Source organism: Somniosus microcephalus, unplaced genomic scaffold, assembly GCF_052327205.1.
Source record: "Somniosus microcephalus isolate GS21.2 unplaced genomic scaffold, FLI_Smic_1.0 unresolved_chr2, whole genome shotgun sequence".
Taxonomy (NCBI): Eukaryota; Metazoa; Chordata; class Chondrichthyes; order Squaliformes; family Somniosidae; genus Somniosus; species Somniosus microcephalus.
Window position 1 is genome coordinate 69704977 of NW_028225180.1, and position 126608 is coordinate 69831584.

Genomic DNA, 126608 nt, shown 5'->3' on the forward strand with positions numbered 1-126608 from the left:
TTACTGATATTATCTTTATTGTTTTCTTGAAAGTTGATTGATATTGATTTTGTTAAACCTCAAAGAAAGGAGGATGTAGTGATCAATAACATGTCATTCTGTGGTGGACACTAGGTGGAGCAGTAGAGCTGTGTAGAGCTGTATGTATAAGACTACACTACCCAGCTGTATATATATTAAGACTACATTACCCATGAGGCTAGGCTACCCAGAAGGCAGCAGTCAAGATGGAAGCCTCTACAAGATGCTGTACAAGTCCACATGTGCTCAATAAAATAACTAGCAAAAGCTAGCTGTGTTCATAATAAGAATGTCTATTTATTAATGAACATAACAACCACATCTCACACAAACACCAGCTTTTGCTCTCTCCCTCTCTCTCTCACACACACACACACCCTTGTCAGCCTGCAGAAGAATGACTGCCATATTGTAAAATTTTACCAAAAAGACACTTTTCAGTATCTTTTCGCTTTGTGGCCTACAGAAACAGGCTTTCTATTCTGCATCTTGTTTTTTGATTGCATGTCTCGCTCTTTCACTGACTGTCTGTCTCTCACTCAAACACTCTGCCTCCCATCCACAGTGAACTAAAATTTAGTGACATGTCACACAGACTCACATCCTGCAATTTCCAGAAACACAGACACCCACGCACATAGACACACTCACAGACTCTGCAATTTTCAGACAGACACACACGCACAGACAGTCACAGACTCTGCAATTTGCAGACAGATACATACACACTCACACAGACTCCACAATTTGCAATAACAGACACCCACGCACATACAGAAACACTCACACAGACACCCACTCACATACAGACCCACTCACACAGACACTGCAACTGTCAAGAAATGGCTGAAGACACCGGATACTGCAAAGGCTATGGGCCCTGACAACATTCCGGCAATAGACTTGTGCTCCAGAACTAGCTGCACCCCCAGCCAAGCTGTTCCAGTACAGCTACAACACTGGCATCTACCCGGCAATGTGGAAAATTGCCCAAGTATGTCCTGTCTACAAAAAGCAGGACCTGCGTGGGAACACTGAGCATTGGCGGCAGTTGGAAATCGGTGGCAGTGAGTGAGGAGCAGCCCGACCAGAGCGGAGCTGCGTGGGAACACTGAGCATCGGCAGCAGTGAGTGAGGAGCGGCGAGGCCCGACTAATTCAGCAGCAGGGGAGAGGTAAAAAGTAATCAAAGTGTGACATCACCAGGAAGCAGGTAAGTGATTGGTTGGTGAGTATTTCTCCCTTTTTTTTAAACTTTAACTCTGGTTTATAGTTTCTAAGGTCTCTCTAGTGTAGCAGGGACTGTTGGTAAATCAGTTAACTGTAGTGTAATTAGTGGGATTGATTGATTTAATTTAAATTCAATTAATTAAAAGGTAAGTCATGGCTGGACAGCCGGGCCCCGTGATCTGCTCCTCCTGCGATATGTGGGAACTCAGGGACACTTCCTGTGTCCCTGACAACTACATGTGCAGGAAGTGCATCCAGCTGCAGCTACTGACAGACCGCATTGCGGCGCTGGAGCTGCGATTTGATACATACTGGAGCATTCACGATGCTCAGGACATCGTGAATAGCACATTTATGGAGTTGGACACACTGCAGGTAGAGGTTGGACAGGAAGAAAGGGAACGGGTGACCAACAGGCAGTGTACTAGGTGCAGGCAGGTAGTGCAGGGGTCCCCTGTGGCCATCCCCCTCTCCAACAGATACACCACTTTGAGTACTGTTGGGGGGGATGGCTTATCAGAGGAAGGCAGCAGCTGCCAACTTCCTGGCAACAGGGGTGGTTCTGCTGCACAGAATGGGAAGAAAAAGAGGGGTAGAGCTGTAGTAATGGGGGATTCAATTGAAAGGGGAATAGATAGGCATTTCTGCGGCCGCAAACGAGACTCCAGGATGGTGTGTTGCCTCCCTGGTGCAAGGGTCAAGGATGTCTCCGAGCGGCTGCAGAACATCTTGGAAGGGGAGGGTGAACAGCCAGATGTCGTGGTGCATATAGGCACCAACGATATAGGTAAAAAATGGGATGAGGTCCTAAAAGCGGAATATAGGGAGTTAGGAGATAAATTAAAAAACAGGACCTGAAAGGTAGTAATCTCAGGATTGCTACCACTGCCACGTGCTAGTCAGAGTAGAAATAGAAGGATACTTCAGATGAATATGTGGCTAGAGGAATGGTGCCAGGGGGAGGGATTCAAGTTCCTGGGACATTGGAACCGGTTCTGGGGGAGGTGGGACCAGTTCAAACCGGACGGTTTGCACCTGGGCAGGGCTGGAACCGATGTCCTAGGTGGAGTGTTTGTAGTGCTGTGGGGGAGGGTTTAAACTAAAATGGCAGGGGTTTGGGAACCTGAGCAGGGAGACAGAGGAAAGGGATACGAGGATAAAAGCAAAAGGTAGGAAGGAGAAAAACAAAAGTGGCAGTCAGTGAAATCAACGGTTTAAATCAAACATGGCCACAGCAAATAATAATTCTAATAGGTCTAAGAGCGTTAAAAAAACAAGCCTGAAGGCTTTGTGTCTTAATGCGAGGAGCATTTGTAACAAGGTGGATGAATTGGCTGCGCAAATAGAAGTAAACAAATACGATTTGGTTGGGATTACGGAAACGTGGCTCAAGGAACGCCAGGACTGGGAACTCAACATCCAGGGGTATTCGATATTCAGGAAAGATAGGCAAAAAGGAAAGGAAGGTGGGGTAGCATTACTGGTTAAAGAAGGGATTAACACAATTGTAATGAAGGATATTAGCTCTGATGAGGTGGAATCTGTATGGGTAGAATTGAGAAATACTAAGGGGGAAAAACATTAGTGGGAGTGGTTTATAGACCTCCAAATAGTAAGGCGGAGGTTGGGGATGGCATTAAAAGGGAAATTAAAGAAGCATGCAATAAGGGCACAGCAGGCATCATGGGTGACTTTAATCTACATATAGATTGGGCCAACCAAATTAGTAACAATACTGTGGAGGAGGAATTCCTGGAGTGTTTACGGGATGGTTTCCTGGACCAATATGTCGAGGAACCAACCAGAGATCAGGCCATCTTAGACTGGGTATTATGTAACGAGAAAGGATTAATTAGCAATCTTGTTGTACGAGGCCCCTTGGGTCAGAGTGATCATAATATGATCGAATTCTTCATTAAGATGGAGAATGAAGTAGTTGACTCGGAGACTAGGGTCCTCAATTTAAATAAAGGAATCTACAATGGTCTGAGGAGCGAGTTGGGTAGGATTGATTGGGGAATGGCACTCAAAGGGTTGACGGTGGATAGGCAATGGCAAACATTCAAAGACCGAATGGATGAACTACAGAATTTGTTCATCCCAGTTTGGCATAAAAATAAAACAAAAAAGGTGACCCAACCCTGGCTAACAAAGGAAATTAGGGATAGCATAAGGTCCAAGGAGAGGACATATAAATTGGCCAGAAAAAGCAATAATCCTGAGGATTAGGAGCAGTTTAGGATTCAACAAAGGAGGACAAAGGGATTAATTAAGAAAGGGAAAATAGAATATGAGAGTAAGCTGCAGGGAACATAAAAACTGACTGTAAAAGCTTTTATAGATATGTGAAGAGAAAAAGATTGGTGAAGTCAAGCCTAGGTCCCATGCAGTCAGAATCGGGGGAATTTATAATGGGGAACAAAGAAATGGCAGACCAACTAAATACATATTTTGGTTCTGTCTTCACAAAGGAGGACACAAATAACCTCCCAGAGATGCTGGGGAACATAGGGTCTGATGAAAGGGTGGAACTGAAAGAAATCAGTATTTGTAGGGAAATGGTGTTAGGAAAATTGATGGGAGTGAAGGCCGATAAATCCCCAGGGCCTGATAATCTACAACCCAGGGTACTTAAGGAAGTGGCCCTAGAAATAGTGGATGCATTGCTGGTCATCTTCCAGAACTCGATAGACTCTGGAACGGTACCCATGGATTCAAAAAAGGTGGTAGAGAAAAAGCTGGGAATTATAGACTGGTAAGCTTGACATCGGCAGTGGGGAAAATGCTAGAGTCCATTATAAAAGACGTAATAGCAGAGCACTTGGAAAGCAGTGACTGGATCGGACAAAGTCAACATGGATTTACAAAAGGTAAATCATGCTTGACTAATCTACTGGAATTTTTTGAGGATGTAACTGGTAAAATAGATAAAGGAGAACCAGTGGATATGGTGTATTTGGACTTTCAGAAGGCTTTCGATAAGGTCCCGCATAAGAGATTAGCGAGCAAAATTAAGGCACATGGGATTGGGGGCAAGGTATTGACTTGGATAGAGAACTGGTTGGCGGACAGAAAGCAAAGAGTTGGAATAAACGGGTCATTTTCCGAGTGGCAGGCAGTGACTAGTGGGGTACCGCAAGGATCGGTCCTAGGACCGCAGCTGTTCACAATATATATTAATGATCTGGACGAGGGAATTGGATGTAATATCTCCAAATTTGCAGACGACACAAAACTGGGTGGGAGGGTATGCTGTGAGGAGGATGTCGTGAAACTCCAGTACGATTTGGACAGGTTGGGTGATTGGGCAGAAACATGGCAAATGCACTATAATGTGGATAAATGTGAGGTTATCCACTTTGGTGGCAAAAACAGGAAGGCAGATTATTATTTGAATGGCAATAGATTGGGAGAAGGGGAAGTGCAAAGAGACCTGGGTGTTCTTGTGCACCAGTCGCTGAAGATAAGCATGCAGGTACAGCAGGCAGTTAAGAAGGCAAATGGTATGTTGGCCTTCATAGCAAGAGGGTTCGAGTACAAGAACAAGGATGTTTTGCTGCAGTTGTACAGGGCCTTGGTGAGACCACACCTTGAGTATTGTGTGCTGTTTTGGTCGCCGTACCTGAGGAAGGACGTTCTTGCCATGGAAGGAGTGTAGCGAAGATTCACCAGGCTGATAACTGGGATGGCAGGAATGACGTATGAGGAGAGATTGTGTCGATTGTGCTTATACTCACTGTGTTGTGTATGTACCTTTAAGGGCAGTGACCACCCCTGTATAAAAGGCCCTAGCAGGCTTCTGTAGTTTCAGTTACAGGTTGTCTCCATTCAGTAAAGACCTGTTATAACCAACTCCTGCAGTCCGTGTCTCAATTATACACGGACATAATACACTGGAGTTTAGAAGATTGAGAGGGGATCTCATCGAAACCTATAAAATTCTGTCAGGCCTGGACAGACTCAATGCAGGAAGGATGTTTCTGATGACCGGGGAGTCCAGAACCAGGGGTCATAGTCTAAGAATAAGGGGTAAGCCATTTAGGACTGAAATGAGGAGGAATTTCTTCACCCAGAGAGTGGTGAACCTGTGGAATTCTCTGCCACAGAGGGCAGTGGAGGCCAGTTCATTAAATATATTCAAGAAAGAGTTGGATATATTTCTTAAGGCTAAAGGGATCAAGGGATATGGGGAGAAGGCAGGGACAGGGTACTGAATTTGGATGTCAGCCATGATCTCATTGAATGGCGGAGCAGGCTCAAAGGGCCGAATGGCCTACTCCTGCTCCTATCTTCTATGTTTCTAAATCCGACCCGGCCAATTACCGTCCCATCAGTCTACTCTCAATCATCAGCAAAGTGATGGAAGGTGTCATCGACAGTGCTATTAAGCGGCACTTACTCAGCAATCACCTGCTAACTGACGCCCAGTTTGGGTTCCGCCAGGGCCACTCAGCCCCTGAGCTCATTACAGCCTTGGTACAAACATGGACAAAAGAGCTGAACTCAAGACGTGAGGTGAGAGTGACTGCCCTTGACATCAAGGCAGCATTTGATCGAGTGTGGCATCAAGGAGCCCTAGCAAAACTGAAGTCAATGGGAATCAAGGGGAAAACTCTCCATTGGTTGGAAGCATACCTAGCACAAAGGAAGTTGGCTGTGGTTGTTGGAGGTCATTCATCTCAATCACATGACATCACTGCAGGAGTTCCTCAGGGCAGTGTCCTAGGCCCAACCATCTTCAGCTGTTTCATCAATGACCTTCCCTCCAGCATAAGGTCAGAAGTGGGGATGTTCACTGATGATTGCACACTGTTCAGCACCATTCGAGACTCGTCAGATACTGACGCATTCCGTGTCCATATGCAGCAAGACCTGGACAACATTCAGACTTGGGCTGACAAGTGGCAAGTAACATTCGCACCACACAAGTGCCAGGCAATGACCATCTCCAACAAGCGAGACTCTAACCATCTCCCCTTGACAGTCAATGGCATTACCATCGCTGAATCCCCCACTATCAACATCCTGGGGGTCACCATTGATCAGAAACTGAACTGGACCAGCCATATAAATACTGTGGCTACAAGAGCAGGCCAGAGGCTGGGAATTCTGCAGCAAGTGTCTCACCTCCTGACTCCCCAAAGCCTTTCCACCATCTACAAGGCACAAGTCAGGAGTGTGATGGAATACTCTCCACTTGCCTGGATGAGTGCAGCTCCAACAACACTCAAGAAGCTCGACACCATTCAGGATAAAGCAGCCCGCTTGATTGGCACGCCATCCACCACCTTCAACATTTACTCCCTCCACCACCGGCGCACTGTGGCTGCAATGTTTACCATCTACAAGATGCACTGCAGCAACTCGCCAAAGCTCCTTCAACAGCACCTTCCAAACCCACGACCCCTACCACTTAGAAGGACAAGGGCAGCAGACACATGGGAACATCACCACCTACAAGTTCCCCTCCAAGCCACACACCATCCTGACTTGGACCTGTATCGCCGTTCCTTCACTGTCGCTGGGCCAAAATCCTGGAACTCCCTTCCTAACAGCATTGTGGGTGTACCTACACCATATGGACTGCAGCAGTTCAAGAAGGCGGCTCACCACCATCTTCTCAAGGGCAATTAGGGATGGGCACTAAATGCAGGCCTAGCCAGCGACGCCCACATCCCATCAATGAATTTAAAAAAAAAATTTTGCAGCAACTCACTCACACACACACACAGCCATTTTGAAAGGGGTGCAGCCTGGGAGTGTCTATTTTTGATGATTTCCCTTCCTGGCTCTTTGTCCATGTTTGATGAGGACAATCCAACAGGAAGAAGTGAAGCCAAGGCCGCAGAAATCCGGATCCCCACGAGGAAATGAAAGACAGAGAGAGTGAAATGAAGGAAATACAATCAGGGATAAATAATAATATATCTACTTTACTTTTGTTAACTAAATGTCTGCCTGTCTGTGATTTGCGTGGAATGGAATAAGATGAATGGAATGATCCAACAGCAACTTTTGCTCTGAAAACACCCCAAGCATATTCCCCAATAAAGCCCAGTTCTGAAAAACATCAAATGGATTATTCTGAAAATATTTTTTAAATATTATAACATATAGACGTTGTTTTTACAAAAGTCTTGTCTTGGTTTGGTTGGTTTCGGCTTAATGGTAGAGTAAGTTCCCACCGCAGGATATTCACTGAAACACCCCAGAAACATTCCTCGATAAAATTCAGTCTAGAAAAAAACAATTGGCTTGTTGTATATATGTAGCTTTGCTTTTAAAAAGATCTTGAAAGAAAGACAAAGTAAGATCCCACAGCATTGCTGTCTGGAATTAAATCAGTATGATCTAATGGTGTATACTTTGTTTTTTTTCCAGACATGAGATGCAATACCAATGCACACAGCAGGTAACTTGAAATCAGTTAAGCCACACACACACACACACACACACCGCTTCATTTCTCTCATTGCTCTGCTGTGTTTTTCAGCATCTTATCTTTTCATTTTGCGGTCTACAGATACAGGCTTTCTATTCTGCATCAAAAGCAAAATACTGCTCATGCTGGAAATGGGAATAAAGACAGAAAATGCTGGAAATACTCAGCAGGTCAGGCAGCATCTGCGGAGAGAGAGAGAAAAACAGAGTTAACGTTTCATCTCGATTACCTTTTGTCAGATTCTGTCAAGGTTCTGACAAAAGGTCATCGACCTGAAACATTAACTGTTTCTCTCTCCACAGATGCTGCCTGACCTGCTGAGTATTTCTAGCATTTTCTGCTTTGATTTCTATTCGGCATGCTGTCTTGATATCATGTGTCTCTCTCACTGCCTGCCAGCCTGTCTTGTCTTGATTTGAGTGGAGGGGAATTAGAAGATGCAAAGATCCCACAGCACCTTTCACTGTCAGACCTCCTCCAGAGGGGATCGACTGAGGCCTCCCCCAGAGGGGGCGAATATGGGCTGTAATTTAGAGAAAAGTTTCTTTAATATATTAAAAAAATGAAGCCAGTTATTGAAAATGTCGAGGAGACCAGGCGTGAGCTGAAGTAAGCGGTGGAGTTTTAATGACACAACACAGGGACACCAACAATAACTTGCATTTTTATAGCAGCTTTAATGTAATTAAAGGACACAAGGTAATTCTCAGACAAAATTTGACACTGAGCCACATAGAGATTTTAGGAGAGATGGCCCAAAGTTCGGTGAAACTGGAAGGTTTTAAAAAGCGTATAAAGGAGGAGGAGAGAGAGGTAGAGCTGCGAAGAGGTTCAGGGAGGGAATTCCAGAGTTTATGGCCTTGGCAGCTGAAGTCATGGCTCCAATGTGGAGCAACGACAATCGAGGATGTGCAACAGGTCAGAGGAGTGGAGAGATCTCGGAGGGTTGTAGGGACACTTGTTACAGAGTCCGACTCCTCACTGGGAGAGACACACTGTACACAGGGACACCTGTTACAGAGTCTGACTCCTCACTGGGAGAGACACACACTGTACACAGGGACACCTGTTACAGAGTCTGACTCCTCACTGGGAGAGACACATACTGTACACAGGGACACTTGTTACAGAGTCTGACTCCTCACTGGGAGAGACACACACTGTACACAGGGACACTTGTTACAGAGTCTGACTACTCACTGGGAGAGACACACACTGTACACAGGGACACTTGTTACAGAGTGCGACTCCTCACTGGGAGAGACACACACTGTACACAGGGACAATTGTTACAGAGTCCGACTCACTGGGAGACAAACACTGTACACAGGGACACTTGTTACAGACTCTGACTCCACACCGAGAGAGACACCCAGGAATATTGAGTGCAATTGTCAGTGTCGCACTGCAGCCCAGACTGAGCCCCACCCTGGCCCCTTCCTGTCTGTGCATTTCCCCAGTGCCCCATTGGGGAGCATTCAGCCCCAGATATCCTGCAGAAGCAGTGCTGTGGGGCCTGGCGGTTGAGTCTCGGCACCCTGTGGCTGGGCCTCTGACCTCACAACGGGAGATGACGCTCGCTCAGCTTAAATTAATTAAATCTGTTAATTTAAAAACAACTCTCAGTCCAGGTCTTGTTCCCTGAAGGGACTTCAGCTGTTTCTCACCGGTTAAACTGAACTGATTCCTCTTCAGCCTGAAACAGATTAAAGATTAAACAGGAAATAAACAGATTGAACAACATTGTAACTAACAGGGAGACTGGGGCTAATATTTCAATAATAATTACAGGTTAAAATTTCCCAATAAAGTGACTGAATCCCATTGATATTTTATTTATTACATTAAACATTAACACAAACACTCACCAGATCTGCTCCAGACTCTTGCAGGTCAGTATGAGGCGGCGGAGAGCGGGGACAGATCGGTCTGTGAAGGAGTTTAATTCCAGGTTCAGAACCGTCAGTGATCGGTTCGTACTGAGAGCGGAGGCAAGATCCTCGGCACAAGAATCTGTGAGACCGACGTCATCCAGCCTGGGGATCAGAGAGAGAAATAACAGGAATCAGAGTAAACCCATACAGTTTATTAATATCACTATTACTGATACTAGTAATAATGTTCAGTGTTAGACATTCAGTTATTATAAACACAATCTCTCACAGTCTGGTACTTACCGCAGTTCCTGTATTTTACAGTCCGGGTTCCTCAGAAACGCAGACAATAATTTCACTCCTGAATCTCCCAGTTTATTATAACCCAGGTTCAGAATTGTCAGTGACCGGTTTGTACTGAGAGCGGAGGCGAGATCCTCGGCACAAGAATCTGTGAGACCGACACCAGCCAACCTGTGGATCAGAGAGCGATAAATAACAGGAATCAGAGTAAATCCCTAGTGTTTATTAATAACACTATTACTGACACTAATAATAATGTACAGTGTGAAACATCCAGTTATTATAAACACAATCTCACAGAGTCTGGTACTTACCGCAGTTCCTGTATTTTACAGTCCGGGTTCCTCAGAGCTGCAGACAGTAGTTTCACTCCTGAATCTCCCAGTTTATTTTTACTCAGGGTCAGAACCGTCAGTGACCGGTTTGTACTGAGAGCGGAGGTGAGATCCTCGGTACAAGAATCTGTGAGACCGACATCATACAGCCTGAGGATCAGAGAGAAATAACAGGAATCAGAGTAACTCCCCAGTGTTTATTAATAACACTATTACTGACACTAATAATAATGTTCAGTGTCAGACATCCAGTTATTATAAACACAATCTCACACAGCCTGATACTTACCCCAGTGTCTGTATTTTACAGTCCGGGTCCCTCAGAGCCACTGACAGTAGTTTCATTCCTGAATCTCCCAGTTTATTTTTAGTCAGGTCCAGATCCGTCAGTGACCGGTTTGTACTGAGAGCGGAGGCGAGATCCCCGGCACAAGAACCTGTGAGACCGACATCATACAGCCTGAGCATCAGAGAGAAATAACAGGAATCAGAACCTAAGTGTGGGCCCAGAACAGAGAGAAAAAAGCCGGAAGTGCAAGTTAGAAAAGTAGTCAGCAAAACTAGTAGGCAGCAGAAACAAAGGCCAACAGTAAAGAGGGTCAAAGTGCAGAAAAATATTCAACAGGCCAAGTTGAAGGCACTTTATCTAAATGCATGTAGCATTCACAACAAGGTGGATGAATTAATGGCACTAATAGAAGTAAATGGGTATGAAGTAATTGCCATTACAGAGATATGGTTGCAGGGTAACCAAAGCTGGGAACTGAATGCTCCAAGGTACTCAACATTTAGGAAGGACAGACAAAAGGAAGATGAGGTGGCGTAGCGCTGTTAATAAGGGATGAGATCGGTATGGTTGAGATAAAAGATCTTGACTTGGCAGATCGTGATGTAGAACTGGAATCAGTTTGGGTGGAGCTAAGAAACAGCAAAGGGCGGAAAACATTGGTGGGAGTTGTGTATAGGCCACCAAACAGTAGTGGTAAGGTAGGGCACAGTATCAATCAAGAGAAGTGCATGTAACAAGGGCAATACGGTAATCATGGGGATTTTAATCTACATAATGACTGGGCAAATCAAATTACCACTAATGGTGTGGAGGACGAATTGTTGGAATGCATGCAAGATGGTTTCCTGGATCAGTATGTGAAGGAACTAACCAGGGAACAGGCTATTCTGGATCTGGTACTGTGTAATGAGAAAGGGCTAATCAATAATCTTGTGGTAAAGGGGCCTTTAGGGACAAGTGACCATAGTATGATTGAATTTTACATTAAGTTTGAGAGTGATGTAGTCCAATCTGAAATGAAGGTCTTCAATCTAAACAGAGGAAACTACAAAGGTATGGAGGGACAAGTTGGACATGATAGACTGGGAGACTACACTAAAGGTATGAAGGTGGACATACAATGGCTAACATTCAAGGAAATAATGCATAATCTGCAACAAACATAATCCAGGGCATAAAAACCCAAAAGGAAAAGTGATCCAACCATGGTTAACAAAATAAAATAAAACTAGTATTACGTCAAAGGGGGAAGCTTATAACTTTGCCAGAAAAAGCGATCAACCTGAGGATTGGGATCTTTTTAGAAATCAGCAAAGGGGGACCAAGAAATTGATAAAGAAAGGGAAAATGGAATTTGAGCACAAACTAGCGAAAAATATAAAAACGGATTGTAAAAGCTTCTATAGGTATGTGGAAAGGAAAAGACTGGCGAATGTAAATGTAGGTCAATTACAGTCAGAGACAGGAGAATTTATAATGGGGAATGAGGAAATGGCAGAGAAATTAAATAAATACTTTGTTTCTGTCTTCACGGAGGAAGACACAAAAAACCTCCCAGAAATACTATAAAATCAAGGGTGTGACGAGAATAAAGAACTTAAAGAAATTATTAGTAAAAAAACAGTACTAGCAAAATTAACAGGACAAAAAGTCAATAAATCCCAAGGACCGGATGACCTGCATCCTAGGGTTTTGAAAGAGGTGGCCATTGGAATAGTGGACGCATTTTGGCTGTCATCTTCCAAAATTTGAAAGATTCTGGAACGGTTCCTACAGATTGGAGGATAGCAAATGTAACCCCGCTAATTAAGAAAGGAGAGAGAGAGAAAATTGGGAACAACAGACCTGTTAGCCTCACATCAATAGTTGGGAAAATGCTGGAATCTATTATAAAGGATGCAATAACTGGGCACTTAGAAACTATTATTAAGATTGGGCAGAGTCAACATGGATTTATGAAAGGGAAATTCTGTTTGACAAACCTATTGGAGTTCTTTGAGGATGTAACTAGTGGAGTAGACGAAGGGGAACTGGTAGATGTGGTGTATCTGGATTTTCAGAAGGCCTTCTATAAGGTCCCACACAAGAGTTTGGTGAACAAAATTACTGCACATGGAATCAGGGGTAATATACTAGCATGGATTGAGAATTGGTTAACAGACAGAAAACAAAGAGTAGGGATAAACGGGTCTTTTTCAGGATGGCAGGCTGTGACTAATGGGGTACAACAAGGATCGGTGCTTGGGCCCCAGCTATTCACAATCTATATCAATGATTTGGATGAGAGGACTAAATGTAACATTTCCAAATTTGCTGATGATGCAAAGCTAGGTGGCAGTGTCAGTTCCTAAGAGGAAGTGATGAGGCTTCAAAGGGATCTCGACAGGCTCAGTGAGGGGGCAAGAACATGGCAGATGGAATATAATGTGGATAAATGTGAAGTTATCCACTTTGGTAGAAAAAACAAACAGGCAGAGTATTTCCTAAATGGTGAAAGATTGGTGAATGCAGATGGTCAAACGGACTTGGGTGTCCTTGTACATGAGTCACTGAAAGTGAATGTGCAGGTGCAGCAAGCCATTAGGAAGACAAATGGTATGCTGGCCTTCATTACAAGAGAATTTGAGTACAGGAGTAAAGAAGTCTTACTCCAATTATATAAGGTCTTGGTGAGACCACACCTGGAGTAATGTGTACAATTTTGGTCTACTTACCTAAGGAAGGATATACTTGCCATAGAGGGAGTGCAATGAAGGTTTACAAGATTGATTCCTGGGATGGCGGGACTGTCGTGTGAGAAGAGATTGAGTAACTAGGCCTGTATTCTCTTGAATTCAGAAGAATGAGAGGGGAGCTCTTTGAAGCATACAAAATTATTACCGGGCTTGATGGGATGGATGCTGGGAGAATGTTTCCCTTGGCTGGGGAGTCTAGAACCAGGGGCCACAGCCTCAGGATAAAGGGTAGGCCATTCAGGACTGAGATGAGAAAACATTTCTTCACAGAGGGTGGTGAATCTTTGGAATTCTGTAACCCAGAGGGCTGTGGAGGCTCATTCATTGGGTATATTCAAAACAGAAGTTGATAGATTTCTGATTGTAAGGGCATCAACGGATATGGTGATAGGACCGGTGAATGGAATTGAGGCAGAAGATCAGCCATGATCTCATTGAATGACGGAGCAGGCTCACAGGGCCGAATGGCCTACTCCTGCTCCTATTTCTTCTGTTCTAAAATCCCTAGTGTTTATTAATAAGACTATTACTGATACTGATAATAATGTTCAGTGTCAGACATCCAGTTATTATAAACACAATCTGAGAGTCTGGTGCTTACCGCAGTTTCTGTATTACACAGTCCGGGTTCCTCAGAGCCGCAGACACTAGCTTCACTCCTGAATCTCCCAGGTTATTCTGATTTAGTCTAAACACAAAAAGAGAAACAAACTGAATCAAAGCCCGGATCTGATATATTTTTATCTCTCGGATATTACAGCAATCACTGAAAGTACTTCAGGACATTAATCACCTGGTTTCCCCCCGCGATTTCCCTACCTTTGTGGGTCAGGTGCGGCCGGGGTTGGTGGCGAGGGGGTTGGGGTGGCTCGCAGCCTCGCTCTGGAGAATTGGAGGAAGCTGGTTTGATGATGTCATTCGATGATGCGCACATTGAGTTTGAGCATTGTGATGTCAGTGTTCGACAGTGTTGAGGTGCTGCAAACACTGACAACCTCTGCACAGAGGAGCACGGCTGCACCCAGTCCCTCCCATAACTCCCTCCATATGGAGGGAGTCACAGCACGCATGGAGGTCCTCTTCACTTCCAATGGGCGAAAGAGACCAACACAGCCTGCTTGCACATTGCACAGTGGGGCTCAAGCAGGGATGTCGTCAGGACCAGGTTGCAGTGGCGCAAACCTTTCATTGATCTCAGTGGATCACAAAACGTTACTGCAAAGCCTCCCGCAACCTCATCCTGCTGTGCCCCATCGCTCTGCTTACCCTACCCTACTCCTGCACATTCTTACTCACACCAACTTACCTTCCACCTCCACCAATCCCTCTCTGTCTATATTATCACATCCCCATCTCACTAGCCACCCCTCACGCTCACCCTCATCCTAGTCCAATCATACCAACTAACAACACACAAGGGTAGGCAATTATGTGTTTTAGCCAATGTTCACATGAAGTTTCTGTTAATGTGGTGTCAAACATTGAAATCTTTATTTTCAACACTTTCTGTTCTTCGACAGATTTGTGTGCACCTTTGAAAGTGGCTTAGTGAGAAATAACGGTACCCCCCCGAAATGCTGATGAGTGTGATAGGAATGGTTTGGGCATTGTAGGGAGGCTTTATATTGTTGGTGCGTGCTGGTGCCAACCTGGCGCATCATGTGGCATCCAGCGTCAGGTGAAGAAAATCTGGCCATGGTGAGGCCATCTCATGCATCACGGTCAGCAATGTCTTCGGGTGTTGATGCCCTCTGTGCTGTGCAGCATCAGGAATTGCAGAAAAGGTTGTTGTTGTTGTTGGTGCTGCAGGTGTTGGGACAGATCATGGTGGGACTCTGAGGACCAAGATGAGACAGTATAAACCATACCCATGGTAGTGTAATAGATGGCAGGTGAATTGAGTTGACAGAAGCAGTCTGTTAATGGTGAGAGAGGTTGTTCCATTGAGGTGACACTGGATAGAGAGTTTGCTGCAAACACTTGCAACCTGCATAAAACTCAATCTGTCTTACAAATGCATTAAGCAACAGCTTCTGAGCTTGGAAGGTGAACAGCTGTGAGACGGGAGCTTTTATAGCACAGTTCCAGCTGTAATGTAATGAAATGATTCCATGGCCATTCAACTCACGCCCTGCTTACCTGACATGATCCCCGAGCAGCGTGACCCCGTGGGCGACCTGGCAAACTCTGAAGTTGAGCTAAAATAGTTGTTAATCCTTTGCTAACAAAAGTCATAATGACCTGAATTGCTGCATGTCGGGTCTGCTCAGCGCTGACAGACCCGACATTTGGGAAAGGTGCGTGGCGGCGGGTTGACAGCGGGGTCCCGACCCACTGGGGAAAAATCAAGTTTCCTACCCGACCGGCCACGAAGCGTGCCTGCTGAAACCCGCAAAATTCCCCCTTATTGCTGTCACTTGGAATGAATCTCATTCTGTCCAACTGCCCATATATTCAGGGACTGTCCGTAACAGTATTTCTTAAATAAAGTTCTGTCTGTGTGACACTTCTAAATGTCCCTCAGTCCGGTCTCATTCCCTGATGATCAGAATTACCTTCCTGGAGCTCAGTGACCGGCCCCGTCATGTTTGGAGAAACTTGTCTCATTTCTGCTGCTCCTTTAATCCTGGATTTTATGGGAATGGGTTGATTTTCCCAGAATTAAATGATAAAGCGGTGATTCCCTGTACTTTATACTCTGTGCATTATATTAATCTGTATAATATCTCGGGTGAGTTATATTGTGAAATGCTAACTGCTGCTGTAAAATCCGTTCCCCAGGATTTTATATAACAAGGAGAGTTTATCCTGCAATAAAAACAGAAAATGCTGGAAATGCCCAGCAGGTCAGGCAGCATCTATAGAGAGAGAAACAGAGTTAATGTTTCAGGTCAAGGACCCTTCGTCAGAACTGAAACAAGTTACAGATGTAACAGATTTTTAAGCCAGTGTAGGTGCAGGGAAAGGCGTGGCGGGGTGGGGCGGAGGAAAGAACAAAAGGGAAGGTCTGTGATAGGGTGGAAGACAGGAGAGGTTAAAAGACAAAAGGGATGATGGTGCAAGCAAAAGGAGATGGTAATGGGACAAGTGAAGAAACAAAAGATGAATCTAGATGAGGTGTGAATGGCAATGGCAGAATCATCAACAGCTGTCATGTGAGAGAGAAAAAGGGAAACGGAAAAACAATAATGAAAAAAATATAATAGGGGTCGAGCTTATAGTCTGAATTTGTTGAGCTCGATGTGGAGTCCCGAAGGCTGTAAAGTGCCTAATTGAAAGGTGAGGTGCGGTTCCTCGATCTTATGTTGTACTTTGTTGGAAGAGGGCAAGAGGCTGAGAACGGAGAGATCAGAGTGGGAGTGGAGCAGAGAATTAAAGTGATAGGTGACCAGAAGCTCGGGGTCATCAGTTACGTTCTGAGTGGAGGTGTTCCGCACAGCGGTCACCCAATCCGCGTTTTGTCTCCCCAATGTAGAGGAGACCGCATGGTGAGCAGTGAATACAGTATACTACATTGCAAGAAGTACAAGTAAAAACTATTTTACCTGGAAGGAGTGTTTGGGGCCCTGGACAGTGGGAAGTGAAGAGGTAAAAGGAAAAGTGTTGCATCTCCTGTGCTTGCATGGGAAGGTGCCATGGGAAGGGGAAGGGGTGTTGGGGGTGATTGAGGGGTGGATCAGGGTGTCGTGGAGGGAGCGCTCCCTTTGGAATGGTGAAAGGGGAGGTGAGGGGAAGATGTGTTTGGTGGTGGGATCAGGCTGGATGTGGCGGAAATGGCGGAGGATGATCCGTTGAATGTGGAGGTTGGTGGGGTGAAAGGTGAGGACAAGGGAGACCATATCGAGGTTCCGGGAGGGAGGGGAAGGGGTGAGAGCAGAAGTGCGGGAAATACAATGGATACAGTCAAGAGCCGTGTCAACCACGGTAGAGGGGAATCCTCGGTTGAGGAAAAAGGAAGACATGTCGGAAGCACTAGTATGGAACGTGGCATTGTCAGAGCAGATGCAGCAGAGACAGAAAAACTGGGTGAATGGACCAGCGTCCTTACAGGAAGCGAGATGGGAGGAAGTGCATTCCAGGTTAGCTGTGGGAGTCAGAGGGCTTATAGTGAATGTTTGTCAATAGCTGCAATAGAGTTTATTCTGTCCCGTTACATGTTTTAAATGTCACTATGCTCCTACTTTATAGGGGCGGGGAGTCTCTCACTTTATTCCCAATAAACTGGCTCTACATTTATTTCAGTTGTAACTGGCCCAACAGTTTTTGGGGAATTTTCAGAAGTTCCCTCCCCGAGCGGGGCCTCACACAGGGGGCGGATTATGGGGAATCCCGGATTCACTGCCCCTGGTTTAACCAGGAGCTGCCTGTTGTGTGTGAGGCCCCACCGCTGGCCGATGTGTGTCTGTACTCCGGGGCTAATACCACACAACACGTTAGATTGGAACCTTTTTACCGACAGATTTAAGATCCTGAATATCAATCTTTACACAATGTTCAGGACTCTGTATAGTTGTAAACATTTACAGCAGAAAGAATTCCCGATTCCCCAATATTCCCAATCCAGGAAACTTCCCTCTGGACAAGAAACACCCTGCACGATATTGGAGTAAATATCGAACTGTTAATGATTTAATCTCGGGTTTCTCTCCTGTTTCCAGTTGAAATGGTGGATGTGGAAAATATTTTAAGTTAATTTTATCTTTACTGCTGGATTATATTTGATTTTTACATTCCGCTGTCCATCCTTATTAAATATGATTTATTGTAATTAAATTATCAGACTCTCAGTGACCTGTAGTTTCAACGCAAGGGGCAGGAGGTTTAGAGGGGATTTGAGGAAAAACTATTTCAACCAGAGAGTTGCACAGCACAGAAAGAGGCCCTTCGGCCCATTGTGTCTGCGCCGGCCATCAAGCCCTGTCTATTCTAATCCCATTTTCCAGCACTTGGTCCGTAGCCTTGTATGCTATGGCATTTCAAGTGCTCATCTAAATGCTTCTTTAATGTTGTGAGGGTTCCTGCCTCTACCACACTTTCAGGAGTGAGTTCCAGATTCCAACCACCCTCTGGGTGAAAAAGATTTTCCTCAAATCCCCTCTAAACCTCCTGCCCCTTACGTTGAAACTATGCCCACTGGTTATTGACCCCTCTGCTAAGGGGAAAAGTTCCTTTCTATCTACCCTATCTATGCCCTTCATAATGTTGTACACCTCAATCAGGTCCCCCTCAGCCTTCTCTGCTCTAAGGAAAACAACCCCAGCCTGTCCAGTCTCTCTTCATAGCTGAAGCACTCCAATCCAGGTAACATCCTGGTGAATCTCCTCTGCACCCACTCTAATGCAATCACATCCCTCCTATAGTGTGGCGACCAGAACTGCACACAGTATTCCAGCTGTGGCCTAACCAGCGTTTTGTACAGCTCCATCATAACCTCCCTACTCTTATATTCTATGCCTTGACTAATGAAGGCAAGTATCCCATATGCCTTCTTAACCACGTTATCTACCTGTCCTGCTGCCTTCAGGGATCTATGTACATGCACACCAAGGTCCCTCTGATCCTCTGTCCTTCCTAGGGTCCTACCATTCATTGTGTATTCCCTTGCCTTGTTAGTCCTCCCAAAATGCATCACCTCACACTTTTCAGGGTTAAATTCCATTTGCCACTGTTTTGCCCATCTGACCAACCCATCTATATCGTCCTGTTGCCTGAGGCTTCCCTCCTCGCTATTTACCACTCCACCAGTTTCCGTGTCATCTGCAAACTTACTGATCATACCTCCTATATTCATATCTAAATCATTAATATACAATACAAACAGCAAGGGACCCAGCACCAATCCCTGCAGTGTACCACTGGACACAGGCTTCCAGTCACAAAAATAACCTTCGACCATCGCCCTCTGCCTCCTGCCACTAAGCCAATTTTGGATCCAATGTGCCAAATTGCCCTGGATCCCATGGGCTCTTACCTTCTTGACCAGTCTCCCATGCGGGACTTTGTCAAAAGCCTTACTGAAGTCCATTTAGACTACATCAACTGCACTACCCTCAACCACACACCTAGACACCTCCTCGAAAAATTCAATCAAATTGTTTAGACATGATCACCCCCCGACAAAGCCATGATGACTATCCTTGATTAATCCTTGCCTCTCCAAGTGGAGACTAATTCTGTGCCTCAAATTTTTTACAATAATCTCCCTACCACTGATGCTAGGCTCACTGGCTTGTAATTCCTTTGTTTATCACTACTACCCTTTTTTCAATAATGGTACTATGTTAGCTGTCCTCCAGTCCTCTGGCACCTCCCCTGTGGCCAGAGAGGATCTGGAAATTTGTGTCAGAGCCCCTGCAATCTCCTCCCTTGCCTCACATCTTATCTGGGCCTGGGGCTTTATCCACTTTTAAGTCCGGTAAAACCGCTATTACTTCCTCCCTCTCGATGCTAATTTGCTCAAATATATCACAATCCCCCTGCCTGATTTTTATGCCTACATCGTCCTTCTCCATAGTGAACACAGCTGCAAAATATTCATTTAAAACCTCACCTACATCTTCCGGCTCTACACACAGCTTGCCACTTTGGTCCCTAATGGGCCCTACTCTTTCCCTGGTTATCCTCTTGCCCTTAATATACTTATAAAACACCTTGGGATTTTCCTGTATTTTGCCCGCCAGTGTTTTTTCATGCCCCCTCTTCGCTCTCCTAATTTATATTTTTTAAGTGCCCCCCTGCACTTTCTATACTCCTCTCGGACTTCCACTGTTTTTAGTCCTTTGTAATTGCCAAAGGCCTCCCTTCTTTTCCTAATCCATTCTTGTATATCCCTTGACATCCAGGGTTCCCTGGACTTGTTCGTCCCATCCTCGACCTTTACGGGAACATGTTGGCGTTGTACTCTCTCTATTTCCTTTCTGAAAGACTCCCACTGCTTTAATGTGGATCTTCCTGCAAGTAGCTGATCCCAGTCCGCTTTGGCCAGATCCTACTTTATCATATTAAAATCAGCCTTCCTCCAATTCAGAACCTTTATTTCCAGTCCATCTTTGTCCTTTTCCATGACAACCTTAAATCTCACCGAATTATGTTCACCATCACCAAAATGTTCACCTACTGACACTTCTACCACTTGCCCGACTACATTCCCTAGAATTAGGCCCAGTACCGCCCCCTCTCTTATAGGACTTTCTACATGCTGGCTCAAAAAGCTCTTCTGGAAGCACTTTAAGAATTCCGCCCCCTCTAAGCCTTTCACACTCTGCCTATCCCAGTTAAAATTGGGGAAGTTAAAATCCCCTACTTTATTACCCTGTTATTTCTACACTTCTCTAAGATTTGCCTACATATCTGTTCTTCTATCTCCCCCTGACTGTTTGGGGGCCTATAGTACACTCCCAGCAAAGTGCTTGCCCCCTTTTTGTTTTTAAGTTCTAATCATATGGCCTCATTAGCGGAACCTGCTAAGATATCATCCCTCCTTATAGCAGTAATTGACTCCTTGATTAATATTGCGACACCCCTCCTATTTTGCACCCCCCTCTGTCTCGCCTGAAGATTCTATACCCCGGAATATTGAGCTGCCAGTCCTGCCCCTCTCTCAACCATGTCTCTGTGATAGCAACAATATCATACTCCCATGTGTTCATCAACAACTTCAATTCATCTGCCTTACTCGTAAGACTCCTTGCATTAAAATAAATGCCATCCAGCCTTGCCATACTCCCTTGTGCAGTTACATATTTGCTCTGCCTTCCAGGCTGACTTGTTTTTTTCCTCTATATTTGGCTGTCCATCACTGCCTACTATAGCTCCATTCCGTATCCCATTCCCCTGCCACGTTAGTTTAAACCCCCCCAACAGCACTAGTAAACCTCTCCACAAGGATGTTGGTCCCGTTCCGGTTCAGGTGCAAACCGTCCGACTTGTACAGGTCCCACCTTCCCCAGAAACAGATCCAGTGATGCAGGAAACTAAAGCCCTCCCTCCTGCACCAAATCTTTAGCCACGCATTCATCTGCTCTATCCTCCTATGCCTATTCTTACTAGCACGTGGCACCGGGAGTAATCCAGAGATTACAACCTTTGAGGTCCTGCTTTTTAATCTGCTACCTAGCTCCCTAAATTCTTGATGCAGGACCTCATCCCTCTTTCTACCTATGTCGTTGGTACCAATGTGAACCACGACCTCTGACTTTTCGCCCTCCCCCTTCAGAATGCCCTGCAGCCGTTCAGTGACATCCTTGACCCTGGCACCAGGGAGGCAACATACCATCCTGGAGTCACGTCTGCGGCTACAGAAACGCCTATTGAGTCTCCTACCACTATTGCCCTTCCAATCTTACTCCTCCCCCTTGTGCTGCTGAGGATAAAGACTGTAAAATCCCTACTTGTTCACAAGGATCCATTTTAGATTCTCCAGTCCTTAGGGAATTTCTAACCGATCCTCTTATTATTGGTCATATTTGTGTTGAATCTGCTTCTCTCTGGTTTAACTGAACTGTTTATTTCCCTTCATTACGGAACAACAACACAATCTGTGACTGTTCTACAATTCACCCGACAGTTAGAGACAAATAAACAGTTACCTCAATACCCGGCATTTGTGCAGTACGGGTGCCAGCCGCTGGAGTCCTTCACACTGAATGGAGCAGTCCTCTAGATCGAGGTGTTTAACTGTATCACAGAGTCCAATGACATGAGACAGGACCGCACAGTCAATCGGGGTCAATGCCAGTTCACTAAATGCGAGTGATTTCACAGATCCCACTGTGGTCCAAGCCAGTGCTTTATTCTGAGACTCAAACAGGTAGTGGAATGTGTTCAGGAGGTTCCTTTTACCAGTTTCACTCTCTGTGTCTCCAATCTGTCCTTCAATCTTCTCCTTCACCCAGTCAATCACTCGGCAGGTGGTTTGATGACAAAATCGATCCAGAAACTCCTCCAGGGGCCGAGCTGACTGTGGAGAGGAGAGACCAGCAACAAAACGGAGAAATATCTCAAATCGCCCATCTTCCTTGCTGTGGGCTTCTCTGAGGAGTTTCAGGATGTCCCCAGGATCTGGAGTCAGGAATTGTGCGAGTGCAGCTACAAACTCTTGGATGGTGAGGTGCGGGAATGTGTACACCACGCTCTGGGCAGAATTATCTCTCTCCAAAAGTTCCATCATGAACCCAGACAGGAACTGGGAAGGTTGTAGATTGTACTTGATCAAATCTCCATTTCTAAACACAATCTTCTTCTCGGAGACTCCTGTGAAGGCCATCTCACCGAGCTTCAGTAACACATCATGGGGGCTTTCAATCTCTCGGCCATGGTTTTTCAGAATGTTGTAAATATAGTAGGAATATAGTTGGGTGATGGTCTTGGGAAGTCGCTGCTGTTCCCTGTCTCTTTGTGTAAAGAAGGGGCCCAGTGAGAGCCCGAGGATCCAGCAGTAGGAAGGGTTGTAGCACATGGTGTACAGGATCTCGTTCTCCTCCACGTGTTTGAAAACAGCTGCTGCCACTGTCTGATCTTCAAAAAACTTGTTGAAATATTCCTTCCGCTCTTCACCAACAAATCCAAGGATTTCAGCCCAGACACTGATCTCAGCCTTTTCCAATAAATGTAATGCAGTGGGGCGGCTGGTCACTAGCACTGAACATCCTGGGAGCAGCTTGTGCTGTATTAAACTGTACACAATGTCAGACACTTCACACCAGTCTTCGGGATCTGTGCACATGTGCTGAGGTTCTGTATTTCTCCGATTGTCAGCAAAATCGATCCTGTCCTTGAATTCATCCAAACCATCGAATATAAACAGCAATCCCTCTGGGTTCTTCCAGAGCTCTCCCAGAATATTCCCAAAGTAAGGATACACATCAAGTATCAGATTCCTCAGGTTTATTCTACAGTTAAAAGCGTTCAAATCGCGGAACTTGAAGCTGAAAACAAATTGAAAGTGTGGGTATATTTTCCCAGTGGCCCAGTCGTGAACAATCTTTTGTACCATTGTTGTTTTTCCAATCCCCGGGACTCCGCTCACTGCTCCTGAACTCCCAGATTTGGATTTTCTCCAGGAAAAACTGCTCTGGAACAATTGATCAGTTCGGATTTTTTCCAGCTCTCTCCGGAGATGTTTCTCTCTCCACTCTTCATGGTCTCGGCCTCTTGCCAGCAGTTCATGTTCTACAAGAGTCCGATCTCGAACAGTAGAAATGACCGTTAGCTCAACGTATCGATCAACCAGCTGGAAAATCTTAACCTTCTCCTGTATTAGGATAGTGTTCACTCTCAGTGTTTCAGTTTGAACCCGGAGTGTTTCCTTGTGTTTCTGTTGAAGATCTTCAATTAGAACAGACAGAAAGTGGTTTCAATGTTAGTTATATTGTCAAAGAAAGCTCCGATATACTGCTCAGCTTTTCAGTAAAATGTAACAAGAACTATTTCGAAATTTCAATCGTAGACAGTTAGAAAATCAAAACAGTTCATGTGAATCTTGGTTCACAGGAAATTTCTGAGAGCAGTTTCAAATCTACATGGGACACTAATAGTTAGTTAATTTGGCGAGCTGGGTGAAGGTGAAGTGTTCCCTCTGATGGTGAATACTATCTGTCGCACAATGTACTGCAGACATCTCATTACAAATCCACCGGTGATTCTGGTTATATGGCTGCAGTGGTTATAATGGAAAAATGATTTAACCTCCAACCGAGCAGAGCTGGGTTTTTGTACAAATAGCAAATCCGGAATTGGGCAGCACTGAGAGGGGGACAGGCTCACAATGTATTGATTGGGCAACGCTAAGAGAGGGACAGACTCTCAATGTGCTGATTGGGCAGCACAGAGAGGGACAGGCTCACAATGTACTGATTGGGCAGCAGAGAGGGACAGGCTCACAATGTACTGATTGGGCAGCACTGAGAGGGGGACAGGCTCACAATGTACTGATTGGGCAGCACTGAGAGGGGGACAGGCTCACAATGTACTGATTGGGCAGCACAGAGAGGGACAGGCTCACAATGTACTGATTGACCAGCACTGAGAGGGGGACAGGCTCACAATGTACTGATTGACCAGCACTGAGAAAGGGACAGACTCACAATGTGCTGATTGGGCAGCACAGAGAGGGACAGGCTCACAATGTGCTGATTGGGCAGCACAGAGAGGGACAGGCTCACAATGTACTGATTGACCAGCACTGAGAGAGGGACAGGCTCACAATGTACTGATTGACCAGCACTGAGAGAGGGACAGGCTCACAATGTACTGATGTTCCCCAATTATTTGATCAGCTCTTAGGTGAGCTCGTGGGAAATTCTATACATTTCCGGTTAACATGTCACAGGGAAATGTTAATGTTATTGTGAAGGTAAAAAGGGGATAACAACAACAACAACAACTTGAATTGACATAGCCCCTTTAACGTAGTAATAACATCCCGAGAGACTCAGCAGGAGCGTAATCAGATAAAATGAAACACCGAGCCAAATAAAGAGATATTAGAACGGGGGACTAAAAGCCTGGTCAAAGAGGTAGAATTTTAAGTGAAAGGCAATAAGTAGAGGTGGATAGGGTTGGAGGGGGAATTCCAGAGTTCAGGGCCGAGGCTGCTGAGAACACAGCCGCCAATAGTGGAGAGGTGAAAATCAGGATGCACAAAGTTCAAAATTGAGGAGTGCAGAGATCTCGGAGGGTTGTGGGCCTGCAGAGTTAGGGATGGCTGAGGTCATGGAGGAATGGGAGATAAGGACGATAATTTCAAAATCAAGACTTTGCCAGACAGGGAGCCAAAGTAGGTCAGCGGTGATGGGTGACCGGGTCTTGGTGCGAGTTCCGATAGGTGCAGCAGAGTTCGGGATAAGCTCAAATGTACAGAGGATGGAACGTGGTTCGTTTCCCCGTTCTACCCCCATTGGAATAATTGAGACTGGAGATAACAAAGGCACAGATGAGGATTTCAGCATTAGATGGGCTGAGGCAGGGGCACAGACAGCGAATGTTAGAGGTGGAAGTAGGTGGTCTTGTTGCTGGAGAGTGTATGGGAGCAAAAGGCCAGCTCAGGATCTAATAGGTTGCATTGGTTGCAAACATTCTGGTTCAGCCTCACACAGTTGCCAGGGAGAGGGATGGAGTTGGTGGCCAGGGAATGGAGTTTGTGGCTTTGGTCTGTCCAATATTTAATAGGAGGAAGTGTTTGCTCAGCTAATACTGGATGTCGGACAAGCTGCTTGATGCATCAGAGACAATGCAGGGCCTGAGAGAGATGGTGGTAGAGCGGAGTCTCTTCAGTGGAATCTGACATTATGTTTTCGGATGGTGTCGCCAAGGGGCAGAATGTACATCATAAATAGGAGGGGGTCAAGGATATATCCTTGGGGATACCACAGATAACAGTGCGGGAGCAGGTAGAGGAGAAAGTGCAGGAGATTCGATTCTCTTTCTACGATTGAATGAATCATAGTCATAGAGTCATAAGGGCACAGTAGGAGGCCATTCGGCACATGGAGTCCATACCAGCTTTCTGCAGAGCAATCGAGTCAGTCCCATTCCCCCGCTCTAACCCCGTAGCCCTGCAAGTTTATTTCCTCCAAGTGCCTATCCAGTCTCCCGTTGAAAACATTGAGTGTCTCCGCTTCTACCACTTCCATTGGCAGCGAGTTCAAGTTCCTCACCACTCGCTGCGTAAAAACATTGTTCCTCACATCCCCCCTGTATCTCTTGCACAAAAACTTAAATCTGTGACCCTCGTCCTTGTACCATCAACTAGTGGGAACAGCCTTTCCCCATCTAGCCTATCCAAACCCGTCATAATCTTGTACACCTCTATCAAATCACCACTCAACCTTATTTGCTCTATTGAAAACAAATCCAGCTTCTCCAACCTGTTCTTGTAGCTAAGATTCCCCCATCCCCGGAACCATTCTGGTAAATCTCCTCCGCACCCTCTCAAGGGCCTTCATATCCTTCCTAAAGTGTGGTGACCAGAACTGGACGTAATACTCCAGTTGTGGCCTAACCAGCGCTTTATAAATGTTCAGCATAACTTCACTACTTATGTAATCAATACCTCTATTTATGAAGTCCTAGATCCCATATGCTTTGCTAACCACTGTCTCAATATGCCCTGCCACCTTAACGGACCTATGCACATTAAGTCCCAGGGCACTCTGTCCCTGCACACTGTGCCATCATGTGTATATTGCCTCTCCCTTTCCTTCTGCTAAAATGCATCATCTTACACTTCTCTGTTTTAAACTCTATCTGCCACTTGTCTGCCCAGTCTGCTAGCCTTTCTATATCCTGTTGCCATCAATTGGTATAATCCTCACTATTTCCCACACCCCTAAGTTTGGTGCCATCGGCAAATTCAGAAATGCTACTTTTTATTCCAATATCCAGCTCATATATATCAGTGGCCCCAACACTGATCCTTTGGGAACACCACTGGCTAACATCCTCCAGTCTGAAAAACAGCCAGTTACCACAACTCCCTGTTTTCTGTCCTGAAGCCAATTTCTTATCCAAGCTGCCACTGACCCACCTATTCCATGAGCCTCAATTTTGTTAACCAGCCTTTTATGTGGTACTTTGTCAAACGCCTTCCTAAAATCCATGTACACAACATCCATTGCATTCCTTTCACCAATCCTCCCTGTTACTTCATCAAATAATTCAATTAGATTAGTGAAACACGATCTGCCTTTTACAAATCCGTGTTGGCTCTCCTTAATTAGCTTAAACCTCTCCAAGTCCCAGTCAGTTTTTTCCTTGATTATTGTTTCTAAAACTTTACCCACCACTGATGTTAAACTGACCGGCTGTAGTTACTAGGATTGTCCTTACACCTTTCTTGAACAATGGTATCACATTTGCCACTTTCCAATCCTCAGGCACCTCCCCCGCATCTAGGAAGGATTGGAAAATTATGGCAAGCACTTCCGCTATCTCCTCCCCCAATTCCCTCAGCAATCTGGGATGCAAGCCATCTGGACCAGGTGACTTATCCACTCTAAGCAAACAGCCTTTCTAGTACACCCTGTCTATCAATTTTCACTCCTTCCATTGCTTCTAACATTTCCACTGCTACTGATATTTTGTCAGCATTCACCTCCTTAGTAAACACCGATACACAGTACTCATTGAGTATTCTAGACTTGCCCTGCGCCTCTGAGCATATAACACCTTCTTAGTCACTAATAGGCCCTACCCTGCCTCTTACTACCCACTTATTGTTTACATGACTGTAAGAAATAGCTATTAGATTCAAAGATGGGTTTTAATTCTTAGACCAGGGACTGACAACAGGCAAGCGGAAAAAGATAGCATAAATGCCAGCAAGGTCGAATATCAAGCATCAAAAGACAAATAGAAATGATATGGACATATAATTGTCATTATAGTTGTAGTATTATTTTGTGTTATAATGACGGTGCTGAAAGCATGCTGTAGGGCAGCTGTGTCCCGAATAGTGCCGGTTGCTACAGTTGATATAATCAATATTGAGCCAGAAACCGAACAGTTAATGCGGGATAATGAACTGATAGCGATAGTAACATACATGTAAAGTTCTTTAGTCATTTGCACAGACTACCACGCCTAGCACAACAAGATAGACAGAGGGGAAAGACGAACTTAGGTACTAAGTTTAAGCCATCAGTATAGGAGTAATCCCGGGGATGGTAAAAGTGGAAGAGAAGTTGGTATCCCTAGCCAAAGTTTAAATTTGGTGCGGGACCAACAGGAGGGATTGAAAGGGTTAAAAGCAAATCCTCTCAGTGTTTAAAATGCAGGGCAAACAAATTAAAGAGAGAGGGGTCATGTGCGAGATCACTAAGAGCTGAGGAGAAGCCAGGTGACGATAAAATGTCTGCCCAGCTCAAGGACTTTATACAATGGAGCCTTACAAGAATAAGATCAGGCATAGCCACCAAGCTACACACAGCTAGTGCTGAAGTGTGAGAAAGATTTAATAAAATATCAGCTAAACTTAAAGTAGTAACATAAAGAAACAAAATGGCTTGCGTAGATTATTAAAGAAACCTCAGCCTAGCAACTATGGTCTGGCAGCCTGTAGAACCAGACATCATAATCCAGGTGGCAGAGATAAGAAACAGAACAGAACGGGCTCAGTTACAAACGAGTTGTTGATACTGTAACCTATGACCTGCAGCCCAGTGTTGCAGACCAAGAAGGGTCACGAGGGCCTAACGGCCAGAATCATTGCAGGGGAGGATTAATTAGCTATTGTATTGAAGGGGTTAAATTGAACCCTCTCAGAATTCGGACAGCCGAGGTGACCACTAATTAAGTGATGCCAGCAAAATTAAAATCAGAACAAAGGAGTGGGGTCATGTGAAAGTGAATAAGAAATATCACAATAAAAATTGACTTACGTAAAAAGGCAAAACTAAACAAAGAACAGTGGGACAAGACAGAATATGTGCGTTTTGCGTAAGCGATAAGGAGTATGCTGCTTTAGCTAAAAATTGTAGACACAGCAGAATATAGGGGTCATGGGAAATTTGACCTGTGACCAAAGGCATAGTAAGATGGAACTAACCTTGACTAATACTGAAAAAAATCCATATGTGATCAGTTGATTATTGTAATACAATGTGATTGGATGAAAATAGAATAAAAAGCTGTACCAACCAAGAGAGAACGAGAAGGTGCTCACACAGACCACGGGGTCTAAGGCGCTTCTCCCAGAGCTCTGATAATAAACTGCATCTTTTTACTTTTACATGGTTTAGATGTGAATTTATTTTCACCACAACAATGACGGTGTGGCAAAGCCACCAAGAGACTCTTGCAGTAATGTATATAATTGCCTTTAACAGGGGCTTGTTACCTTTAAGTGTTTGCTCTGTTTAAACAGCGCGGGTTCGGTAAAAAGGCGTTCCAGCGCGAAGACGTCATCACGTAGGTCACGTGACGTTCCCAACGGCGGGAAACGCGATGACGTCAGAGGGGAGAGGCGTTCCCCCTCAGTCCTCGTGGAACCAGTGTGGTAAACCACTTTTATCGTTCACTATCATTACACTATAGTTATCACTGTTATATTGTTATCACTGTTCTCACTGTTGTATCACTATACGAGGTCGCCTCTTGTCACACTGTTATACCTGGGCTGACCATCACTGACTCCGCCCATGGCTCCACCTACCTGCCCAGGTATAAAGGTAGTCGACTGGCTGGTATTCCTCCTTGCTGGATCCGATCACCCATGAGGGCGGGCTCTGTTATTTAGTCAATAAAAACCTATAGTTACTTTCCTAACTCGTCGCTTTTCATTGGACGAATTGATAGGTATATCAATTTTATTGACTATATTTTAAGATGTCTCATCCAGACGCCCCGCCACAACAGCCACAGCAGCCTTCAGACGCCGAGCCGCAACAATCACAACAGCCGGCTTGGCTGCGAGCCCTCAGACCACCGTACCTGGATCTAAATCCACGGGCAGCGAACGCAGCCCTCGACTTCGATCACTGGCTGGGCTGCTTTGAAGCCTACCTGGAAGAGTCCAACGTGCCTCAGAGATCCAAGCTAAGAGTTCTGAACGCCCAACTGAGCCCTAAAGTATTCGCGCTCATCCGGGACCTTAAAACATACGAGGACGCCATCAACCGGCTGAAAAGACAGTACCAAACCCCGGTAAACCCCATGTATACCAGGCACCTCCTAAGGTCCCGCCCGCAACTGCCAGGGGAGCCGGTGGAGGAATTTTTACGGGTGCTACAAGCACTCGGCAGAGACTGTAACTTTAAAGCAGTAACGGCGGCAGAAAATACGGAAGACAACGTCCGCGATGCCTTCGTGAAAGGCCTACGGTCCGACTACTCACGGCAGCGATTACTGGAAGCAAAGGACCTCGACCTGGACAAAGCTGCAGCCCTCGCTCTCTCCCTGGAGGTGGCCCATCGGGACCAGGATGCGTTCTCCAGGTACTGTTCGCGACCCTGGGACTCGGGCCCGACCCCTACCGCAATACCCTTCACCGCGCCGCCCCCGGGACCTACCTCAGCGTCGGCGTCCCGGACCCGATCGGGACCGCCACCCCCGGTACCGGCTCCGACATCGGACCCCCGCGGCTGCTTTTTCTGCGGCCAGGAGAAACACCCGAGGTCGCGCTGCCCAGCTAGGAACTCCACCTGCTCAACCTGCAGGAAGAAAGGCCACCTTGCTAAGGCCTGCAGAAGTGGATCTTCAGAGGCCAGCAGTGCCTCATGCGAACTGTGGGGGCGGCCATCTTCCTTCAAGGCAACAGAGGCCAGCATCCCCACACGTGAGTCTTGGGGGCGGCCATCTTTGATCAAGGCAACCGACCCCAATAGTGCCTCATGTGAGTTATGGGGGCAGCCATTTTGTCCAACCTCGTGGGAGAGGCCATTTTACCCACCACGCTCGACTGCCACCGTGCCTCCAGGCCCGACGACCGCCTCACCCGCAGACGACAACGACTCGCTCAGCTACACACTAGCCTCCGTCACTCTGGATCAAGCCCGCCCGCATCACCTGTCCAAGTCGATGATGGACATCAAAGTAAACGGCCACGCCACGACCTGCCTGTTCGACAGCGGAAGCACGGAGAGCTTCATCCACCCAGACACGGTGAGCCACTACACCCTCCCCGTCCTGCCAACGCGCAACCGAATCTCGATGGCATCAAGGTCCCACGCCACGGACATCAGCGGCTACTGTGTTGTGACCCTGTCGGTTAAGGGTACGGAGTATAAAAATTTTAAACTCCTCGTCCTCCCCCAGCTCTGCGCTGCCGTCCTACTAGGGCTGGACTTCCAATCCCACCTCCAAAGTGTCACCCTAGCATACGGTGGACCCCTCCCCCCACTCACAGTCGACAACCAGCGGATGTTAAACCGCCCACCGCGTAACACCTGCAGCCTATCCACCCTCAAGGTCCCGCCACCTTCCCTGTTCGCTAACCTAACCCCCGACTGCAAACCCGTCGCTACCAAGAGCAGGCGGAACAGCGCCGGGGACAGGGCCTTCATTAGCTATGAGGTGCGGCGCCTCCTGAAAGAGGGCATCATCGAGGGGAGCAGCAGCCCCTGGCGTGCCCAGGTCGTGGTCGTTAAGACCGGCGATAAAAATCGCTTGATCATCGACTACAGCCAGACCATAAACAGGTACACCCAGCTGGACGCATACCCCCTTCCCCGCATATCTGACATGGTCAATCAGATTGCACAATACCGAGTATTCTCGACCATCGACCTTAAGTCGGCCTACCACCAACTCCCTATCAGCCCGGAGGACCGCCAGTATACCGCCTTCGAGGCGAACGGGCGCCTCTACCACTTCCTTAGGGTCCCCTTCGGTGTCACCAACGGGGTGTCGGTCTTCCAAAGGGAGATGGACCGGATGGTCGACCAGAACGGACTGCAGGCCACGTTCCCTTATCTAGATAACGTCACCATCTGCGGCTGCGACCGGCAGGACCATGATGTGAATCTGGAGAAATTCCTCCGTACGGCCCAACGGCTGAACCTCACCTACAATAAGGAGAAATGTGTGTTTAACACCTCACGCCTTGCTATCCTCGGCTGTGTAGTAGAGAACGGAGTCATCGGCGCCGACCCCGAAAGAATGCGCCCCCTCATGGAGCTACCCCTCCCCCACTGTCCTAAGGCACTTAAGAGAACCCTGGGACTCTTCGCCTACTATGCCCAATGGGTGCCCAATTATGCGGACAAAGCCAGACCCCTCATGAAGTCCACATCCTTCCCCCTCACGGAGGAGGCGTGCGCGGCCTTCTCCCTCATTAAGGGAGACATAGCCAAGGCCACAATGTACGCAGTGGATGAGTCCATCCCCTTCCAAGTGGAGAGCGATGCATCCGACTTCGCCCTAGCCGCTACCCTTAACCAGGAGGGGAGGCCGGTGGCCTTCTTCTCAAGGACCCTACAGGGCCCTGAGATCCGACACTCGTCGGTCGAGAAGGAAGCCCAGGCGATCGTGGAGGCGGTACGACGCTGGAGGCATTACCTGGCAGGCAAACGATTTACCCTCCTCACCGACCAGCGTTCGGTCGCTTTCATGTTTAATAACAAGCTGAGGGGCAAAATCAAGAATGACAAGATCTTGAGGTGGAGAATCGAGCTATCCACCTACGATTATGAGATCTTGTACCGGCCAGGTAAGCTGAACGAACCCCCCGATGCTCTTTCACGAATTACATGCGCCAGCGCGCATATTGATAGACTTCAGACCCTCCACAACGACCTCTGCCACCCCGGGGTCACCAGACTTTACCATTTCATTAAGGCCCGCAACCTGACCTACTCCATCGAGGTCAGGACCATGACCAGGAACTGCCAGACCTGTGCCGAGTGCAAACCGCACTTCTATAGGCCGGACAAAGCAAGCCTGATCAAGGCCACCCGCCCCTTCGAGCGCCTGAGCATCGACTTTAAGGGGCCCCTACCGTCATCCGACCGTAATGTGTACTTCCTCAACATCGTTGATGAGTACTCCCGTTTCCCCTTTGCCTTCCCCTGCCCAGACATGACCAGTACCATGGTCATTAAATGCCTGAACGAACTCTTCGCCTTGTTCGGGTTCCCGAACTATATACATAGTGACCGGGGCTCCTCCTTCATGAGCGAGGAACTCCGCCAGTTCCTACTAGCGAGAGGTATTGCAGCAAGCAGGACCACCAGCTACAACCCCCGAGGGAATGGCCAGGTGGAAAGAGAGAACGCGACTGTCTGGAAGGCCGTCATCTTAGCCTTAAAGTCTAAGGGCCTCCCAAACTCCCGCTGGCAGGAAGTCCTCCCGACAGCGCTGCATTCCATCCGGTCACTACTTTGCACTGCCGTTAACGCCACCCCCCATGAACGAATGTTTGTTTTCCCCAGGAAGTCGACTACGGGAACCACTCTACCAACCTGGCTGACCTCTCCGGGGCCCGTCCTGCTGCGAAAGCACGTGAGGGCCCATAAAACGGACCCCCTGGTCGAGATGGTGAACCTCCTGCACGCCAACCCCCAGTACGCCTACGTGGCTTACCCAGACGGGCGGGAGGATACTGTCTCCTTACGAGACCTCGCACCCTCGGGCACTCCGGAGACACCACCCCCCCAATTCCAGCCCAGGTAGACGGCATGCCGGAACCCCACGAGCCTTCGCCGACCACGCAGACACCAGCATTAACACCGGATAATGCAACACCGCCGCTGCGACAATCGGAGAGGCTTACGAGGCCTCCGGGCAGACTGACATACCAGAACTGGTAGTACACTTCACCCCGCCGGACTCAAATCTAAAGAAGGGGTGAATGTGGTAAACCACTTTTATCGTTCACTATCGTTACACTATAGTTATCACTGTTATATTGTTATCACTGTTCTCACTGTTGTATCACTATACGAGGTCGCCTCTTGTCACACTGTTATACCTGGGCTGACCATCACTGACTCCGCCCATGGCTCCACCTACCTGCCCAGGTATAAAGGTAGTCGACTGGCTGGTATTCCTCCTTGCTGGATCCGATCACCCATGAGGGTGGGCTCTGTTATTTAGTCAATAAAAACCTATAGTTACTTTCCTAACTCGTCGCTTTTCATTGGACGAATTGATAGGTATATCAACCAGTTGGTGTACAGACCTGTATAGAGTTTCTCCTGCGTTTTTGTTTGTAATTAAACCACATTTGGTTAACTGCTAGTTTCAGTCTCAGTACTTTCATTAGGAGTTCAAGCGCTCCTACATTGGTGACCCCTAATCCTCGCGGACGTTCTTCGAGGCGGAAATGGAACGCAGGGCTATGTTGGAAGCCAACGCAGTGGCTTTGAAGCTCCCCCAATTTTGTGAACAACAGGCGGCCTCCTGGTTCGTACAAGCGGAGGCGCAGTTCGAGCTCCGCAACGTCGTGCAGGATCAGACCCGTTATCTTTACATGGTCTCCGCACTCGACAGCGTCGAGGATCATCAGCCTACTGGAGGACCCCCCGGCCACCGACAAGTATGTCACCATTAAGGCACAGCTAATGCAGGTATTCGGCCTTACGAAGGCAGAGCGCGCACGGCGCCTACTCACGCTGCCCAGGTTAGGAGACTCCAAACCTTCGGAGTTGATGAGCCAGATGCTCACACTCCTGGGGTCTGAACCGCAATGTTTCCTGTTCCGCGAACTGTTCCTCAGTCAATTGCCCGAACAGGTGCAGGCGGCCCTCACCAGATCGGACGTCGGGGATTGCATAGCGCTCGCTGAAGAAGTGGATACAATATACACGGTCCGACAAAAATACTGCGCCGTCATGAGTTGCCCCGCCCCAAGGGCCCTGCCTTGATGCCTCCAACAACCGGTTTCTGTTATTACCACGCTCGGTTTGGCGTGAAGGCCAGAAGCTGCCGTCCGCCTTGCAGTTTCGTGCCCAAAACACCGAACAAGCAACTGCGCGTCAAGAACACCGACTGCGGGGCGTGCCCCGCGGCCACGGTGGCAATCAGCGATTCCGGGAAACTACTTTATTTAACCGACTCCATCTCGGGCCGTCGTTTTTTGTGCGACACAGGGGCGCAGTGCAGCATCCTTCCCGCGTCAGTCCTCCTCCTTTGGTCCGGCAGGCGTGGTTCTCCCCTCCAAGCTGCCAACAGGGGTGCGATTCGTACTTGCGGGACACGGCGGGTCCAGGTCTGTTTCAGTGGCCAACGCTTTACATGGCACTTCGTCACCGCCAAAATTTCACAGGCACTCCTAGGCGCCAACTTTTTATGCGCCAACGGCCTGTTGGTTGATTTAAAAAATTGTCGGCTCGTTCACACCGCCACGTTCGACTGCATTCCCTGTGCGCATGGCACGGTCGCACCGCACTCGGTCTCCTGCGCTCGGCCACCCCCCCCGACGTTTTCTCCCGCCTCCTCGGGGACTTTCCAGAGCTGACTAAGCCCACCTTCTCGGCTTCGACTGCCAAACATAGGGTGGAGCACCATATAATGATGACGAGCTCTCCCGTCTACAACAGGTCACGGCCACTAGAGCCCAGCAAGCTCACGGCGGCTAAAGCGGAGTGCGCCGCCATGGAAAAGTTGGGGTTTATTCGCCAGTCCTCGCCTCTCCACATCGCCACTAAGCCCGGGGGTGGATGGCGGCACTGCAGCGACTACCGCCGCCTCAATGATGTCACGACCCCCGACCGGTACCCCATACCGCACATACAGGATTTCTCCGCACAATTGGCGGGGAATTCGATCTTCTCCAAGGTCGACCTCGTCCGTGGGTACCGGTGCATCCCCAGGACGTCCAAAAGACAGCAGTCATCACCCCTTTTGGCCTGTTTGCATTCCTCCGCATGCCTTTCGGACTTAAAAACGCGGCGCAGGCATTCCAACGCCTAATGGATTCGGTGCTGCAGGATCTCAAATTTTTGTTCGTCTATCTGGATGACATACTGATCGCCAGCGCCACAAAGGAGGACCATCTCAAGCATCTGCGCATTCTCTGTTGTTGCCTTCAGCAGCTCGGCCTCATTGTCAACCCAGCCAAATGTCAGTTCGGCCTGCAGCAAATCGACTTCTTAGGCCACCGCATCACTTCAGAGGAGGTAATGCCGCTTCGGGCTAAGGTGGAGGTGATCGCCGCATTCCCGCGGCCGCAGTCCGTGAAGGCACTCCAGGAGTTCCTGGGTATGGTGAATGTTTACCATCGTTTTGTTCCCAGGGCTGCACAGCTCATGCGGCTGCTCTACAAGGCCCTCAGAGGGAAGCCGGGAAAGGAGCCCGTAGTTTGGACGCCGGAAATGGACCGCGCTTTCGGGGACACGAAGACCACCCTCGCGAATGCGACAATGTTGGCACACCCCCTGCCAGGGGCCACCATCGCTCTCACGACTGACGCGTCGGACTACGCCATAGGGGCCGTCCAAGAGCAATGGGTCGACGGCATGTGGCAACCACTGGCGTTTTTTAGCCGCCAGCTGTGACGGCACGAACGCCAGTACAATACCTTTGACAGGGAGCTGTTGGCGTTGTTTTTGGCCATTCGCCATTTTCGTTTTCTGCTCGAAGGGCGCCACTTCACTGCGTTTGTCGACCACAAACCGCTGACATTCGCGATGGCCAAGACTGCCGAACCGTGGTCGGCTCGACAGCAGCGACAGCTTACATTTATTTCTGAATTTACCACCGCCATCCGGCACGTGGCCGGCAAGGACAACGTGGTAACGGATTGCCTTTCCCACGCCACCGTCCAAGCCGTGCAGTTGGGGATCGATTATGCGAGAATGGCGGCCGACCAAGCTGCCGACCCGGACACTCAAGCCTTTCGTTCTGACTCTGCCAGCCTTCAACCGAAGGATGTGCCGTTCCATTCGGCGGGCACCACTTTACTCTGTGACGTCTCCTTGGGAGACCCCCCCGTCCGATTCTTCCATCCACCTGGCGTCGGAAAGTTTTCAACGCCATACACGGACTTTTGCATCCTGGTGTGAGGGCATCACAGAAGTTGCTAGCATCCAAATTCGTCTGGAGAGGGATGCGCAAGGACATCCACGACTGGGCGAACACATGTGTGGTTTGTCAACGAGCAAAAGTACAACGACACGTCAGGGCCCCCTTGGCCACCTTCGAGGTACCGGAACGTCGGTTCGACCCCGTCCACGTCAACCTTGTGGGGCCACTCCCGCCATCGCGGGGTTTCACACACCTTCTGACGATGGTAGAGCGCACCACGAGATGGTCAGAGGTGGTTCCCCTGACGTCTACCACCTCTGCGGACGTCGCTCGAGCCTTTATCTCGTCATGGGTAGCACGCTTTGAGGTTCCGATGGATATTTCGTCCAAGCGCGGTCCACAATTCTCATCTGAGCTTTGGAACGCGGTGGCCTCAGCCTTAGGCACCAAACTCCATCACACCACGGCCTACCACCCGCAGGCGAATGGGCGGTGTGAGCGTTTTCATCGTTCATTGAAGGTGTCGCTCAGGGCCAGCCTCCCGGACGCGGCATGGGTCGATAAACTGCCTTGGGTTATGCTGGGGTTGCGCACGGTGCCAAAGGAGGACCTGCAGGCTTCAGCCGCAGAAATGGTTTACGGCCAGCCGCTCCGGGTACCAGGCAAATTCCTGCCGTCCCCTACACAGCCGTGGTCCGCAGCCACTCAGCGGGAAGCCCACCGGGAAGCGGCCCAGTGCTCCTGGCCAGTTCCGACGTTGCAACACGGTTTTCCTGCCTCCCACATTCCAGTGGAGTTGATGAAGGCCAAATTCGTGTTCGTACGTCAAGACGCCCATCGCAGCCCGCTCCAGCCTCCGTATACGGGTCCTTTCCGGGTTTTACAGAGAGGGGCTAAGACTTTTTTGGTCGACCTCGGGAGCAGGCCGGACCACATCTCCGTCGATCGCCTCAAGCCTGCACACTTGGACCTTGAACAGCCAGTCGAGCCCGCTCAGCCACCGCGTAGGGGTCAACCGCCGGCTGCTGCCGCACCTGACCAGGCCACTATCCCCTCTAGCTCACCAGCTGCTCAGCGTTTTCCTCTCCGGGAATTTAGGAGTCGTTCAAACAGGCTTGTCCGACCTCCTCTGCAATTGACTTTCCTTATTAAAGACAATTCTGGGGGGGCGTATGTGGCAAAGCCACCAAGAGACTCTTGCAGTAATGTATATAATTGCCATTAACAGGGGCTTGTTACCTTTATGACATCAGCGCCGACCTGTATGGCTGCTGTTTTACGAGCTCCTCCCTAACTGGTATTTTAATGCTTTATTTAATTTATTTATTTGTATTTAATATTGTATTTTAATATATCGTACTGTTAGTTTTTAGTATTCTACTGTTTAGTATTTAGCACTCTAGTTTTAGTATTAGTAATTTAGTTGTTTTTTTTATTATCCTACTGTTTAACCGACCTGTATGGTTTATGAGGGTAGCTGCTGTTTTACGAGCTTGTCCACAACTTTCCACTTTATTTATTATTTTATTGTTATTATTAAACAATTTTGTAAGTACTGTTTCTTCACTTATCCGCTACGACCGTCAATCACTTCTGGACATAAGATCGTCCGGAGATATAGGACCTACCCCCGATTTTTCGAACTGGGATTCTGCTGCTACTACCATCTACCCTCCCACCTGCTTACCTGACTTCATTCCTGTGATCAGGAAGCGACGACGGCGCAAGCGGGGCAGACGAGCAGGTGCATTAGTGAAGCTGAGGCGACGTGAACACCACCCCCCCCTTCCGAGTATTCTCCTGGCGAATGTGCAGTCACTGGGCAATAAGCTGGACGAACTCAGAGGGAGGCTCACCTTCCAGCGAGACATTAAGAACTGCAACGTCTTGATTTTTACTGAGACTTGGCTTGATCCATCGACACCAGCTTCGGCCATTCAACCAGAGAGATTCAACATTCACCGGCTAGGCCGAACAAAGGACTCGGGGAAGAATAGAGGGGGTGGAGTATGCTTTATGATCAACAATTCTTGGTGTTCCGACGTGGAACTACTTACATCTTCTTGTTCACCCGATCTTGAACACCTGATGATCAAAGGCCGACCCTTCTACCTCCCTAGAGAGTTCTCATCCGCGATCATTACAGCGGTGTATATTCCACCACAGGCCGACGCAAATAGGGTACTAAACGAGCTGTATGGGATCATTAGCAGGCTTGAAACTTCCCATCCAGAGGCTGCATTCATTGTGGCTGGCGATTTCAACAAAGCCAATCTGAAGAAAGTACTGCCTAAATACCATTAGCATATCACCTGCCCAACGCGAGCCAAGAACACACTAGATCACATTTACACTCCATTCCGGGATGGATACAAGGCCCTCCCCCGCCCTCCCTTTGGCAAATCAGATCACGACTCCATCCTGCTGCTACCCACCTATAGGCAGAAACTGAAACAGAAAAAGCCTGTGATGAGATCTCTACAACGCTGGTCGGATCAACCAGACGCTATGTTACAAGACTGTTTTGATTCCACTGACTGGGATATGTTCCGGAATGCCTCAGACAATGACATCAACACATATACAGATTCAGTCATTAGTTTCATAAACAAGTGCATAGACGATGTTGTTCTGAGGATTGTTGTACGAACATTTCCCAACCAGAAACCATGGGTAAATGGCAATATCCGTGCTATGCTAAAAGCACGGGCCATCGCATTCAACTCTGGGGACATGGATGAGTACAAGAAATCAAGGTACGACCTCAGAAAAACCATCAAAAATACAAAAAGACAATACACAGACAAAGTGGAGTCACACGATCATAGCTCAGATTCGCGAAGGATGTGGAGTGAACTACAATCTATTACGGACTACAAAGGGAAACCCAACTGTGTCATGCCCAGCAATGCCTCTCTCCCGGATGAGCTTAACACTTTTTACGCCCGGTTTGAGGCCAACAACAACTGGCCTGTTACAAGGGCGCCCGCGGCTCAGGACGACCGGGTCTTCTCAATCTCCGTGGCTGACGTGAGCAAGACCTTTAAGAGAGTGAACACCCACAAAGCACCCGGTCCAGATGGAATCCCTGGGCGTGTCCTGAGAGCATGCGCTGACCAGCTGGCAGTCGTGTTTACGGATATATTCAACCGTTCACTGTACCAGTCTGTAGTCCCCACCCGCTTCAAGATGACATCGGTTATTCCAGTCCCCAAAAAAACAAAAGTAACCTGTTTAAACGACTACCGCCCCATAGCACTCACTTCTGTCATCATGAAGCACTTTGAAAGGCTGGTCAAAACCCACATCAACTCGTTACTACCTGACACACTGGACCCACTCCAATTTGCCTACCGCCCAAACAGATCTAGGGATGATGCCATTGCCACTGTACTGCACACTGCCTTATCACACCTGGATAAGAGGAACACCTATGTGAGAATGTTGTTCATTGATTATAGTTCAGCATTCAATACCATTATCCCCTCCAAGCTTGTCAACAAGCTCAGTGAGCTAGGACTTAACACCTCCCTATGCAACTGGATCCTGGACTTCCTGACGGGAAGACCCCAGGTGGTGAAAATAGGCAGAAACACCTCCTCCACACTGATCCTGAACACGGGAGCTCCCCAGGGTTGTGTGCTCAGCCCCCTTCTGTACTCCCTGTTTACTCACGATTGCGTGGCCACGCACAACTTCAACTCCATCATCAAGTTTGCTGATGACACGACCGTTGTAGGCCTGATCACAGATGGCGACGAGACAGGCTACAGGGAGGAGGTAAGAGCCCTAGGAGAATAGTGCAAGTACAACAACCTCTCCCTCAACATCAGCAAAACAAAGGAGATGATCGTGGATTACAGGAAGCAGCAGGGGGAGGGACACACCCCAATCTACATCGAAGGGGCTGAGGTGGAGAGGGTCAGCAGCTTCAAATTCCTGGGTGTATTCATTACGGAGGACTTAACGTGGTCCCATCACATCGACGTCGTAACCAAGAAGGCATGCCAATGCCTGTTCTTCCTCAGGAGACTGAAGAAATTTGGAATGGCCCCCCAGATTCTCACCAACTTCTACCGGTGCACCATCGAGAGTATCCTGTCTGGCTGCATCACTACCTGGTATGGCAACAGCACCGCCACAGACCGCAAGGCTCTACAGATGGTAGTGAAAGCTGCACAACACACTATAGGAATTAAACTACCTGCTGTGTAGGATATCTACCCCGAGAGGTGCCGGGGGAAGGCCCTGAGAATCATTAAAGACTCGAGTCACCCCAGCCACAACCTCTTCGCCCTGCTCCCATCCGGTAAGAGATACCGAAGCATACGGTCTCGTACCAACAGGTTTCGAAACAGCTTCTACCCCCAGGCCATAAGACTCATGAACGATTAATTTATTATTATTTATCGCTGTTGTTTTATTTATTATTACTGTCTTTCTATTAGTATTTCTATTAGTATTTTTATCATTGTTATGCCATATTTATTCCAATGTTGGGCGGACTCGTAAAAATCAACATTTCATTGTGCAGTAAACACGTCTGCTGCATATATGACAAATAAAATTGAATTGAATTGAATTGAATTTAAGTGTTTGCTCTGTATAAACAGCGCGGGTTCGGTAAAATGGCGTTCCAGCGTGATGACGTCATCACGCAGGTCACGTGACGTTCCCAACGGCGGGAAACGTGATGACGTCAGAGGGGAGAGGCATTACCCCTCAGTCCTTGTGGAACCTGTTGGTGTACAGACCTGTATAGAGTTTCTCCGGCGTTTTTGTTTGTAACTTTTACTAGTGCATTAAACCACGTTTGGTTAACTGCTAGTTTCAGTCTCAGTACTTTCGTCAGGAGTTCAAGCACTCCTACAACGGTAGAGGATTTTTGGGTTCTGTTTTATGTTATCCACCATTCTACTTTCATATTCTCCCTTTACCAATCTTACTTTCATCTTCACCTCCCCTCTCAAGTTATTGCATTTGGTCTGGTTCTCCCTTGAAGAATTCACCTGACATGCGCCATACAACCTCTTTTTTGGTTTCGTCATCTTCTCTACCTCCCTTGCCATCCAAGAAGCCCTTGCTTTGGTTTCTTTACGCTTCCCTCTTCTTGGAATGTACCTAGCCTGTACTTGGAACATCTCCTCCTTAAACATCACCCATTGTTCCGTTACAGGTTTTCCTGTCAGTCTTTGATTCCATTTTACTCTAGCTAGATCCTTTCACATCCCATTGAAGGTAGCCCTATTGCAGTTTATAAGTTCCACCCCAGACTGTTCCTTGCTCCTCTCCATTGCTAATCTAAAACATATGATACGATGATCACTCGCACCCAATTGTTCTCCCACAGACACTTGGTCGACCTGGCCCACCTCATTCCCCAGCAACAGATCCAGCAATGCCTCCTCCCTAGTTGGGCCAAAAACATACTGGTCAAGGAATTTCTGATGAAAATATTTCAGAAATTCCTTCCACTCCTTACCCGAGCATTATCCCAATCGATATTTGGGTAATTAAAGTCCCCCAATATCACCACTCTATAGCTCTTGCATATTTCTGCGATGTTCTGCAGATAATCTCCTCTACCTCTCTCTCACTGTTTGGAGGCCTATGTAAAACCCCCAATAGCGTGATCATACCCTTTTTACTCAACTTTAACCAAATGGATTCTGTCCTTGAACCCTCAAGAACATCCTCCCTTTCCAACACTACAATGTCTTCCTTAATCAGCACTGCCACCCTTTTTTCCTTCCCTATCTTTTATGTACCCTTGAATAGTAAGTGCCCAGTCCTCACCGTTTTTATGCCACGTTTCCATTATTGACAGAACATCATATTGCCGGATGGCTAATTGTGCTTGTAGCTCACCAACCTTATTCATCACACTTTGTGCGGTTATGTTCATGCATTCTAAACACATTTTTGTATTTTTTGTAGTCTTTCTTGGTCTGCTCATATCTAATATGGTTTTACTGCCGCCTCCAGTACTACTTTCTTCACTAGTACTATGCAACACACTCACTCCTTCATGCACATTATTCCTCTTTTCTACTCCCTTATGCTGGTGCCCATGAAATTTAATCCGTCCAGCTTGTACAGGTCCCATCTTCCCCAGAAACGCTCCCAATGCCTCAGGAATCTAAAGCCCTCCCTCCTGCACCATCTTTCCAGCCACGCATTCATCTGTTCTACCCTCCTATTCCTGTACTCACTAGCCTGTGACACCAGGAGTAATCCGGAGATTACTACCTTTGAGGTCCCGCGTTTAATCTCTCTCCTAGTTCCCTAAACTCTGCCTGCAGGACATCATCCCTCTTTCTGCCTATGTTGTTGGTACCGATATGGACAACGACCTCTGGCTGTTCACCTTCCTCGCTCAGAGTGTCCTGCAGCCGCTCACGGACATCCTTGATCCCGGCACCAGGGACGCAACATACCATCCTGGAGTCACTTCTACGGCCGCAGAAACGCCTGTCTGCTCCCCTAACTATCAAATCCCCTACCACTATTGCTCTGCCGCTCTTTTTCCTCCCTCCCACCCCGAGCAGCTGAACCACCTGTGGTGCCGTCGACCTGAATCTGGATGCTCTCCGCAGAGGAACCATCGCACTCACCCGTACGCAGAACAGAATACTGGTTGGAGAGAGAGATGCACTCTGGCGACTCCTGCACTACCTGCTTGGTTCTCCTCTTCTGTCTGGCGGTCACCCATTCTCTCTCTGCCTGCACACTCTTAAGCTGTGGGGTGACAACCTCCAGAAATGTGCTATCCATGTAACTCTGAGCCTCGCGGATGCACCGCAGTGACTCCAGCTGCTGCTCAATCTCTGAAACACGGATCTTGATCTGGCGTAGCTGGTGACCCTTCCTGCACACGTGGTCATCCAGGCTGCGTGAAGTGTCCAGGACATCCCACATGGCACAGGATGAGCACTCCACAGGACCTAGCTGCCCTGCTATTTTTCTATTTAATAGACTAGGAATGGAATGGAATTAAGAAAGATGATTAAGGGTATCAGGAATTTTAGATGAGGAAAGCTCGAGGAAATGGGATTAGTTTCATTTACTGAAACGACATCAGGGTCTTGTAATTGAAGTTGTCTGATTTTTAATGGAATTAACAACACTGCTGCAGGAACAGGCTCACTGAGAAGAGAATCAGGTACTAACAGAAAGTTCCAATTAGGAGGTAAGGATTAAGATGGAATTGAGTTTCAATTATTTCACTGAAAGGTTAATAGAATAGGGGATCAAGTTACCAGGGACGGGCATTTGGGGCAATGTAAATGGGACCGAGAGACAATTAGATGAGTTTGTGCAGACACTGAACAGATGGGCAGGTGAGATCTTCACTGTTGAGTCCAACACCGTCCTCAGTGTGCCAGTGCAGCCTTCGGTCGCCTGAGGAAGAGAGTGTTTGAAGACCAGGACCTTAAACACGGCACTAAGCTGATGGTCTACAGAGCAGCAGTGATACCCACCCTGCTGTATGCCTCAGAGACATGGACCATGTACAGCAGGCACCTCAAAGCACTGGGCAGGTACCACCAACGCTGCCTCCGCAAAATTCTGCAAATCCATTGGCAGGATAGGTGCACCAACGTCAGTGTTCTCGCTCAGCCCAACATCCCCAGCATCGAAGCTTTGACCACGCTCGATCAGCTCCGGTGGACAGGCCACATCGTCCGCATGCCCGATACGAGACTGCCAAAACAAGCGCTCTAGTCGGAGCTCCTACATGGAAAGAGAGCCCCAGGTGGGCAGAGGAAACGCTTCAAGGACACTCTCAAAGCCTCCTTGAAAAAGTGCAACATCCTCACTGACACCTGGGAATCCCTGGCCCAAGACCGCACAAAGTGGAGGAGAAGCATCCGGGAAGGCGCCGAACACCTCGGGTCTGTTCGCTGGGAGCAAGCGCAAGCCAAGTGCAAGTCAATCCAAGCACCTCACCCACCCGCCCCTTCAACCATCGTCTGCCCCACCTGTGACAGAGACTGTAGATCCCGCATTGGACTCGGATCAGTCACCCGAGAACTGATTTTTAACGTGGAAGCAAGTCAGCCTCCGTTCCGATGGACTGCCTAAGAAGAGTAATACAGAGACAGAATTGTTTGGGTCAAGTGGATTTATTCTGCTTCTCAGAATCTTCCTGCTGTAATTTTGTTTCAGAAAATACTAACAATGTTTGAGTAGTGTTGCACATAGACTGCATGGCCTAGATTTTGATTAGGCCTGAAAACGGGAGTGCAGTGACGGAGGGTGCACTGTACATGCCTCTTAGCGTTGACTCAGGCAGCAGGTATTATTTGTTCTGATTGTAATGAGCCAGTGGTGCAGTTAGCGTTACCCGTACTATTCACTGGCTATGCACCTGTGCTTTCCTTTGTCCAGGAGTGGGTGCTAGATATCGGGCATCCCTGACGCGACTTAAAAGGTAACCAACACCAACACCTTGTAAACGTGCTCTCTGCATACAGACAATAGGGAGACAATTGTGAATTGGTCAAGTGGCTGCTAGAGCTACAGATAGTAACAAGCAATTAGGAAAGCAAATTATATGTTCGTCTTTATTACCAAGAGGTTTTGAGTATAAGAGTAAAGACGTCTTGCTGCAATTATACAGGGCCCTGGTGAGACCACACCAGGAGAATTGTGTACACTTTTGGTCTCCTCAACTAACGAAGGATATACTTGCCATAGAGGGAGAGCACCGAAGGTTCACCAGACTGCTCCTGGGATGGGAGGACTTTCCTATGAGGAGAGATTAAGTAGACTAGGCCTATATTCTCTAGAGTTTAGAAGAATGAGAGATGATCTCATTGAAACATACAAAATTCTTAGAGCTCGACAGGGTAGATGCCGGGAGGATTTTCCCCTGGCTGGGCAGTCTAGAACCAGGGGGCACAGTCTCAGAATAAGGGGTCGGCCATTTGCTACAAACATATATTCCTCTAGTTCATAAAAACCCAAAAAGAAAAGTGATCCAACAATGGCTAACAAAATAATTTAAAGCTGGTATTAAGTCAAAGGAGGAAGCTCAAAGTTGCCAGAAAAAGCGGTCAGCCGGAGGATTGGGATTCTTTTAGAAACCAGCAAAGGGGGACCAAGAAATTGATAAAGAAAGGGAAAATGGAATATGAGCACAAACTAGCGAAAAATATAAACATGGATTGTAAAAGCTTCTATAGGTATGTGCAAAGGAAAAGCCTGGCGAAGGTAAATGTAGTCACAGACAGGAGAATGTATAATGGGGAATGAGGAAATGGCAGAGAAATTAAATAAATACTTTGTTTCTCTCTTCACTGAGGAAGACACAAAAAACCTCCCAGAAATACGAAAAAACCAAGGGTGTGACAAGAATGAGGAACTTAAAGAAATTATTAGTAGTAAAAAAAACAGTACTAGCAAAATTAATGGGACTAAAAGTCGATAAATCCCAAGGGCCGGATGACCTACATCCTAGGGTTTTGAAAGAAGTGGCCATTGGGATAGTGGATGCATTGGTTGTCATCTTTCAAAATTCGAAAGATTCTGGAACGGCTCCTGCAGATTGCAGGAAAGCAAATGTAACCCCGCTATTTAAGAAAGGAGGGAAGAGAGAAAACGGGGATCTGCAGATCTGTTAGCCTCACGTCAGTAGTTGGGAAAATGCTGGAATCTATTATAAAGGATGCAATAACTGGGCACTTAGAAACTAATAGTAAGATTGGGCAGAGTCAACATGGATTTATGAAAGGGAAATCCTGTTTGTCAAACTTATTGGAGTTCTTTGAGGATGTAACTAATGGAGTAAACAAAGGGGAACCGGTAGATTTGGTGTATTTAGATTTTCAGAAGGCCTTCGATAAGGTCCCACACAAGAGGTTGGTGAACAAAATTAGGGCACATGGAATTGGGGGTAATATACTAGCATGTATTGAGAATTGTATAAAAGACAGAAAACAAACAGTCTGTCTTTTTCAGGATGGCAGGCTGTGACTAGTGGGGTACCACAAGGATCGGTGCTTGGGCCCCAGCTATTCACAATCTATATCAATCAATGAGGGGATTAAATGCAACATTTCCAAATTTGCTGATGACACAAAGCTAGGTGGCAGTGTTAGTTTTGAAGAGGATGTGAAGCGGCTTCAACAGGCTCTCGACTGGCTCAATGAGTGGGCGAGAACATGGCAGATGGAATATAATGTGGAAAAATGTGAAGTTATCCACTTTGGTAGACAAAACAGAAATGCAGAATATTTCCTAAATGGTGAAAGATTGGGGACTGCAGATGCTAAAAGGAACCTAGGTGTCCTTGTACATGAGTCACTGAAAGTGAATGTGCAGGTGCAACAAGCCATTAGGAAGACAAATGGTATGCTGGCATTCATTACAAGAGGATTTGAGTACAAGAGTAAAGAAGTCTTATTCCAATTATATAGGGCCTTGGTGAGACCACACCTGGAGTACAGTGTACAATTTTGATCTCCTTATCTAAGGAAGGATATACTTGCCATAGAGGGAGTGCAACAAAGGTTCACGAGATTGATTCCTGGGATGGCGGGAATTTCATATGAGAAGAGATCGAGTAAACTAGGCCTGTATTCTCTTGAATTCAGAAGAATGAGAGGGGCTCTCATTGAAGCATACAAAGTTATTACAGGGCTTGATAGTCTGGATGCTGGGAGAATGTTTCCCTTGGCTGGGGAGTCTAGAACCAGGGGCCACAGCCTCAGGATAAAGGGTAGGCCATTCAGGACAGAGATGAGAAGACATTTCTTCAACAGAGGGTGGTGAATCTTTGGAATTCTTTACCCCAGATGGCTGTAGAGGCTCAGTCCTTGGGTATATTCAAAACAGAAGTCGATAGATTTCTGACTAGTAAGGGCATCAAGGGATATGGCGATAGGGCCGGTGAATGGAGTTGAGGCAGATGATCAGCCATGATCTCATTGAATGGCAGAGCAGGCTTGAAGGGCTGAATGGCCTACTCCTGCTCCTATTTCTTATGTTCTTATATAGGAGTGAGATGAGGAGAAATGTCTTCACTCAGGGTAGTGAAGCTTCGGAATTCTCTACCCTGGAAGACTGTTGAGAGTCAGTCGTTGAGTAAATTCATGACAGGGATTGGTAGATTTTTGGATTAAGGGAATCAAGGGATGGGGGGGATAGTGCAGGAAAGTGGAGATGAGGTAGAAATCAGCCATGATCTTACTGAATGGCAAAACAGGCTCAAAGGACCAAATGGCCTACTCCTGTTCCCATTTCTTATGTTCTTAGATTGTACCCTTAATGCACTAGAGGCCCTGGTAGGGACAGTGGACAAGGGGAGTGACATACTCTGTCCCCTAGTGGGCAAGAAACCCTCCAGTCATCAACTCCATCAACAGTGGGAAGAGGCGGCCGAGCAAGTCATAGAAGTTTACGGCACAGAAGTAGGCCATTCGGCTCATCGTCCCTGTGCTGGTCGATAAAGAGCTATCCAGCCTAATCCCACTTTCAAGCTCTTGGTCCGTAGCCTTGCAGTTCATGGCACGTCAAGTGCACATCCAAGAGCTTTTTTAATGCAATGTGGGTTTCAACCTCTACTACCCTTTCAGGTTCTGAGTTCCAGACCCCCAGCACCCTCTGGGTGAAAAAGTACTTAATTCCCCTCTAATCCTTCTACCAATTGCTATAAATCTCTGCCCCCTGGTTACTGAACTCTCTTCTAGTGAAACAGGTGCTTCATATCTGCAATATCTAGGCCCGTCATAATTTTATAAACCTCCCTGAATAATTTTAGCAGCGCTGGAGACTTAGCTCCCAGGACATGGCTGCAGTTCCGTAATGACCCCATTGGAGTCGTCAAGGTAAGAACACCACTTTCTTAATCTGATAACACCTTCCCCATCTCCAGTCTCACTACTCACTACACTCGTAATACTCCCCTACCTACTTCCCTACAGCCCCCTACAAACACTGCACCACACTTCACTATATATCCTTCCTCTCAAAGTCACACACCCCAAATCTAACATCTCACACGCTGCATACCAGCTTTTCTACCATGTGTGCATTTTCAAACACCTCACAAGAATGTTACGAAGACATTCCCTTCTTTCTTGCAGAAGTTCAAGTGGACTTGAGACAGGAAACTGTCACCAGATGAAGCCGCGCCTGTCTGCACACACTCTCCCATCGCCGAGAATATGTACTGACCATCACGGCAGGGACAGAGCCATGTCCGTGGTGACTGGCATCACTGGAGGAAACGTTGCAGGTTTTCTCACCTTTTCCTATTTTTCGCTTCTTACTTCTATTTCACCCTGACACTGTGCACGACAAACTCCAGATGCTTTCACCAGAAACGTCTCTCTCTGTTCCAACTTTAATCTAAAATATAACAATTGGCTGTCTCTTTCAGTTCAGCTGCTGAAGAGGTTGACATCCTTCTGCCAGTAGAAGAACAGGAGTCCAGTCTTCCTGGAGATGTAACATTACTCGAGCTAACCATCGCAAGGAGCAGCTCAGATACTGGCAGCACATGTACTTTAGAGGCTAGGCTAGATAAGGGGTAATCACATGGTGAATATGCAGGAGATCGGGATGGAGGATTGGGCACGTGCTCACTGGAGGGCGAGATCACATTCTAGCTTTGCTGCAGTGGACTCAGACACTGACTTCGAGTGGCTCGCCTACTGAAGAAAGCCGATGGACATATATCAGGAAGTGCTCGGTGCACTGGGCAGCCTGCCAGTGAGCTCCAACTTGTGTCAAGGCTTTGCGTAGGCATGGAGCCCACTCTGTACAATATGGGCCGAGTGATCAGTTCCATCAGCACACCAGTGGCGCCCACCATGATGGAGCTTCTGCTGGCATCTTCCATGGCATCTCACAATGCTGCTAGGAGTGCTGAGGGACCGTTGCAGGAGGATGGCCTTGGCTCCATGGGAGAGGCAACTGCTGTCCTCTCTCAGGGGGACAGCATGTCTTCTCCCCCCAGCAACCAGTCCACCAGTGCTGCTGTTAGTGCCACACAGCAACCTGGGCCCATGTCAAGATGCTACAGTCTGCAGCCGGCCATTCTAGGCACAGAGCTGCTCGAGGTCACCCATCACAGCTATCTGAAGTGACCACAATGGTCATTCAGCAGCGTTCCAGCTCATAAGCTGTAGCCAATGGGGAAATACCTCATGGGGCACTAGGATAGGGAAACAAGCACGCAATACAGACACAAAGGCCACGATTTCGCCTCCAGAGGCGGGCTAAGTGCAAGCGAGCTTGGTGCCGGACCGTCCGAGAAGAATTTTCTGCTAACAGGGCTTGTTAAGCTCTGCCCTACGTGGTTCCAGGCCAAGAAAACGGAAGCAGGTCTGATGACGTCATTTGGTGACGTGTCATCAGCCGGATTCTTAAAGGGCCCATGTCCATATTGATTTTGGCATTTGTGCTGCCAGTGTTCTACAGCATTTAGGTGCTGCAAACACGGACAACCTCTGCACAGAGGAGCACAACTGCACCCAGGCTCTCTCATAACTCCCTCCATATGCTTATGGAGGGTGTCACAGCACAGAGGGAGGTTCTCTTCTCTTCCAATGGACGGAAGACCCCTCCCCAGGACACCAATGCAGCCTGGTTGCATATTGCACAGTGGGGCACATGCAGGGATGTCGTCAGGAGGACCAGGCTGCAGTGGCAGAAACCTTTCAATGATCTCAGGATATCACAAAAAGTTACTGCAACGCACACTCAACTTCATCCTGCTGTGCCACTCATCACATCCCCATATGCAGTTATACAGGGCCTTGGTGAGACGACATCTTGAGTATTGTGTGCAGTTTTGGTCGCCTTATCTGAGGAAGGATGTTCTTGCCATGGAAGGAGTTCAGCGAAGATTCGCCAGGCTGATACCTGGGATGGTAGGAATGACATATGAGGAGAGATTGGGACAATTGGGCTTGTACTCGCTGGAGTTTAGAAGAATGAGAGGGGATCTCATTGAAACTTATAAAATTCTGACAGGTCTGGACAGACTAGATGCAGGATGTTCCCGATGGTCAGGGAGTCCAGAACCAGGGGTCACAGTCTAAGGATAAGGGGTAGGCCATTTAGGACAGAAATGAGGAGGAATTTCTTCACCCAGAGAGTGGTGAACCTGCGGAATTCTCTACCACAGAAGGCAGTAGAGGCCAATACATTAAATATATTCAAGAAGGAGTTGGATATATTTCTTAAGGCTAAAGGGATCAAGGGGTATGGGGAGAAAGCAGGGACCGGGTACTGAATTTGGATGATCAGCCATGATCTCATTGAATGGTGGAGCAGGCTCGAGGGGCCGAATGGCCTACTCCTGCTCCTATCTTCTATGTTTCTTCCATCTGCCTACCCTACTCCTGCTAATCCTTACTCACACCAACTTAGCTTGCACCTCCACCCATCCCTCTCTATCTACATCTCACTAGCCACCCCTCACACTCACCCTCAACCTACTGCAAGCATACCAAATAAGAACACAGAAGGTTAGCCACTTGGGTGCTTTAGCCAATATTCAGGTGAAGTTTGTGTTGATGTGCTGTGAACTACTGAAATCTTTATTTTCAACACATTGCTTTCGTGGACAAAATTGTGTGCACATTTGGAATTGGCTTAGTGAATTGCAGTGAAGTGGGACATAATGGTATCCCCCACAATGCTGAGTGTGAATGGAATGGTTTGGGCATTGTAGAGACGTTTAATGGTGCTGGTGTATGGTAGTGCCAGCCTGGCGCATCATGTGGTAGCCATGGTGTACAGTGTTAAGTGTAGTAAATCTGGCCATGGTGAGGCCATCCCTGGCAGCAATGTGCTCGGGTGCTAAAGCCCTGTGTCCTGTGCAGCATCGGGTTATTGCGGAGCAGGTTGATGTTGTTGTTGGTGCTGCTGGTGTTGGGGCTGATCGTGGTGGGATTCTGAGGACCAAGGTGAGATTTTTTCCAAAGGTACCGATGCTGCTGGAATAGACGGCAGCTGAAGTTGAGATGACGGAAGTGATCTGTTAATGGTGAGAGAGGTTGCTCCAAGGGAGGTGACAGTGGGTAGAGCATTTACTCCAAACACTTCTTATCTGCATAAAGCGCAAAAGTGGGTTCCAAATCAAGAAGGCTCCAGCTTCTAGTTTTGTGAAATGAACAGCTGTAAAATGGTAGGTCTTATACCACTTTGACATCTGTCACCTACACAGCAATGGAGAGTCAGAGAACACGACATACTTACCAGACGTGATACCCGCTCTCCGGGAACCTCGGTAAAAACCTGGTCAAATGGTAAGTACATGGGAAAATGATGCTTAACTACCTTTTAACAAGCTTTTAAGTATTTAAATTGGCCGACCCGCTGCTTGGTGTCGGGTTTGCTCGGGGATGACTGATCCGACACTCGGGAAACTGACAAGGAGGCGGGTTTACAGCGGGATACCGACCCGCTGTCAATCTTTGTGCCTTTGACCGCGGACCCGCCTCCAAACTCGTACTCTGAGCGCCATCAAAATTCCGGCTAAAGAGCTGGCACAAGGTTGATTCTTAATGATTTATGTTAACTATTACATTGAGATGCACTTGCATTGTTTGATGAAAGTGTTTATTGTACTGAATTTGGTGTTGGTGTTGATCTTTGTAGTGCAGCGAGTGCTGCACCCATTAGGCTGGACTGAAGGAAGGCCACAGGATGGTGGTAGTAAGCACGGTGACAAGGGTTGTGGGACATTTGGTGTATTGGGAATGGGAGAGATGATTTAGAAGAAGCGCTTTTCGATGAACTGATCTCCGAGAGCTGACTCAGCTCGGGGCAGTGATCGATGCCTCTCCTCCTTCCGCTCTTCGTGCTCCACTTGTTTCTGGAGTACTTCTCGTTGCTCCTCATGATGGCAATGATTTGCAAAATGCAACAGATGACCACAAATCTGAATATTAGCTTAGGGAAGTAGTAGTGCTGGATTGTTTGGTCTGTGAGGTTTCTCACGACAGCATGACTGTCATGGTAGGCCGGATCTGCAGCTGTGCTTGGGTCCCTGACAGTAGCGAGCCCCGACTAGAGGGACTGGTCATTATCGACAAGCACCAGCCTGAAACTTGTGGGCCTGGCTTGAATAAAGGTTTTACAGAGGACTGGCGCGGGATGAAAGAGTCATAACTGCTCCCAGGATAATGGGAACAGTATGACGTGCTGCCTGTGGTCACTAACCAACTATGCGTTGAGGGAGTGGACTCCCCTACGATTAATCAACATGCCAGGTTGGTGATGGGGAGCAGTCAATGCAAGGTAGCGGTTGTCTATGGTACCTTGCACCCTGGGAAAGCCTGTCATGTGGACTCAGCCAAGTGCTCTCTTATCCTGCTTCGCTCTCTCCATATGGAAAACATATAGGTGATCATCCTGGTAGAGCGCCTCAGTGACCTCCCTGATACAGCAATGAACAGCTAACCCTGATAGATCACTGGTGTCAACTGCTGCAGCCTGAAAGGTGCCCATGGTTTTGAAGTTAAGGGCAACAGTGACTTTGATGGCCGCAGGCAGTGCTGTGCTTGCTGGACTTGCGTCTGCAGCAGGTGACATAGCTCGATGACAGCCCCCTTGGTGAAGTGAAGGCGCCTCAGTGACGGTACATAGAGTTACCATTGAATCTATAGCACTGAAACAAGCAATTAAGCCGAATAGGTCTGTGCCGGTGTTTATGCTCCACATGAACCTCATCCCACCGCACCATCTCACCCTACCATTCTATTCCTTTTCCCTCATGTACATTTCCAGGTTCCCTTTAATGTAGGAGAGATGCTCCCTGAATACCCGCTGTGGGCACGGCCTTCTGCGGAGAGCCTCTCCTGTGTCAGCTGTTCTTGTTCTCTGCTGTGTTCCTCGCTGCTCCTGCTGTATTCCTCACTGCTCCTTCTCCTCCTACAGTCCCGAAGGTAGTCCTGAGACAGCACCCACGATTACAGCCAAACTATCTATGAGACAGCCGACATCAGTGCAAGATCAGCAGCATCTTACTCTCTTTAGACAAAGCAAACTTTCCAGAATGATACAACACAGCAAGAAACGCCCAGAAGCTAAGCAGCTGCCTGAAATGACAAGTCAGTTACTAAACTGTAAATTCCCCATGATCCCTTTCAATAGCGCTGGTCAGGGCTCCTTCTTGCCGGTTTGTGCCAGGTGTTGCTGGGCGGATTCAGCACGTGGGGCGAGATGGTGCGGCATACCAAAAGCGGGCAAAGATCCACAGGAAGCACTGGACCCTCATTTAAATAACATATCCACTCTTAAATTACACTGACGTGCACTCCCGACATCACAGCGAAGCCCGATCCGCACTTCAGGCTGGAAATGTGCGTACACTTCCTGTCCACCATATTGGCCGCAGGAGTCCGACAGCAGCTGAAAAACGGGCGGTGTGCGACTGAATATCTAAGCCTATGGCTAAGCGCTACACTCACTGGTACATCATCCATTGAGTTATCCAGGGAAGCCCCAATCAATTCATTTTCTCTGCTGATTAATCGCTATATTAGACCGAATGACCACTGGGAGTTTGATGTTTTATCCCGGTCAGTGACGTGCACTGGCAGCAAAGGCCAGTCACATGAACAGCTGGATAAATTACTGGAGTAATGACAACATCTGCAAATTTACAGATAATCCCAAGCCTAGTTTGAATTGTAACTTCATCCCACACATTTCAATTACACATTTCAGTATCAGTGACAAGTTAAAATGAAGTTGAATTCTGTTTCCCTAGCTCTTGAACGTTTCACCCCCAGGTTCTAGACATCTCAAAAAACCAACGGTCAAAGTTAAAGCCCCTGATAATCAGAACGGAAATAATCTGTTTGAAATCTTCACCCAATCACCTACCTTTCAGCTGAGTGGGAACTTCGGATAAACATTCTGTGGCTTTCATGTCATTAAATCGAACGAAACCTGTGTAAATACATTAGTTTTCATGAAAGCAAATCTGTGCACTACTTTAGTAAATATGTAATTTTAGATGTGAAGTTGAATTCAGTGTGATTTTACCGTACCAGGTTCCTGTATTTCTTTCAGTATTTTGTCCAACTTTGGTACCCCATGGCGCATTTTCACAAAGGATTCCCACATTGTCCTTCGGGCCCGAGAGCCTTTCTCCATCACCAGATTTAGGAGAAGTTTGGAACTGTCCGCCCGGTTTCCCTTCTCCGCGAGCTCAAAGACTTTCTGTAGAGAATAATAATGAATATATTGAGGAGCAGAGTGAAAGATCAATTTCACCCCATACTCACCATGTTTATTGAATTCGATACTTTTGATTCCGTTCAACAGCAGGACCACGGTAATTAATTTAATTGAAGTGAATATTAGTTACTGATTGGTTAATCTTTTGACACTAACTTCGCCAGTCTGTTTGACATGGACGAATGACGCTGTTGAGCAGAATATTGCGCAGCAGGTTATAAATACTCACACACAAGGATTTTACTCCTTCTCAGGAAGTACCGATACTCTGAGGTCCATGAAATCTCAATGATTCCTGCAGGGATTTACTGAAGCGGTGGGATAAACTCGCCTTTCCATAGGAATATGTGAGGCCATTTTACCCAGAACTTGCTCCTGCTAAGACCATGTAGACCCCACCCCACCAGGGACTGTACTTCATGTATTTAATCTCCACACCTCAATCTCCCCACATTAATCTGAACACCGCTGTCTGACTCCATCAAATATCTGCTCATTGACATCGCCACTAATTAACTGTGCTTGGATTATTTATACTTATTGTTTCTGCTGCAGCAACATTGTGTTCTCTCCAGTATTTTTTCATTCTATACTTCTTTCGATAATCCACAGTTTTATTCAATTGACACCAATTTTTTGAGACTTTTTGGACACATTAATGCTTTTGATACTGGACGGGCTGCTACACATTCAATTCAATGTGAATTGGGGCTGACCATTGGTCTCGTCTTGAGGCTTGTATCATGTCTCTGGTTTAGTAATTACGGTCCAAGGTCCACAGTATTGTCTACAGTTCGATTGTTTACAATTCAATTGTTTTATCGTTTCAAGCATTCATAAGACCCGGATCATGGTCTCCTCATCTCTTTTTTTTTTTCCCCTTTAATGACATAAATTCAGCTCTGTTTTATAATGGAAGGTCCAAGGTCCTAGTATGATCCGTTCTGCCCTGCTCGGACTCCACTCCCCATTATTCGTTCATTCTGATGTTAGGAGCTCAATCCTGCTCAGTCCATTGTGGCCTCAGCAATGCTCTATGCAACTATTGGCCATGAATGGGAGTGTTTAACTTAATTTGATAGGGGGACGGGAACCAGGATGAAGAGCTTGAGAGCAGAAACAAGGGGCTGGGTTTTCATTCAGCAGTCGGGAAGGAGGCGGGACTACCTCGGGTTTTAGTCCCGCCTCCATCGACGTCCGGCCAATCCACGCGATTTTCCCTTGATTGACCTTGTTGAGCCCGCAGGCCAATTAAGGGCCACCCAGCAACAGGTGACATCACAAACTGAAATTTCATCTGTCAGGATGTCCTGACAGATGAAATATCAGCGTTTCACAGCTGTTTAAAGCTGTCAAACACTGACAGTCTGATTTCTAACCTGAGTCCTTCTACACAGACTCAGTTAGAACTCTCCCCGGCCACTGAAAGCTGTCACTTTTGACAGCTCGCGGCCATTCTGCTTTCAGTGCCGGCTGAATGATGGACTCCCGAAGCCTAGAGGAAGAAAGGCTGTAGAGGTAAGTACAGGTAATTTAAACTTCTTTAGACACACCAAACACACTTACCTTTGCACTCATGCACCCATCACTCACCTGAACACCGACATCACAACCCCTCCAAGTCCTTCAACCTGACGGCCCACCTGCTCTAACCTGGCGTGGTTTGGAGCCGTCGGGAATCCTACACTACACCCCTCAAAATAGGGATTAGGCTAAAAACTGCCTGTTAACAGGCAGTTAATTGGCACTAATCCCTTCCCGCCTCGGGTTGGTGGGTCCCAGTGCGGGGTAGGTACCCGCCTCCCTTGAAACTTACGTGGAGGCAGGTTTTGGGCGGGATGGTGTCAGGACCCCCGAATTCGGGATTTTTGCCCCCCACATGCCTAAAAGCCCGCCTCACGGCACACTGAAAATCGGCCCCAAGGTGTATCGAGCATTGCGAGAGACAAATAGCGCTAGAATATGAAACAATCCAGAAAGAGGAGGAATCAGACAGGGGAGAAATGAAAACAGACTAAGGCGTGTCTAGAATGCATATGCATCAATGCACGGGGCGTGACCAATAATGTTGGTAAGCTGCAGGCATATGGGTTATAATATAATAGCAATATGGAGGCCTGGCTCAAACAAGGGGAGGAATCAGAACTTAACATTCCTGGATATAATGAGTTATGGGGGAATAGGGAAGAAACAAATAGTGCAGTGGGGGAGAGTGACGGTAGACTGGGGAAAACACAGAGTAAATGCCAAGGAGGGATGGAATTCCTGAAATGATTAGAGGATGAATACATTTCCAGTCCAACAAGGAAGGACACAGTGCTAGATCTAGTTATGGGCAATGAAATGGGGAAAGTGGAGCATGTTTCAGTGGGACAGCATTTGGGGAACAGCGATCACAATATCATTAGGTTTCAAGCAGTAATGGAAAGGGACAATGATCAATCTAATGTGAAGATGCTCAACTGAAAGAGGGCTTACTTCAGTGAGCTGTAAACGGATCAGTTGAATTGGAAATAAAAATTGGCAGGTAAAACAGTAAATGAGCAATGGGAAGCCTTCAAAGAGGAGATATCACAGGTACAGACCAGACACGTTCCTATGAGGGAGAAGGAAGCTAGAGCTCCCTGGATGACTAAAGATATAGAAGTTAAAGTTAAACAGTTAAAGTTGGCTTATAATAAATGTCATATTCATAATACAAAAGAGAGAATCAAGAAGAATACAGAAAGTGCAGAGGAGAACTGTAAATGGAAATATGAGGGACTAAGAGATTGTATGAGCAAATATCATTGGTTAACATAAAGGGGAATACTATAGTCGTTTATAAATATTTTAATAATAAAAGGTTAATCAAACGAAGGGTGGGGCCGATTAATGACCAAAACGTAGATCATTTTGTAGAGACAAAGGGCATGGCTGAGGTACTAAATTAATACTTCGCATCAGTCTTCACAAAAGGAAGAGGGTGCTGCCAATGTCACAGTAAAGGAAGAGATAATAGAGAAATTGGACAAGATGCAAATAGGTAAAGGGGAGGCACTTAAATTATTGGCAGCACTCAAAGTATAAACTCCACCCTGTCCGGATGAAATGCATCCTCAGTTGCTGAGGGAAGGAAGGGTGGAAATTGTCGTTGTTCTAGCTACAATCTTCCAATCCTCCTTGGACATGTCAGTGGTGCCAGAGGGCTGGAGAGTTGCCAATGTCACACCCCTGTTCAAAAAAGGAGGTATAAACCCAGCAACTACAGGCCAGTCGGCCTAATGTCGGTGGTGGGGAAACTGTTAGACCATCACAGGACAAAACTGTCACTTGTAAAGACATATGTTAATAAATTACAGCCAGCACCAGGGATGAAGGACTTCAGTTACATGGACGGGATGGAACTGTCTGTTTAACACCCCCTGATCTAGGTGAATAAATTGGGGCACTTTCAGTAATTCTTTGATATCCCATGCTGAGAACCTGTCTGGATTGGTTAGTATTCAGACTCCAAGGTTTCCTACTACTAGGTTGGAAAAGTTAGGAACGTTCTCTTTGGAACAAAGAAGGTGACCAAATAGGGGTTTTAAAGGTGATGAGAGGTTTTGATCGAATAGAGAGAGAAAAAACTATTCCCTCTGGTGAGTAGTTCAATAACCAGAGGTCACAGATTTTTTTTAAAATCACTGAAAAAGATCTAGAGGGAGGATGAGGACAATTGTTTTCACTCAGAGTTGTCAGGATTAGGAATGCTCTACCTGAAAAGTTGGTGAAAGCTGATTCTATAAATAATTTTAAAGGGATTTAGAAAAGTACAGTACTTGCGGATGAGGAACTTACAGGGCTATGGACAAAAAGTTGGAACTTGGGACTAATCAGGACTGTTATTTCAAAGAGTCAGCAGAGACACGACACGTCGAATGTCCTCATTCTGTGCTATAAGTTTCCGTGATTCTACTAACTATAGCTGTATAATTTACTTGAATATCCTGAGGATCTTCATAGAACCAACAAGTTGATTTAGCTCTGGTGTCTGAATCAATATAATTTGGATCATTCTATTCGGTTGGTCCAACACTCCCCACAAGTATTTTTGTTGGGTTGTTTGCGCTGTTTGGGTCCAAAACTTGTTCACTGGTTTCGCATTATCTAAAACCAATAAGTTTCCTTTTGCAGGCACATGGTTATCATCTCACAGTTCCGCAATTTACTTTAAGTAGTTTGTAGGTCACTCAACTCATGAACTTGCTTCCAAATCCCGTCAGTTGTTTCCCAACTCCGTTTCCCAGTGCTACTAAAATTATTGGTTCCCTTTGAGTTCAGCCCACATGGGTTATATCGGACCTGGTACCCTGTTGTTTCTTTGTACAGATACCGACGGAGCTCCTGGGTATTTTCACATTTGTGTTGTTTCAGATTTACATCATCAACAATTATAATCCTTACTTTCCTATTGGCCTGTTTCTCTTCTGTAACATTCTGTGATTCTAAGATCTGATATCCTATCAGGTCTGTGATGTTTAAATAATCCAAACTCATTCTGTGTCCCTCCCACTCACCCGATGTTCTTGTCCACTGAAATGCCTCTCGTGTGTTAACAACGAGCTGACTCCGTCCACCCCTACTTCAATCGCCTGTTCCAGTCTGTCCCGGTAGAATTTCGTCAACTTGAACAGCTGGAAATCGTCACACTTTGTCAAGAACTCAATGATTGAAGAGTTCGGATCTGTGAACACAAATGGAGAAAACTTAACACAATCCACTTTATATCCAAGCTGCAACATTTCCTCTTATACCAGACGGCTGAAGCCTCCTGTGAGCTACATCGAACACCTTGTGAAAAACCACATACAACGCACTTGCTACATCCAGTCAATCTACATAGTCAATTCTTTAAAAAAAGTGTTTAAATTTTTCAAACACGACTTGTCTACAGCTAATCCATTCCAGCCTCCCCTGATCATCCCCTTTATCGCAACGTTCACTAATTCAACCTTAAATTACAAATTCCAGGCGTCTGCTCACGACTGCCATAGACCAACTGTTCTAGATACCCGATTTTTCCTCTCTCCTCCATTGTTGAACAGAGACGTTACTTGGGCTCCTTCAGCGATCAAGTATATTGTTTATATCGAAATGGATTGAAAAATAGTGCAGTCTCTCTATCGCCTCTGTGACTTCTTTTAATGTCCTGGAGTGCATTTTCTCAGGGACCAGTGACTTTTCCATATTGTTATTTTTCTAAAATCCAAGTCCTTCTCTACGGTTATCTCAAACTATGGTCCCACATCCTCCTCTATTACACCTACATTCGTACTACCAAAATCATGCTTAGAAAGTAAAGAAAATATATGGTATCTCCTCAAAACTTCATCCTCTACAACTAGATTCCCCCTTCATCCCGAGTCCTACAGCCTTGAATTATTATTTCACTTCATATAAACCCTGACTTTTTATATTATCTGTTGGCCTTGTCGCATATACCATTTTAACTACCCCCGCGCGCTCTCCCTTTTCACCTTCCTACTACATGTTCAACATTCCTCGTGATTTCCTGCAGTATTGAGTGCTCTGGTCTGATTTTGGGACTGATACAATCTAGCTATTAATACAGCCACCCACAACAATGTTCTCTCGCTGCTGAAAACATTCTAACCAGAAGCATTTCTCTCCTAGTCTTGTTCAAACATCGCAGTTACTGGACCCCAATCAGTCTTGGTTTTAGCTTTCCTATGTGTTTGGAATGATGTTTACATTCACACACGTAACATTCAGTCGATGTTCTTTTTAATGCTCAACCTCGTTGGTTTCCCTTTTGAAAAAATAAATAAAATGACTTTATCGCTCATTACTTCAAAATCTCCCTCCTTTTTTTCCTGGTAATATCTTTACAGTATTTCATTAATCTGCTGATCCTGCTCCAACAGTTGTATTAATTACACTCCCTAGTCTCAGATCTGGATTCCCCCAAACTCCAATCATATCGACTGATTATCTTCTGCCTGCTGCATCCACCTTTTCTGAAAACCAATATTAATGGTCTGTTCGGATCGCGGCCGTCCCTTCCCTTTTCCCCGAACTCACACTTTGACCTGCCTCCTTAAGCAGTCCAGTGCAAAAAAATCCAGAGATCACCAACTTGATGCCTTGTTTTTCAATCTATTGTCTGACTTTCAATTATCTCAATATATTCCTCAAACCAGGGCAGCGTACTAGCCGCAACTATCTCAAGCTGATTCACCTTCACTCCATCATAAGGTTCAGAGGTGGGGCTGCTCATTGATGAGTGCAGTGTGTTTGGCTCTGTTGGCAATTTCTCAGATAATGAAACAGTCCATGCCCGCATACAGCAAAACCTGGATAACATCGAGGTTTGGGCTGGTAACTGGCAAAGAATATTTGAACCACACAAGTGTCAGGCACTGTACATTTTTTTTCATTCCTGGGATGTGGGCGGCGCTGGCAAGGCCAGCATTTATTGCCCATCCCTAATTGACCTTGATGTGGAGGCGGTGAGCCACCTTCTTGAACCGCTGCAGTCCTTGTGGTGAAGGTACTCTCACAGTGCCGTTATTGACTGACATCCATGATTTTGACCCAGCGACGATGAAGGAATGGCGATATACTTCCAAGTCAGGATGGTGTTCGATTGGGGAGGGGGGAGATGATGATAGTGTTCCTGTGCGCCAGATGCCATTTTCCTTCTAGGTGGTAGAGGTCGCGGGTTTGGGAGGTGCTGCCGAAGAAGCATTGGCGAGTTGCTGCAGTGCATCTTGTAGATGGTACACACTGCATCCGGGGTGCGCCGATAGTGGAGGGACTGCTGAGCTTTGTTCAGATCGGTTGGCAGTGGAATCGATTAGTTATGTCTGTAGCATGCTGTTCCTGCTGTTTAGAATGCACGTAGTCCTGTGTTGCAGCTTCCCCAGGTTGGCACCTCATGTTTAGGTACTCATGCTGCTGCTCCTGGCATGCTCTTCTGCACTCTTCATTGAACTAGGGTTGGTCCCCTGGCTTGATGGTAGTGGTAGAGTGAGGGATATGCTGGGCCATGAGGTTACAGATTGTGGTGGAATACAATTCTGCTGCTGCTGATGGCCCATAGAGCCTCATGGATACTCAGTTTTGAGCTGCTAGATCCGTTCGCAATCTATCCCATTTAGCACTGTGGCAGTGCCGCACAACACGATGGAGGGCGTCCTCAGTATGAAAACGGGACGTCGTCTCCACAATGACTGTGCGGTACTCACTGCTACAAATGCTGTAATAGACAGATGCATCTGCGACAGGTAGATTGGTGAGGCCAAAGTCCAGTAGGTTTTTCCCTCGTGTTGGTTCTCTCACCACCTGTCCACAGGCCCAGCCTGGCAGCTTTGTCCTTCAGGATTCGCCCTGCAGTGGTGCTACCAAGCCAATCTTGGTGATGGACATTGAAGTCCCCCACCCAGAGTACATTCTGTGCCCTTGGTAATCTCAGTGCTTCTTCCAAGTAGTGTTCAACATGGAGGAGTACAGATTCATCAGCTGAGGGAGGGTGATGAGTGATTATCGGCAGGAGGTTTCCTTGCCCATGCTTGATCTGTGCCATGAGACCTTGTGGGGTTTGGAGTCAATGTTCAAAACTCCCCGTACCACTCTCTCCTGACTGTATACCAGTACTAGGCATCTATTGGACAGTTTCAGTAATCTGGGGCTCTCGCCACCTGTGACTGCAGTGCCCCTCCAGATGGTCACTCACTTCCTGTTTTGTACTCAGCCCCTGCCCAGTTCCATGAGCTGATTTCATTGAAACATAAAATTCTTAAGGGGCTTGACAGGGTCGATGCTGGGAGAATGTTTCCACTGCCTGGCGAGTCTAGTACAAGGGGTCAGAGTCTCAGAATAAGGGGGTCGGCCATTTAGGACTAATGCGATGAAAATATCTTCAGTCAAAGGGTTGTGAATCTTTGGAATTCTCTACCACAGAGGCTGTAGATGCTCAGTCGTTGAGTATATGCAAGACAAAGATCGATAGATTATTGGATACTAATTGCAGAGCAGGCTCGAAGGGCCAAATGGCGTACTCCTATTTCTTACAATAAGTTTCCTCTTCCTGTGTGAGCTCAGGTTGTTGCACGAGATCTAGAACCTTTGTCAGGACAGAAATTATATTTAAAGTATTTTGTGAACCTACCTGTGTCCATTCCCATTCTTGTTGAAGATGTTGGATTTTCGCCCCTGTTTGGGCCTTCAGCCATGGTGGAGACAGCCGTTCCCAGATTCTGACGCTCTGTAATAAATATATTAATAGAGGGTTAGACAAAAATATTAAAATGAGAATGGGAACGTTGCCTTGTTAAGCATGGTATCAAGTCCCTCCTCCCCCATCAGTACAACAGCTGTTAGCTCCGGGATCAAGTATTTCCCGAGTGTTACGATCAACTCTCCACATCAGGTGTGACACAGACAGCTGCCCAGTGAAATCCAGTGAGTCCCGCTGATCTCCACAACCCAGTTCCAGACGGGCTCCCGTCGGCCGAGACTCCGCACTGGCAGCGCCCATTGGTGAGATTTACTCACAATGCAGGTCAAAACCAGCCTTATCCCTGAGGTAGAGAATATTCTGCAGGGAAATAACGAGCAGGTGATCATTGATGAATTATATGATCCTTCACTCGGTTGTACACAGTGTGGCAGTGTTGGATTATTTTTATTTACATGTTTGTTTAATATTTTTGATTTGTTGAGTTTTGATATTAAATTCTGGTATTTTAAGAATATGATATCTCTCCACATACACAATATATAGCTGGGTGTGATTCCTCTGGTCTCTATGGGCAGTGACATTGTCCGTGTGATCATGGAGATTTGTCCTGGTTGGTGCCTCTATTTGAATATATTGAACATCTCTCATGGTGTCAGCACCTGACTAATGAGCCCGTGCAATGTAGAATCATAGAAAGATAGAATCATAGAATGTTTACAGCACATAAGGAGGCCATTGGGCCCATCAAGCCCATGCCGACTCTCTGCAAGAGCACTTCAGCTAGTCCCACTCCCCCACCCTTTTCCCGTAGCCCTGCATTTTTTTTTCTTTTGGGTACTTATCCAATTCCCTTTTGAAAACCACGATTGAATCTGCCTCCACCACACTTTCAGGCAGTGCATTCCAGATCCTAACCACTCGCTACGTAAGAAAGTTTTTCCTCATGTCGCCGTTGATTCTTCTGCCAATCATCGTAAATCTCCGTATTCTGATTCTCGACCCTTCCGCCAATGGGAACAGTTTCTCTCCATCTACTCTGTTGAGACTAGGGTTGCAAAGGGGTGGAAAGTTTCCGGTAAATTTCCGGTAAATTTCCGGAAATTTTCCACGGGAAGTTTAGCTTGGGAATTTTGCCCAAAAAAGCACATGCTAGCATGATATTGTTTTTTTTGTATTTCTTTCTTTTTTTTCCCCACAGGTCCTCTCTTAAAATTACTAACAGAGATGGAATCTTAATTATTAAGGAATTTCTTAATCAATATATGTTTATGTTCTTACTTGGCTTGTTTTAATAATTACAACTTTTGTGTGTGACTGTGAACAAATGTGTCCTGATTGGTTGGATGAGTGGATGAGCGATTAGCTCCCTCTATTTGTAATATTTGCATATCGAATTGTGATTGGCCTGCAGGCATCTGTAAGACTGCTATAGTTTTTTTAAGATCCAGGTTAGGGGGCCTGAGGGAAGGCATTTTGTTTTCTGCTGATGTTGTGATGATGCAGTAAGTAAATCAAACTTTATACCAAATAAACCTGTTACTTGTTGAACTCTGTTGTCCTTCAATTTAAAATATACAAAATAATAATACAATATTGGCTATCCGGGCAAACCTACAACTTATTGAGCCAGATACAGAAGTGTCCACCACACAGCTAGACACTGACACAGAGGAGGAAATGGACACGTCAGAACCAGAGTCAGAGAATCAGGAGGAGCAATGAGGAGTAGAAGACTCAGAAGACTCATGAGTAGAAGACTCAAAGGGACAAAATAAGGACAAATTACAGGCTAAATATGCTGAAGCTCTTTTTATTTTATTTTAGATGGGTCTTTTTTGTGGGGGTTCAATAAAGTTCAAAATTATAACCTAAATAAAGTTTTGAAAGCCTGCTTCTATTTGTATGGAACAGTATGTCTATTTTGACGACAAAGATAATATAAGGGTCAGAGACAAAAACCATCAGTGTGCAAAAAAACTCAAAATTCCCATAAATTCCCATAAATTCCCGAAAATTCCCATGGAAAGTTTCCTCTTTTAAAAATTCCCAGAATTTTGCAACCCTAGTTGAGACACCTCATGAATTTGAGCACCTCAATCAAATCTCCCCTCAAACTTTTGTTCTTTCATCCCCTCCCCCTTTTCCCAGCCCCTAAACCTGCTTTCCATTTCCTGCTTTTTTCCAGTTCTGACGAAAGGTCATCGACCTGAACTGTTAACTCTGTTTCTCTCTCCACGGATGCTGTCCTGGCCTGCTGAGTTTTTCCAGCGTTTTCTGTTGTTATTTCTCCTCTCAAACTTCTCTGCTCTAAGAAAAACCCCAGCTTCTCCAGTCCATTCTTGTAACTGAAGTCCCTCATCCCTGGAATCTTCTCTGCACCTTCTCGAAGGCCTTCATATCCTTCCTAAAGTGCGGTTCCCAGAATTGGACTCAGTACTCCTTTGAGGCCGACTCAGTTTTTTTTATATAAAGGTTCATCATAACATCCTTGCTTTTCATAGAAAGTTACAGCACGGAAGGAGGCCATTTCAGCTCATCGTGTCCGCGCCAGCAATCAAAGAGCTATCCAGCCTAATCCCACTTCCCAGCTCTCGGTCCGTAGCCCTGCAGGTTAGAGCAGCCCAAGTGCGCATCCAAGTACTTTTTAAATGTGGTTAGCGTTCCTGCCTCTACCACCCTTTCAGGTAGTGAGTTCCAGACCCCCACAGCCCTCAGGGTGAAGAAATGTCCCCTCAAATCCCCTCTAAACCTTCCACCAATTACTTTAAATCTGTGCCCCCTGGTTTTTGACCCATCTGTTAAGGGAAAATAGGTCCTTTCTATTCACTTTATCTATGCCCCTCATAATTTTATACACCTCAATAAAGTCTCCCCTCAGCTTCCTCTGTTCCAAGGAAAACAGACCCAGCCTATCCAGTCTTTCCTCATAGCTAAGTTTCTCTACTCCCAGCAACATCCTTGTAAATCTCCTCTGTACCCGCTCTAGTGTAATCACATCTTTCCTGTAATGTGGTGACCAGAACTGCACGCAGTATTCTAGCTGAGGCCTAACTAGTGTTTTATACAGTTGAAGCATAACCCCCCTGCTCTTGTATTCTATGCCATGGCTAATAAAGCCAAGCATTCTGTATGCCTTCTTAACCACCTTATCTACTTGGCCTGCTACCTTCAGGGATCTGTGGACATGCACTCCAAGGTCCTTTGTTCCTCTACACTATTCAGTGTCCTACCATTTAGTGTGTATTCCCTTTCCTTGTTAGCCCTCCCCAAATGTATTACCTCACACTTCTCCAGACTGAATTCCATTTGCCACTGTTCTGCCCACCTGAACAATTTATTGATATCTTCCTGCAGTCTACAGCTTCCTTCTTCAGTATCAACCACACAGCCGATTTTAGTATCATCTGCAAACTTCTAAATCATACCCCCTACATTCAAGTCGAGATCGTTGATATATACCACAAAAAGCAAGGGACCTAGTACTGAGCCATGCGGAACCCCATGAGTTTCCTAGCCAGTTTTGAATCCAACTTGACACTTTGTCCTGGATCCCATGGGCTTTTAACTTCGTGACCAGTTTGCCATGTGGAACCTTATCAAAAGCCTTGCTAAGTCCACATACACTACATCAAACGCACTACCCTCATCTACCCTCCTTGTTACCTGCTTAAAAAAATCAATCAAGTTTGTCAGACACGACCTTCCCTTCACAAATTTGTGCTGACTATCCTTGATTAATCCATGTCTTTCTAAATTATTTATCCTGTCCTTCACAATTCTTTCCAATAATTTTCCCACCACCAAGGTTAGGTTGACTGGCCTGTAATTACTCGGTCTATCCTTTTCTCCCTTTTTAAACAAGGGTTCCACATTAGCAGTCCTCCAGCACAACACCTGAAGCCAGAGAGGATTGAAAAATGATGGTCAGGGCCTCTGCTATTTCCTCTTTTGCTTCACTTAACAGCTTGGGATACATTTCATCCAGGCCTGGGAATTTATCCACTTTTAAAGCTGCTAAACCCCTTAACACTTACACTCTCACTATGTTTATTTCATCTAATATTTCACACTCCTCTCCTCCGATAGCAAGGTCTGCTTCGCCCCTCTCCTTTGTGAAAACAGACGCAAAGTATTCATTAAGAACCCGACCGATGTTTCCCGCCTCCACACACAGACTACCCTCATGATCTCTAATAGGCCCTACCCTTTCTTTAGTTATCCTCTTACTCGCAATATATATATATATATATATATATCTTCTTCTATATTCTATATATATAAATAAATCGGTCGATCTGTCTGTCTGTCCTTCTGTCTGTCTGTCCTCGGGTGTGCGTCTGTCCGGCTATGCGCTCGAAAGTTATACCGCGCACCTACGCGCGCGTTACCTCCGAAGAAAGTTTACGGTTCCGGGACGGTCGTAAGCGTATTTACTTTTCGGTCGGACGAAAATTGTTCGCGCCTTATGCAAAAAACCTTCAAAATTAAACTCAATATCGACTAGCATTGATTGACTGACGTCAAGGTTCGACCAATCCTGTGCCGTCACGATTGACCAATCCTACAGTACGGTCCCCTGATGGTTGGCCAATCGGTGTGTGTGTGGGCGGGACTAATCGTTTTCATCTCAGGGATGTGCCAGCCATTGTTTCACTACCAGCTCTGACTGCAGCTTCCAGCTAAAACTACTTTGAAAGTTAGTATCTCTTTTAAAAATAACATAAGATTTACCAAAAACGTTTTATAAGTACTTTCACTTTCATCTTTCAAGCTTTTAAAAGGTAGACAGACAGGGTCACAGACAGGACCCTAAAGCCTGGGACTCGATTTAAAATGTTGCCCAGCACCAGATTCACACAGGGACACAGACAGGGCCCCAAAGCCTGGCACTCGATTTAAACCGCCCACCCCAAAACAGCCCTGGCAAAGCCGGGCTCCCCCAGCTAGTATATATATATAAACGGATGCTTCTTTCTGTCTGTCTATCTGTCTGTCCTTCTGTCTGTCCTCGGGTGTGCGTCTGTCCGGCTATGCGCTCCAAAGTTATAGAGCGTACCTACGCACGCGTTACCTCCGAAGAAAGTTTACGCTTCCGGGACGCTGGTAAGCGTATTTACTTTTCGGTCGGACAAAAATTGTTCGCGCCTTATGCGAAAAACCTTCAAAATTAAACTCATTATCTGCTAGCATTGATTGACTGACGTCAAGGTTCGACCAATCCTGTGCCGTCACGATTGACCAATCCTACAGTAAGCTCCCCTGATGGTTGACCAATCAGTGTGTGTGTGTGTGGGCGGGACTAATCGTTTTCATCTCGGGGATCTGGCAGCCATTGTTTCAGCTTCCAGCTCAAACTACTTTGAAAGTTAGTATCTCTTTTAAAAATAACACAAGATTTACCAAAAACGTTTTATAAGTACTTTCACTTTCATCTTTCAAGGTATTAAGTGTGTGTGTGGGCGGGACTAATCGTTTTCATCTCAGGGATCTGCCAGCCATTGTTTCACAAAGGGACACAGACAGGGCCCCAAAGCCTGGCACTAGATTTAAACCGCCCGGCCCAAAACAGCCCTGGCAAAGCCGGGCTCCCCCCAGCTAGTCTATATATATATAAATAAAGAAGTCGATCTGTCTGTCCTCGGGTGTGCGTCTGTCCGGCTATGCGCTCGAAAGTTACAGAGCGTACCTACGCGTGCGTTACGCCGAAAGAAAGCTCACCGTTCCAAAACGATGGTAAGCGTATTTACGTTTCGGCCGGACAAAAATTGCACCCGTGGTATCCGAAAAACCTTCAACATTCCGCTCATTATCCACTCATTACCATAGAGTGACATTGAGGGCGACCAATCGTACGGTCGACCAACCCGATGGTCGACCAATCAATGCGTGGCGGGGGCGGGTTCGTCGCATGTGCAGCCGGGCCCTCCTAGAGTCGAGTGACAGGACGATTGACCAATCCTATGCTTCGGTGACATGACAATCGACCAATCAGTGCGTGTGTGGGCGGGCCTTATCGTTCTGAACTGAGGTGAGTGGCCGCCATCTTTATTCTCACCTTCTGTGTGTTTATTTGTTAAGAGCTATTTTTTCTTTAATGTGTAAAACGTAAAAACACAACGTCTAAAACATTAAAACACAATGAAGATGGTGTCCCATCTTCTTAACAGCCGTTTAAAAACAAATAACTTTTGGTGTTTTCAGCAAGAATGCGCGTTCCTTCTCCGTGGCAGCTTTTCAAAAACATTAAAAAACTTTCAAGATGGCCTCCCATCTTCTTAACACCCGTTTATAAAAAAAAAATTTAAAAAAATTTCTGTTGGTTTCACAGACTGCGCGTTCCTTCTCCGTGGCAGCTTTAAAAAAAAAAAATTTCTGTTGGTTTCACAGACTGCACGTTCCATCTCCGTGGCAGCTTTTTAAAAACATTAAAAAACTTTCAAGATGGCCTCCCATCATCTTAACACCTCTTTTTGAAAAAATTTTTTTTTTGCTTTCGCTGACCCCCTCAAAACACTCCTCCCCTCCTCCCACTCTCCCTCCTCCTCCTCCCCCCCTTCTCTCTCTCTCTCTTCCCTCCCCCTCCCCGGCAACCCCCCCCTCACCCCCCCTCCCTTGCCCTCTCCCTCACCCCCCTCACCCCCCCTCCCTTGCCCTCTCCCTCGCCCCCCCTCCCTCGCCTCTCCCCCCCCCTCGCCCCCACCCTCTCCCTCGCCCCCCCCTCTCCCCCCTCTCTCCCTCGCCCCCCCCTCTCCCCCCTCTCTCCCTCGCCCCCCCCTCTCCCCCCTCTCTCCCTCGCCCCCCCCCTCTCCCCCCTCCTCTCCCCCCCCCTCTCCCCCCTCTCTCCCTCGCCCCCCCCTCTCTCCCTCGCCCCCCTCCTCTCCCCCCTCTCTCCCTCGCCCCCCCTCTCCCCCCTCTCTCCCTCGCCCCCCCCTCTCTCCCTCGCCCCCCCTCTCTCCCTCGCCCCCCTCCTCTCCCCCCTCCTCTCCCCCTCGCCCCCCTCCTCTCCCTCTCCCCCCCTCTTCCCCCCCAGTTGCTCGCTCTCTTCCCCCCACAGTCGCTCGCTCTCTTCCCCCCCCACAGTCGCTCGCTCTCTTCCCCCCCCCCACAGTCGCTCACTCTTCCCCCGCCCCCACAGTCGCTCGCTCTCTTTCCCCCCCCCAGTCGCTCTCTCTCTCTCTTCCAACATGTCCTCGAAAAAGCCTCGGCACCACCGGGCACCAGTATACATCTGTCTGTCTCTCTGTCCTTCGGTGTGTCTGTCCGGCTATACACTCTAAAGTTATAGAGCGTACCTACACGTGCGTTACATCAAAAGAAAGCTTACGATTCTGGAACGGTCATAAGCGTATTTATTTCGGCGAGACAAAAACTGCGCCCGCGGTATCCAAAAAACGTTCAAAATTCCGCTCATTAGCAGAGTGACATTAAGGTTGACCAATCGTACGGTCGACCAATCGTAGCGTGGCGGGTGCGGGTTCGTCGCGCGTGCGGGCGGGCCCTCCTAGAGTCGAGTGACAGGACGATTGACCAATCCTACGCTTCGGTGACAGGACGATTGACCAATCGGTGCGTGTGGGGGCGGACCTTATTGTTCTGAACCGAGGTGGGTCGCCGCCATCTTGATTCCAAACTTTTCATTTCTTTTTCCCGCTTTCTGCGTCTATAAAAAAAAAAGTTGCTTTTAAAACACATTAACTTTTTTTAAAAACAATTACTTTCCAAATCTTTTATCTAATCTCATTAATTTTCCTACCTTTCCCCATTTTTGCAGGTAGGCCTCGAAGCCTGGGCGTCTGTTGCCAGCTATGCTGGACCCTAGGCAATTGTTTTGTGGCAAGCTCCTCCCTAACCTCACCCCCCACTGGGCCCGATTCTGAACCAGCGGCCAGCCATCTTGGTAAAGGCTGGCTGGGCTCACTGCAAGCTCCTCACGCTTCATTCGGCGGGGTGGGGGTGGGGGGTGCTCGGGAGGGGAGGGGGAGCGGAGAGGGTTACCCCGGCAACTGGGCTCGCCAGCCGCAATCGGCCATCTCAAGCCGCTCAGGCCCAGGCCCGGTCCCGGAGATCGGGAGGCGGAGAGGGGAGGAGGGTTACCAAGGCAACCGGGCCCGGCCAGCCACAATCGGCCGTCACCCCCCCTTCCCCCAGTCGCGCTCTCTCTTCCCCCCCCAGTCGCGCTCTCTCTTCCCCCCCCAGTCGCGCTCTCTCTTCCCCCCCCAGTCGCGCTCTCTCTTCCCCCCCCCAGTCGCGCTCTCTCTTCCCCCCCAGTCACGCTCTCTCTTCCCCCCCCCAGTCGCGCTCTCTTCCCCCCCCAGTCGCGCTCTCTCTTCCCCCCCCCCAGTCGCGCTCTCTCTTCCCCCCCCCAGTCGCGCTCTCTCTTCCCCCCAGTCGCGCTCTCTCTTCCCCCCCCAGTCGCGCTCTCTCTTCCCCCCCCAGTCGCGCTCTCTCTTCCCCCCCTCGTCGCGCTCTCTCTTCCCCCCCAGTCGCGCTCTCTCTTCCCCCCCAGTCGCGCTCTCTCTTCCCCCCCCAGTCGCGCTCTCTCTTCCCCCCCCAGTCGCGCTCTCTTCCCCCCCCCCCCAGTCGCGCTCTCTCTTCCCCCCCAGTCGCTCTCTCTCTTCCAACAACATGCCCTCGAAAAAGCCTCGGCACCACCGGGCACTCCAGCTAGTTTATAATAAAACATCTTTGGGTTTTCTTTGATTTTACTTGCCAAGAATTTTTCATGCTGTCTCTTTGCTATCATTTATAATTGCACCCCTGCACTTTCTGTACTCCTCTAAAGATTCTGGAGTATTTAGCCCTCTGTATCTGTCATACGCCTCCCTTTTTTTCTTTATCCTACCCTGTGTGTCCCTAGACATCCAGGGGGCTCTAGATTTGTTAGTCCCACCTTTTTTCTTTAAGGGCACATGTTTGGTCTGAACCCTCCGGATCTCCTCCTTGAATGCCTCCCACTGCTCTGACACTGATTTTCCTTCAAGTAGCGGTTTCTAGTCCACTATGGCTAAATCACCTTTGAGCTTAGCAAAATTTGCTTTTCCCCAAATTAGAATTTTTATTCCTGGTCTATCCTTGTCCTTTTCCATAACTACCTTAAATCTAACAGAATTATGGTCACTAGCTGGTCTGGACTTATTACATGCATATAGCACCCTCTGGTGGTAGTTATCATATAGCAGTGTTAGTATGCAGCAGAGGTCATTTGACCTTTCTTCCCGTTTGACCCCAGAAGTAGTTTCCCAGAAAGAAGCTTACTGAGTAATGGAGCATTCCATGTGAGAATCTCAATCTTATGCCATCTCATCTCATATGCTAGGCCTGACGCATTATCTGTGAGTATCCTTGTTTGTTAACATGATAGCAACTTTGTCAGTGTAGTATTTGACAATACCTTGTTTATAAAAAGTTATTAGTTGGTATTTACAGAAGTCCAGCTCAAATGTTAGTTAGTATACAATTAGTCTCCGTCTGTCTGTCCGCTATACACTCAAAAGTTATAGAGCGTATCTACACATATGTTATATCAAAAGAAAAGTGATGATCAGGGGAGTATCATAGGCGTATTTACTTTTTGGTCAGACAAAGATTGTTCCGACAGTATACAAAAAAGGTTCAAAAATCCGCTCATTAGCGGTTGACCAATCCTACCGCTCATTAGCGTTGAGTGACGTGATGGTTGACCAATCCTACAGTTCAGTGACCTGATGGTTGACCAATCGGTACGTCACGGGGGGGGGGCGTTTCATTCCATGTGTGGGCGGGCCTAATCCTGCAGCCTCCCGAAACGTCGCCGCCTTTTTTTCATACCGACAGCAACAGCACCAGCACAACAAACCCCCACATTGCGGCTCCGGCACAGTATCCCGCTCCCGGCCCGCCGGAGCGGGAGGTGAGTTGGGCTCACTCGGGTCGGGCCTGACAACCGCTCGGCCCGAGACACAGAGCGGGGGAGCGGCAGCGGCCGGCCGTCAACCGCGCGGCCCTGTAAACTGCCTTTCTACAAAAAAGCCTAGGCAACGCCGGGCCCCCCCAGCTAGTATCTTATGTAACATCTAATGTACAGTACTCAGTTCTATGTACAAAACATACTTTGCCTTTGTTTACACTTTCACAAATTTGTTCAAGTAAAGCTTCAAAACAGCAAACCGGCTTCTCGAGGAATTATTTGAATAAGTGTTTAACTTGCTGGAGAACTAGATAGGAGCACGTCTAGCGAGACCAGTACACTAGCACCAAAACTGCTACGCCTTCTCTGTGTCCAGCTTCATTCCCTCAAACTACGTACAGAACCACCCACTCTTGTTGGGCTTGCTGCATACTGGTTAAAAAAGTTCTCCTGGATGCATTTTAGGAATTCTGTACCTTTAATACCCTTCACACTAATTTTATCCCAGTTAATATTGGGGTAGTTGAAATTCCCTACTATTACTGCCCTATAGCTTTTGCACTTCAGAAATTTGTCCACATATTTCTTCCTCTATTTCCCTCTCACTGTTTGGGGGTCTGTAGTACACTCTCAGCAGTGTGCTCGCCTCTTTTTTGTTTTTCAATTCGACCCATATAGCCTCGTTTAGTGATCCCTCCAACAGAACATCCCTCCTCACAGCTGTAATAGTTTCTTTAATCAATACCGTGACCCCGCCTCCCGTTGTACCACCCTCTCTATCCCGTCTGAAAATCCTGTAACCACATCTCTGTAATAAATGAACTCTATACCTCTATTTGTGAAGCCCAGGATCCCGTATGTTTTTTTTTTTTAAAAACCGCTTTCTCAACCTGCCCTGCCATGTTCAACGATTTCTGCATGTATACCCCAGGTCTCTCTGTTCAGCCATACCCTTTAGAATTGTACCCTTTAGTTTATATTGCCTCTCCTCATTCTTCCAATCAAAATGTATAATTTCGCTACTTTCTGCAATAAATTTCTTCTGCCACGTGGCCACCCATTCCACCAGCCTGTCTATGTCTTCTTGAAGTCTATTACTATCCTCCTCACTGTTCAGTAAAATTCCAAGTTTTGGGTCATCTGCAAATTTTGAAACTGTGCCCTGTGCACCTAAGTCTAAGTCATTAATATATATCAAGATAAGTAGTGCTCCTAGTACCGACCCCTGGGGATCACCACTGTATAGCTTCCTCCAGTCCGAAAAACAACCGTTCACCACTACTCTCTGTGTCCTGTCACTTAGCCAATTTCATATCCAGGCTGCCACTGTCCCTTTTATTCCAGGGGCTTCAACTTTGCTGGCAAGCCTATTATGTGGCACTTTATCAAACACCTTTTGGAAGTCCATGTACACCACATCAACCCTCTCTGTTACCGCATCAAAAAACTCAATCAAGTTAGTTAAACACGATTTGCCCTTAACAAATTTGTGCTGGCTTTCCTTAATTAATCCATACTTGTCCAAATTACTGTTAATTTTGTCCTGGATTGTCATTTCTAAAAGCTTCCCCACTACTGAGGTTAAACTGACAGGCCGGTCGTTGCTGGGTTTATCCGTACACCCTTTTTTTGAACAAGGGTGTAACATTTGCAATTCTTCAGTCCTCTGGCACCAGCCCCATATACAAGGAGGATTGGATGATTATGGCCTGTACCGCCACAATTTCCAACCTTACCTCCCACAGCATTCTATTATGCATCCCATCCGGTCCTGGTAACGTATCTACTTTAAGTACAGCCAGCCTCTCTAGTACATCCTCCTTATCAAATTTTATCCCATCCTGTATCTCAACTACCTACTCTTTCACTATGACTTTGGCAGCATCTTCTTCCTTGATGAATATGGATGCCAAGTACTCGTTTAGTAACTCAGCCATTCCCTCTGCCTCCAAGTATAGGTCTCCATTTTGGTCCCTAATCAGCCCCACCCCTCCTCTTACTACCCATTTATTATTTATATGCCAATAGAAGACTTTTGGATTTCCTTTTATGGTACCTCCCAGTTTATTCTCATATACTATCTCTTTGCCCCTCTTATTTCCTTTTCGCTTCCCCTCTGAACTTTCTATATTCAGCCTGGTTCAACGTGACATCCTTTTTCTGCTTCATCTTACTCTGTCTCTTTCGTCATCCAGGGAGCTCTGAGATGGGTTGCCCTACCTTTTCCCCTTGTGGGAATGTACCTCGACTGTACCAGAACCATCTCCTCTTTAAAAGCAGCCCATTGTTCGATCACAATTTTGCCTGCCAATATTTGATTCCAATTTACCCATCCATTCTCAACACACTGAAATTAGCCTTCCGCCAATTAAATATTTTTTTACTCTAGATTGCACCCTGTCCTTTTCACTAGCTAATCTAAACATTATGATACTGTGATCACTGTTCGCTAAATGTTCCCCTACCGACACTTGCTCCACTTGACCGACTTCATTCCCCAGAACCAGATCCAGCAATGCCTCCTTCCTCGTTGGGCTGGAAACATACGAATCAAGAAAGTTCTCCTGAACACACTTCAGACATTCTTCCCCGTCGCTGCCCTTTTCACTATTACTATCCCATTATCACTACTATGTGTGGTAGATTTGACTGCTGTTTTACAGTGAATATTCTCCACTTGTGCGCGTGTCTCGCTGTGTATGTGTCCAATCAAACTCTCAGTCAGCGTCCTTTCCTTTCCCCACTGGGAAAATGTAAAAGTGATTCTGTCTAGGGTCAGTATTTTTTCCCAAAATATAGCTGAAGTTATTCTCCAGAATTAAGTTACAACCAAGTTTGAGACCTTTTAAGATTCAGTTATCTGCTGTGTCACTCACACTGACACGGGTACAATAAACAGATAACAACGTCTTACATTTCTACAGCGCTTTTAACATCTAAAACTATCGCAAGGCGCTTCACAGAAACTGAATCAGATAAAAGGTGGACGCTGAATAAAGGGGGTAGAAGGAAGGCTGGTCAGATAAGTGAGTTTTAGGAGTGTCTTAAAAGAGGAGGGAGGAGGAGAGGTTTAGGTGGGGAATTGATAAGCACTGAGCCGGGACCGCCAAAGGCACAGCCGGCATAGATGGTGGGAGGAGAGGGTAAAATGCACAAGAGGCCAGAGTAAGAGGAATAGAGGGGTTGAGGTTTGTAGGTCTGGAGGTGGTTATAGAGAGAGCGAGGGATGAGACCATGGAGGGATTTAAACTCAAGGATGGGAGTTTTAATTTGGAGGTGCTGAGGAACCGGGAGCCAATGTAGGTTCGTAAGGACTGGGTGATCGGTGAGCAGAGTTTTTGATGTGTTCAAGTTTACGGAGAGTGAAAGGAGTAAAGTGGCCCAGAGAGCACTGGAAAAAGAGTCTCTCTGGGTGATAAAAGAATGGATGAGGATTTCAGCAGCAGGTGGGCTGATGCAGGGGCGAAGATGGATAATACTACAGAGTTGGATTTAGGCGGTCTTTGTGATGGAGAGAATATCGAGTCGGAAGCTCAGCTTGACGTTAAATCGAATGCTGAGGTTGTAAACAGTCTGTTTCAATCCGAGACACAGCCTGGGACGGGGATGGAATCATTGGTGGGGGAACAGAATTCATGGCGAGGGCTGAAGACCATGTCCTCGGTCTTCCAAATGTTCAACTGGAGAAATATGTAGCTCATCTCAGACTGGATGTCGGGCAAGCAGCGGGAGATAGCAGAGGTAGTGGATGGGTGGAGAGAGGTTGTGGAGATGTGGAACAGAGTGTTGTTAGCATGCATGTGATAGTTGATCTCTTGTCTTCTGATAATGTCTCCATGTAGATGAGAAATAGGAGGGGGAGAGGGGCGATCAATGGGGGACTCCAGTGTTAACAGTCCGGGAGCAGGAAGAGAAGCCATTGATGGAGATTCTCTGGCTACGACTGGAGGGGTAAAAGTTGAACCAAGCGAGGTCAGTCCCACTGAGCTAAACAGTGGAGGAGAGGCGTTGGAGGATGTTGTGCTCGACCGCGTGAAAGAATGCAGAGGTCGAGAAGAATGAGGAATGATTGTGACTGTGACCGTGGTAAACTATGTTTCATTTGTGACCTGGATTTTTGTCATTTCAATGCTGTGGCAGGAGCAAAAATTCCACGTTTGAATCTCTCCAATTGAGTTTTGAGAAAAAAAGGCAGAGATTTGGGAAGCGACAAAACATTGAGGGGAAAGGGAGGCTGGAGATGGAGATAAACTTGTCTAACTCTTCACCCACATGTCAACTGGGCACATCCCTTTGATCAAACTCTCTCCTCTGAAATACACAAGACTCATTTGTGGTTTAATGTTACAGAGACTGTTAAACTCATGTCACTTTCACAAAACATTCCACGTGCTCCGGCAGGGCAACTGGAATCTCCCAGTTCCATCGGAGGAGTTTGCTTGTTGCAGGCTACAGAATTAGAGCAAAGCTTCCAATATTCTCCTCTTACAAAACTGCTTCAGAAAATGCAGCGCCGTCAGTTCCCTTTTTAATAGAGAATTACATAGAATGTAGAGCTCAGAAACAGTCCATTCCTGTGTTTATACTCCACATGAACCTCCTCCCGTCCCTCTTCATCTAACCCGATCAGCAGAATCTTCCAATTCCTTTCCTCCTCTTGTTTATCAAGCTTACCCTTAAATAAACCGGCCCATATTTTCCGATCGCAGGCCTCCCGCTTGTGGAGGCCTGCGATCTGGAAAAAGCTACGAACTTACCGGAGGGCTCCCGGGCCGCACACACTTCAGCTCCTGGGCCTCTCCAAACTCCGAGTGCGCAGGGCACTTGTATCCCAGGTGCGCAGGCAGTTCGCAGCGTCCCTGGGATCATGTGGGCCATGGGGAGCCAATCAAAGGGAATCTCCCTACATACACTTGGAAGACCTGTCAAATATATGAATGGAGATCACCCCAAAAACATAGTAAAACTTTACTTTAAAAAAAAAATCACATTTTTAAAATGACTTGAAATTACAATATAAATTAAATATTTTAAACAAAAATTAAATGTTTGAAAAAAAAATTAAAGTTCTTTTTAACGGGGCTAAAAATAAACTTACTTATCATTTAAAAATACTTTAAAAAAGGTAAGAATTTTTTTTTTAATTACTTTTTTCAACTCTTATTCTGGTAAAAGCAAGTCTTACGCCTGCTTTTAACAGGCGTAAGAATGGTAAGGGTTTTCTGCGGGCGATGGGTCTCTAAAAAGCGGAACTATCCGCCTGCAGAGGCCCTTCTCCAAGGCAGCCGGAGGATTTGTCAAGAACATTCGTGACTGTTGTGTATGTAATATGTGTGCTACTTTGAACCTATGGACAGGACTGCACTACTTGTTGGGCGTAGTGATACGCAGTACCACTCCTGGCCATAGGGGTATAAATAGTACTGTGGGTACTGATCTCCCCTCAGTTCCCGCCTGTGGGCATGAAGTAAAGACCTACGTCTAGTCCCTACCTCCAACCAGTAAAGACCTGTTTGAGTTATACGTTTAAGTCTTTGTGTTAATTGTTCAATACAATACACATACTTAACACTGGTGACGAGTCAGGTTCTTACCCTGCGGCAGTTGAAGAGAGGTTTCAAACATCACCACCCCACTAGAAGCGACAGGCTTTAGGACTCTGAAGCCTCCATCAGCGACTGAGCACTGGAGTGCAGCAAACATCCTGACAGCTTCCAGCGACTGACAGAAGTCTTTCTGCAGTTTCCTTGTTCAACCTAGGTGGTGGGGTAAGCCGTGCAGTGTTGGCTGCAAAGACAGGGCTGGGGAAGTTGGAGAAGATAAGGGCGATCGCAATCCCTGATAAGAGCCGCGGTGAAACGCGCGAGCGGGTGAGCCAGAGGCCGGGAGCCGCTTCAAGTGCGAGGCGCAGCGCGGGCCAGCGATCGGAACCAAAGATAAGGGCCGCACTCGGGGGCTAAAGGGAGACGGCGTCGGGGGACGGGTGAAGACCGCCAAGCGTGGGAAAACCGCCATTTTGTGGGCGGAGGACGACGGCAAGAGCGGGAAGCCGCCATCTTTGATAACAAGTAAACAAAATAAAATCTGAGAAATTGCAAATCTACAATGCCTAAACGCGGGAATATTAGCACCTTTGATAGTGACCTCGAAGATTGGGCCATATATGTTGAAAGAGTAAAAAATTATTGTAAGGCCAATAAAATTCATGACCAAGATAAAGCTCTAACATTATTAAATTTAATGGGTGCGAAGACATACGGGCAATTGAAACACCTGTTATCACCAGATGAACCGGCGGATAAGACGTTCGATGAGATTGTTACTGTCCTGAAAGATCATCTAAACCCCACGCCGCTGATGCTAGCGGAACGATTTAAATTTTACGACAGAAGGCAGCTACAGCATGAAAGCAATGCTGATTATTTGCTGGAATTGCGTAAATTAGCGAAATATTGCCAGTTTGGAACGGGACTGACAGAGGCACTTCGAGACAAATTTGTGTGTGGTTTATTTAAACAGGATACACAAAAGCGACTGCTCGAGGAGAATGAGCTGACGCTTGAGAAGGCGGTCACTATGGCAGCAGCATACGAAGCCGCAGCGAGAGGCACGGCAGTAATGCAGCTACGGTCACCGGAGCTCAGTGCACACAAATTGGGTGTGAGTTCTGGCAAATGTTATCGTTGTGGAAAGACAACGCATGATCAGAACCAGTGTTGGTTTAAAAACCAAGAATGTAGAACTTGTGGTAGGCTTGGACATATAGCTAGAGTATGCAGGTCAGGGAAGAAGACCAGCAACAAGAAGTCACCGCAAGGAAAATACGCAAAGGTACACAAGGTGACCGAACAGGAGTCCGATTCAGACGCTAGCAGTAATGAACTGGCTAGCTTAAGCTGTAATGAACTGGCTAGCTTAAGAGTACTCAACGCTGGTAAGGGTGCAGACCTCCAGACAATTTGGGTCACTCTTCAGATAGAAGGAGTCCAAGTAAAACTGGAATTGGACACTGGATCGGCATTGACGGTCATAAATAAGAAAGATTACGGAAAGTTATTCCAACATATTCCCCTACAGGATACGGGGATTATATTGAAAACATACACGGGGCAAAGAGTGTACCCCATCGGGAAAATAGAGGTTGCAGTGGTCCACAAGGGCGAAGACAGTCAAATAATGGACTTATATGTGATATCTGAAGGAGGTCCTCCACTACTAGGACGGGAGTGGATTAGGAAAATGAATATGGACTGGCATTTCCTACAAACAATAACGAGTGAGAACTCGGTGAAGATAGTCGGCCCAGACTCTGGAACGGATGATGGTAAGCCCAACTCAGGTGCAAAAGACAAAGTTTCAGCACAGAATTCCACTGAGCAACAACAACATAGTTTAACTGTGGATTCTGAGTCTGGCAAGTCTACTGATGTGCCCATTTCTGAGGGACACCGGGCTCGAACTCAACTCCATTTCAAACTACAACAGCAATTAGAACAAATGCTTCGCCGTTTTGAGCAAGAGTTGAATGCAACGAAAGAGTTCTTTGATATAGAGTTGGAGAATCTGGAAAGACAACAGAAGCAGCTGATGGAGAAAATGGAGCAGGAGCACACAAAACGTCTGATGTCAGAGGAGTTAACGGTCAGCCAACTCCTGCATATGCTGAAGGACAGGACTCTGAAATGGGAAAAACTTGAACATGAACTTCAATATTCAAACGAAAGGGGTTCGGAGCTCTCAAAGGTTATTGGAAGAGCTGAGGTGGCAACACAGACTGAGATGACTGCAACAGAGCAGCCCTTGGATGCCAAAAGTACGCTGACTCACGTCAACGTAGAACAACAGACCGCTGAAACAGCTGCTCCGGTAGAGGAATTGAATAGTCCGATCAATCAATCTCCAAAAGAAGTGGAAGTAGTAAAATCTCAAATGAGGTCATTAGTAAACGACTTGCTGAAAGCCCAGAAAAAGCTGGATGAAGAGGTACGCATGAAGAAGTCTCTTCAGGAAAGATGTCTGGACTTGGAACAAAAGCTGGCTAACGCCCAGCTGGGTATGGAGGAAATAGAAGACCCTCTCGCTGGCCTAGATCAGGACGACACCGAATATTACTATGTCCTGTCCTGCCCAACTTGTAACTTCGACTCCCACCATACAGAAATCATGGAGGAGCACCGAAAGTCTACGGAACATCGGGAGGTGGCGGCTCTACTACGGAAAAAGGAGGGAGAGAAGGAGGAACTGCGCATGCAGCTGGCAGCTGACAGTGGAGCCCAGAGAGTCTCCAAGAAGCAGAAAAGGAAAAGTCAAAACAGAAGATGACCCATCTGAACCATTATTACCTCTACCAGATCACACACGTGGTCCCTCCGAACGGAGCCAATTCAGTTCGGAAGTTCAAACTGTTAAATCCATGGAAGGACTATTGAATGAGTCACTCCAGCAACGTGAACCGACTCCACCACAGAGATTGAATCTGTGAACTGTTTTCCGCAGAGACTGAATCTGTGATCTGTTTTGACATGAAGTTATCTATGTATCTATGTTATTCTGTTATGTAAACCTGAAGTTATATATGTATATATGTTATTACGTTATGTTAAATGGGGAGATGACTGTAAAGCTAGGAAGGGAGGAATGTTGTGTATGTAATATGTGTGCTACTTTGAACCTATGGACAGGACTGCACTACTTGTTGGGCGTAGTGATACGCAGTACCACTCCTGGCCATAGGGGTATAAATAGTACTGTGGGTACTGATCTCCCCTCAGTTCCCGCCTGTGGGCATGAAGTAAAGACCTACGTCTAGTCCCTACCTCCAACCAGTAAAGACCTGTTTGAGTTATACGTTTAAGTCTTTGTGTTAATTGTTCAATACAATACACATACTTAACAGTGACAGATCGGAAATAACGGTTTTCGGCGCATGCGCCGTGCATGCCCGAAACTGGCATTTCCAATGTCCTTACAGGTGGGTACACAGCACGTACCCACCCATAGGGATCAGAATATCTGGGCCATCGTTTCTTTCCAGTGAGGCTCTGAAACCAGGAGCTTCCCCTCTCACTGACCCTGTATAATTTACAAGCTGTTGTCCATCCATCCTACTGACCCAGCCCTACACCCCACTGACACAGCCCCACACCGACACCCCACTGACCCAGCCCCACACCCACACCCCACTGACCCAGCTCCACACCCACAGCCCACTGACCCAGCCCTACACCCACACCCCACTGACCCTGCCCCACACCCCACTGACCCTGCCCCGCACCCACACCCCACTGACCCTGCCCCGCACCCCACTGACCCTGCCCCGCGCCCACACCCCACTGACCCAGCCCCGCACCCACACCCCACTGACCCAGCCCCGCACCCAAACCCAACGGACCCAGCCCCGCACCCACACCCCACTGACCCAGCCCCGCACCCACACCCCACTGACCCAGCCCCACACCCACACCCCACCGACCCAGCCCCGCGCACACACCCCACCGACCAGCCTCGAACCGACACCCCACTGACCCAGCCCCGCACCGACACCCCACTGACCCAGCCCCGCACCGACACCCCACTGACCCAGCCCCGCACCAACACCCCACTGACCCTGCCCCACACCCCAATGACCCAGCCCCGCACGCACACCCCACTGACCCAGCCCCGCACCGACACCCCACTGACCCAGCCCCGCGCCCACACCCCACTGACCCAGCCCCGCACCGACACCCCACTGACTCAGCCGCACACCCCACTGACCCAGCTCCACACCCACAGCCCACTGACACAGCCCTACACTCACACCCCACTGACCCAGCCCCGCACCGACACCCCACTGACCCAGCCCCGCACCGACACCCCACTGACCCAGCCCCGCACCGACACCCCACTGACCCAGCCCCGCACCGACACCCCACTGACCCAGCCCCGCACCCACACCCCACTGACCCAGCCCCGCACCCACACGCCGGTGACCCAGACCCACACCGACACGCCAGTGACCCAGCCCCACACCGACACCCCACTGACCCAGCCCCACACCGACACCCCTCTGACCCAGCCCCACACCCGACACCCCACTGACCCAGCCCCACACCGACACCCCACTGACCTAGCCCCACACAGACCACGCTGACCCAGCCCCACACCGACACGCCAGTGACCCAGCCCCACACCGGCACCCCACTGACCCAGCCCTACACCGACACCCCACTGACCTAGCCCCACACAGACACCACGCTGACCCAGCCCCACACAGACACCCCACTGATGCAGTCCCACAGAAACATACCACTCACCCAGCCCGACACTGACAATACACAGACCCAGCCCCACCCACAGGATGACAGTGCACCGTGTCTGGCACAGGATGGCGGGCAGAGTACTCTAGGGCGTGGGGGCCCACAGGATGGCGCTGTAGCTCGCCCGGCAAAAGGTTGCGGACGAGCTGAATGTGCTGTAAAGTATCTGCAGGATCCAAATGAGATGATGTACAGCAATGATCCTGGCTGGGTGGAATAGCCAGATCTCCGACTTATCGGGTTGATGAGGCAAGATTACAGTCTGCACAACAACAGCTTTCATTTACATAGCGTCTTCAACGTAATACGACGTTCCAAGGCACTTCACAGGAGCGTTAACAAACACAATTTGAATCCGGCCATATATTAGGACAGGTGACCAAAAGCTTGGTCAAAGAGGTAGGTTTTAAGGAGCGTCTTAAGGGAGCGAGAGAGGGAATTCCAGACTTTAGGGCAGTCGAAGGCATGGCCACCAATGGAGGAGTGATTAAAATCGGGGGTGGCGGGGGGTGCAAGAGGCCAGAATTGGAGGATCGCAGAGATCGCGATGGTTTGGGGTTGGAGGAGGTGACAGAGATAGGGACGGGCGAGGCCATGGAGGGATTTCAAAACAAGGATGACAATTTTTAAATTGAAGTGTTGCCAATGTAGGTCAGAAAGCACATGGGTGATGGATCTCTCTATATCAGATCTATACAGACACGTCTCAGAAAACTGCATCAAATTTACCAAATACAACTTTCTACAGCTAATCTGTTCCAGCCTCCCCTTTATCTCTAAATGTTCACTAATTCGACCTGGAATTACAGATTGGAACAGCTTGCTCACCAATAACAGGCTAATTGTTTACCTGCTGATCCTCTCTCCCCATTTTAAGAGAGACATTGTTTGGACTCTCTCAGTCCACCTGTATTTTCTGATATTATATGAGGATTGAAAAATTGTGGTCAGAGTCCCTTTTATCTCCCCTCTGATTTCCTTTAACAGCCTGGGGTGCATTATCTCTGGGCCCAGTGACTTATCCACCTCGGCTATTTTACTCAGATCCAAATCCTTCGCTACAGTGATCTCTAACTATGGGCCCACATCCTCCTCCTTCAGTACATCAACATTTTCACTTCCACCATCAAAGGAAATATTTTGTATCTCCCCAAACCTTCACCCTCCACGAGTTTCCCCCAGCTCCCCCTCTATCTCACCTCCACTGCAACATTCCCGCTAAGCTGCACAACCGCACAGCTGTCTGGAGATCCCGCACAGGCCGCTTACCCGCTTTTCTGTGGTAGATTTGGCACATGCACAAAATTGTGAATGGGCCCCGCACGCAAAAGAAATTAGGGGGAACATTACTATTTCCCTTCTTATTGCTTAACGGAGTACATGTGGATTACATAGAATTACAAACAATATACAGCACAGAAACAGGCCATTTGGCCCAACCAGTCCATTTATGCTCCACTCGAGCCTCCTCCCATCCATCTATCAGCATAACCCTCGATTCCCTTCTCCCTCAAAGACTTATCAAGCCTCCCCTTAGATGCATCTATACTATTCGCTTCAACCACTCCCTGTGGTAGCGAATTCCACATTCGCAGCACTCTCTGGCTAAAGATGTTTCTTCTGAATTCCCTATTTGAATTCTTGGTGACTATCTGATATTGATGGCCTCTAGTTTTACTCTTCCCCACAAGTGGAAACACTCTGTTTACTGTATCAAAACCTTTCATAATTTTAAATACTTCTAATAGGTCACCCTCAACCCTCTCTTTTCAGGAGAAAAAAAGAGACCCAGCCTGTTCAAACATTCCTGGAAGGTATAACCTCGCAGTTCTGGTAGCATCCTTGTAAATCTTTTTTCACCTTCTCCAGTGCCTCTATGCTTTTTCTATAATATGGCCAGAACTATACACAGTGCTCCAAGTGTGGTCTAACCAAGGTTCAACACAAGCTAAGCAGAACTTCTCTACTTTTCAATTCTATCCCTCTACAAATAAAACCTAGTGCTTGGTTTGCTTTTGTTATGGCCTTATTGACCTGCGATGTAAGTTTTAATGATTTGTGTATTTGTACTCGGTGATCCCTTTGCTCCTCTACCCCATATATTCTCTTATTTTCTAAGATATGTGACCTCCTTACTTTTCTTACCAAAATGTAATACATCACACTTATCTAGGTTGAAATTAATTTGCCAATGACATGCCTATTCTGCAAGTTTATTAATGTCTTCCTGTAATTTATTGCACTCCTCCTCAGTATTGACTATCCCTCCCAATTTGGTGTTGTCCACAAATTTAGAAATTGTGTTTTTGATTCCAAACTCTAAATCGTTAATACAAATGGTGACCAACAGTGGTCCCAGCACTGTTCTTGTGGAACATCACTATCCACCTTCTGCCACACTGAATAGCTACCCTTTATCCCTACTCTCTGATTTCTGTCTTGCAGCCACCTAGCAATCCATTCTGCTACGTATCCCCCACATCCTCATGCTCTCACTTTATACATTAGTTTATTATGTGGTACCTTATCAAAAGGTGTTTTAGAAATCTAGATATGTTACATCTACTACATTACCCCTGTCTACTCTCTCTGTTCCCTCTTCAAAGAATTCAATGAAGCTGGTCAAGCAAGAGTTTCCCGTTTGAAATCCATGTTGACTATTCATTATTATATTTTTGGTTTCTAGATGTTTTTCTATTTTCTCTTTTAGTACGGATTCCATTATTTTTCCTACTACTGATGTTATGCTGACTGGTCTATAGTTTCCTACATATTTTTGATCCCCCTTCTTAAATATATGTATAACATTAGCCATCCGCTAGTCCTCTGGCAGGACACCTTTTTTGAATGAATTATTCAAAATGTGTAATAGTGCCTTTGCACTATTTTCTTTTAAAATGCACAGATTCTATCTTAATATAGCTACAGGAACATCCTTGTGTTCAAAATATCTCTCATCCTTTGAGACACTCCTTAAAACTTACCTCTTTGAAGAAGCGTTTGTTCACCTGTCTTAATATCGCTCTGTGGCTCGGTGTCACAATGGCCCAGAAATTCGGGTCGGGGGCTTCCAGCTGGTGTAAGCCCCCAACCTGCACTTACCTTGCACGCCGGCAGTTGAGCTGTCGGGCCCCGTGGAATTCCGATCCAGGGCCTGGCCCAGCTGCCGGCGCGCAGTGCTTGCCTGTCCCAGGGGCGCAGTTAGTTCGATGCCTCCCCTGGGATCATGTGGGCCATGGGCAGCCAATCGGAGCAAAGAATGCTCCATTCATAAGAATTGACAGGAAGACCTGTCAAGACTTATAAATACTACGGCCCCAAAATAGCAGTAAACCTTCAAAATAATTTTTTTTTTTTTTTTTTTTAAATCACACTTTAATAAACTATAAATTACATTAAATAACTATTTTAAACAATAATTTAAATTTGAAAAAAATAATTTTATATTCTAACAGGGCTAAAAATAAACTTACCTTGCTTTAAAGTATTTAAAAATAATAAACTTGTGGAAAAATGTTTTAATTTTAATTAATTGACCACTTACCTTGTAAAAAGCAGGCCTTTTGCCTGCTTTTTACATTTCTAAATTCTAAAGACTTACCCTCCCGGAGAAACCTGTAAAAAAACCGTAAGTTCAAAGTGCACGCGCAGACTCCCCCGCGCACGCGTTCGACCTCTGAACCCCTGCTTTCAGAGGAACGGAAGTGCCGGTTTCCCGCGCATGCGCCGTGCATGCAGGAAACCGGCACTTCCATCGGGCCCACGCGTGAGTACCCAGCGCATACTCACCCGTGGAGACCCTAATTTCTGAGCCATTGTGTTTGATAATGCTCCTGTGAAGCGCCTTGGGACATTTTACTATGTTAAAGATGCTGTCGAAATCCAAGTGCTTTGTTGTTCTTCTAGTGCTGTCCTTTATTAATTCTGGCATCCACAATGATTTTTCTCTCTCCTGAAAATGTTATGACCAGGAACATGTCTGAGTCCAGCAAAATCCCTGGCCCTGTCCTATCAATTGCGTCTGACTTTCCAAATATCTTTGGAATGATTTGTACATTTACATACAACAGTCAATCCTAAATCCAATTCTTTGGAATGTTGACCCTTTTTTATTTACATTTTTTTTTTTTATAAAACACCAAGTCACTTCATCTCTCACTACTCGAAAACAACCTTCCGTTTTCCTGCTAATAATTTTTCACTATTTCATACATATTCTGTTTCAGCTCCAACAATTTTATTAATTCTGCTTTCTAGTCTCAGATGCGGATAATTCCCACCCTAGTCATATCAGGTGATACTTCCCACTGCTCCACTCACCTATTCTGTAAAACCGTTGTTGGTGGGTTCAGATTGCAGCCGAACCTTCCCTTCTCCCTGAACTCACGCTAGTGCCCCAAGAACGTGAACCCTTCCCTCCTGCTCCAGCCAAGCAGTCTCAGATTGACCTGCCTCATATTTCTGTCATTAAGCGGCCCAGTGCAAAACAATCCAGAGATCACCACCTTGAGGCCTTGTCTTTAGTCTAGTGCCTCAGTCTCAATATTCCCTCTATAAACTTATTTCTATCCGTGGAACTGATTCCGACCATGGGTAATTTCTGCTCTCCTTCCCTCCCAGAGATGTTCCCATCTTTTCCAGGATGCTCTTCTCCCTGGCACCAGGGAGGCATCTTACCATTCGGAACCTGCTCAGGGCTGCAGACGATTCTGTCCGTGCCCGACTATAGAATCTCCCACCACTATCGCTATTCTATTTTTGTTCCCCACCAGCCTCTCACCCCCACCCCACTGGGTGGCCCCCTGCTCCCTCACTGTTGCTCAGGAAGACCCTCCTCTGAGTCACTGTCTCCGTCCACCTTACGGCCCTCAATACCAGGCATCTATTGGACAGTTCCAGTACTCAGGGGCTCCCTCCACCCGTGACTGCGATGTCTCTCAAGGTGTTCACTCACTTCCCTCTTTGTATTCAGCCCCTGTCCTGTTCCCTTTTCCTGTGTGAGCTGCAAGTTAAGGCACTTGATCTGGACCTTCTGTCGGGACAGAAATTGTAGATTAAAGTATTTTGTGAACCTACCTGTGTCTATGCTCAGGCTCCTGATCGTTAAAATATCTTCCTCCCAATCTGGACCTTCAGCCATGGTGTTGACAGGCGTTCCTGGATTCTGATGCTCTGTAATAAATATATTAACAGGAGGGTTAGATGGAAATATTAAAATGAGGAGAGCGTTGCCTTGTTAAACATGATGTCAAGTCCCTCCTCCCCCATCGGTACACCAGTTGTTAGCTCCGGGATCGAGCATTTCCCGAGTGTTACAATCAACTCTCCACATCAGGTGTGACACAAACAGCTGCCCAGTGAAATCCAGTGAGTCCTGCTGATCTTGCGTGTGCATGTTGGCTGGTGCTGCTGACCTGAGCAGTTAATTTCTATTGCCACTTGTTTCGCTCTTTTTCCTTTTCTCTCCATCCCGCCCCGATCACTCTCTCCTGTCATTATGCTTCCTTTCATCTCTCCTCTCTCAGATACACTGCCCTTCCAAATCCCTACATTAACCCTTCATTACTCTTCGACTATCCTACTCTCCTGCTGCCGTCCCAGGTTTGACTCCCTCTTAGATAAGTCTACAGCTTCCCTCTGTGCCTCTCTTGGCATTCTCCAAACGGCCCAACATGGCACCTCCTCACGCGCAGCAACCCCCACTGTATTATCCTATTCTTTCGCCAACCTTCCGCCCAGCCCGCCTGCTGGGGGCTAATCTTGTCAATCTCCATCCTATCCAACTCACCCCTCAATGCGCTGACCCTGTGGACGCTGGCAGTGGGTCAGCCATCACCGAACCTCACCCCATCTCCCTCCAGAATGTCCATTCTGCTGCAAACAAGGTCCTTGCCATCCATGAGCTTATCGTGGATGACTGCATCGACATCATGGACCTGATGAAAACTTGGCTGAGGGGTGATGACGCTTTACCCTTAAATGAAGCCTCCGCGCCTGGCTATACCTTCCACCACTAGCCCCGCCCAGACGCCATGGGCAGTCTCATCACCCAATCACACCTTGGTCTGTCCCGCTACTCCTCCGCCACTTTCTCCTCCTTTGAGCATCTCACTTTATTCCACAACTCTCACCTCACATTTAAAATTCATTCTCTCCCGCCCACTCAAGTACCATTATAATTTTATCACCGAGATAGCTTCACAGCTTTCCTCCCTCAGCACCTGCACCGAGCGACTTCTCATCCCCGGTGATTTCAACCTCCATCTCAATTCATCATGCTCTCTGTCCTCATGAACGGATATGGCGGACAACTGGTTTAGCCATTCGCCGCCAGATCTGGCTGGACCACAAAGCATCATTGGGTCCTGTGGTCGTCTGCCAAAATTGCTCACTATTCCAGAACCATTCTGGAATGCAAAGCTAAAACCCGGCTTCTCTTCACTGCTAACCATCTTCTTAAACCCGTATCCCGTCTCCTCCACCCTCACCTCCTTCGCTACAACAGGGAGTGGTTGAAGCGAGTTCCACATTCTCACCACTCTCTGGCTAAAGATGTTTCTTCGGAATTCCTACTTGATTTAATGGTGACGATCTTATATCTTGCTCATCCACCCCACTGACACAGCCAAGCAGCGAAACCCCACCGACCCAGCACCTTAGCCCGCCCCCGGCCGACCCAGGCCTGCCGCCCCGCCCCAGCCCTCCGACCCAGCGCCACAACCCCAGCTATTTGTGCTGTAAATTATCTGCAGGATCCAGGGACTGATTCCGAATGACATGGCGTGCAGTAAAGATCCTGGCTGGATACGATAGCCAAATACCCGACTTATCGGGTTGATGAGGCAAGATTACAGGTCTCCACAATAGCAGCTTTCATTTATATACCTTTAACGTAGTAAGACATTCCAAGGCACTTTGCAGAAGCGTCATCAAACAAAAATTGACACCGAGCCACATATTAGGACAGGTGACAAAAGCTTGGTCAAAGAGGTCGGTTTTGAGGGGCATCTTAAAGGAGAGAGGGGGAATTCCAGACTTTAGGGCAGTAGAAGGATTGGCCACCAATGGAGGAGTGATTAAAATTGGGGTTGTGCAAGAGGCCACGATCGCAGAGTTCTCAAGGGTTTAGGGTTGGAGGAGGTGACAGAGGGGGAGGGGCGAGGCCATGGAGGGATTTGAAAACAAGGATGAGAATTTATAAATTGAGGCATTGCTGGAAAGGGAGCCAATGTAGGTCAGAAAGCACACGGGTGATGAGTGGACGGGACTTGGTGCGAGTTTGGGCAGTGTTCAAGCTTATGGAGGGTGGGAGATGAGAGACCGACCAGTGCTTTGGAATAGTCTAGTCTAGAGATAACGAAGGCAGGGATGTGGGTTTCAGCAACAGATGAGCTGAGCAGGGGTGGAGACGGCAATGTTACGGAGGTGGAGGAAGGCGGTTTTGGTGATGGAGCGGATATGCGGTCGGATGCTGATCATAGGGTCTAATATGACAGCAAGTTTGCGAATGGTCTGATTCAGCCTCAGACAGTGGGCAGGGAGAGGGGTGGAGTCGATGACTAGGGAACACAGTTCGTGGCGGGGACCGAAGGCAATGGCTAATGTTACCTGTCTACCTGCCACACAGGTGCTGCTCACCCGGGAATCCCTCCCGCTGACACAGCTTGTTGATGCTTTTCATGCATCTCCACACATCAGCAGAGTGCACGGTCAAGGAAACACTTACTTTGGAAAGCCTGGTCGCAGTCAGGTGCCGAGGGGGTGCTCCGGGGATCGGACTGGCAGGCAGGGGCCCGGTGGGCTGCGTGAAGGGGCGGGGAAGGACAGGAACTTATTGCAGTCTTACCCTGAATATAACGTAGCTGGGAGGAAACATACATCTCTTCCAATATCAAAACAAACTTCTAATCTTATTACAAAATAGCTAAATACCGGAAATCTGTAATAAAGTCAGAAAATGCTGGAGACACTCAGCGGGTCAGGCAGTGTCTGGGGAGGGGACAGTGGGGTTAACGGTTCAGGTCAATGACCTTTCCTGAGAACAGGTTCAGGATGTGAAACATTAACCCCACCTTCCTCTCCCCACAGACGCTGCCTGACCCGCTGAGTGTTTCCAGCATTTTCTGCTTTTATTTCTAATATTTTTACTCATCCCCATTTCAGATTATATTCTGTGTTTTACTTGGTTTGGGTTCTCACCATTTCAGAATACACTGGGAATCTGAGACTGGCTGTGTATCTGACGCTGATTTTGGAAGCACATTCCCTGCTTGCTTTGACCGGTGTGTCTGTGACCAATGAAACAGGAGGCAAACACTCACCCGGCATCTAATGTCTTTCACTGTCCCCAGTACTAAACACTGGGGATGTCCAAAGGTAATGAAGCTGTGCTCAGCATTCACAATCTGACAATACTCCATACCTGCTAGTCACAGGCCATGCTGATCTTTGTCTCTGCATCGTGTTCAATAAATTGACTATAATTAGTTTCCCTGTTCAATCTTTCCCCTTGATTAGTCACCAGATCTGAGCTATTTTAACATTGAGACCTGATGGTGTCGGTTTGAGTTCAGCCCCACTTAATAAACAGACACGTGTCAGTCTGCTGGGCTCTGCCCCAGACTGGAGTCACCTCTTCAATCAAACCCCCTTACCCAAAATACACACAAGATTCAGTGTGACTGTGTTTAGAGACAGAAACTGATCTCACTTCACATTTCATTGCACGGCCTCATGCTGGACAATTGTGCTCGGTGGTCAGACTCTCCCAGTCTCATGCTCACCATTTCCTGCCTTACTGTGTAGCCTTTATGGACTGTCTACAGGACCAGTGTGTATCTGGGTCAATGGGACTCTCTGACCTTTCTCCCCAGTCGATCTCTGGAAGCTCTTTGAATCGAAAGGGTTCTCTATGGTTGGTGCTCTCAGTCCTGTGCTATTTCACCTGCTGTTGTTCTTCAGTCTACAATCCATGTTTACTCCAGCTGTGGACCTCTATCAATCACTCAGCCATTCCCCGGGTGATCTAATTACGGCAGAGCAGAAAAGGAGAATGTTAAGTATGTGTATTGTATTGAACAATTAACACAAAGACTTAAACGTATAACTCAAACAGGTCTTTACTGGTTGGAGGTAGGGACTGCACATAGGTCTTTACTTCATGCCCACAGGCGGGAACTGAGGGGAGATCAGTACCCACAGTACTATTTATACCCCTATGGCCAGGAGTGGTACTGCGTATCACTACGCCCTACAAGTAGTGCAGTCCTGTCCATAGGTTCAAAGTAGCACACATATTACATACACAACATTCCTCCCTTCCTAGCTTTACAGTCATCTCCCCATTTAACATAACGTAATAACATATATACATATATAACTTCAGGTTTACATAACAGAACATAGATACATCGATAACTTCATGTCAAAACAGATCACAGATTCAGTCTCTGCGGAAAACAGTTCACAGGTTCAATCTCTGTGGTGTAGTCGGTTCACGTTGCTGGAGTGACTCCTTCAATAGTCCTTCCATGGATTTAACAGTTTGAACTTCCGAACTGAATTGGCTCCGTTCGGAGGGACCACGTGTGTGATCTGGTAGAGGTAATAATGGTTCAGATGGGTCATCTTCTGTTTCGACTTTTCCTTTTCTGCTTCTTGGAGACTCTCTGGGCTCCACTGTCAGCTGCCAGCTGCATGCGCAGTTCCTCCTTCTCTTCCTCCTTTTTCCGTAGTAGAGCCGCCACCTCCCGATGTTCCGTAGACTTTCGGTGCTCCTCCATGATTTCTGTATGGTGGGAGTCGAAGTTACAAGTTGGGCAGGACAGGACATAGTAATATTCGGTGTCGTCCTGATCTAGGCCAGCGAGAGGGTCTTCTATTTCCTCCATACCCAGCTGGGCGTTAGCCAGCTTTTGTTCCAAGTCCAGACATCTTTCCTGAAGAGACTTCTTCATGCGTACCTCTTCATCCAGCTTTTTCTGGGCTTTCAGCAAGTCGTTTACTGATGACCTCATTTGAGATTTTACTACTTCCACTTCTTTTGGAGATTGATTGATCGGACTATTCAATCCCTCTACCGGAGCAGCTGTTTCAGCGGTCTGTTGTTCTACGTTGACGTGAGTCAGCGTACTTTTGGCATCCAAGGGCTGCTCTGTTGCAGTCATCTCAGTCGGTGTTGCCACCTCAGCTCTTCCAATAACCTTTGAGAGCTCCGAACCCCTTTCGTTTGAATATTGAAGTTCGTGTTCAAGTTTTTCCCATTTCAGAGTCCCGTCCTTCAGCATATGCAGGAGTTGGCTGACCGTTAACTCCTCTGACATCAGACGTTTTGTGTGCTCCTGCTCCATTTTCTCCATCAGCTGCTTCTGTTGTCTTTCCAGATTCTCCAACTCTATATCAAAGAACTCTTTCGTTGCATTCAACTCTTGCTCAAAACGGCGAAGCATTTGTTCTAATTGCTGTTGTAGTTTGAAATGGAGTTGAGTTCGAGCCCGGTGTCCCTCAGAAATGGGCACATCAGTAGACTTGCCAGACTCAGAATCCACAGTTAAACTATGTTGTTGTTGCTCAGTGGAATTCTGTGCTGAAACTTTGTCTTTTGCACCTGAGTTGGGCTTACCATCATCCGTTCCAGAGTCTGGGCTGACTATCTTCACCGAGTTCTCACTCGTTGTTGTTTGTAGGAAATGCCAGTCCATATTCATTTTCCTAATCCACTCCCGTCCTAGTAGTGGAGGACCTCCTTCAGATATCACATATAAGTCCATTATTTGACTGTCTTCGCCCTTGTGGACCACTGCAACCTCTATTTTCCCGATGGGGTACACTCTTTGCCCCGTGTATGTTTTCAATATAATCCCCGTATCCTGTAGGGGAATATGTTGGAATAACTTTCCGTAATCTTTCTTATTTATGACCGTCAATGCCGATCCAGTGTCCAATTCCAGTTTTACTTGGACTCCTTCTATCTGAAGAGTGACCCAAATTGTCTGGAGGTCTGCACCCTTACCAGCGTTGAGTACTCTTAAGCTAGCCAGTTCATTACAGCTTAAGCTAGCCAGTTCATTACTGCTAGCGTCTGAATCGGACTCCTGTTCGGTCACCTTGTGTACCTTTGCGTATTTTCCTTGCGGTGACTTCTTGTTGCTGGTCTTCTTCCCTGACCTGCATACTCTAGCTATATGTCCAAGCCTACCACAAGTTCTACATTCTTGGTTTTTAAACCAACACTGGTTCTGATCATGCGTTGTCTTTCCACAACGATAACATTTGCCAGAACTCACACCCAATTTGTGTGCACTGAGCTCCGGTGACCGTAGCTGCATTACTGCCGTGCCTCTCGCTGCGGCTTCGTGTGCTGCTGCCATAGTGACTGCCTTCTCAAGCGTCAGCTCATTCTCCTCGAGCAGTCGCTTTTGTGTATCCTGTTTAAATAAACCACACACAAATTTGTCTCGTAGTGCATCTGTCAGTCCCGTTCCAAACTGGCAATATTTCACCAATTTACGCAATTCCAGCAAATATTCAGCATTGCTTTCATGCTGTAGCTGCCTTCTGTCATAAAATTTAAATCATTCCGCTAGCATCAGCGGCGTGGGGTTTAGATGATCTTTCAGGACAGTAACAATCTCATCGAACGTCTTATCCGCCGGTTCATCTGGTGATAACAGGTGTTTCAATTGCCCGTATGTCTTCGCACCCATTAAATTTAATAATGTTAGAGCTTTATCTTGGTCACGAATTTTATTGGCCTTACAATAATTTTTTACTCTTTCAACATATATGGCCCAATCTTCAAGGTCACTATCAAAGGTGCTAATATTCCCGTGTTTAGGCATTGTAGATTTGCAATTTCTCAGATTTTATTTTCTTTACTTGTTATCAAAGATGGCGGCTTCCCGCTCTTGCCGTCGTCCTCCGCCCACAAAATGGCGGTTTTCCCGCGCTTGGCGGTCTTCACCCGTCCCCCGACGCCGTCTCCCTTCAGCCCCCGAGTGCGGCCCTTATCTTCGCCGTGATCGATAGCCCGCGATGTGCACCGCGGCTCTCGCACCTTGAGCTTCTGCAGCCGCCGCGCCTTTCAGTCCGAGTGCGGCCCTTATCTTTGGTCCCGATCGCTGGCCCGCGCTGCGCCTCGCACTTGAAGCAGCTCCCGGCCTCTGGCTCACCCGCTCGCGCGGCTCTTGCTCGCTCCCTCCCGGGCTCTGGCTTACCCACGAGGTTATGGAGGCTTCAGGGTCCTTATGCCTGTCGCTTCCAGTCGCTGGAAGCTGTCAGGATTTCTGCTGCCCTTCAGTTTTGAGTGGGGTGTTGAGGATTGAAACCTCTCTTCAACGTCCTGTCTTTGGACGAAGCCACCGTGGAATAACTGCCGCAGGGTTCGAACCGACTCGTCGCCAGTGTTAAGTCTGTGTATTGTATTGAACAATTAACACAAAGACTTAAACGTATAACTCAAACAGGTCTTTACTGGTTGGAGGTAGGGACTGCACATAGGTCTTTACTTCATGCCCACAGGCGGGAACTGAGGGGAGATCAGTACCCACAGTACTATTTATACCCCTATGGCCAGGAGTGGTACTGCGTATCACTACGCCCTACAAGTAGTGCAGTTCTGTCCATAGGTTCAAAGTAGCACACATATTACATACACAACAGAGAACAATATTGATGTTGTGAAGTGGAATGTAGTGTACAATTTTCCTCCAACTTTTCAGAGAAGTAAAAGTTCAGCGCCGAGTGTTTCTGTTTGATTTTCTCCATTTCCTCAGATCCTCGTCCAGCCTGCCTGGGCTTCTGGAAAATCACTAGAATTCTGGATTGAAATGTACAATTTCTCGGTGCTTTAGCGAAACTGGTGCTATCTGATCTCATTGGGCCCATCCACCCCGCGCTACACACTGTCTGATCTCACGGAGGATGATCCCAGGGAGATCAGACAGTGTGTAACTCGGAGGATGGTCCCAGAGTTACACACTGTCTGATCTCACTGGGACCATCCTCCGAGTTACACACTGATCTCACTGGGTCCATCCTCCCCGGGTAACACACCGTCTTATCTCACTGGGGCCTGGCACACAGAAAACCCCGCCCACAGCAAATCCCTGGATGAGCAAGGGAGTGGCAATGCACCTGCGCGGGACTGCAATTAGCTACATCGCACCTGCGCCAGAGCGACACTGCGCCAACGCGGGAGGGCAAGTGAGCATCACCGCGCCTGTGCGGGAGTGCAAGGGAGCGAGACTGCATCACCACAGTGTCCCCAGTGAAAGGAGTACTACTCAGTAACATAGCAACAGGAGGAGGACTTTCAGCCCCTCCAACTTGTTCCAGCATTCAATTAAATCATGGCTAATCTGTCTTAACTGCACGGCCCTGCCTTGTTTTCTTAACTATTAATGCCCAAACATCTATTAATGCTTTCCACCATCCAAACAGAACTAGACAAGTACCTGAAAAAAAATAATGCTCGGTTATGGGGAAAGGGTGGGGGATTGAGCTGAAGTGCTCTTGCAGAGAGCCGGCATGGGCTCGACAGGCCGAATGGCCTACTACTGTCCCGTAACGATGATTCTATGATTCTAGCACCCCGTAACAGCCAAGCTCCAATTTAAAGTTTATGCCTCATTGTTCTGGACTCCCCCACCAGAGGAAAAATAGTTTTTCTCTATCTTATCAAATGCTTTAATTAATCATCTTAAACACCTCAATTAGATCACTGCTTGATCATCTATATTCAAGTGAATACAAGCCTAGTCTTTGCAATCTGAGACCTGAAGGACCAGACCTTGGGGGAGCACAGCGAGAGAGGAGCAGCCCAGAGAGGCAGGAGCCCAGGACCGGAAGGAGCAGGACTGGTGGGAGCACAACGAGAGCTGAACAGCTAAAAGGAGCAATCCCGAGAGGCAGGAGCCCAGGAACAGAACTGGTGGGAGCACAGCGAGAGTGGAACAGCTAAAAGGAGCAATCCCGAGAGGCAGGAGCCCAGGACCAGATGGAGCAGGACTGGTGGGAGCACAGCGAGAGAGGAGCAGCCCAGAGAGGCAGGAGCCCAGGACCGGAAGGAGCAGGACTGGTGGGAGCACAGCGAGAGAGGAACAGCCCAGAGAGGCAGGAGCCCAGGACCGGAAGGAGCAGGACTGGTGGGAGCACAGCGAGAGAGGAGCAGCTAAAAGGAGCAGTCATGAGCAGCAACTACTCAACAGAGGCAGTTTTTGAAAAAGTGATGTCAGAGTAAAAAATAGTGACATCAGCACAAGGGAAGGAGTTGATTGGCGAGTAGCTGGCAAGTGCTTTTTTGTTAATTTTTAAGTTTACTTCTGCTGGGTTAGTCCTTAGTCTATTAAATAGAGGCATGGCAGGGCAGCTCAGCCCTGTGGAGTGCAGATCCTTTGTCATGTAGGAAGCCCTGGACGACCGCATGTGCGGGAAGTGTCGCCAGCTACAGCAACTTGAGCTCTGGGTTTTGGAGCTTGAGCAGTGGCTGGAGTCACTGCGGTGCGTCCGCGAGGCTGAGAGTTACATGGATTGCACGTTTCTAGAGATGGCCACCCCACATCTTGAGTATGCAGGCAGAGAATAAATGGGTGACCGCCAGAGAGAAGGAGGACCAGGCAGGTAGTGCAGGAGTCCCCAGAGTGCATCGCGCTCTCCAACCAGTATTCTGTTCTGAGTACTGGTGAGGGCGATAGCTCCTCTGGGGATTGCAGCCAGAGTCAAGTCCACGGCTCCATGGGTGGCTCAGCTGCACAGGGGAGGAGGAAAAATAGTGGCAGAGCAATAGTCACAGGGGATTTGATAGTTAGAGGAGCTGAGGCGTTTCTGCGTCCGTAAACATGATTCCAGGATGGTATGTTGCCTATCGGGTGCCAGAATCAAGGATGTCACTGAGCGGCTGCAGGACAATCTGAGGGGGGGGGGTGGTGGAGGGTGAACAGTCAGAGGTCGTTGTCTATATCGGTACCAACAACATAGGCACAAAGAGGCATGAGGTCCTGCAGGCAGAGTTTTGGGAGCTAGAAGAAAGTTTAAGAAGCAAGACCTCAAAAAGGTAGTAATCGCCAGGTTACTCCTGGTGCCACATGCTAGTGAGTACAGCAATAGGAGGACAGATGAATGCGTAACTGGAGATGGTGCAGGAGGGAGGGCTTTAGATTCCTGAGGCATTGGGACCATTTCTGGGGAAGGTGGGACCTTTACAAGTCAGACGGGTTACACCGCAACATAGCCGGGACCAATATACTCGCGTGGAGGTTTGTTAGTGCTGTTGGCGAGGATTTAACATAGCTTGGCGGGGGGGATGAGCACCAGCATAGAGGAGTAGAAAAGAGGAATAAGGTGCATAAAAGAGTGATTGTGCTGGATAGTACTAGAGAAGAAAGTACTAGAGGCAGTAGTAGTACTGTATTAGATAGGAGCAGACTAGGAGTACAAAACATTCAAAAATGGGTTTAGAATTATAGTAATCTGTGAGGTTATGATTAAGGTTATCACCAGGTGGTGCTGTAGCCAATGCTGCTGCTAAGGTCAGAGGTTTGCTTCCCGTCAAGGTCAGCAAAGAGGAAATGCCAGGATGCTGGATGCAGGCCTGTCTGTATGTGTTTCCCAGTTGTTAATAAAGTACTCGTATTAATTCTAATACCTCGCCTCTTCGAGTCCTTGTCTCACTACATGGATTTATCACATTTGGTGATGAGGTAAATAAAGGACCCTGAATAAAAAGGAGAAAAGTCTGCCAAGACGTTTAAACAACAAAATTACGAGCTGCGGTTAGCTACCAGCTGGAAGAGAGCATGGCTGCCACGGTAGGAACGGTTTCCGCTTTTGATAGTCAAGCACAAACCTGGGAGGAATACTGTGAAGTGTTGGGTTATTTTTTCGAAGCAAATGAAATAAATGATGCCAGAAAAAGGAAAGCCATTCTGCTTAGTTCAGTGGGAAGCCAAACCTACAGTTTGATGAAGAATCTGCGCAGTCCTGAAACGCCTGGAGACAAATCATTTGTTGAATTAGTGGCTTTGCTAAAAGAACATTTCAACCCTAAGCCTAGTGAGATTGTACAGCGGTTCAAGTTTAATTCAAGGAACAGAAAAGAGGAAGAGAGCATAATGGACTATGCAGCGGTGTTGCGTAAATTAGCACAAGATTGCAATTATGGGAATAACCTGAAGGAAATGCTGCGAGATAGGCTAGTTTGCAGAATTATGGATGACCGAATGCAGCGTAGATTATCCGAGACTGGGCTTACTTATGAAAAAGCATTGGAACTTGCTCAAGCCATAGAGACAGCGAACCGAGATGTAAAAGAAATACAGGGTTCAGACAGGGCTAATGCTACGCAAGTTGCAGGTCAGGTTGTTGTGCACAAGTTGAACATGCATCAGAAACCACAACGTGAGCATGTGAAGGCATGTTATAGATGCAAGGGCGATCACCTGGCGAGTGAATGCCGGTTTCTGGAGGAAAAGTGCTACAAGTGTGGGAAACAAGGACACAAAAATAGCTTGCAGGGCGAAATCACCTGTGGAGGAATCCAAACCAAAAGGGGAGGTCAGCAAAACCAAGGGAGAAGTGAAAAAACATGGGGCACACCACATCAGCGGGGACGCTGAGGAAGAAGAGGACATGTTCATAATGTATAGCATGTTAGAGAACATTCCAAAAGTAGCTCCTATCACATTGCAACTGACAGTAGATGACCAAGGTGAACTTTGAAGTGGATACAGGGTGCAGCATTCACATAATGAACAAGGCAGAGTACTCAAAATTGTGGAACCGTGCAAAAGTTCCACAGTTAAAGCCTTGCTCCCTGCATCTTAAAACATATACAGGTGAACGAGTAGCGACATTAGGTATAGCTAATGTAACTGTGCAACACAGGGACAGTGGAACAGCTACCTGTAGTTATAGTATCAGGTACCGGACCAAACCGGTTAGGTCGGGGCTGGATAAAAGAACTTAAATTAGACTGGGGAGCAGTACATCAAATAGATGCAGGCAAACAGTTGACTTTGCAAGAAGTGTTGAGTGAACATGAGAATGTGTTCAAGGAGGAACTTGGCACATTTATGTAGACAAGGAGGCACTGCCAAGGTTTTTTAAACAACGACCTGTGCCTTATGCCATGAAGCCAAAGGTAGAGGCTGAGCTTGACCGTCTATTGAGAGAGAACATACTGGAGCCAGTGAAATGTTTGGAATGGGCAGCTCCCATAGTACCGGTTTTAAAACCGGACAATTCGGTAAGACTCTGTGGAGACTATAAATTGACAGTCAATCGGGTGTCCAAACTAGAGCAGTATCCGATTCCCAAAACAGAGGATATCTTTGCAAACCTGGCTGGAGGAAAGAAATTCACAAAGTTGGATATGAGTCATGCCTACTTGCAGATTACACTGGATGACGAATCAAAAGTATGTCACCATAAATACACACAAGGGCTTGTTTACATCTAACCGCTTACCGTTTGGTGTCTCATTTAGTACAGCTATCTTCCAGAGGACAATTGAAGGTGCACTGCAAGGGATCCCACATGTTTCCATCTATCTGGATAACATTCTGGTGACGGGAAGAACCGACCAGGAGCATCTGAGCACTCAGAGGTACAACAGAGATTGGAGGGGGCAGGGTTCCGGCTCAAGAGGAGTAAGTGCACTTTCCTGGGGAATGAGGCAGTGTTCCTGGGACACAGAGTGGAAGCCACCGGGCTCCATCCAGTCAAGGAGAAGGTATAAGCACTGCAGGACGCCCCTGCTCCTACAAATGTGGCTGAGTTAAAGCTTACCTGGGACTGCTGAACTATTAGAACAGGTTTTTACCAAACTTGTCAACTGCGTTTGCACCTCTTCCCAAACTACTGCGCAAGGAGACAGAGTGGCAGTGGGGAGAAGAGCAGGGGGTTTCATTTGAACAGTCCAAGAAACGGATGCTGTCGTCAGATGTGCTGGTTCACTACAATGCAGAGAAAGACATCATTCTCTCTTGTGACGCTTCACCTTATGGGGTGGGGGGCAGTTCTTTCACACTGCATGGAAGATGGAACTGAAAGACCAATAGGGTTTATGTCCCGAACTCGAACACCAGTGGAAAAAAACTATTCCCAGTTAGACAAAGAGGGTTTAGCAGTAATGTTTGGGTTACAGAGGTTCCACAAGTACATATATGGCAGGAAGTTCACCATATGCACCGATCATAAACCTCTCCTCTCTCTTTTCAATGAAATGAAAGCAGTTCCACAGATGGTGTCACCCCGGATCCAGAGTTGGGCAGTGACGTTGAGGACATGTGAGTATGTCATCGTCTACAAGGCGGGCAGGTACCATGGGAACGCAGATGCCTTGAGCCGTCTTCCACTGCCAGACACACCTATCCGTGCAGCTCCAGAGGACAGCGTTTTGATGTTGGCGGACACTGACACGGCACTTGTGACTGCAGAGCAAGTAAGAACATGAACAGGTAAAGATCTAGTACTGTCTAGAGTCTGAGAATATGTGGTGAGGGGATGGCCACAGCATCCAGAAGGGGCTGACTTCACACCCTACAGTGTCAGGAAAACAGAGCCGAGTGTGCAGGATGGTTGCGTGTTGTGGGGAGCACGAGTGATTATTCCACAGCCAGCACGACAGTCTATCCCAGAGCAACTACATCAGTGTCATCCTGGGGTCTCGCGTATGAAAGCCTTGGCTAGGAGTTACTTTTGGTGGCCAAAGCTAGATGAGGAGATAGAAAATCTAGTCAAGACATGCAGCACTTGTCAGGAACATCGGAAGGCACCAGCAGCAGCTCCTCTCCACCCCTGGGAGTGGACGGATAAACCATGGAGAAGATTGCACTTAGATTATGCGGGTCCATTCATGGGGAAGATGTTCCTCATAATCATTGATGCACATTCCAAATGGATGGATGTTTATCCTGTAAATTCTGCTTCCGCCACTACTACTATAGACTGCCTGCGTCGGAGCTTCAGTAATCAAGGGCTACCGGAGATCGTGGTGAGTGACAATGCCACTTGTTTTGTAAGTACAGAGACAAAAGAGTTGGAGAAAAAAAATGGCATAGTGCAGGTGACCTCAGCTCCATATCATCCATCCTTGAATGGACTTGTGGAGAGAGCCGTACAAACATTTAAGGAGATGATGAAAAAAAGTGCAGAAAGGAGTTTAGCAGCCAAAGTGTCACGGGTTCTGTTCAGCTACAGAATAACACCTCAATCCACCACAGGACTCTCTCCTGCGGAGATGTTATTAGGTCGTAGACTACGCTCCACTCTTGACCTTGTCCACCCAGGCCTAAAAAGGAAAATGGAAAACAGACAAAACAAACAAAGAGAGAACTATGACAAAAGAACAAAGAGCCAAAGTTTTGGAGAAGGAGATGCGGTCCTTACCAGGAATTTCAGTTATGGACCAAAGTGGATTCCTGGCTTCATCGACTCAATGACAGGTCCAGTATCATACAAGGTCATGTTGGGAGATGGTAGGGTAGTACGCAGACATGTAGATCAGCTACTTCCCAGACAAGGGGAAATTGAAATGAAGGTTCCAGATGCAATGACTGAAGACAGGGTTGTCCCCAGTTATCCAAGTGCATCTGTGGTGCCACCACCAGGGACAGAGACAATTCCACAGGAACCTATTCGTCAAGAGGAAACCATCATTGCAGAGTCAGATACTCTGAGCACTGCTCAGGAGCAGCTGGTGGCTTCACCACAAACAAGCAGGGACTTTACTGTTAGATGTTCACAAAGGGCTCGCAAGCCACCAGAGAGTGATACTAAACTGTTAGATTCATCAAGTGTGGAACATGTGACCCTCAGGAATGGTTGTTTGTTAAGAAATTCATACTGAAATATTAAGGGGGGAGGGATATAGTAATCTGGGATGTTATGATTAAGGTTATCCACCAGGTGGTGCTGTAGCCAATGCTCCTGTCAATGTCAGAGGTTTGCTTCCTGTCAAGGTCAGAGGTTTGCTTCCTGTCAAGGTCAGCAAAGAGGAAATGCCAGGATGCTGGATGCAGGCCTGTCTGTATGCGTTTCCCAGTTGTTACTAAAGTACTCGTGTTAATTCTAATACCTCGCCTCTTCGAGTCCTTGTCTCACTACATGGATTTATCACAGAATGCATGTACATAAACGCACAAGGATTGGTGAATAAGGTTGGTGAGCTGCAAACACAATCAGCCATGTGGCAATATGATGTGGCAATAACGGAAACGTGGCTTAAAAACGGTGAGGACTAGACGCTTAATATTCAAGGGTACAAGGTGTTCAGAAAAGATAGGGAAGGAAAAAAGGTGGGGTGGCAGTGCTGATTAAGGAAGACATTGTAGCGTTGGAAAGGGAGGATGTTCTTGAGCGGAAAAGGGCAAAAAGGGAATGATCACGCTATTGGCGGTATTCTATAGGCCCCCAAATAGTGAGAGGGAGGCAGGGGAGCAAATGTGCAGGGAAATTGCAGAGATATGCAAGAGCTCTAGAGTGCTGATATTGGGGGACTTTAAGTAGCCAAATATCGATTGGGACAATGCTAGGGTAAAGAGGAGGGGGAGGAATTTCTGAAATGTGTTCAGGAGAATTTCCTTGTCCAAAATGTTCTTGGCCCAATTAGGAAGGAGGCATTGCTGGATTTGGTGCTGGGGAATGAAATGGGCCAGGGCGACCAAGTTTCTGTGGGAGAACATTGGGTACGAGTGATCATCTTATCATAAGACTTAGATCAGCAAGGAACAATCTAGAGTGGAACTTCTAAACTGGCATAGGGCTAACTTCAATGGGATGCGAAAGGATCTAGCCATGGTAAAATGGAAGCAAAGCCTGACAGGATAAACTGTAAACGGAACAATGGGTGATCTTTAAGGAGATGTTCCAAATACAGGCTAGGTACATTCCAACAAGAGGGAAGGGTAAGGGAACCAAAGCAAGGGCGCCTTGGATGACGAGGGAGATAGAGAAGATGATGGGGGAAAAAAAGGAGGGTGTATGATGCATGTCAGGTGAATTCTTCAAGGGAGAATCAGATCAAATACAATAAGTTGAGAGTGGATCTGAAGATGAAAATAAGATTGGCAAAGAGAGAATATGAGTAGCATGGCGGTTAACATAAAAGGGAAGCCAAAAATCTTCTACTGGCATGTAAACAGTAAGCGGGTAGTAAGAGGCGGGGTGGGGCTTATTACAGACAACAATATATGCTTAGAGGCACAGGGCAAGGCTAGAATACTCAATGAGTGCTTTGCATCAGTGTTTACTAAGGAGGTGGTTGCTGACAAAATATCGGTAGAAGCAATGGAAGGGGTGAAAATTGATAGATACGATGTACTAGAAAGGCTGGGTAGGCTTAGAGTGGACAATCGTCTGGTTCAGATGGCTTGCATCCCAGGTTGCTAAGGGAATTGGGAGAGGAGATAGCGGAAGGGCTTTCCATAATTTTACAATCTTCCCTAGATGTTGGGTGGGGGGGGGGGGGGGGGGGACGGCGGTGGGGCCGTGCCAGAGGTTTGAAAAATACTACATAGAAGGCTGGTTAACGAAGTTGAGGCTCATGGAATAGGTGGGTCAGTGGCAGCTTGGATAAGGCATTGGCTTCAGGACAGAAAACAGCGAGTTGTGGTAAATGGCTGTTTTTCAGACTGGAGGATGGTAGACAGTGGTGTTATCCAAAGGTCAGTGCTGGGGCCACTGATTTTTTTGATATAAATAAATGACCTGGATATTGGAATACAGAGTAGAATTTCTAAATTTGCTAATAAACTTAGTGGTGTGGCAAACAGTGATGATGATACCAATCAACTTCAACATGACATAGAAAGGCTAACAGAATGGGCAGACAAGTGGCAGATGGAATTTAATTCAGAGAAGTGCGAGGTGATGCATTTTCGCAGAAGGAACAGCGAGAGGCAAAATACACTTAATGGCACAGTTTTAAAGAGTGTCCAGGGACAGAGGGACCGGGGAATTAATGTGCATAGGTCCCTGAAGGTGGCAGGACATATTGAGAGTGTGGTTCGCAAAGCATATTTGATCTTGGGCTTCATAGATAGAGGTATTGAGTACACAAGTAGAGAAGAAATGCTGAACTTTTATAAAGCGCTGGTTAGGCTACAACTGGAGTATTGTGTCCATTCCTGGTCACCACACATTAAGAAGGATGTGAAGGCACTTGAGAGGGTGCAGAGGAGATTTACCAGAATGGTTCCGGGGATGGGGGACCTTAGCTACAAAGACAGGTTGGAGAAGCTGGATTTGTTTTCATCAGAGTAAAGGAGGTTGAGGGGTGATTTGATAGAGGTGTGATGGGTTTGGATAGGCTAGACAGGGAAAGGCTGTTCCCACTAGTTGATGCTACAAAGTCTAGGGGACACAAGGTTTTGGGCAAGAGATACAGGGGGGAAGTGAGGAAAAACTTTTTTTTTTTTTTTTTTTAACGCAGCAAGTGGTGATAACCTGGAATTTGCTGCCAACAGAAGAAATGGTGGAAGTGGAGACACTCAATGTTTTTAAAAGGGAGACTGGATAGGCCCTTGAGGGGAAATAAACTTGCAGGGTTACGGGGATAGAGCGGGGGAATGGGACTGACTGGATTGCTCTACAGAGAGCCGGCACGAACTTGATGGGCCAAATGGCCTCCTTCTGTGCCGTTATGACTGTTAGAAATAGACCCCGTCACCTCTGAAAATTTGATTGTCTTAAACCATCTAAATCTGTTACGGTTAACAAATTATATGTATTTATAAGCCTGGTTCATTTGACCAACAAGAAACATTATTCTGATAGCACAAAATAATTAATTGGAAGTAATAGTACTAATATTTAGTAAAATATGAGATTTACGTATCATTTTATCTGTTTATACTTAAATGATAATCATTTAATTCAACTGCCAGTGAAATTCAGTAATAGATTTACTGATAGAAAATAACTAAGTAAAACCCAGTGTCCAGTTCAGAATTGCAAGATTATTTATTGAGAGTTGGATATGGAATATGAGAGTGTCTGGAACTACCTTTGCATGCAGTACAATATCGATATTATGGGGAAAATAAAGGTGGGTTCTTTCCAAGTTGGTGCCGGGGGGCAGGGAGACAGTTAATATCAGCTGGGCTCTTGGATCAAACCCCTTCCAATCTTACAACACAGGAGGCCATTCAGCCCACGGTGCCTGTGCCGGCTCTTTGAAAAGATGTCCAAACCAGTCCGATACCTCAGCTTTCTCCCCATAACCATGGAAATTCGCCCTCTCCAAGTACAGGTCCAATTGCCTTTAGAAAGTTCCTATGGAATTTGTTTCCATCAGTTTTTCAGGTGGTGTATTCCAGATCTTAAACCTCTGCACAAAAAATTCTCCTCATTGCCCCTCCAGTTCTTTTGCCAATTATTTTAAAACTGTGACCTTTCGTTAACACCCCACTTGCTAGAGGAAACGTTTCTTCTTACTTGCTCTATAAAAACCCCTGACAATTTTGAATAATTATTAGCTCTCCCCTTAACCTTCCTTGCTCTAAAGGCAAGAATCCCAGCTTCGCCGGTCTCTCCACATAATTGAAGTCAGTCATCCTGGTAAACCACCTCTGTACCCTCTCTATGGCCTTGGCATCCTTCCTAAAGTGCGGTGTCCAGAATCGTACACAATACTCCAGCCCAACCAATGATTTGTAATGTGTTAGCACTGACCTCCTTGTTTTAGAGTTCAATGCCCCATTTACAAAGCAAAATATCCCACGCATTCTATTAAAAGTCTTATCAACATAGCCTGCCACCTTCAAAGATTTCTGAATATACACCCCCTGATCCCTCTGCTATTTCCCCTGTGTATTTCTAAAGTCCGCTACTTTCCTGCTCACCGTTTTCAAGAGTCAAATTTGGGATCATCAGCAAACCTCAAAAGGTCCACTCCCTATCCCGAAGTCCAGGTCATTTAAAATATAAGGAAACCAAAGGTCCCAATTCCAACCCCTGGATGACCCAATGCATACTTCTCTCCAGTCAGAAAAACATCCGTTCACCACAGCTCACTGCCTGCTCTCACTCAGACAATTACAAAACCAATTTACCACCGTCCCTTTAATCCCATGTCCATCTCCAGGACCAGTGTGTATCTGAGTCAATGGGACTCTCTCTGACCTTTCTCCCCAGTCCATCTCCAGAACCATAGTCAATGGCTAGCATTTAAGGAACAAATGCATGAATTACAACAGTGATACTTTCCTTTCTGGCGCAAAAAACACATGATAGAGTTCTTCATTAAGATGGAAAGTGAAAAAGTCCGATCCGAAACTAGGGTCCTAAATCTAAACAAAGGAAACTACGAAGGTATGAGCAGTGAGTTGGCTTTGAGATTGGAGAGCTTCATTAAAAGGCATGACAGTGGATAGGCAATGGCTAACAATTAAGCAACGAATGCATGAATTGCAACTGTTGAACAATCTATTCTGGCACAAAAACAATAAGTGGCTCAACCACGGCTAACAAAATAAATTAAGGATAGTATTAGATCCAAAAAGGAGTCATATAAAGTTGCCAGAAAAAGTAGCAAGCCTGAGGATTGGGAGCAGTTTAGAGTTCAGCAAAAAGGACCAAAAGCTGGATTAAGAGGGGAAAAGAGTGTATGAGAGTAAACTGGCAAGGAACATAAAAGCGGACGGTAAAAGCTTCTACAAGTAGGTAAAAAGAAAAAGATTAGTGAAGACAAATGCAGGTCCCTGACAGGCTGAGACAGGAGAAATTATAATGGGGAATATGGAAATGGCAGGGCAATTAAACAAATACATCGTGTCCTCTTCCATGAAGACAGAACCAAATAACTTCTCAGAAATGCTAGGGAACGAAGAGTCTAGTGAGAAGGAGGAATTAAAGGAAATTAGTATTAGTAAAAAAAGTGCTGGATAAATTAGAGACTGAAAGCCAATAAATCCCCAGGGCCTGTTAATCTGTATCCCAGAGTACTAAAGGAGGTAGCCATTGAAATATTGGATGCATTGGTTGTCATCTTCCAAAATTCTACAGATTACAGAACAGTTCCTGCAGATTGGAGGGTGGCAAATGTAACCCCACTATTTAAAAAAAAGGAGGGAGAAAAAACAAGGAACTACAGACCAGATAGCCTAACATCAGTAGTAGGGAAAATGCTATAGTCTATTACAAAGGATGTGATAACAGGACACGGAAAATATCAACGGGATTAGACAAAGTCAACATGGATTTATGAAAGGGAAATCGTGTTTGACAAACCTTCTGGAGTTTTTTGAGGATGTAACTGGTAGAATAGATATGGGAGAACCAGTGGATGTGGTGTATTTGGATTTTCAGAAGGCCTTTGATAAAGTCCCACATAAGAGGTTAGTGTGCAAAATTAAAGTGCATGGGATTGGAGGGAATATACTGGCATGGATTGAAAATTGGTTAACAGACAGGAAACAGTAGAAATAAATGGGTCTTTTTCAGGGTGGCAGGCGGTGATTAGTGGGGTACTGCAGGGATCAGTGCTTGGGCCCCAGCTATTCACAATATACAGGAAACTTTCGTTTAACCGGAGGTTAAATGTCCGGAAAGCTCTATCTACCGGCAAAATTCAGGAGCCGTTTCCTATAAGTTTTTTTACTTGTTGCTTTTCCCCCCCCCCCCCAGTCAGGCTCTGCAAGGTCTAGCTGAAGCTGTTGCTTAGCTACAGAGATGCTTTTAAGCTGCGGCTGACTGTTTTGAAGCTGTTGCTAAGCAACAGGATTTGTTGATTCACACGGAGCTCAAAAGCTCCATATGTTTTAACATTAGCGCTGGCTTCTACGGCAGTTTTGATGGTACGGCACCAGCTCGGTCCCGTCAGTGCCGGACACCAAAAAGTTTCCTGTATATCAATGATTTGGATGAGGGAACCAAATGTAATTTTTCCAAGTTTGCTGACAACACAAACCTAAGTGGGATTGTGAGGAGGATGCAGAGGCTTCAAGGCGATTTAGACAAGTTGAGCGAGTGGGCAAATACATGGCAGATGCAGTATAACGTGGATAAATGTGAAGTTATCCACTTCAGTAGGAAAAACAGAAAGGCAAAGTATTATTTAAATGGTGATAGATTGGGAAACGTTGATGTACAAGGGGACCTAGGTGTCCTTGGTCACCAGTCACTGAAAGCAAACATGCAGGTGCAGCAAGCAGTTTGGAAGGCAAATGGTATGTTGGCCTTCATTGCAAGAGGATTGGAGTGCAGGAGCAAGGATGTCTTACTACAGTTGTACAGAGCCTTGGTGAGACCACACCTGGAGTACTGTGTGCAGTTTTGCTCTCCTTACCCAAGAAAGGATATACTTGCCATAGAGGGAGTGCAGCGAAGGATCACCAGACCGATTCTTGGGATGGCAGGACTGCCGTATGAGGAAGGATTGGGTCAACTAGGCCTGTATTCAGTAGAGTTTAGAAGAATGTGAGGGGATCTCATTGAAACTTATGAAATTCTGACAGGTCCAGATAGATTGGATGCAGGGAGGATGTTTCCCCTGCCTGGAGGGTCTAGAACGAGGGGCCATTGTCTCAGGATACAGGGTAGAACATTTAGGACTGGTATGAGGAGAACTTTCTTCACTCAGAGGGTGGTGAACCTGTGGCAGTCTCTACCACAGAAGGCTGTGGAGGCCAAGTCACTGAATATATTTAAGGAGATAGGTAGATTTCTAGACACAAAAGGCATCGAGGGGTATGGGGAGAGAACGGGAATATGGTATTGAGATAGAGGATCAGCCATGATCATATTGAATGGTGGAGCAGGCTCGAATGTCCTATTCCTGCTCCTATTTTTCTATGTTTCTATGTATCTGAGTCAATGGGATTCTCCCTCTCTCTCTCTCTCTCTGACCGAGAGGCGGGCTGTGTCTGCAGTTCACTGCAAACTGTAAAGTTTGGCTGTGTGGGGCGGGGCAGGAAGGTTTCTAGCTGTAAGTGAGGCATCTTAATCAGAATATTCAACAATCACAACCAGCATTAACTGTGGCTCAGTGCGGGGAACTCAGAGGGAACTGTCCCCGTGTTGGAGAGCGAGAGACAACAAGAGGATTACACACATAGGATATACAGGCGCAGTACCAGGCCATTCGGCCCAAACAGGCTATGCCGGCGTTTATGCTCCGAGCCTCCTCCCGCCTTTCCTCATCGAAATCTATCAGCAGAACCCTCTATTCCCATCTCCCTCATATGCTTGTCTAGCCTCCCCTTAAATGCATCTATACTATTCGCTTCAACCACTCCCTGTGGCAGCAAGTTCCACATTCTCACCACTCTTTGGGTAAAGAAGTTTCTTCTTAATTTCATGCTGGGTTGCTTGATGACTATCTTATATATTGATGGCCTCTAGTTATGCTCCTCCCAACAGAGTGGATGCAGAGAGAATGTTTCCACTTATCAAAAGCTTTCATAATTGTTGTGTATGTACCTTTAAGAGAATAACTGGTCTCAGACTGCAGTACCAGCAGTGACCACCCCTGTATAAAAGACGCTAGCAAGCCTCTGTAGTTTCAGTTTCCCGATTTAAACAAGTCTTTACTGAATGGAGTCAATCAACTCCTGTTGTCCGTGTCTCAATTATACACGGACAGAATATTGGCGACGAGCAGATACGAACTTACCTACAGTCTGCACCACCTCCTGGGATCCATTCCTGAAGCGAAGTGAGCAGAGGTCGAGGCCAGAAGGAAGAAAGAAGCAGTAGAAACGGGCGTCGACCGTGGGCATCCGCCCGAGTCAGCGGAGTTGAAGATTGCTGGAGAAGCTGTCGAGAGCAGGGCTTGGTTCCTGTCAACTGTGCTTCAGCTAATCGGGCTGGTGGCAGGGAGTACACTGCTCCTTCCTGGGCTGCGGCGGTCGTGAACTCAAGCGGGTGGCTTGCAACGGGGCCGAGCAGTGTTGTCAGGAAGAGGAGAGAGGGTGGAGCACACAGGGCGCGGCCGGTGCTACGAAGCCGGGCAGCGTACGGACCTGAGAAGAGGGAGGCAAGAGTCCCACAGGGTTGTTCCACGACGGGAAAATAATAAAAAAAGAAATATTAAATGCACAGGAAACCGCGAGGAGCTGCAGGTTGCAACGGAAACTGCGGAAAGCAGCGCTAGCAACAGCGGGGAAGAAGGCAAAGCGCGGGAGGCGCCATTTTAGATTTTCAAGATGCCGAAGACTGGCTGTATCACTGCCTTTGATAATACAATAGAGGACTGGACCACGTATGTGGAAAGAGTCGAGGTATATTGCGAGGCAAACAAAATAGCCGATGAGAAAAAGGCATCGGTATTGCTAAACTTAATGGGCGCTAGAACGTACGGCCTATTGCGGGACCTGATTACTCCAGCCAAACCGAAGGCGAAGAGTTTTAACGAAATTGTTGCTGTCCTACAGGAACACCTAAACCCTGCACCACTGTTGATAGCAGAAAGATTTAAATTCCACAGGAGAACTCAGCATAAAGATGAGAGCAATGCTGAGTACCTTACGGAACTACACAAGCTATCAAAGCACTGACAGTTTGGAGCAGGACTGGCAGATACCCTACGGGACAAATTTGTCTGTGGACTCCTGAGTGAAGGAACCCAGAAGAGGTTACTCTCAAAGAAAGAGCTGACGCTAGACAAGGCTTTCAGCGTGGCAGTATCGTACGAAGCAGCAGCAAGGAGAGCTGCGGAAATACAACAAAAGCCACAGGAATACGGCACCCACGAAATAACACGGGGATTTGCAAAATGTTATTGCTGCGGCAGAACTAACCATGACCAGAAGGACTGCTGGTCCAAGGACAAAATATGCAGGCAATGCGGAAAGATGGGACACATTGCACGAGTTTGCAGGTCTGGGAAGAAGACCAGCGACAACAAAAAGGCTACTAAGGAACCGTACAAGAAAGTACAAAAGATGACGGACAGTAGTTCCGAAGACCAGATGAGCGATTGTGAATCCGGGAACAAGAGACTAAGCTGTCTCAAACTTTACAATGTAATCGCAAAAGAGGATCACCAAACCATTTGGGTCACCCTCACGATAACAGGGTCCCAAGTTAAAATGGAATTGGATACAGGATCAGCGCTAACCGTCATGAATCGACGAGACTACGAGCGGCTATTCTCGCACATACCCTTGAGAGAGACATCCATTGTCTTGACGACGTATACGGGGCAAAAAGTATACTCCAGAGGAAAAATAAGGGTGCCTGTTGAATACAACGGCAAGAAAATACGGAAATTGTATCTCTACATACTGCAAAATGGTGGACCACCGTTATTGGGACGTGAATGGATCAGGAAGATAAGCTTAGATTGGCACTCCATTCATGCACCGACGGTGGATGGTAAAAAAGATGATGTCACTCCTGGTCGATTGTCAACAATCTTAGCTAACGCCAAAGAGGTATTTCAACAAGAACTGGGCACTCTTAAAGGCGTAACCGCCTCGACAAAAATAGAAGAGAATGCAATTCCCAAGTTTTTCAAAGCAAGACCGGTACCGTATGCAATTCGCCCAGCCATCGAGGCAGAGCTGGAGAATCTGGAGAAGGCAGGCGTGTTGTCTAAGGTCGACTGGAGCGAGTGGGTGACACCCATCGTTCCTGTCATGAAGAAAACGTTAAGCAATAAGTCTGAGGAGCCAAGGAAGGTTCGCATCTGTGGGGACTTCAAGGTGACGGTGAACCCAGTCCTTCACACAGTACAATATCCTCTTCCAAGGATAGAAGACATCTTCACCTCACTATCTGGAGGGAAGCGTTTTACAAAAATTGACCTAGCACAAGCATATTTGCAGATGGAGGTTGAAGAATCCTCTAGGAAGTATCTCACGATAAACACTCACAAAGGTCTTTACCAGTATCATCGATTGGTATTCGGAGTAGCATCGGCTCCGGCGATATGGCAAAGAGCGATAGAACACGGTGGCATAGTGGTTAGCACTGTTGCCTCACAGCGCCAGGGACCCGGGTTCGAATCCGGCCTCGGGTGACTGTCTGTGTGGAGTTTGCACATTCTCCCCGTGTTTGCGTGGGTTTCCTCCGGGTGCTCCGGTTTCCTCCCACAGTCCAAAGATGTGCGGGTTAGGTTGATTGGCTATGATAAATTGACCCTTAGTGTTAGGGGGATTAAATACGTGGGGTTACGGGGATAGGGTGGGATATGTGTTGGTGTAGGGGTTACGGGGATCGAGTGGGATGTGTGTCAGTGCAGGCTCGATGGGCCGAAATGGCCTCTATCTGCACTGTGGGGTTTCTGTGATTTCTGTGAACAAGTCCTGCAAGGGATTCCGGGGACTCAGTGTTACTTGGACGACATCCTTGTGACAGGTGAAGATGACAGTGAACACCTTAACAACCTAGAACAGGTGCTCACTAGAATATGGGAAAATGGGCTACGAGCCAACCGCCCCAAGAGCGAGTTTTTTAAGAAACAGATATCGTATTGTGGCCACGTGATTGATGAAGAGGGGTTACATAAGTCCCCTGACAAAATTGAAGCAGTTGTTAAGGCCCCAGCGCCTGAAAATGTGTCGCAACTGAGGTCATTCCTTGGATTGGTGAATTACTACCATAAGTTTTTACCAAATTTGTCCACAATTCTGCACCCACTGAACGCCCTACTACGAACGGGAGTAGCATGGAAATGGAGCAATGACTAAGCGGGCCTTTCAGAAGAGTAAGGACTTAATCACTTCAAGAGAAGTATTGGCTCACTACAACCCAGCACTGCCGATCAGACTGGCGTGTGATGAGTCTCCCTACGGCATTGGGGCGGTACTGTCACATAAATTCCTTGATGGTTTAGAGAGGCCGATAGCTTTTGCGTCACGCTTGTTAACTTCTGCCGAGCGTAACTACGCCCAGATTGACAGAGAGGCCCTCAGCCTAGTGTGGGGGGTGAAGAAGTTCAATCACTACCTGCATGGTCAAAAATTTACTCTACTAACGGATCATCAACCTCTTGTCTCCATTTTCAACCCTCAGAAGGGCGTACCGATAATGACAGCACAACAGCTGCAGAGGTGGTCCTTTTTCCTAGGGGCACACCAATATGGCATCGAGTACAAAGGAACTAAACAGCATGGGAATGCTGATGGATTGTCGCGCCTACCGTTGCCGACAGTGGAAGAAGACCTTGCAGTGGATCCAATGGAGATATTCCACTCGACCATAGTCGAATGTCTCCCTGTGACGAATGCAAACATAGAAAAGGAAACACGAAATGACCCGACACTATCCTGGGTCTATGATTTAACGGTGAAGGGATGGCCAGCACATGGCGAACCACTGCTGCCAGCATTCTCGCCAAGAGGAGAACAGCTGTCAGCGTGCAGAGGAACCTTGATGTGTGGATCCAGAGTAGTAATTCCACCCAAATTGCAGGATAGAGTGCTCAATGAGCTTCATGAGGGCCATCTGGGAGGGGTAAAAAAGAACTTAGCCAGAGCGTTTGTGTGGTGGCCGGGAATCGATAGAGAAATCGAAGAGATGACCAAGAGCTGTACAGGATGCCAGAAAGTCCAAAACACCCCACCACAAGCTCCTCTACATCCATGGGAGTGGCCCTCATCTCCATGGCAAAGGGTGCACATTGATTTTGCTGGTCCCTTCATGGACTCGATGTTTTTAATTGCGGTGGATGCACAAAGTGGCCAGAGGTAATAAAAATGTCCTCAACCACCACAGAAAAAACTATCACAGTATTACGAACCATATTCGCCAGGAATGGGCTGCCTGAACAGATTTGCTCTGACAATGGACCACAGTTTGTGTCTGAAGAGTTCCGGAGGTCCTTAAAGAACAATGGTGTTAAGCATTACACATCTGCCCCATATCATCCAGCCACTAATGGATTGGCCGAGAGGTTTGTTCAAACATTAAAGGCGGCTAGCAAGGCAATGTGTAATGAAGATATACCCCTACAACACAAGGTGGACAGCTTCTTGTTTGTCTACCGGAACGCGACACATGCGGTTACCAACCAAACTCCAGCCATGATGTTCTTCAATCGAAGACTACGATGCCGATTGGATTTGGTTAAGCCAAACATCCGAAGAGATGTGGAGAACAGGCAGTTTCAGAATATGAATGAAAGGCCGACCAGGAGTTTTAAGATAGGTCAACCAGTTTTGGCCCGGGACTACCGCACTGAGAAATGGCAGCCAGGAATGATTTGTACACGGCAAGGACCTCTCATGTATACCGTGGACGTTGGAGAGAGCATTGTAAGACGCCATGCTGACCAGATTCTAGAGTCACTGGAAAACGTTAACTCCACACCACGATCTGATACACGTGCTAGTAAGTATAGGAATAGGAAGATAGAACAGATGAATGCGTGGCTAAAGGGATGGTGCAAGGGGGAGGGCTTTAGTTTCCTGGATCACTGGGTCTGCTTCTGGGAAAGGTGGGACTTGTACAAGTCGGACGGTTTACACCTGAACCAGGGGGGAACCAATATCCTTGCGGGGAGGTTTGCTAGCACTGCTGGGGAGGGTTTAAACTAACTTGGCAGGGGGTTGGGGTACAGAGTGGAGCTATAGTAGGGGGTGATTTACGGCCAAATACAGAGGGAAAAACAAGTCAGCTGGGAAGGCAGAGCAAATATGTGAAGGCAAAAGAGAATATGGCAGGGCTGGAAGGCATTTATTTTAATGCAAGGAGTCTTGCAAATAAGGTGGATGAACTGAAGTTGTTGTTGAACACATGGGAGTACGATATTGTTGCTATCACGGAGACATGGTTGAGGGAGGGTCAGGACTGGCAGCTCAATATTCCGGGGTATAGAATCTTCAGGCGAGACAGAGGGGGGTGTAAAAGGGGAGGGGGTGTTGCAATATTAATTAAGGAGTCAATTACTGCTGTAAGGAGGGATGATATATTAGCGGGTTCCTCTAATGAGGCCATATGGGTAGAACTTAAAAACAAAAAGGGGGCAAGCACTTTGCTGGGAGTGTACTATAGGCCCCCAAACATTCAGGGGGAGATAGAGGAACAGATATGTAGGCAAATCTCAGAGAAGTGCGAAAATAATAGGGTAATAATAGTGGGGGATTTCAACTTCCCCAATATAAATTGGGACAGTCAGAGTGTGAAAGGCTTAGAGGGTGCAGAATTCTTAAAGTGCATCCAGGAGAGCTTTTTGAGCCAACATGTAGAAAGTCCTACAAGAGAGGGGGCGGTACTGGACCTAATTCTGGGGAATGTAGCCGGGCAAGTGGTGGAAGTGTCAGTAGGAGAGCATTTTGGCGACAGTGACCATAATTCTGTGAGATTTAAGGTGGTCATGGAAAAAGACAAAGACGGCCCGGAAATAAGGGTTCTAAATTGGGGGAAGGCCGATTTTAATATGATAAGGCAGGATCTGGCCAAAGTGGACTGGGAGCAGCTGCTTATAGGAAAATCCACATCAAAACAGTGGGAGACTTTCAGAAGGGAAATAGAGAGAGTACAACGCCAACATGTTCCTGTAAAGGTCAAGGGTGGGACCAACAAGCAAAGGGAACCTTGGATGACAAGGGATATACAAAAATGCATTAGAAATAAGAGGGGGGCTTTTGGCAGTTACAAAAGACTAAAGACAGAAGAAGCCCTAGAGGAGTATAAAAAGTGCAGGGGCATACTTAAAAAAGAAATTAGGAGGGCGAGGAGGGGCCATGAAATAACACTGGCGAGCAAAATAAAGGAAAATCCTAAGATGTTTTATAAGTATATTAAGGGCAAGAGGATAACCAGGGAAAGGGTAGGGCCCATTAGGGACCAAAGTGGCAATCTGTGTGTAGAGCCAGAGGATGTAGGCGGGGTTTTAAATGAATTTTTTGCATCTGTGTTCACTATGGAGAAAGACGATGCAGACATAGAAATCGGGCAAGGGGACTGTGACATACTTGAACATATTAGCATCGAGAGGGAGGAGGTGCTAGCGGTTTTAGCGGGCCAAAAAGTGGATAAATCCCCAGGCCCGGACGAGATGTATCCCAGGCTGCTGTGGGAGGCAAGGGAGGAGATTGCAGGGGCTCTGACACTAATTTTCAGAACCTCTCTGGCCACAGGGGATGTACCAGAGGACTGGAGAACAGCTAACGTAGTACCATTATTCAAGAAGGGTAGCAGGGATAAACCAGGGAATTACAGGCCAGTGAGTCTAACATCTGTGGTGGGGAAATTATTGGAAAAAATTCTGAGGGACAAAATTAATCTCCACTTGGAGAGGCAAGGATTAATCGGGGATAGTCAGCATGGCTTTGTCAAGGGTAAATCATGTCTAACAAATCTGATCGAATTTTTCGAGGGGGTGACTAGTGGGGTGGATGAGGGAAATGCTGTGGATGTGGACTTCAGTAAAGCTTTTGACAAAGTCCCGCATAGGAGACTGGTCAAGAAGGTAAGAGCCCATGGGATCCAGGGTGCCTTGGCGCGTTGGATCCTAAACTGGCTGAGTGGCAGGAGGCAGAGGGTGATGGTCGAAGGTTGCTTTTGTGACTGGAAGCCTGTGTCCAGTGGGGTACCTCAGGGATCGGTGCTGGGTCCCTTATTGTTTGTGATCTACATAAATGATTTGGATGAAAATGTAAAAGGTATGATCAGTAAGTTCGCAGATGACACGAAAATTGGTGGGGTGGTAAATTGCGAGGAGGAAAGCCTCCGGCTACAGGACGATATAAACGGGTTGGTCAGATGGGCGGAAAAGTGGCAAATGGAATTTAACCCTGAAAAGTGCGAGGTGATGCATTTTGGACGGACAAATAAGGCAAGGGAATACACAATGAGTGGTAGGACCCTAGGAAGTACAGAGGGTCAGAGGGACCTTGGTGTACATGTACATAGATCCCTGAAGGCAGCGGAGCAGGTAGATAAGGTGGTTAAAAAGGCATATGGGATACTTGCCTTCATTAGCCGAGGCATAGAATATAAGAGCAGGGAGGTTATGATGGAGCTGTACAAAACGCTGGTGAGGCCACAGCTGGAGTACTGTGTGCAGTTCTGGTCGCCTCACTATAGGAAGGATGTGATTGCTTTGGAGAGGGTGCAGAGAAGATTCACCAGGATGTTACCTGGGATGGAGCGCCTCAGCTATGAAGAGAGGCTGGACAGGCTGGAGTTGTTTTCCTTGGAGCAGAGAAGGCTGAGGGGGGACCTGATTGAGGTGTACAAAATAATGAGGGGCATAGATAGGGTAGATAAAGAGGAACTTTTCCCCTTAGTGGGGGGGTCAATAACAAGGGGGCATAGATTCAGGGTAAGGGGCAGGAGATTTAGAGGGGATTTGAGGAGGAACTTTTTCACCCAGAGGGTGGTTGGAATGTGGAACTCAATGCCTGAAAGGGTGGTGGAGGCAGGAACCCTCACAACATTCAAGAAGCATTTGGATGAGCACTTGAAATGCCATTGCATACAAGGCTATGGACCAAATGCTGGAAAATGGGATTAGACTGGACAGGGATGGATGGGCGGCGCAGACACGATGGGCCGAAGGGCCTCTTTCTGTGCTGTAAAACTCTATGACTCTATGACTCTATGACCTGGCGATTAAATCGACGTACCAATTGCAGCTACCGCAGAATCGGTGATATTGGAAGCAGATGAACCAAACAACGACATTGATCCAGACTCAGCCTTGCCAGAAGAACCTGATACCCCAAAGAGACGTTATCCAGACAGAATCAGGAAGCCTCCTCAAAGACTGAACTTATAATTGCTTAAACTCAACCAATGTATCTAGCAACCGTAATTGTGATTGTAATTAGTTATCATTTAGTTGTTAAATGAATGTTATGTACTGTTTATCTAAAAGGGGAGGAATTGTTGTGTATGTACCTTTAAGAGAATAACTGGTCTCAGACTGCAGTAACCACCCCTGTATAAAAGGCGCTAGCAAGCCTCTGTAGTTTCAGTTTCCCGATTGACTCCATTCAGTAAAGACTTGTTTAAATCAACTCCTGCTGCCCGTGTCTCAATTATACACAGACATAATAATTTTAAATAACTCGATTGGGTTACCCCTCAGCCTTCTTTTTTCAAGGGAAAAGAGACCTTGTTCATCTTTTCCTGATATGTATACACTCGCATTTCTGGTATCATCCTTGCAAATCATCTCTGCACCCTCTCCAGTGCCTCTATATACATTTTGTAATGGCAACCAGACCTGCACGTAATACTGCAAGTGTGGTCTAACCAAGGTTCGATACAGGTTTAGCATAACTTCCCTACTTTTAATTCTATACCTCTAGAAATAAACCCTAGTTCTTGGTTTGCTTTTTTTAATGGCCTTGCTAACCTGTGTCGCAACTTCTAGTGATTTGTGTATTTGTACTCCTAGATCCCTTTGTTCCTCTACCCCATCTAGACTCGCACCCTCCAAGTGATGTGGCCTCCCTATTCTTCCTGCCAAAATGTAATACTTCACATTTATCTGTGTTGAACTTCATTTGCTAATTATATACCCATTCAGCATGTCCTGTATCTTGTTACAGTCCTCCTCAGTATTGACTACCCCTCCCCCGCAATTTGGTATCATTCACAAATTTGGAATGTGTTTTTGTTTCCGAAGTCTAAATCGTTAATGTAAATTCTGAACATCAGTAATCCCAGCACTGATCCTTGTAGAACACCACTACCCACCTTCTGCCACTGTGAATAGCTACTCTTTACTCCAACTCTCTGCTTTCGGTCCTGAAGCCAGCCAGCAATCCATTCTGCTACTTGTCCCTGACTCCGCATTCGCTGACCTTGTTCATCAGTCTATTATGGGTATATTATCAAAGGCCTTTTGAAAATCCAGATAAATTACATATGGATCCATTGTCTACTCGCTCGGTTACCTCTTCAAAAATTTCAATAAGGTTGGTCAAGCAAGACTTTCCCTTTTAAAATCCATGCTGAATATTCATTATTATTTTTGTTTTCTAGATGTTCTTCTATATTCTCCTTTAGTAGGGATTACATTATTGTTCCTACCTCCAATGTTAAGCTGACCGGTCTATAATTCCCTGGACATGTTCTATCTCCTTTCTTAAATATCAGTATTATGTCAGCTATCCACCAGTCCTCTGGCTCTATCTTTTTCTAACAAATGATTAAATATTTGTAATAATGCCTCTGTTATCTCTTCCCTAGATTCTTTTAAAATGCGTGGATGCAATCCATCCAGACCATGGATTTTATCCTCTGAGTTTGATTAATTTATTTAATATATAACCTTTATTATTTTTAATGCACTTATGTCATTACTAATCTTATCATCTAATGTCATGTCCACCTGTTCCATCTCCCTGGTAAATACTGAAGCAAAATAATTATTTAATATTTCTACCATCTCTCTATTGTTACCTCTGGTATTCTCCTGACTATCCCTTAGTGGCCGTATTCCCATCCCAACCTTCCATTTTTTATTGATGTGCCTATAAAACATTTTACTGTTTTGTTTTATGGTCCCTGATAATTGAATTTCATAGTTCCTATTTGCCTCCCAAATTGTTTTTCTGACTTCTCTCCTAATCTTTTCGTAATCTCTCTTATCATGCACTCCCCTGCTGTCTATGTACTTAATGTAAGCCTCTTTCCTTACACTCAGTTGTGCCCTTATGGCTTTATTCATCCACGGAGTGTCATTATTGTTTAGTTTCTTCTTTCCTTTTAGCGGAATATATTTTTCCTGCACTCTGTTGAAAACCATTTCAAATGTTTCCCATTAATGTTCCCAATTGCTATTCTGCATCGTTGCTTGCAAACATTGTTGCCCATTTGTGTTTCCCCAAGTTCTGTTCTCAGCCCCTCAAATTCAACTTTTCCCCAATTTATTAACCTGGTTTTCAATCATACTTGTGTCCTTCTCAATTATCATTTAAAGCGTATTATATTATGGTCACTATTGCCTATATGTTCCCCTACCTTTACTTCTCTTATCTGCTCTGGTTCATTCCCCATTACTAGATGCAATAGCAAATCCTCCCTTGTTGGGCTTTTTACATATTGGGTTAGAAAGGAGTCCTGTAGACATTGTAGGAACTCCATTCCCTTATCATACCCCTTGTGGTGATTATTCTTTATGTTTAGTAAGAAGTATTGTGATTGGTTGTTTGTTTCCTGCCTGGGGATATATGCTGGAATCTCATTGGTAGTTGATGTCATGTGATTTGTGGTGGCCATCTTAAATTCAGTTCTTTCCAGCCTTTAGTTGGGACTGGGTGTTGAAAGATGTGCTACAGGATTTTTAAGTTAATAAAGCCTAGATTAGAAAGGCAAATCTATTCTTTATTTCACCCCTCCAGTCCAATTAATATCAACAGTAGTTGAAATCCCCCATGATTATTATTCTATGTTTTTTACTCATTTCCTTAATTTGTCTGCATATTTCTTCATCCACTGCCCTTCCACTATTAGGTGGTCTGTAGACTACGCCTATTAGTGTGATTGATCCTTTATTATCTTATCTCTATCCATATGGATTCTATTTGTCTTGCTGATATCTGCGTCACTTTTTTCTACTGCCATTATGTTACTTAATAAGTACAAATACTCCACCCCCCTTTATCCCTCTCTATCTTTTCTAAATATGTTATACCGTGCAATGTTTAATTCCCAGTCCTGATTTTTCTGCAGCCATGTCTCAGTAATCACTACTACATCTGGTTCCTCATGACGTATGATTACCTCCAGCTCCCCTGTTTTATTACAGACACTGTGTGCATTGCTGTACAGACAATTTAACTCATTTTAATAGGATTTCCTCTCACTATGTTTAATCATCTTACTAAAGTTAACCTAGACTCTCATCACAGCTCAGTCCCTTCACCTCAGCTCTCACCCTGAACAATTACAGTCAGACTCCCTCCAAAGCCAATCTGTCCTTCCTGGGACAGGCGTCCCAAGCGCAACACATCGAGTTCCAGCTCACTGAACAACTGCAGTGACCTCGAGTATTGTTTAGAGCTTGAATCCAAGGTTTAGTGATTTCTGTATCTAGAGTGAACTCCGTGTGACCTTCTCCCAGTCATTCCTATTCACGCTGTATTCCAGTCTGTAACTCTTCAATCCAGAGTATATTGTCCCACATTGTGTTACAATAAACTACTTCCACAATCCCACCGCTGTCTGCCTGACTAGCCTAGGATTGGCGGACACTGTGGAGTCCGTGTTCCTGGTTACTCTCGCTTGACCCCTCTTAACAATGAGGGGGATGGTGGAGTAAACTTGGGGTCATCCAAAACTCAGCAACCCATGTCCTAACTCACACCAAGTCCCATTCACCCGTCTCCCGTGCTCGCTGCCCTACAGTGGCTCCCGGTTAAGCACAGCCTCAATTTCAAAATTCTCATCCCTGTTTGCAAATCCCTGCAAGGCCTCGCCCCTCCCTATCTCTGAAATCTCCTTCAGCTCCACAACAACCCCCTCCCCCTTAGATATCTGCACTCTTCAAATTCTGCCATCTTGAACATCCCTGATTATAAACCGCTCAACCATTGCTGACAGTGCCTTCAGCTGCCTCGGCCCAAAGCCCTGGAACTCCCTCCCTAATTATTTCCACCTCTCCACCCTCCTTTAAGACTCTCCTTAAAACCAACCTCTTTGACCAAGATTTTGGTCACCTGTCCCAATTTCTCGTTATGTGCGTCGGTGTCAATTTTTTTGTCTTATAAAACTCCTGTGAAGCCCTTGGGACATTTTACTACGTTAAAGACGCTATATAAATACAAGTTGTTGTTGTGGGTAATGGGAGTAGGTTGAGCCGAGGGCCCCAGTGTTGAACAGACCGTTCTCGGTCACTGTCCGAGCGGACACTGAGAATGGCGATAGCCGCCCGGGAATGGATTGGCCACAGCGGCCCATGGAACAGAATCTCGCCGGGAGAGCCCGGCATTAAACGGGAAGAGTAAAGAATCAATGCAGAGTGAGACAGAATACAGGTTCAGAGCTCCATTCACATTACCTTGGTCCCCGGGATTCTCCCTCTCTCTGCAAGCTCCATCTGTGGAAATTCACTGCAGCCAACGGCTGGTTTTCATGGAGCGAGTCACAGTTTGATCATTTGAGCTGATCCTTGTTGTTGAGGTTTGTGCCCGAGTTTCACCCGCTGGTGAAAAGGTGGTTTCTGCTCGGAGATTGTTTCGCATCTGAAGAATTTCTATTTTTAGAAAGAGGAGCGGCGTTTCTGGTAAAAACCAATCGAACCGGTTTGACAAGTCCTCGCCCCATTCAACTGTGGATAAAGTGAGTTAGAAACATTTCTTTATCACTTCCTGTTCAGTCAGTGCAGCAAAACAGACCCAGCGTTAGACCAATTGATCCATTTCTATCTGGGACATTGTGGAAAGTCCCAGCGATCGCCTGATGTTTGGAGATTGAGCCAAACACCCGAGAGCACTTTCATGAGCGGAGGTGCTGAGGACCGAGTGAGGGGGTGGGCGCGGCTCCACTGTGTGGGTGGCGAGCGCCAGAGTTACTCAACCTGGTCCCCTTCACCTTCAAAACTGAGAGCGGCCACAAAAGAGGCAGTGTGTGAACACAGTGTGTGTGGTGGTGAAGAAGATCCTCAGAGAGGAAGAGGGGTCCAGGGCCCGCCGCAGTCTCAGCTGCCGTGGATGGGGTAACACTCTGATTAATCTCACTCCATCCCTCTGAAGATTGAGAAGGGCGGTGCAGAACAGGAGCGGGCTGGTCCCCGGGACCCTCGCTGTTAAACAGAGCCTCTGCCCTGGGTCACTGTCCGGGCTCACACTGAGAAAATGGCTAGAGCCGCGGGGAGAGGGCCCGTGGAACATCATCTCACCGGGAGACACCGGCTTTGAACAGGGAGATTAAAGTTAGACACAGGCTGCAAACTACATGAACCTTACCTGGGCCCGCAGATTCTCCCTTTCCGTGTGCAGCCTGCCAGTTCTGTCTTTGTAAACCAATCAGGAGGCTGTTCCTGGTTTTCTTCCTGCTCATCACAGTTTGGTAATTGGAGCTGATCCTTGTTATTTGAGATTTGAGCCAATCTCCGCCCTCTGACTGGAAGCTGCTGTTCCAAAATACTAATCGCACCGGTTTGAAAACTCGTTTAATTATGAACAAAGTTAGTTAGAAACAATTCTTCGTGAAGTATTATTATCCCAATAAAAGAGACCCAGCTCTAGGAATTAATTGTAACGCCTCTATCTGGGATTTTATGAACCGTTCCACGGATTCCCTGATGTTTGAACTTTCAGACCAACGCCTCAGAGCCAGTGTCTGGTGTTTCAGTGCGGGGAGGGCGAGCCGCTCGAAGGGCCAACACATTAACCATTTAACTGCTGAATGAAGGTGTCCTTGAATGGGGAGGAAATGATTTCTCCATGGTCACTTCTCTCATGCGACTGGATGGTATTCAGTGCCGCTCCCTGTTCACCCATCGCCCCTGTGCTCACTGACCGACATTGGCTCCCGGTCCGGCAACACCTCGATTTTAAAGTTCACATCCATGGCCTCACTCCTCCCTATCTCGGTAACCTGCTCCAGACCTACAACCCTCCGAGATCTCTGCTCTCCTCCAACTCTGGCCGCTTGTACATCCCCGATTTCCTTCATCCCTCCATTGGCCTTCAGCTGCCTAGGCCCTAAGCTCTGGAGTTCCCTCTCCACCTCTCCTCATTTAAGACACTCTTTAAAACCTCCCTCCGTCAACAAGCTTTTGGTTACCTGTCCTAATATCTCCTTAGGTGACTCGGTGTCTAAGTTTTTTCAGATTACGCACCTGTAAAGGAGCTCAGGAAGTTTTACTACGTTAAAGGAGTTCTATAAATTTGTATTATTGTTCTGAGACAGTGAAGAGACAGAGGGTGTTTCAGTCCTAGACCGGGGACAGATCAGTCCAAGATGGGGGCGGTTCAGCCTGAGAGAGGGGCGATTCAGTCTGAGCGAGGGGATGGTTCAGTCTGAGAGAGGGGGCGGTTCAGTCTGAGAGAGGGGCAGTTCAGTCTGAGAGAGGGGGCCGTTCAGTCTGAGAGAGGGGGCCGTTCAGTCTGAGAGAGGGGGGGTTCAGTCTGAGAGAGGGGCGATTCAGTCTGAGCGAGGGGATGGTTCAGTCTGAGAGAGGGGCAGTTCAGTCTGAGAGAGGGGCGGTTCAGTCTGAGAGAGGGGGCGGTTCAGTCTGAGAGAGGGGGCTTCAGTCTGAGGGAGGGGGGGCGGTTCAGTCTGAGAGAGGGGACGGTTCAGTCTGAGAGGGGGTTCAGTCTGAGAGAGGGGGCGGTTCAGTCCGAGAGAAGGGGCGGTTCAGTCTGAGAGAGGGGACGGTTCAGTCTGAGAGGGGGTTCAGTCTGAGAGAGGGGGCGGTTCAGTCTGAGAAGGGGAAGTTCAGTCTGAGAGGGGGTGCAGTTCAATCTGAGAAGGGTGATGCTTCGGTCTGAGGCGGGGATGGAGTCACGTGGGAGGTTAAGTCTGAGACAGGGCTGTGCGGTAGACTGTGATCCAGTCATTCCTGTATTGGAAAAATAGGGTTGTCACCAACACAGCAAGTGTGTGGTCAGAACAACGAATGCAAGAGTTGGGTCACCATAATCAATGCAAGATAACAGTGACTGGAAATACTGCAGGAGTGGGACCAGTACCAGCACCAACAGAGTGAGGGATTCACCAGTGCTGTGAGATAAGACTCACTGTTAATACTGCAGGAGTGGGTCCAGTACCAGAACTGACAGAGTGAGAGATTCACGAGTGCTGTGAGATAAGACTCACTGTTAATACTGCAGGAGTGGGACCAGTACCGGCACTGACAGAGTGAGGGATTCACGAGTGCTGTGAGATAAGACTCACTGTTAATACTGCAGGAGTGGGTCCAGGTCCAGCACTGGCAGAGTGAGGGATTCACGAGTGCTGTGAGATAAGACTCACTGTTAATACTGCAGGAGTGGGACCAGTACCGGCACTGACAGAGTGAGGGATTCACCAGTGCTGTGAGATAAGACTCACTGTTAATACTGCAGGAGTGGGACCAGTACCGGCACTGACAGAGTGAGGGATTCACCAGTGCTGTGAGATAAGACTCACTGTTAATACTGCAGGAGTGGGACCAGTACCGGCACTGACAGAGTGAGGGATTCACGAGTGCTGTGAGATAAGGCTCACTGTTAATACTGCAGGAGTGGGTCCAGGTCCAGCACTGACAGAGTGAGGGATTCACGAGTGCTGTGAGATAAGACTCACTGTTAATGCTGCAGGAGTGGGTCCAGGTCCAGCACTGACAGAGTGAGGGATTCACCAGTGCTGTGAGATAAGGCTCGCTGTTAATACTGCAGAAGTGGGTCCAGGTCCAGCACTGACAGAACATAATAGCAAAATACTGCGGATGCTGGAAATCTGAATTAACAACAGAAAATGCTGGAAATACTCAGCAGCATTATGATGAAGGGTCCCAGACCTGAAACATTAACTCTGGAA

General features: G+C 47.0%; 1 protein-coding gene across 2 annotated transcripts; it reads right to left on the reverse strand.

Annotated features, from left to right (window-relative positions):
* Positions 1-8349: 8349 nt before the first annotated feature.
* On the reverse strand, positions 8350-88405 carry LOC147092791 (NACHT, LRR and PYD domains-containing protein 3-like). Of its 2 annotated transcripts, XM_085976046.1 has the most exons (12): positions 88320-88405; positions 62988-63083; positions 59374-59540; positions 54643-54814; positions 54476-54541; positions 21817-23554; positions 13830-13916; positions 10494-10664; positions 10184-10354; positions 9870-10040; positions 9561-9728; positions 8350-9388 (listed from the first exon to the last, which is right to left on the reverse strand). In XM_085976046.1, the coding sequence occupies exons 1-12, from the start codon at positions 88381-88383 to the stop codon at positions 9274-9276; spliced, it is 3186 nt and encodes a 1061-aa protein (XP_085832172.1). In that variant the 5' UTR covers positions 88384-88405; the 3' UTR covers positions 8350-9273. The 2 variants fall into 2 exon arrangements, with proteins under 2 accessions (XP_085832172.1, XP_085832173.1); XM_085976047.1 differs by lacking the exon at positions 10184-10354.
* Between the last annotated feature and the right edge of the window lie 38203 nt (positions 88406-126608).

What these genes read in the sequence shown, in the direction of transcription:
- LOC147092791 (XM_085976046.1), bottom strand. Translation starts at nt 88,383, where the DNA reads ATGGCTGAAGGTCCAGATTGGGAGGAAGATATTTTAACGATCAGGAGC. An exon ending in GAAAGAAATACAGGAACCTG is followed by an intron (nt 54,542 to 54,642) that starts GTACGGTAAAAT and finishes GTATTTACACAG; the next exon opens with GTTTCGTTCGATTTAATGAC. An exon ending in TGTAAAATACAGACACTGGG is followed by an intron (nt 10,355 to 10,493) that starts GTAAGTATCAGG and finishes TCTGATCCTCAG; the next exon opens with GCTGTATGATGTCGGTCTCA.